This window comes from Megalops cyprinoides, chromosome 17, assembly GCF_013368585.1.
Source record: "Megalops cyprinoides isolate fMegCyp1 chromosome 17, fMegCyp1.pri, whole genome shotgun sequence".
In the NCBI taxonomy this organism is placed as follows: Eukaryota; Metazoa; Chordata; class Actinopteri; order Elopiformes; family Megalopidae; genus Megalops; species Megalops cyprinoides.
In genome coordinates, this window is record NC_050599.1 from 29,438,337 (window position 1) to 29,582,515 (window position 144,179).

Consider the following 144,179-nt stretch of genomic DNA (forward strand, 5'->3'; position numbering starts at 1 on the left):
GCTGCTCAGGGTTCCGCAGGTGCAGGAGAGTCGCTGCTCAGGGTTCCGCAGGTGCAGGAGAGTCACTGCTCAGGGTTCCACAGGTGCAGGAGAGTTGCTGCTCAGGGTTCTGCAGGTGCAGGAGAGTCGCTGCTCAGGGTTCTGCAAGGTGGCAGGTGCAGAGAGAGACAACATCATTGAGGAAGTTACTAACTCAAAGCGTGACTCCACCCTAAACACATCTGCTGGTGCCTGACAAGCTGTCATCAGCTTTGAAGCCAGTTTGCAGAATGCTATCAGCTTCCAAGCCAGCTTTCAGAGTGTCACACTTCTGAGCTCAGCTTTCAAAATGCCACTAGCTTTGAGGCCAAAATTCAGATTGGTATTGGCTTTGAAGCAGACCTCCTTATCGGCATATTTGAAGCTTTGAAGCGGACCTCCTAATCAGCTTGTGTGGTCATATGAGGATTCACCCAACTATCTCAATTTATGATGATAAGGCAGAATCCATCATATTCAGCATCTGTGTTTACTCCTGAGGACAGTTGAAATGGAATATGCATTTTTATTTTCTTCATATTCAAACATTCCCCTCTCCAGTTGCTTCTGGTACAGAGAGTGATTCTTCCTGAAAATGAATGGGGGTTACTGTATTCCAGCTCATTACACATTCCACCTGGTGCTACCCAGAGCATGGAGCTGTTTATCCTTTCTGACAATGCTGAGCCTATGTTTGCCTCCAGAGTCTCACCCAGCACTTTGGTATTCTGTAAAACTATGTTTTTGGAATTCAACAAGATCTCAGTTTAGAGTTACCCCAGGTGACAGCAAGAGAGGGCAACAGAGTGCCTCTGGTTTATGTGAGGCAGAAGTCTGGAGGGGCTATGCAAGAGAACCACAGTATGAAAAGTGTGAATGATGTACAATTCCTTTGAATTTCTTTTCCATCAACTTTTAAACAACAGTTAAAATTACTTACAACCTTCAGATAATGATACATTGATGATGTACTGCCATTAATTGCAACAGACTATTCAGATTGAATTGGGGCCTTAGCAGGTATGAGAAAAATGAATCCCAGAAGGAGGACTTCTTTGGGCACAGACCGTATAATTCCACTCTAAAACATAACAGGGGATTCCCATACATTCCAGAATGGCATGTCCAAATTGGAGTGGGGGGAGATGTCTGCTCACCTGCATGCGGCATGAGGACAGTGGACTCAGATGACTTATGGATTAATTTCACAAGGTGAACTCCCAGACACCTAACACAGAGACTCAGCACCGGTGCATAAGGGTTATAAAATGAACACATAAAAGAAAGAGGAAAAACTTCTCTTCTGCCAAGTCTTATCTGTCTGTCTAAGGTTTCAAAGGAGTGTCTTAAGAGAATCAGACACAACTCATAGTGTCAGCAAGGTTCAGCAAACACCTGTATTTAATCAAATTATCAAGAGCTTGCAAACAATTAGCAGTAAATCAGTTTGAGCAGCGCTACCTACCTGAGATGCAGATTAGGGCAAATAGACACAGCCTTATGCATACATGCTGATCTTACAGAACGATGAAGCATTGGGAAGAGCAGCGATCAACCTGCTGGAGAGAGGGCACAAGGATGCTGCTTATCTTAATGGAGGTGATATCATCAATCATTCTACACTCTTGACTGCAGTCTCTACATTGTTCTTTGCACCACTTCCTGTGAAATTAGTGCATTCCATCTTCAATTAGATTTGTACTGGAGGAGCTATTGGTCAGTGGATGTAGGAACTGAGACTGTGGGTCTACAGTAAACAGAAGGGATTCCTCACTTGATCCCAATGTAAGCACAAAGGGCCATATTCTCCCATGCGCCTAAGTCAAAAAAAGCATGCAGCTACGCACTTTTCAGCCTACGTGTACTCTTCCCTTGACTTAAGTCTATGATTTGCGAGCCATGAAGGCAGTTCGGGTGGAGCAACCCCATAATCTGGGCGTTTTTTTTTTTTTGTAAATACCATTTACGCTTATTCTGCCCTTGACTTACGCACTTTTCAGTTACACACTTCTGAGGACTGTAGTAAGTCAACTGCCACTACATGGCGAAACACCATATTGCCTTTTAAGTTGGCGGTAGGCCTACTTTTAACATTATTATACATGTACAAATAAAGTTCAAAATTTATGATATTTGCGTGTCACCAATCTTCTATTTTAGGACCAATCTTCTAGTATGCCTTAACAATCCTAAACCAAAATGTCTGTTCTGCATGTGCTTGTGCTCCTGAAGGAGTGGGGAAGACGGAAAAGAGCTCACCAAGCACAAAGAAGACGGCTACGAGTATTCCGACCTCGTTTGGATATACTGGGGTTTATTGACGTGCAGTGCATCCAGCGATTTCGTCTCAACCATGAAGCCATCATCGACCTGTGCAGACTCCTGGACGAACAGCTTTCCAGCCACAGTAATCATCCACATTCCCTACCAATCCTCATCAAAATCACCAGTGCTCTGTCTGTTCTTGCATCTGGGTCGTTTCAGAGGGTGGCTGAATTCTTAATAATGAATTTTTAATAATAGGCTACTCAGCATGAGTTTCAAGTGTGGACATTGGAACAAGCATTTTGTTGCACCTTTTCCTCAATAGTGCATTTTTATTAATGAATAGCCACACGTCAAACATGTCTTTATACAAAGGCCTAGCACATGTGTCGTTTCGTATATTTACTTTATTTTTGGGTTTATGTCATACATAGAAACAAGTGCTTTCCTTTGAGGCGATTTTGGAATATAGCTCTCCCTTTGCATTTATTTTGTTCTGCCTGCCTGCCTGCCTACCTGTCTGATTTCTTTGCCTGTTTACATGACTTCGTCTTTGGATCTGTTTTTGGTTTTGTTTGCTGTTCTTTTCTGGATTGTGACTTCGCCTACTTTTTGACCTTGATTCCTGGACTGCGTTTTGGCTTTATTATACTTGTTTGTGCATCCTGCATTCCTATCTACGCCTGAGTCCCTGCCTGAGCTGACACTATGTTTAATTTAAGTTAAATTGTATTATATCTTCTGACTTTGTATAAGTATTGAATTGAATTCAGTTTTATTTTTGTAGGACTTTTTACAAATAGAATTTATTGTAAGGTAGCTTAACAGAGATCCCAGGCCTGGACCCCAAGAACAAGATTTATGGTGTCAGTGGCAAGGAAAATCTGTCACGAAAAGGCAGAAAACCTGATCAGCACCTAATTCTAAGGGGAGTGTCTGCCTTTGGCTGCCATCAAGCAGTTCAATTAGGGAAGAAGGTATGCTTTCAAACACAGGCATGCTATAGAGATGCAACAGACACAAATACACAATCTCAGATGGACACAGAAAACTTTACAGACATAAATACACAATTTTAGACAGAGAAAACTTTACAGACACAAACATACAATACTATACATTACACAAAAGTTTACAGAGGCAGGCTGGGACAGTGAACATGGATGCAGGTGACATGTAATAGGGCAGTTTACATTAAATACCCGGGGTGAAGATATCTGGGTGCAGACTAATGTTCACATTCAAGTGGACTTATATACATCAGGAGCTCATTTGAATTTCTGTCCAAAATACATCCATTTTCATTTATTTCATTCAATTTCATTCCATGTGAAAGAGCTGTTGCCAACAGAGTATTTAAAACTCTGCCCAGAAGGCAATGCAATTTAAAACACTAAAACTAACCAATACAGTCTGCTTTCCCTGCTCAGTGGTAATTTCCCATAATGCATTATAATGTAACATGACTTAAGGCATGATTCTCTGAATATTGCTTTACAACTCGAACTCCACTTACTGCAGGTACTACTGCTATTGTGATGAGGGTTGGCACAAAGCACTGTTTGGCTTGTAAATGCTTCTGTAAGGAGGCCATGTAGTATTGATCAGAGTGGAGCACGGCAGCTAGGTAAACATGGCGGGCTGATGGTGTACAGGGCTGATGGTGATCAGGGCTAATGCATGCTGCTGTTGCATCAGTGGGGGTAAATGCTTTTTCCCACAATGCTGGGACAAGTAATGGATTTTTGCCTCAGAGGAGAGAAAAAAATGGAAGAGGGCTACTCTCAGGGAGGGTCAGGGCCCAGCACCACCGACTCAGTCACAGATTACATCTTTATGCCTGCACACAGCAGACTGAATACATTACCACACACTTACAAAGACACTTCACTCCCACTTGCCACTCTCACACACCACATGCTATACAGACACTCTCACGTACCACACACTCTACAGACACACCATGCTCCCTACAGACTTCATTCTCATTCAGAAGCTTCCTTTCACCCCCGCTTTTGCTACAGAGAGCACATAGGCCTGAAAGCTAGACACTCTCACGTACCACACACTCTACAGACACACCACACACCCTACAGACTCCATTCTCACACAGGATCTCCTTCCCCCACATTTGACTCAGTGAATGGCTAAAAACACTGATGCCAAGGTGGTTTTGGACAGCATATTGGTATCATAACATTACTGCTGAGACACCCAGAGTTTCTGTTGTTGATTTTGGTAGCTGAGTTCCTCTTAGAAAATGTGCAGCCACTTCACAGTTTTATGAATAATGAAGCCCAGGGGTGTACCTTTGAAATTATAACTGTGTTTGTTTTTTTTTTTTGAAATCTCACTCCATTTGTAATGTAATGATAGGGTATTTTACATTGAAACATTTCAATTATAAAAAAAATCATCCTGTTGTATATCATGATGATTATAAAAATCAGAGACTTTTATATGAATACTTTTATATGAATGAATGTTTTGGCCCCACCCCTAGCTGAAGTCCTGTTGTTTGGCAGCAGTAGCTCTTTTTCCCCCCTGACAGTTCATTTCTTTTGCTGTCCTTAAAGTCACTTCCTGCACAAGAGAGGATATTCAGCGCAGGATACAAAGAGTGAGTAAACACCCACAACAAACCATCGGAAATGCAACACAGAGCTATCCTCTGCCATTATAAGACAAATCCTCACATCAAACACATACATATTAGGATCTTAAGCATGTTGCTGGAAATCAGAACAAAACTCAGGGGCTAAAATGCTACAGGTAATTGTTAGCCCACAGATTTTGTTAGTTAAATTCCACCTTAGTCCAGTTATGATGTGCTTTTCAAGATGTTTACAAGGGAACATTGGAATTGATGGATGCCTGTGAATGATACACCTCTGTACCTCTCCATCCCAGAATGGACATCTCCTTAGCCCCCAGACCTGTATCCTCACATCAGCATAGTCACCAAACAGTGGTCAGTTAACTGGGAGCTGTGGATACTAGAAGCAGTGCTCACAGCAGATCTCAGACCTGTGTGCATCTATTGCAGAGCTCATGTTTTGGGGTGGCTGGTCTGATGCATTCACCACATCTCCAACAGCCAGATTACAATCACCAGGGGAGATGTGCAATCTATCAGCAAAGCTATTTGACTGTAATGTCGAACAATGAATTTGGACCATTGTAGCACAGTGGATGAAATAAAGTTAAAGTACTGTGTAAATAACCAAATAAGGTAATATTTTGTTGGTCATAGTTGAATACAGACCACTTCACAGTTTGATTGAGTTGTCCCTCACCCCCTCGCGGCAGGTGAGCGGTTCGGTGACCGTGTTTGACCATTACACATGCAGAGTGGGATTACACGACCTCACCTGCAGGTCGCCGTGGCAGTCCGACTGTCTGCATCTTGTGCGGGGGGGTCGCCTGCTGTCACCCCCCCCCCGCCGCCCTAATCTGTCAGCTCAGGGCTGTGCAGACCTGCTCCAGTCCTACAGCACTGCCAGCTCTGGTGGGCCTACTTGTTGTGGAGTCCTGGTCCAACAACCTCTCAGTCTGACATAAAGAGGCTGTTTCTCCGAGCAGTCTTTTAGTCTTTGCATTGCCACCTTACCTGTCTTCTGGCCAACTAGTACTTGTTAAACCAGCTCCACAGTCAGTTGCCAGGGTTGGAATGTTTCTCTAGTCCCCCTAAGGAGAGAAGGAATGCAGACATGCAATGCCGTCCCTCTACATCCACACAGTGAGGAGTCACAGAGGAGCAAATCATCCACATACCCTTTCATCCAGTCATCCAGCAATGGTCTAGATGTCCGTACTAGAAAATGTTTCAAAGCACTAAAGGACAGCATTCTTGTGCTGTTGATTAAGCACCCACAACAGTGAGTGTAGTAGATAGGAGTAGAGAGGAACAAGAACAATTAAGGCTTGAAGAAGTGGAAATGTTTGGGTCATAGACATCCAGATGTTAGATGAGGCAAGCTTGGTTTAGATTTAGCCAACTGATAAATTTTGAGTAGTCACAAGTGGACCTAAACAAAGCAACAGCTTTATGCACATCACGGTTTAAAAATAGATATTATTTATGTCAGAAATACGTTATTCATTATATGTGATAAACCTCAGTTTTAAAAAAAGACCACATAATTCGTGATATTATGTATTGCAGCACAATCAGGCAGTTTTGGACTCTTATGAACTCACAACGGCCTCTTGTGGACAAACTAGAAATGGCAACGTATTCAAGTTCTGAAGACCAAGCATTCTTCAGTAAAGCAGTCTGTAAATTGGAGGACTTTACTTTTCTTATTCCTGTTGTCGATGATTTTTATTATTAGTGTAGTATTTTATTGTAGGCTGGTGTCAGAAGCAATGCTTATGTAATGACAGTAATATTTATGTGCGCCGCAACAATACTTGGATGACTTTATTTCACCTGATATTAACTCATGATCATATTATATTTTGGTTTGTGTATTTTTAATAAGGTTTGAAGAACTGAAACTCATAGCCAATAACTTGAGGACTTTAAAAAATGCAGCCCATTTCACACAGATGATGTACTGTTAACTGGCAGCGACGGTCTGTAAAATGTGAATCTTCTAATGGAATTTCAGCTCTGGAATTGGTCGCTTTTTCAATTTCTCTCCTCCTGTGTGTGTGTGTGTCTCAGACATTGCACTCCACAATGTGAGGTAAGTGAGTAAGCTCGTCCCTTTTCCCATCAGGCCTCTGATTGGAGGAGAAGTGTTCTTAGGAATGCCATGAAACTATTTAAATGTTACTTGATTCTTTGTGCGTACAGATAGTCTCAAGCGTTTGAAGAAGGACATACACAGGGAGAAGGTTAACTTAAGTTAAGTGATTATTTCTTGGATTTCTCACAAAAATAAATCAGAAAAAGCTCGAATTCAAAGGATTTTGATCCGCATCCATTTACATTCGGAGTCACCATTTCTGAGTGCGTAGGTAGTTAAGCTGCTTTTCTGATGTAACCGATCGAAATTATTGAAATTATTTTCAAGTGTTTCAATGTGTATGGGTGTCCCAACGTGTCAATGTCATTTCTGATATCATTTTTATATTTTACAGAAGTAAAAAAAGAAAGAAATAATCTGACGTAATGAAGTTCACAGGAATATTTTTGCTGCTGATGCTCTGGCAGTGCGAGGGAGCCAGAGTCGCAGGTGAGAAAAGGATGAATGAAATAATTATGTGAAATTGACAATATTTCCGAGTCTTTCTATACTATGTTGTTATTCGTAACCTAAGTTTGTGTTTGGAATAGTCCCTTGCGTCCTATAGGAACTGTTGGGCTCTGTGCTGCTTAATTGTAAGGCATGGGTGTGAAACCGATTGCGTTATAAAAGCATTTATCGAATTCCATCTTTCAACAGAAAGCAGAGACGATAATAGTGTGTACGACCTGTTTGAGCTCGTGCAAGTCCACAAGAAGAACCATGGCGTGAATTTGGTCAAAGGAGAAGACCCGTACAGCCCCGCTTACAAGATCCTGAACCCGGACCTGATCCCCCCTGTTCCCGAGACGTCCTTCAGGGACATAATTGATGCCATCCATGCAGAGAGGGGATTTCTCCTGCTGGCCAATTTCAAGCAATTCAAGCGGACTCGGGGAAGCATCTTGACCGTGGAGAAACAAGACGGGTCCGGACCCATATTCGAAATCATCTCCAACGGCAAGGCTAACACTCTGGACATAGTTTACTCTACTGAGAACAAGCAACAGGTGGTGTCCATCGAGGATGTGGACTTAGCGACTGGCCAGTGGAAGAACATCACTTTGTTCGTTCAGGAGGAACGGGCACAGTTGCATGTGGGCTGTGAAGAAATCAATACATCCGAGATGGACGTGCAGATCAACAGAATCCTGACACAGGAGGTTCCGGGCGTTGCACGCCTGCGGATCGGCAAGGCAGCGGTGAAGGATAGATTCATGGTAGGACCAGGATTCATTGAATAATCTAACTAGATTAACACGCATGAAAGGTGCCTACAGCCTAATATGTTTGATTCATTTAGTAGGCTGTGACATAAACTATGCATAAATGTTACCAATTAAAATATTACACTACATTTATGGTTATTTGAGGTTATTATATACGGGTACTTTATGTGTTGTTCACATGAAGCAGTGTTGTTTTTAGTTTTTAAAATAGAACGTACACATTCACTAGATTTGACTTCTACAGGGGGTGCTCCAAAACGTGCGTTTTGTTTTTGGAACTACTTTGGACGCGATTTTAAGGAACAAAGGATGCCAAAGCTGTAAGTGCTCATGACAAATACTTTATTAATATGTGATTTAACGGCACTAATCTAAGCACACAAGTATTTTTGTATATTGTAAAGGCTGTTAAGCGGGCGGTTCTCTTGGCACGTGACGTTACCTCCCTTGGTGCTCTCTTAGGTTGCACAGCGAAGTCAACTTCAGTTTTCTAAAATAACGGCACTGATTAGTTCGCACTGAGCGCACGCATGTTATTCTACCGTATGCCCCAAGTGCTTTCAAAATTTTTTTCGTAATATTTTCTCACACTCTTGAATAATCAGATAACTGTATGTTATCTGTTATGTAACTGTCCAATGTACAGCAGTGACCATACTTTAATTCACTTGTTCTGTGAACCACACAGCCAACCACATAGTTACAGCACAACACAGCAGCTGAATTTATTGAAATGTCTATGTATTTTCTCCCTTTAGCCCCTATGACCGATACCATTATATTGGACATTCCAGTCAATGGGTCCAGCCCAGCAATTAGAACTGACTATACCGGCCACAAGACTAAAGGTAAACAGCCGTCCATTCAAGCACAGTGGACCAAGGAGGCCTTCTGGAAGCTGCCAGTGCAAACGCTTGGCTGCAATTCTGCATTTGTGTCCCTGCAGATCTAATGACTGTCTGTGGGTTTTCCTGTGAGGATCTGGCCAGTATGTTCAAGGAGCTCAAAGGCCTTGGTGTAGTGGTGAAACAGCTGTCCAATGAGCTCCGCAAAGTGGTGAGGACATGAACCGGCTAGTCTGCCTCTGTCTTTCCTTTGCCCTGCTTATAACAGACATACTTACAAGAGTCAGTCTCCAAGCATGTGAAGGATGCTGCAAGACAGCCAGCCCTCTAATCTGATAAATCACACTCTCATGTATACATCCAGTATGTACTGATCCTGTTCATATGCCTGATTCCCTTGTTTGAAGAAAATGCCATAGAACCAGGCATATTTATGAGATTTATGTTTGGTGTCCCTTCCTCTTAACTCCCAGACTGAAGACAATAACTTGATTATGAACCAAATTGGGATCCACAGCGGTGTCTGTCTCCACAACGGCATCGTGCATAAGAACAAGGATGAGTGGACAGTGGATGACTGTACTGAATGCACGTGCCAGGTAAGTGGTCGTCTGATTGCAGGTACAGGTACTCAATGACACACACAGGTACTCAGTCACATGTAAAAATACTCAATTACACACACAGGTACTCAATCACAGACATACACAGAACACACAGTCGCATGCACAGGTACTTATATGAATATATATATATATATAAGTATATTATATAAATATACTTGGTGGCATATACAGGTGCTCCATCACATGCTCAGAGTGTGGTCTGTGTCTTTCCCTCTGTAGTGGTTGGGGTCACAGACAGATGGCAGGAACCCTACAATAGGAACCAGTTCCTTTACATTGGTAAACTGAGCCACTTCTGTGACAAGAGACTGATGAAACTATGTCTTTGATTAAGTTAGATGAGGAGCAGTATTAGTCTAGCCTTTTTCTCTCCATCTTCCATTTTAATCACAACAGCCAAGAGCAAAACACCCTGGTTATTTTTTTACACTAAATTACTGATGGAAAGTGGTGAAAATCACTTGAAATAAATGAATGCCGGACCAAAATGATTCAATGTAAATGAGTCAGTGAGACCATGGCCGAGTCCTGGGGGAAATTCTGTGTAGGCATGTGCCTTTAACTCAGTGGCCAGGTATTTTCAGGGTGTCAATTCTCCCTTCAAAGTTCCAATTTTATTAATTATTAGTAAAACACATTTGACTCTAGCTTGATATACAATCATTCATGACTGCAAGTTTTCAGATGTACTTTAAAACAGGCCATAAGAGAATTGCTCCTGTTTGATCATAAGGAATTATGGAAGTGATTCCTGCTGCGCTTTCCCTGAGGATTAGTGCTGCACCAAGGCTACTGGGTGTGGCTCAGGGCCATGCTCAGGGCATGTCCATTATACTCCTTCTCCTCATGCAAGCTAATCCCCACCCTTTTCACCAGAAGACCCCTTCTATTCACATGTCTAGTTTTGAGCAGTATTTTAGCTGTGTCTGTCGACTGTCCATGCGTGTGGAATTCCAGCATACCTCTGTTACAGAATTCTGCTACCGTGTGCCGGAAGGTGTCCTGCCCTCTGATCCCTTGTGCCAATGCCACTGTGCCAGACGGGGAGTGCTGTCCACGCTGTGGAACACGTGAGTGCCTTTCCACACCCCATCAGCCCAGGAAACTCCCAGTGGTAGAACGCACTCACCCTTTAACCACAGCTGACAGAAATAACTCAAGATGCAACCAGTCAAAGAGGCAGTTCTGAATTGGTGGTAATAATAGCAATACGACAGCCAGGGCTTGTCATTGTAACCTGTTTATTTAATAGAAAATGGAATGCTGGAAACCCACTGGATATGTTAGCAAAATTATCATAAAAGCAGCTAGATGTGTTTAACATAACAGAACTGTGAATGAATAGATCTATAGTGTTTAAACATAGCAGCTTTGTATATCACACATCTGAATCTTAAGAGCAGCAGTACCTATAATGTCTAAATTGGTCAAAGTGGGGTGGAAAATTGGTTTGCTATTAAACACATTCTCAATGAGAGTCAAAAAGTTTTCCACATACCAGATGGCTGGAACTTTGAATTATCCTTAAATAAATACGGAAAACCACATGCAAGTCCATGTATTCCACTTGAAGTTCAGCACCTCATAGTCGCTGTTTTCAGATTCATTTCCACATGGAAATTCAAAGAGTGTCTTTGTGCTGAGTGGTTGCTCCTGTACTTTCCATCAGTACCTTGTCCTGTCACTTTTGGCTTGCCTTGGCTGGAGAGGTTAGTCTGGTGTAGTCTGGCTTTGAGAGAGAAGGGCATCACAAGCTTGTCCTCTGGATTCTGGAGAGGAGGAATAGCTGTGCCTTTGTCCCCAACAGCGAGTGACTATGCCGAGGATGGCTGGTCCCCCTGGTCAGAGTGGACGCATTGCTCTGTCACCTGCGGAAGAGGAGTGCAGCAACGTGGCCGGTCCTGCGATCGCATCAATAATAACTGCGAGGGAACATCTGTGCAGACGAGGGACTGCTACTTACAGGAATGCGACAAGCGCTGTGAGTCACACCCACACACACATACATACACATTAGTACACAAATACATATATACACACATACACAGACATTAATAAGCAAATACATACGCACATTAACATTCAGGAACACATATATACATACATTTACATGCAAATACACAAGCAGACACACAGTCAAGCATACACATCATACACATAATGATGTTTTAGGTCATGCTTTTTCTGCCTCTGTGGCTTCTTTTCTGTAAGCATGCAGTGTCACTGTGATCCCTAGTCAAGCAGGATGGCGCTTGGAGTCACTGGTCCCCCTGGTCCTCATGCTCTGTCACCTGTGGAGTGGGTCTCATTACCCGCATCCGCCTCTGCAACTCACCCACCCCGCAGATGGGAGGCAAGAGCTGCCAGGGCGAGGGGAGGCAGACAGAGAAGTGCCAGCAGTCCTCGTGCCCGAGTGAGTAGAGCTGTGCCGAGCATGCTCACCCATGCATCATTGTAACCTCTCACAGAACCTACCCGCTTCACTGTAACGCCTTACAGAACCCGCACGCTTCACTGTAACCCCATGAGCACATATGTATCAACATCACGCTTGTGTTTTTGCAGTCAATGGCAACTGGGGACCTTGGTCTCCATGGGACACTTGCACTGTTACCTGCGGGGGAGGTGTCCAGTCCCGCAAGCGTCTCTGTAATGACCCCCCACCTAAGCATGGGGGCAAGGAGTGCATGGGAGATGCCAAGGCAACGCAGCGGTGCAACAAGAAGGACTGCCCCGTTGGTTAGTGGCCTCACCCTCGCAGTCACCATTGGGCCCAGTGAACTCACACACTCACACACTGACATGCTCACACACACACACACACACACACTAATACATACTCACACACACGGTGCTGTTTGTCTCCAGATGGCTGTCTGTCCAATCCCTGCTTCCCCAGCACCAAGTGTACCAGCTTCCCTGATGGCTCATGGAAATGTGGCGCCTGCCCTTCTGGCTACAAGGGCGATGGTGTCAAGTGCAAGGACATCAACGAGGTAATGCTGTGCCCCCACCCACCCGATCAGCCCCACACGCCTGGCTGCGCACATCTGAACTCACATGTCTCTCCCCCCTGTCGCCACAGTGCAAAGAGGTGCCAGATGCCTGCTTTTCATTCAACGGAGTCCACAGGTGCGAGAACACAGAGCCGGGCTACAACTGCCTGCCGTGTCCACCACGCTACTCTGGCCCTCAGCCCTACGGAAGAGGAGTGGAGGACGCCACCTCCAAGAAACAGGCAAGAGAGCCCAGAGCCATGCCCTTTTACCTCTCTTTAGCCAGGAAGCCTGGAATGCACTGAGGAAACAAAGAGAGCTGTGAGGTGAAAACATAGCAGAGCCCATCTTGCTGTAAGCGAGAGGATAAGACTGAGAAAGCCAGAGTTCGCCCCCAATGCCAGGGTTAACACCGCGACCCCTGTGATAAGTGACATGGGGTCTGCTCTGGGGGTCTACATGTAGTATCACGATGTGCTATGGATACTGTGATCTAGTGACTATGTGACGGATGGTAGTGTATGTACTTGACTTCTCAGTTTTCTAGGCTGTGGAGATTCATATTAGTATAAAGTAACATGTGATAATGCTTGAATGGTGTTGTGCTCACACTCACTGGTCTGGGAGTGTTGTTAGCCTGGTCTGACACTGTTGCTCACTTTTGTTCTCTGGAAGTCACTCTGGAAAAGAGCATCTGCTAAATGAATGTAATGTAATGTAATGCGTCTCTCTTTCAGACCAGCCAAAGAACCGACCACTGAAACATTTTTTATTGGCGTGCTAACTTTTGGCTTCCACCCTTCCCCAGGTCTGCACTCCCCGCAATCCCTGCATCGATGGGAGCCACGACTGCAACAAGAACGCCCGCTGCAACTACCTGGGCCACTTTTCTGACCCCATGTTCCGTTGCGAGTGCAAGCCAGGCTATGCTGGGAACGGACATATCTGTGGGGAGGACTCAGACCTGGATGGCTGGCCCAACGAGGACCTGGAGTGTGTTGAGAATGCCACATACCACTGCAAGAAGGTTGGCCTGGCTTTGGGGACAGCAGCCTCTGCCATGGAACACACCAGTTCAGCGTGTCTCTCCCACATGATGCAGTATGACTAAACCACCAAAACTCTCCCTCCTGCAGGACAACTGCCCCAACCTTCCCAACTCTGGGCAGGAGGACTACGACAAGGACGGTATCGGTGATGCTTGCGATAACGATGACGACAATGACGGGATCCCTGATGACCGGGTGAGGGGGTGGGGGGTCTGGTTTCCTTCCGTTATATTCAGACAGCAAAATCAGTCCAGTGCACTGTAAGGCCCTTCATCTACTGTAAAACTTAGGGGCAGGAACAGCTGAATGCTAGTTTTCTTTTAGGCACCCAGCCATGAGCAGAGCTTCACTTTCATAACTCCTGCTCTGTATTCAGTTGGCAAGGGGAACATACGCTGCAGCAAGCAAACACTAACTTCCTCAGAGCCAAACCTCAAATTCCAGCACAGAGGTATAACTCTGAATGCCCACTGTATAACCTATTGAACCTAACATTAACTTTACATCTGGTCACAGCCCTATAAATAAAGCTTTGCTTTCATCTTCACACTCACAGAAATAGACCTGTGCGGCACAGTAAATTACAAGCTGAGGTATCTAAATTTAATGGCAGCTTTGAGGGAGAGGATGTTGGAGCAATTTCTGCAGAGGTTCTCATTCTGAGCTTTTTTCTTTTGCAACAGGACAACTGCCAGTTCATCTTCAACCCCAGGCAGTACGATTATGATCGTGATGATGTGGGAGACCGCTGCGACAACTGCCCCTATAATAGCAACCCCGACCAGACTGACACGGACAACAATGGCGAGGGGGATGCGTGTGCCGTTGACATCGATGGAGACGGTAAGACAGCACCATGCCAAGCTGCAACACAGATATTCAGCATGTATTCACCTGGGCAGAAGTAACAACAAATTGCAGCACAACAGGACCATTAACACATAAATCTGAGCTACAGCCTTTGATACCATGAAGTGAATGACTAGATACAAGTTCAACTAATTTAAAATATAGCCGCAAGCAGTGGTTACGTGGTCCAAGCAGATCAGCCGAAAATTGAATGGGTGATGACTGCTATTCTTTCTGAGTCACCAACTTGTCCTTGAAGACTTTTTCAGGACCAAGATGAAGTATACAAAATTCTAACTGTATTAGGGAATTGGTTTAGGAGATACGGCCATTTCTTTGCTACAGCGCCACCCATTCATGGATTTACACCAAACTTGATCACCTTAAGCCTGTAGTCCTATAGATATCAGTTTTCATGTAAATGTGACAGGTAATATAATGTTAAAATGTTAAATAAGTCAATTTTTCCCATTGTGTAATATATATTATTATGTTCAAGAACGTTTGCCATTAGAAGAACCCAAATGATTTTTGCAATCCCAGGTCAGGGAAAGTTGACCTGAGTCTAGGTGTCTGGGTCACAGTGGCAGTGGGTGAGCTAGAAACAGGGGAAGCCCGAACACTACCTTTAAATCTATCATTACTTTCAACCTGTTCCCCTTTATCCTCCTTGATTGACAATAAAACAAATAATTCAGAATAATCCACACCAATGGCGTAATTAGAATAAATGATTATGCTCACGAAGCACTGTAGATTGTCTGTTTGTGTGCTTGCGAAAGCTACAACGTGAGATTGTTTAATTAACAAGGATGGCATTTATCGATTTAATTTGTGTTAAATGCTCATGACACATCACAGCTTTTGTGAGGTCTGTGTTGTAAACGTTATTGTTCATTGCACTCTAACCTAAAAGTTTATTCTCAGTAATTTAAATTGATTTAACTAAATTTAGCTCCGTTTTGTAACTTGAATTTTGTAACACAAGAAAGCTACAATGTGAAACATTTAAGAGAAATCTTAATTATTCAAATTGCCATCCTTGTTAATTAAACAATCTCATGCTGTAGCTTTCGCAATAGCACACAAATTTCAGAGAATCTGCGGTGTTTCGCAAGCGTAATCATTTATTCTAATTACGCCATTGATGTCAATTATTCTGTGAATGATTTGTTTTATTTTTAATCAAGGAGGATAGAGGGCAACAGGATGAAAGTAATGATAGATTTAAAGGTTCGGGCTTCCCCTGTTTCCAGCTCACCCGCCACCACTGCTGGGTCAATGAATGTTGATCTGGGTATAGCCCTCTGGAATGAAGTGTAGTTTTTGACTGGGGGAGTGGTGGAAAGTGAGTTTGCCATGTAACTTTCAGACAGAATGTTATTTGACACATCCAAAACAATCCTGCAAAGTTGATGTAGGTCATAGTTAAGTCAGTGTAAAGGGCTGCTTAAACTTGATTGGCTGATGGCGGCCATCTTATTTGAGCTATCAACTTGTCCTTATGGACTTTATTAGGACCTTTGACACAGCATGCAAAATTTGAACTTGATTGGGCAAGTGCTTTAGGAGTTATGACCATTTGTTTGCTATAGTGCCACCTATGGACAGATTTACACCAAATTTGGTACTCTTGAGTCTAATGGCTTGTAGAATAAGACTCTTAAGTTTGGTGATGATTGGACATTGCATTCAGGAGTTATAGCTCATTATATCAATTGAGGCCACGCCCACAAAATTCATTGGTTTACTGTGGCCACATTTTTTAACGTAGCAACTTTCTTTATACTGGGTTTAAAGATATTGGTCTGAATATGCCAAATGTGTACCAAATTTGGTGCAAATCAGTCGTACCGTCTAGGAGGAGATAGATTTTAAAGGTTTTACATAATATACAAAATGACGGAAAATATGGCGCATCATTTTGGTCCAAGAGGCTTTTTTGTTCATGTGGAGCCAGGGAATCAGGGGGAAAAAGAATTTTGACTCTAGGCCAAACGGTTCAACAGTTATAGGCCAAAAAGTGTTGTAACTTCCAATATGACTTCCACCATGTGGCCAATCGGGTAATTTTTTACCTGAGTAGTGGGTGACCATAGGAACCTATGTACCAAGTCTGGTAGCTGTAGCATCTATAGGTTTTGCTGTGCAAACACTTTTAGGGCAGAAAAAAATAAAAATCAGAACAAACACAACAGAGTTCCAGCAGCTTTGCTGCTGGGACCCCTAATAAAAGTGATAGCGTAATACAGAAAATCATTATGTAACCCCTTTTTCGTGGCTGCTTGTCACCCAGCCCAATAAAATTAGGCACCACCTATGACTGTATGACTGAGGCAGTATACATAAAACAGTGCAACAGGATCCTGAATTCTCAGCGGTGGAATGGTGAGCTGGCTGATCTCCCTGTGTACCAGTAGGCTAATAATATTATTAGAAAATAATATTAAAGATAATTGAAATTGCCACAATATGAATAATAGTAAATTTAAATGAATTTAGTAGTGTGGTGCCTCCACTGTGAAAATACTACACTTACCTTTAAGCTAGTGTATAGTGTATCTTCCCAGAATTTAATGTACAGTATATCTCTCTCAGATACAAGAGAGTTACACCTGTAATACACCAGCACTCCTATATATTAGGTCATGCGTATGCAAAAAGAGCTGCCAATACACCCAGGGTATAGTTAAAATACAATAAAAAAGAATTTATTAGTAATAGTCACTGAAATAGTTAAATTGAAATTGAAATGAATAAAACAAATGCAAACAAATAGCCTAGAGAGACAATGGTGAAAACAATTTTTACCCAAAGGTGTTAAATTTACTCTCCGGTGCACAGCAAATAAACAAACGGAATGAAACTACTTTAAACAGTGTGATCAAGATTCGTTAAAAATAGGCTCAACCGTACAGGTTAAAGAACAGTAATCGCTATATTCGCAGCGTGCATAAACAGACTGAAAAATTACATAAGCAAAACCAGTATCAATCAAAGTATCAAATAAAACCCAAAATAAGCGCTTGTCGTTGGGGCCCATTGGTGCACTAATCAGCTCTCAGAGCTGAGGGCAACGGCAGCGACCGTTGCAATGCCTGTACACGTTGCTGCTAATGGAGGCGAGATGAAAGAAGGTGTGTGTGTGTCAGTGTAAGTGTAAGTTCACGTTACTCACGATCCACCTACACCCGCAGACAACAGCTGGCTATCCGGCCAGGCAAACAGAGCAGGTAGCCGGCGATGACAGTGGCTCTCTGGTGGGCCCAGCACCGGAGAGCAGACATATTCTCCAGGGAGAAGGCAGGATCCTCAGATGAAGCTAGGCTAGCAACAAACAAGCCAGTCTAGCGGGCAGTCCAGTGAAGCCGGTAGCTCTCCGGTGGGCCCAGCACCGGAGAGCAAACGTATCCTCCAGAGAAGGCTGGATCCTCAGATGAAGCTAGGCTAGCAACAAACAAGCCAGTCTAGCGAGCAGTACAGTGAAGCTGGTAGCTCTCCGGTGGGCCCAGGACTGGAGAGCAAGCATATCCTCTCGAGAAGGCTGGATCTTCAGGTGAAACTACGCTAGCTATCTAGTTAGCCAAGCTAACTGTTCAAATTGTGTGATGACAGTGGCTCTCCAGTGGGCCCAGCACCAAAGAGTAGATGTCAAATGCGGCAGCTAACTAATTAGCACTTACAGCTAACGTTAGTTCACTGGAGCCAAAAAAAAAAATAATAAAACACTCACAGTGAGGAGGAACACTATCCAAAACCGTGACCTCTGTCCTCACTCAGAGCAGGCTGGACTGACTAGAATTTTTCGCTAGAGAGGAGACAGAATGTTAACCGTCTCCGTGATTTCGCGGGCATAATAAATTTACAAATGATCATTGGCTGATTGCCAGATTCAAATAAAGACTTATCAAACAAATAAATCTAATTGGTTTACATGTATGAATATCACATGAACCATGGGAAACATTAGAACATTAAGAGTACAAAGCATTCTGGTACATGGAGTCAGTCACTACTCTACGACTACGACTTTTGTAAAAAGTGGCTGGGTCCAAGAGGTGAGGGGTCTCAGAGCCTTCAGCTTTTGCACCCCTGTGAGTGTAATGATTGTAAGCTCATGGAAAATCCACCTTCCTTTGGCAGGTATACTTAATGAGAAAGACAACTGTCCCTATGTCTACAACGTTGACCAGAGAGACACAGACTTGGATGGAGTTGGAGACCAGTGTGACAACTGCCCACTTGAACACAATCCAGACCAGGTCGGTGTCCCTCCTCCCCTCCTTAACCCCTCCACTCACACACCTGCTCATACCTCATTAACACAGTGACTCACACCCCATTAACAGACCCACTCACACCCCTTTCACACACCTGATAAACACATCAACTCATAACCCTTTCACACACTCAAATCATCCTCTTTCATGCTCTATTCATCTGCTCTATATGGGCAGTTCTATTATTCTAAAATTAACCAGAAAATCAAGGGTACCATCTTGTTCAGTGCTTTACATGGAGAAAGTTCCATTTTAGGCAACACAGAAAAGACTGTGGCAGAAAGAGTAAGTAATGTAAGAGTAAGTAATGCAATACAGCATGGAAATTAACATGGGTGTTGGAGCAATATCACACCATATCCAAGGTGGAGTCCATTCCCCGCATCTATGGGCAGACCCAGTCAGAAAAGTGTGAGATGTACTCAGAATTTACTAAATTCCAGGGAGAAAAATGTTAAAGAGACAGAAATATCTAATTACCAAGGCACAGAGGTGGAAAACCCCAGCTTCAGAAAGTAAAAGTCCTGCCATGTATTTGTTCCACCCAATGCACTACACCAGCTGAATTTAATTAGCACAACCCTTCAGCCAGGTAGAGGAGCTAATTAGTGAAATCACCTTGTTTAGTGAATGGCTAGAGCAAATACTTGGTAGGACTTTTACTGTACTTTCTGAAGCCGGGGTTTTCTACCTCTGCCAAGGCATTGGTTTGCTTGTAGGCTCATGCATGTCCTATCACCTGTGAAGGTTTAGTGAAGTGCTGGAATGAGTTTGTGTTGTGTGTCTGTGTGTGTGTTGCACCTGGACTAAAGATTGCTTGAGGGGTGGATTGTGTGTGAGGATCAACAGTGAGAGAATTAGATGAGATCTGACTCCTCTGTCTCTTAAGATAACTGTGTGTATGTGCATGCATGCGTAACTTCATGTGATTCCTCTAACCACCCCCACTATCCTGTCAGCTCGATTCAGACTCAGATAGAGTGGGAGACAAGTGTGACAGCAACCAGGACATCGACGAGGATGGTCACCAAAACAACCTGGACAACTGCCCCTACATCCCCAACGCCAACCAGGCCGACCATGACAAGGACGGCAAGGGAGATGCCTGCGATCATGATGACGACAATGACGGCATCCCTGATGACAAAGACAACTGCAGGCTGGCCTTCAACCCAGACCAGCTGGATTCTGATGGTGAGCCAAGCAGAGAAACAGCCTAGCCTTCAAGACACAAATGAGTAATGACACACTATTTATTGGCATTCATTCGGAATTGGACTCACGTTAGAATTCTAGAGCACATGCATTTCAACATTGGTCTTTTCTAATTCACATTCCAGGCGATGGGCGTGGTGATGCTTGCAAAGATGACTTTGACCAAGACAACGTGCCTGATATCTATGACGTCTGCCCTGAGAACTTCGACATCAGCGAGACGGACTTCCGCAAGTTCCAGATGGTACCGCTGGATCCTAAGGGCACATCGCAGATTGACCCCAACTGGGTGGTTCGGCACCAGGGCAAAGAGCTGGTGCAGACTGTCAACTGTGACCCTGGTATTGCTGTTGGTAGGTTCACCAGTATCACAGCCTCGTTGTGCTATTGATTAGTGGATTTGAAAAGGCCATGCTGTTTGAGGGTGATCCCTGACGCCTGAGCCTTCACTTGCCCCTCTCTCTTCACTACTCAGGTTTTGATGAGTTTAATGCTGTGGACTTCAGTGGGACCTTCTTTATAAACACGGATCGGGATGACGACTATGCTGGCTTTGTGTTTGGCTATCAGTCCAGTGCTCGTTTCTACGTGGTGATGTGGAAGCAGATCACACAGACCTACTGGTCCAACACGCCCACCAGGGCGCAGGGATACTCGGGCCTCTCCATCAAGGTGGTCAACTCTACCACCGGTCCCGGGGAGCACCTAAGGAATGCCCTTTGGCACACGGGCAATACTCCAGGACAAGTAAGCACTACTCTCCATGGAAACAGGCAGGATGAGGTGTAGGAAGGCCTCCAGTGTTCTCAACAACTGTGATGTTGACCCTCAAACATCACGGTAATGTTGATCTGCTCTCACCTCTTCCCAAGGTCCGCACACTGTGGCACGACCCTAAGAACATTGGCTGGAAGGATTTCACTGCCTACAGGTGGCACCTGACACACAGACCAAGGACAGGACACATCAGGTGAGAGACAGGCTAAGAACCCGATGGCAGTGGCCTTGCCCATTCATGTAGCAGGCAGTGGATGTTCTCTCCAAATAAAAGACTTTGACCACATAATGCACTGAACAGTCTCATGACACCACTTTCCTATTTCAGAGTTGTCATGTATGAAGGTAAGAAGATCATGGCTGACTCTGGAAGCATCTATGATAAAACGTACGCAGGTGGAAGACTAGGGCTGTTTGTCTTCTCCCAGGAGATGGTGTATTTCTCAGACCTGAAGTATGAATGCAGAGGTGAGCTGCAGTGAGAGCTGTATTACCTGTGTGCATGGAGTCAAGGCTTCTTTCACCTCAATTTGAAATGCGCCAACACTGATGGATACCATCTCTGTCATTTTTTTCAGATACGTAATTGCACGGATGGGAGGCTCTTTGAAGAATGCACATTTCTGTATTAATATGAGTATGTATATTAAGAAAAGCCTGCAGATGCTAGCTTTGTTCCTTTCTCTCCTGTGACATGAATGCTGGAGAAAGGGGAGCATGTGCTCAGCTTGGGGGTATACTCATGTTGGTTGGGACAGAAACCAGCTCCATCACTCACAGATATAAACAAAATTGCCTTTGCTTTGCTCTAGTGGGAAAGCGATCTCTCTCAGAAAAAACCTGCGTGGGACCGACTCCCAGCAAACACCTCTGCACTTCCACACCCTCTGCTCTCTCTTTCTCTCTTACTGGAGCTCCCCATGGAAGGACTGAGCAGCTCCTCCCTCTGTAAGGCCAATGCACCAGGTCAATCCACAGCCAATTAAACAGGCTGTGTTTGCCTCAAGAATGAAGGACGTGAATCTCTTTGATTTCAGAATAGTGCTTTAGAGCTTTGAGAAGTCATGGTTGACGGACAAAATATGGGAGATGCTGTTACCTTGGGGATGTGTGTATGCTGTGTGGTCAAGCATGTGTAGATTTTCTTAAGTAGCTAGACTCCACAGATTTAAAAATCCAAACCAACATGTAGCTGAATGTTATGTTAAGTAGTATTATTAATGTCCTCCATTTATTTATCCTCAGAGCAAGCCAATGAAGTCCTAGCAGAAACAGAGAAAACCTAAACAGGAGTTCTTTGAATTGAGCTAGATGCATTGTGTTAAAAATGGGCATTACAGAGGCTTGAGTGCGGTTTACAGTGGCCAGCGTAGCTTTGGCAGCGCAGCTGGCAGCAGATCCCGCTGATGGGGCTTGGTGACCATAGTTACAGTATTCTCAGGGTGAGATGGGATGTCCTATTCTGCCTGCTGGACCATCACACTAGGTGATGAAGGAAAGGCAGAGCCCACACTGCCATAGCACATCTGCTTCTACCCGACTGTTGTCTGTTACATGTAATGCTAATATGCACGATCCAACTGGCTGGGCCAGTGACTTAGCGAAGTGCTGGACTGGGAGCCATACTTTACATCAAAAATCTCCTACCTCTACAAAGGAGGCCCTGATAAAAGACAGCAGAGGGAGGGAAAGTATGGAATAGTTACAGAACCTCTTTAGAGAAGCTGGAAGCAGAGACAACAACATGGAAACCCGTGAGCTATTTATTGGTTGGTTTTTACTGGTCTTCATTAAGGAGGCTATAAGTGGATGCAGCACTGGCATCCTGCTCAGCCAGAGGTGAATACAGTTTGGGAGATTGTAAATAGAAGTCCTTATTTATTTCTTCATTGTCTTTTTATATAAATGGCTTAGAAGAGTCTTCTCTCATTTCTTGTTTTAAAAAAAGAAATGACTCTCCACTGCTGCACATGAAAACTGCAAACAGGTGTCCCAAGCCTTTCACCCTCTCTGCCCAAAAAAGCAAAAATCCCTCAAAACATCTCTGCACAGTGTGTATGTATGTATGTGCCTTTATATTTTATTAGAAAAAAAATAACAAGTGAATACGTTGATGTACAAATATTACCTCATTATTTTTGTGTAATTTGAAACAAACATAAGCATAAGTACTCTTCTGATATATAGCAGCAGAATAGGAATTGGTTAACTTCTTATTGTATCTCTTTTGTAGCAGTTCACTTTTTTAAGCTGTAAATAGTATTGAAATATGTTTTGTAGTACAGAGATCTCCTGATAGAATATACATTGGATTGGGAGACAGTTTTTATAAATATTTTTGTCCTTTGAGTGTCCACTGCTTTTGTGATGGATAAATTATTGTTCTATTTGCCTTTGTATTTTGTAAGAGGTTATTTCATGTCTATGTAGATAAATGCTATTTAAATAATTTATCAGGAAATGAGACCTGAAGTGGGCAGTGAGTCTGTCTGTATAAACTTTGCACACTGACATGAGGATGTTTTATTCTTTATTGGGGTGTTTTTCTCAGTTTTTTTTTCTTTTACAATTAGCACTTGTCTTTAAACATTTTTACTAGTTTTACAATACAAAAGTACTGTTTTTTTATGCATACCATTTCATTTTTTAACATACATCTGAACAATAAACCATGTTTTAAAGCCTCTTACAGAAGTTTTGTTTGTCTCAGCTGCTATGTATTAGGAGGATTTTTAGTCCAATCTGATTATACACATGGAACAGCACTTTACATGCAGCAGTGATGTTGCTTATAATTCTTTGTGTCTCAGGGAAAGCTCTTTAACTACCACTATACAAAGCAGTTTCTGCCTGGGTAATCTGAGGCTGGGTCGGTGTGTTTTGCACTCTGAAATGCATGTGGACTGCAGACAAAGCTTGGTCCATGGGGCTATGAAGCCACTGCTCCTCATCTCTGAGCACATACACACACATTGCTGGGGACAGACAGTAGGGATGTTGTACCGGGGTCCCCAATCCGCGTAACTGTGAAGCTGCTTTGGCATGCAGATTTGCACATGCTCTATCAGTCCACTTACAAGACCATGAGAAAACACTACAGAGGATCAAGACTAAGAGAGTCAAGACTGAGAGAGACAACAGGCCCGAGTCAAAGGCCACTTTATAGTGCAGAGTAGTTTAAAGTGCTGGGAGAGAGGAGAGAAGCCCTCACTATGGGAACCATGAGAAAATATGGATCAGAGAGAAACAGATCAATTGGTCAGCCCCACTCTGTGGGCTCCAGTATTGCAAATGAAGGCAATAAATTGTTGAGTCCTATATCATTATGTAGCAGTCCAATTAGCAAACCCTACTCTCCTGGGAGAGACCTACTTTCCCATTCTCCACATTCATTCATGGAGACACTGACATTACAAGAAAATTTGGCCCCTACTCTTGAAACACACATTAGGGTACTCATGAGGTCACACAGGAGCAAAGCACTGTGGGTATGAGACACAGGAGAAGGGCACTGCTGTTGATCTCTCAGATGTTGGCAGATGCCTCACCATGGTGGGGTCAGTGCTTCAGGATGAACTGAAAGCTGTGTCCATGCCAAACATGGTAGTGAGTGTTTGTGTGTGGTACCAATCACATACAGTAAGCTTTCAGCAACAGGAACTGGCTTTTAGAAAGTACAGTGAGGGCAAGGATTCTAACAATAAAGGCAACTGCAAGGACATACTGGAAGTAATTGTTGAAGTGCTGGCTGGGCATTTTGAGTCTACCTAAACTCAGCTCTCACATGAGCTGTACTCTGAGTATTGTTTTACCATAAGGATATGAGTCATGCACATGCACACCAGGACAGAGTATGCCAAAAGAATGCGAGACAAGTAAGTTAAAAACAATGCTTACAAACAGGGACGCCAAGACTGTCACCATTTCCCCCCCGGCCTGGTCCGCTCCCCTCCCCAACCTGCTCTCACCTCCTGGGACTCCTCCTCTCCAGCCCAGAGACGACTCACAGGTATGGGCAACCCCCACACAGCACACCACACACACACGCACCACTCGGACCTCAGCTCTTCTCCCACACACACGTGCTTTTAGCCACTCCTGGTGCCCCCACTCTGGCCCTTCCTGCACCCGACCCCGCTTTTGGGGGGGGGGGGGCGGGGGGGGTCCCGCTCGGCCAACTCAGCAGGGAAGGGCAGGGGGGCTGCACCACCCAAAATAAAAATAAAAAAAAGGCACACACACAGAGGTGGAGGGCGTGCTCTTGCTCTCGCCGTCAGGCCTCCCAGTGGCTGCTGTCATCCCCAGTCGTCGGCTCCTCCTCGTCGACGCTGCACCATCAGGTCCAGAGCTCCGCAGCACCATACTGTGGGAAGGGGGACAGCAGCTAATCAGTGTTACCTCGATCCCCCGCTGCTACAGGCCACACACACCCACAATGCTTCCCTGGGGTGCGGACATTCCTTATGACAACAGGGTGTTCACTCAATTCAATTCAATTCAATTCATTTTTATTTGTATAGTGCTTTTTACAACACAAGTTGTCACAAAGCAGCTTTACATTGTTCCCAGGCCTGAGACCCCCTCAGAGCAAGCCTAAGGCAACAGTGGCAAGGAAAAACTCCATATCAGGAAGAAACCTTGAGCAGAACCGGGCTCAGAGGGGGGGGGCCCGTCTGCTTCTGGCCAGCACTGGGCAGATAGAGTTAAAGACAAGTTATACAATGTATGTTAAGACATTTACGATTGATAGGCAATAGTAGTTAACAGCAGAGTGATTATAAGAATGTCTCCTAGGATGTCCGGTTCTTGGAACGCAGTTGGCTTTGATGGGCAGGGCAGCGAGGTAGCAGGACTGGAAAACGGGATGAGACGCTTGGGCTACAGCTCCGGAGCAGGGAATAGGAAGCAAACAGAAAACTGTGGTTAGTGGATGATAAGAATGGCAGGGATGTAGAACAGAGAGGCAGGAGAGGAGGGGCAGGGAAAAAGGTGTGCAACAAGGAAAAACCCTGGCAGGCTAACATTATGGCAGCATACCTAGGGAGGGAAGGGACCGGCATAGTCATGAGGGCGACCCTAAGGCAGTCAACACCAGATCACAGCACAGAGTCCATGAAAGCAATGACCACTTAGATCACCAGAGACTCTATGATCCACACCAGCACCAGGCAATGTCCCTCAGCTGAAGGATTTACTATATAGATATGTTTTGAGCCTACACTTAAAGGTGGACAGAGAGTCTGTTCCCCGAATCTCGGTGGGTAAGCTGTTCCACAGGAGAGGGGCTTGATAGGAAAAGGCTCTACCGCCTACAGTAGTTTTGCCCACTCTTGGAATGATGAGAAGCCCGGCATTTTGGGAGCGAAGGGCTCTCTGCGGAAGATATGGGTGAAGAAGGTCCTTAAGATAGGGGGGGGCAAGCCCATTTAAAGCCTTAAATGTGAGTAAGAGTATTTTAAAAACGATCCGGTATTTAATAGGTAGCCAATGGAGAGAAGCCAGAACTGGGGTAATGTGCTCAAAACGTTTAGTTTTAGTTAAGATTCGAGCAGTTGCATTTTGCACCATCTGAAGGGGTTTTAATGAGATGTTTGCACATTCTGACAAGAGGGCATTACAGTAGTCTAATCTGGATGTTACAAAGGCGTGGACTAATTTTTCAGTGTCGTTAATTGATACGATTTTCCTGATTTTAGCTTTATTCCTCAGATGGAAGAAAGCAGTCCTAGAGGTGTTAGTTATGTGAGTTTCAAAAGAGAGCTCAGGATCAATAGCAACACCAAGGTCTTTGATGGCTGCACTCGGGGGAAGGGAGACATCATCAAGGTCCAGTGTAAAATGAGTGAGTTTGCTCCTGATTGAATTTTGGCCTATGACCAATATTTCGGTTTTGTCCGGGTTAAGGAGGAGAACGTTTTGGGCCATCCAATTCTTTACATCTGTTAGGCAGGCCTCCATGTTTGAAATATTCAGAGGTCATGATATTCAGGATATTCTCAGGATATTCATGAGTGTCATCCGTGTAACAGTGGAAGCTAATGTCACGTTTACGGATGATATCGCCAAGAGGCAACATGTATAATGAGAAGAGCAGAGGCCCAAGCACAGATCTTTGAGGTATACCATATCTTACTCTGGAACGAGCGGAGGATTCGTTGTTAATGGAGACAAACTGATATCGTTCTGATAGATAAGACATAAACCAAGATAGGGCCTGTCCACTTATGCCAACCAGGTTTTCGAGGCAGTCGAGGAGGATACGATGATCGATGGCATTAAAGGCTGCACTTAGGTCTAGCAGCACAAGAAGAGAGATACAGCCATTGTCACAGGAGAGTAGAAGGCCGTTGAGCACTTTCAGGAGAGCGGTTTCCGTACTGTGGTGAGGCCTAAATCCAGACTGAAAAACTTCCAAAACGTTGTTAGAGTGTAACAATTCACAGAGTTGCTTTGATACTGCTTTTTCCAGAATTTTTGAGAGGAATGGAAGGTTCGAGATGGGCCTGTAGTTTGACAGGTCATTGGGATCAAGATTGGGCTTTTTCAAAATAGGCTTGATAACTGCTACTTTGAAGGGCTGAGGTACGTGTCCAGACGTAAGGGAGGCATTGATAAGATTTAATAGCGGTGTGCCAATTGCAGGCAGTAGCTGTTTTAGGAAGCCAGTTGGTATGGGGTCAAGTTAGCTGGTAGAGTTATTAGATGAATTGATAAAAGAAGAAAAGCCGCTAAATTCAATGGGTATGAAAGAGTCAAAGCGTGAGGCGGGCCTAATAGACATACCTACATAATCTGGAACGGGACTGGCCAGGCAGGAGGCAGAAGTCGATGAGAATTTTTGTATTGTGTCTCTTACCTTTAAGATTTTACTATCAAAGTTCATGAAATCATTGCTACTATAAATTGCTGGTATGGTAGGGTTAACTAATGCAGGACTCTTGGTTAATCTGGCGATAGTGCTAAACAGGTACCTAGGATTGCCCTTGTTTCTCTCAATAAGGGTAAATTATTATTAAAAAAAGAAAACTTGGATCTGGTAGCTGTGAGGGCATGCTTGTAGGTTAGGAGACTTTCCTTCCATGCAAGAAGAAAAACCTGTAATTTGGTGGAGCGCCATTTTCTTTTGAGTTTTTGCGTAGCTTCGAGTATGGTTGTTATACCAAGGTGCTAGCTTCTTGTCTGTGATTTTCTTCCTTTTGAGGGGAGCAACGGCATCCAGAGTTTTACGCAAAGTAGAGTCAATACTGTCCGCAAGTAGGTTAATTTCAGTTGAGCTAGGGTTTGAACATAAACTAGAGGAGATTTTGTTGTGCAGGTAGTATGATGTAGGGAGGTCATCGATAAAGGCATTTGCTGTAAGAGAGCAAAACGTGCGCCTAGAAGAAAATCTAGGCTCCGAGTATGTGAAGCACATTAGTGGTAAATTGAAAGAGATGAGATAGTGGTCGGATAACACAGGATTGTGTGGCATAATTTCCACCTGGTTAATATCTGCTCAATGTGTGAGGACCAAATCTAGAGTATGGTTGCGGTAATGTGTGGGTTTGTCCACAGCTTGATAGAGTCCAATGGGTTCGATGATGGACAAAAATGCTGTTCTGAACGGGTCATGTTCATTATCCATATGCACATTAAAGTCGCCTACTATCACAGCTTTTTCTGTATTGACAACCAGGTCAGATAAAAAGTTGGCAAATTCCGATAAGAAAACACTGTAAGGGCCAGGTGGCCTGTAAACTATTACAAGGGTAAATATATGAAATGCAGTCTTGTCAGGATTTGCAAAGGTAAGTACTAACAGTTCAAACGAATGGAAGTTATAGCCAGGTTTAAGGTTGGCACAGAGTTTGGAGCTGTGTACAGCAGCAACGCCGCCACCTCTACCAGTAGGTTGAGGGACCTGGTGATTACAGTAACTGGGAGGAGTTGATTCATTGAGAGCAACAAAGTCATTAGGTTTAAGCCATGTTTCAGTCAGGCATAAGATATCAAATTGGTGATCAGTAATCAATTCATTTATTAATATAGCTTTAGGTTGTAGCGATCTGATATTTATTAACCCAATCTTAAGGACCATTTGTCTACAGGTAGTACTTTCAGGTTTGTCAAACTTAATTTTTATCAAATTATCAACACAAATGCCCCTACTGGATGTTTTTAAGAAGTTTGGGACCGAGGGTCATGGAACAGACACTGTCTCTATGGGATGGACTTTAAGTGGTGGTTCCAGGGAAAAAGCAGACATCTGTGTAGGACAGAAAGTCTGCTGCCTGGCCTTGGCCCTGATAAGTCAAGGTTTAGAGGGATTCAGACTATGAACCATGTTTCTAAAGATGATAGCTGCACCCTCCCTCGTGGGGTGGACCCCATCTCGTTTTAAAAGACCAGGCCTCCAAACCCCTGTCTAAAACTCCCCACACATCAAGCCTTCCTCTCTGGCATCTCCCCCAATTAAGCCTTGCAACCCTCCTAAATACCTGCCCGGCGCCCTAATCAGGAACAAGGAGCAGCTGCGAGCCCGCACTCCAGCCGAAGCCGCCGCCCAAAAGCCAATCAAACAATTATTCACTCTGCCCTAGAATGCGTGCTCCCGGCGCCCCACCAATTTACCTCCAGGGAATCCAGCCCAGCCAATTAACTCTGTCAGGACTCCTAACATACACATACATGCTCTGGATAAATGCTGGATGAAAATGTAATGTTGAATAAGTGATGATACAGCATAAAGGGAGAGAAATGAATGGAATAAGGAGCACAAGTCAGAGATTTTTTAGTGTTGGCTCATGCTCATTTGCAGTAGCGGACACCATGAGGAGTGGTAGGTGGAGGAAAGTGGAACTCTGGGAGTAATGCCTTATGAGCACCTGTGGATGCACCAGACTAACCTGTGGACACTGGAGTGAGATATGCAGGATGTCTTATCTCTCAGAATCAGCGCCAGGTTGCCCAGGTAATCCCTACACTGAATTTCAGTACTCTCCAGCAGGTACCTGGGACAGAGCCCTCTTCAGCATAAAAACTCAGAATTGTGTTTTTTTGGCCATACCCTCTTTTCTACAAATTCAACGTACTGTGACATTAGGATTAAATAAACAAATCAAAGAGCTGTCTACCATTGTTTTCTCACATGAAGTAACTATGAAAAAATGCTGACTGCATTCTTAAATTTTAATCCCTATAGGATTAAAAATATGTGACATATTTTAAGTGAATGAAGAATTTAGACCGCATTTACCTTACCCTTTTTCCTTGCATTTTCCTGTTTTTATGATGGATTGTTTTCTGCATTCCACAAACAACAGGCTTCCGCAAAGCAAAGTAGATGTTTGTGTTTGTGAGCATGGACAGAATGAAATGCTCCCCTGGCAGCACATAAGATTACGGCCTCAGGATATTTACTCCTGAAGATGTGACCATCTCCTTGCTTTCAAGGCCGGATTCCAAGTGTCTTCTTTTTTAAATTATCCATCTACAGTTGATGGAAACTGCTGAGGTCTGCAAAATAATGCACAAGAGCATTTTATGAGGATGGCTGGAATATGTCCTGCCTTTGAATGAATATAGAATATCATCAACTCCGCAGCTGTGTGTCTGCGTGTGTGTGAGAGATTTTTGGAATTTCGTGACACATAGCCATTATTGTTCAGAATGCCTCTGACCAATGTTCCAAAATAACACTTAAATAAACTGCTGGCTCATCATGTAACCCTTTATTTTTCTTTTTTGGAATTTCATACCTTTTTCTTCATGTTTTAAGTGCAAGTGAATCCTTCATGAACCAAATGTTTATTCTCTCTTTGCCTCAGAAAATAAGTCTATTGCATAAAGTGAAGGAACACTGTGCTGGTGAAGACTGTGCTGTTACTGTGGCTGGTATGCAAACAGACAGTCCAGGAGAACATCCTCTGTCCCAGGCATTTTCTGCTGCTGTTCCATTATCCATTGGAGAACACTTTGGTAGGAGCACACACGTTCAGGCACAATGACTGGATGGTAGTAGCTTCCATTTGGTGCCTGCTTCTTTCTGCAACTTTCTTAAGAAAAATCCCAGAATTCCAGGGTAGCGTAATTGCAAAAACGTACCTGTCTAAAGCAGTGCTTACCCCTCTTACAGTAAATATTCTCATGGTGGTATGGGTGGATCTTCAGGCTCACCTCACCAATAGAATTAGGAGGCAGGGATCCTGGTGCATTAGCCTCCACACTAAAGATACTGTGTTTGGTGTCTGTTTGTGCTTGCACATGCATCTGTCCAGCTGCTGCTTACAGTAGCATGACAGCAGTAAACACCATCACTCTGTATTTAATCTAAAAGTATATTTAGCCTCATACTATCTAAACTGAAGCCACACCAAAGAATGACCTCAAATGTATTGAAGCCCAGTCCCCAGTAACCACGGGGACAAGGGTAAGCATCATATGGATTGCATGGGAAAAAAGAAGAGATTGATAGCTTCCTCCACGTCAACTCGCTGGCCGGAGATGACAGACCAGATGAAGGCTCTGAAGGAAGCTGCCCTGGATTTTCATTTCCTGGACTAAGCATGCCCAGTGACTCCTGATTTCTGGCTAGAGAATGGTGTATAATTCACTACACCCTGTCATTGTGCTGTCCACAGTGATTTATACAAGTCAGTGTGGAAATGATTGAGTGGAAATCATCCATGCTGTGCAGTACATTCCTGCTATTCTTACCAGCAAAGGAAATGGGAGATTGTGCTCTGCAATATTAATATCAGGGCTGCCAATAATGCCACTAACCACCACAGAAACTGTCCAATATATGGAGCCATTTGACTTCACCTGTCTCACTACTGTCCGTTTTCAGAAAAGACAAGACATTTATGACTCATGAATGAACTTCTCCCCTATTGACAGCACAAACAGTTCATACTGTACAGCAAAGAAAACAACTGTATAATAATATTTATAATAGTGACAATAATAGTATTGGTATTATTTTCAAAATGAATTTCCTTGTAATAAGTGACTTTTTGACAATTGTTCAGGTAAATGGTACAGTTAGACATCAGTGCTATTCCAGGGTCCATGGTCCTGTCCATGCTGAAAGCTGATCATGTGGAGAATGAAAGCCATTGTGAGATCACCATTTGAACAAGTTGAAAGTTTGCCTGAAGCACAGCTTTTCATGGCCTACCCACGGCCAAAGGTCATGGTAAACTAATTGTGATACACTCCCTGACAATTACACAAGCCCTCAGAGGCATGCGAAATTTTAGGGAGACTTGTGAAATCCATAAAAGCAAACATTGACTGTCATGTCAGTAGCAGAGAGGACAGCAAAATTCCATCTCACAGTTCTTTACCTGTTTCATCATGGTTGAATAAAAATGAATAAAAATGAACCCACCCTACAGTATTTTTTAAATTTGTGTCCGAATGAAATTCTCTTATAGTATAATCAATGGAAATTTACTTGCAGCATGTTTTGTCCACCATGACAGATTACATCACATGTCTGCACCAGTCTGGTGTGTTGAACATTTTGCCAGACCATGGTGACCTGTCTTAAAACTCTCAAGCTTCAGAACTAAGCCAGATAATCTGTAGGTTGCAGTCCATGGGCCATATGTTTAGCATGGCATGGCTTGTTTCTGTGGAAGTTCTGGAAGTTTTCAAATCCATAATGTAAATTTCATGAAACTGAATGTTAAATTTATAGGAGAGCAGTACATGCTCATGTGACATGCCCATAACTATCTGTCCTGCAGAAATGCTGCTATAAACAGAGGAGCAGCAGAATCAATTACATCCTGTATTCCCCGAGCGACAATTTTTAAGTGCAAAGCTGAGAGTTTCTCTCATGAATCACAATACTTCTGCTAAATGATCTGAGGAAGACAGAATTTGTGGTTACAGTAAACAAAGTGGCCAGTTAAAGGCTGCAGTTTGGGGTTCCTTTGGTTGGCAAACACGTGACCTGCTCATCAGAATGTGCTTGGTTAGTGCTCTTCCTCCCTCCACCCTTCATCATTTTTCTTTAGCATAGAACCCACCTCATTTTCCACAAATCGCTTCCACATCGATTACACAGTAATCAGTAGTTACCTAGCATCATTAACGGTGCCATTGTAGGTCGATGTAGCTACAGCAGAACATACTTTCTGTTGCATGGATATGTGCATGAATTTTAGATTCTTACCAAAAGTGGGGAATTGTATTTTTATCTTTTTACATGCAGTTTCCGGCCTACCGGTGTAGTTAGCCGGCTAAGTTGCTACCGTTGAGTTCGTGATTAGTGATTGGTACTGTAGAGATGAATGAGGACAGAAACGACAACATCAGTATTCCCAAAGAAGTCCCATTCACCTTGTCTCACTTTACCATCAGTGGAAATGTTCAGTTTAACGTGAATTATAACGCTAGGTAGGCTAATCTTAAGAAGGCTACAGAGTTTACGTTGCTATGGACGCAATTCCAACCGTAGAATCTAACAGACTATTTTTTAGCGGAAGCAATAAAATCATTTTTAAATCAATAAAATCATTTTTAAATCAATATTTTGAGTCAAATTATTGATTTCTTTAGTAAGTAGCTGTGTAATAAGCGGATAATGTACAGCTTCGCATCGGGGTCCTGCATCACCCTGTCGGGGTTTATTTCGCAATAATGACCGGCTCGCTGTACATTATCCCTTACTTAGAACAGTCTATTATCTTGTCAAGACAACGGACCAGGAATACAGACAGAATACTTTAAACTTTAATATATATATATTGTGTTGAGTAACATGAAAGACATTTTGCTCGGTTAGTTAGCTTGCTAATGCAATGTAACAGATAGCAGTTGATAAGAGGTTTTTAATTCCTTCTCTCTCATGCTTTCGCATTTAAATAAGGTAAGGTGAAGTTATGGTGTGTATTAGGCTTTCGGTTGTTTGTTTTTAAACTTTTTCTTATTTTTTTTTTTATTTTTTTTTTTTTTTTTATATAAATTTTTTTTTTTTTTTTTTTTTTTTTCATTTTTTGGCAAAACTGTTATTGTATCATCCACATATAGCAAAATTCCCCCTCCCTTTTTTTCCCTTTCTTACCATATCCATGTAACGCTTACCTAAAATTAATAACCAATGTGTACAATATGTAATCACTGGTAGTGAATTAGATTTTATTGTCTTTTTTGGACTTTTGTGGGTTTATGCATACCTATCATTTTCACAGAAGTGGGTGGAGGTGGGTGCCCTGACGAGGCACTCAACTGATGTTGATGTCACGGATTTGCGATGGGGAGGGATACGGACAGAGGCATGTTCCTGCTGTCCTTGGGTGGGTGATTTCTGAGGGGGTACTGTTATTTTCCCTGTTTGGGAATTCTTTTGGGTTGGGAAGGTGGGACAATGGTGATACCCCGAGATGTATGCTCCCTTCTGTTCTCTTATTTCACACTTACTATAGCATTTCACCTTGTGGTATGTTATTTTGTATATGCTCTTTTAATGGCTTCACTTTTGGAGACTTATCCTTGACAGTGTATTTGAATTTCGACTCCCATGACTAGCATATCTATCTTGAGCTGGAATTTGAATGGTTTAAATGGGCAGTATAAGCACACTCGCTTTTTTGGACTTACTACATAGAAAGAGGATAGACGTGGCCCTCATTCAAGAAACACACTTAAAAAGGATGACACCACTAGATTAAATAACAGATTTTACTCTGTAGTAGCATCATCTTCTGGAGGACATAAAACTAAAGGTGTAGCTCTCTTACAAAGGAGAAACCTACAAGTTATGATACTGGGTACATGGGGAGGCTAGCGTATTTGAAAGTGTCCATCTGTGGGAGTAAGATTGCCTTTATTTCAGTATATGCCCCTACTTCACCTAATGAACAGTTTTTCTCTAATCTATCTAAGAATTTAATGGATCTGGCTGAATTTGAGTTAATTCTGGGAGCGGATATGAATGCAGTTCTGAACCTTATAATCAATAGATCTCCGGCCCAAGAAATGCATTCCCAAAATACAGCAACGGCAGCTCTTAAGCAGTGTGTTTCTGATTTATGCTTAACAGACAGTTGGCATTTGCTTAACTCTTCCACTAGTGCTTATACCTTTTTTCAGCAAGACACACATCATACTCAAGAATTGATTTCATATTCGCATCACAAACCCTTACCCCCTCAATTAAAACATTGGAAGTGGTACCCATGTCCTTGTCTGATCACCATGCTAGTTCATGTCAAATTACTTTAACCAGCCAGTCTAAACATGCCCCTCGCTGGCATTTCAACCTGACACTGCAAGAGAATTCTGAGTTTTGCGCACAGTTTGAAGAAAACTGGAAGAATTTTTAGAATTTAACATTGGCTCAGTTACAGATCCCCATATTCTCTGGGATGCCGTTAAGGGATTTATTAGAAATAATTGCATTGCCTTTGCCTCTAAGCTTAATAAATCACACCTTAGTAGAATTACAGAGCTGGAATCCAAACTGGCATCACTAGAAAACTCGCAACAGCTATCATTTTCTGTTTCCATTGCACTGGAACTGGAGCTGATAAAGAAAGAATTAAACTCCTTACTTAGACGTCATGCAGAATTTCTCATACACAAGACAAGACGATATTATTATTTCAATGGCAGTAGACCCAGTCACCTTCTGGCACTCAAACTTCGTCAAGAGGAGCGCTTCGTGAATATTCCAGCTATTAAATCTTCACATGGGCACCTGTTGACTGACCCAAAACAGATAAACTCTGCTTTCTGTTCTATTTATTCTAATCTGTATAGCTCCGATGTCAACTGCGACTCAAGGATTTATGCATCTTTTCTTCAGACGCTTAACTTGCCTTATCTCTCCTCGGTTGATTCTGGAAAGTTAGCTGAACCCATTACATTGGAGGAATTATGGGAAGCTTGTAAAGAAATGAACAAAAAGAAATCCCCTGGCATGGACGGTCTTTATCTTATCTGTCTTTTTGGGCAAAACTTGGTCCTCTTATGCAGGCAATGATTAATTTTGCTATTGACAAAGGTTCCCTCAAGAGAGATGTCAATACAGCTGGTATATCCCTACTATTAAAAAAGACAAGACCCTACAGATTGCAAATTATTGACCTTTGTCCCTGATTGGCTTTGATGTTAAATTATTTGCTAAAGTACTTTCGCGACGTCTTGAATTGTTTATGACTGAACTGGTGCACTGTGATCAAACTGACTTTATTAAATCCCGTTCTGCTTCTGATAGTATCAGGTGTTTGTTACATATCGTCCACGCAGCCACAGATATTCCTTCTGCATGCTCACTTTTGTCCTTAGATGCCGAGAAGGCTTTTGGTTGCTTGGAGTGGGAATATCTGTGGTCTGTGTTACAGCATTTAGGTTTGGGCCCAAGGTACATTAATATGGTGAAGGTTCTTTACTCTAACCCCTCTGTGACGGTTCTCACTGGCAGTACCTATTCTACCCAGTTCCCTATTTCCAGAGGTACACGTCAAGGCTGCCCCATATCACCATTATTATTTGCCTTATCTCTTGATCCGCTCGCACAGGCCATTCGCCAGTCAATTTTTTCCACACCTATTTCCGTTAAGGGGGCTTTACACCACATTTCATTGTATGCCGATGACATTCTGTTGTACATTCAAAACACAAATTCTCTCCAACCTATTCTGAATTTATTTGATAGTTTCAGCTCATTCTCCAGTTACAAAATTAATTGGAGTAAATCAGCTCTTCCCCCTTTGAACTTTCCCCCTCATACAGTAAAATTACCATCTAGAATACCTGTGGTCAGCCATTTTAAATACTGTACCTTGGCATTGACATTTATCCCTCTCTGCACAGCATTGTGACTAATTAGTTCAATGATTCATTTAACATATATATATATATATATATATATATATATACATATATATATATATAATTATATTATATAATAATATATATGGAATAATAAACGCCCTCGTATTAAACTCTCCACACTACAGCGCGAAAAGGCTAAAGGGGGGTTGGCTTTTCCTAACCATAAATACTATCACTACTCCTTTGTACTGCGGGCACTATCTGTCTGGTTTAACGCTAGTACCCAGGTAGCTTGGCATCCTATTGAAGAATCTTTAGTTACTCCTTACAGGTTACAAGATCTGATTTATGTAAATGTACCCATTAAACAATGTAGAATGCACTTTGGCCCAATCATATCTCATCTAATCTCAACCTGGTGTATAATGGAAAAACTTACCAAATCTCAGACAAAATGGCACTCTCATTCTCCCCTCTTCTATAATCACAATCTGCTTTCTGGAAATATCCCCTTTTTTCCACATTGATTCACGCATTCCAGGTGAAATATGATCTTCCAGGGACTTCCTTTTTCATTTATCCATGTCTTCGCTCCGCGTTACGTGCTTATGGTGTCCCTTGGGGGGTGATATTACCGAAACACCCTTTCCATGATTTGCTGAATGCCAGGGCCAAGTCTAAATCTTCTGCTTCAACTCTCTACACCACCCTTTTGAGAGCTCTAGGTGTCCTATTAGTCTGGAGTAGAGACCTGAATATGAGGGACGAGCTACTTTACTTTATGGAATAATATTGCTTTAGCTTCTAAAAACCCAAACCATCAAGAAATTCACTTAAAGTTTTTTTACAGTGTTTATATGACTCCTCTAAAGCGTTTCCAACTGCAGTTGGTTCCCACTCCTCTATGCCCATTGTGCTCCCAGGATGCTACTGGTACTTTCCTTCATACATTCTAGGATTGCCCAGAAGTAAAGGTTTTCTGGATTCGAATGTGCTCAACTTTATCTGTAATACTTCGCCAAACCATCCCTTTGCTAACTAGGCTAAAGGCTAACTAGGCTAAAGGCTAACAGCAGACTTGCTCTTCCGACACTCTTTCTGGCAAATGTCCAATCGTTGGACAATAAGATGGACCTAATGTGACTCTGATTGAGCACCTACAGAGAGATGCGGAACTGCTGTGTATTTTTCCTGACGGAGACATGGCTTAACAACAACATGCCGGACTCAGCTTACCAGATCGAGGGGCTACTACTCTTCCGAGTGGACCAAAACCACCTGTCGGGGAAAACTCGTGGAGGAGGACTCTGTATTTACATCAACAAGCGCTGGTGCACAAACTGCAGTCCAGTGAGCAGCCATTGTTCTGAGTCAGTAGAGTATTTATCGCTGAAATGCCGTCCGTTTTACCTGCCCTGGGAGTTCACAGTTGTGTATATGGTAGCTGTTTACATCCCCCCGAGCGCTAACATTAGCATGGCACTCAGGGAGCTACATGATTACATCATCTGTGAGCTCCAGACAAAACACCCGGAAGCTTTCATCCTGGTAGCAGGGGACTTTAACCAGGCTAAACTCACGGACATTTTGCCATGCTTTCTCCAGCATGTTTCCATAGCGACCAGGGGCAATAGCATGGTGGACCACGTTTACACGGTGGTGTCCCACCCCCACCTCGGCTTCTCTAACCACACCTCCCTCCTGCTGGTTCCCACACATCGTCCTGTGCTCAAAGACAACAAGCCCACACGGAAGACCATCACTGTGTGGTCTATTGGAGCCATTTTTATGCTCCAGGACTGTTTCGAGTGCACCAACTGGCAGGTATTCAGAGAAGCAGCAACCCACGAGGGCAGGGTGGATCTGGAAGACTATGCTTCATCTGTGTGTGGATACATCAGCAAGTGTATTGATGATGTCACCATAAAAAGGGAGATAACCATCCGTCCTAGCCAGAAACCCTGGCTAAATGGAGAGGTGCAGTCTCTTTTAAGGGTATGGGACTCAGCCTTCCAGTCTGGAGATCCAGTGACACTGAGAGCAGCAAGGAGGAAACTGGATGTAGCCATCAAAAGGGCAAAGGTGACCTATGCCCAAAGGATACAGGGTCATTTTGCCACCAATGACCCCCGAAGCATGTGGAAGGGTATAAAGAGCATCACGGATTACAAAAGGAGGGATGCTGATTGTCCTTGAGATCCATCACTGCCTGATGCTCTGAATACCTTCTATGCCCGCTTCGAGTCATCCAACTCCTCCCACAGCACCAGGTTTACAGTCCCTCCTCCCCTTTTCATTGGAGGAGAAGCTGTGGAGCTGGTGAGCACAGCCAAATACTTGGGTCTGCATATATCCAATGACCTTACATGGGCCACAAACACAGCCAGCATCATTAAGAAGGCTCACCAACGCCTGTATTTTATGAGAAAGCTGAAGCAGGCCGGCCTCAGTGCTGCTGTGCTGACTTCCTTTTACCGGTGTGTGGTGAAGAGCATCCTGACAACCTCTGTAACTGTCTGGTACGGCAACTGCTCTGTGGCTGACAAGAAGGCGCTGCAAATCTGCTCAAAAATGACCAACAGCAGCCTCCCTTCTTTGGAGGACATTTACAACAGCAGATGCAGAACCAGAGCAACGAACATGATGATGGACCCCACCCACCCAGCCCATGAACTGTTCACCCTCCTCCCCTCAGGCAGAAGGCTGGGTAGCCTCAGAGCTCAGACAACAAGGCTGATGTGCAGCTTCTTCCCTGAGGCTGTGAGGCTCATGAACTCGGTGCCATAAGTTGTCCTCTGCACTACTGCACTTTATCCCAAAACGCTGCTTGTTTTTTAATAATGTGTTTTAGTTATTATATGATTTTAGGTTTCGATTTTTTTTTTTTGCTTAGGTTATTTATCTATTTATTATTATCTATTTTAAACGCTGGTCCTGGGAAACAGTTTTCGTTCTTTGTGTTTTTAACATGTCGAATGACAAATATAGAACCTTGAACCTTGATCCCTTGTTCCCCTTCAATTTTGTTACTCAGTGATGACTCCACTCTAAAGTAGACACTTGATCAAAAAAGAAACTGGCTAGCTGCCCTTACTGCTGCAAAAAAGTTACTGATATTCCACTGGGAGCCACCTCACGCACTCCCTGGGACTCAATGGATGTTGACATTACTAGACATCATTTATATGCGGCGGCAGTGTAGCATAGTGGTTAAGGAGCAGGACTCGTAACCGAAAGGTTTGATCCCCGCTGGGACACTGCTGCTGTACCCTTGGGCAAGGTACTTAACCCACAATTGCCTCAGTAAATATCCAGCTGTATAAATGGATAACATTGTAAAGAACTGTAACCTATGTAAGTTACTTTGGATAAAGGCGTCTGCCAAATGAATAAATGTAAATGTATATGGAGCGGTCAACAGCTCACATTCATGGTGCAAAAAGAAAAACTAGTTGCTTGGGAAAAAGCTGTTACATTAGTGAAGTCTCTCTTACTGATGCAGCTATAATTTTGAGATTTCTTATTCCATATACAACATCCATATGAATACTACAATGATATTGATATTTCAAATATGTAAAATCTACAACTTTCTGATGCATACTGAACTGTGAATTTTTTTTTAGTTATATATATATATATATATATATATATATATATATATATATATATATATATATATATATGTTTATATTATTTTGTAAATGAGGAATCACCATTGTTGGTTCATTCGGTGGCAGGGAATGGGATGTTTTGTTTGTACTAAACATTGTATTGATGTCTATTGATATTTGTTAAAAAACAGAAAAACATTTGATCACAAAAATAATACATTTTTCTCCTCTTTATCAACATGTGCATTTTTAGAAGTGGGGAAAGGAGTAACTCTGACTCATGACTTAAGGTGCGCCACTTTCCCACAAATAGTATATACAGCTCATATGACTCTCGATATACAGCACAATACAAGCTGCCCTCTTTAGATAATCTATTAGAATTGTTTTGACCCTATTTTCTTAAAATATACCTTTTAATACTGTGGGTGGTTGCCATAAAACACTGCTTTGGGTCAGAGTAGTGCTCACAGGTGTTCTGCTGAGGGGGTGTGTCAGTAACACTCCCCCCTACACACACAGACACAGCAAAAATAAAGCATTCTCTACTCTCCCGGAAGGTATGCTGCCTGTGTTACAAGGTCAATGACCACGTGTTTTTTCCAGCCAGAGCATCATGTGGCACAGCGCTGCTAGCCATGGTAAGAATGCCTCTGATATTAGCATGCTGCTACTTCAATCGACATTTCGGATTTCGTATATTTTCATTTATTTTTTCAGCCACATTTTACAAACACAAGATTTTTTTTCTTACAGTTATCTTCATAACATGTAAAAGATATCAAAACAAGACAAAAAAAGATTACACAAGTGAATTTTGATATTTTTGTGCAATAGTGGTCACCCTGCTGCATAGACGCAGTGCATTTTAATCACTGGAATAACTATAGCATTGAACCATGAAGCTGAGAGAGAAGTGAGCTGGACCTTTTTGCTGAGTCACAGAGGGAGGATGAAAGCTGAGAGCCTTCAGTGTAGGGCCCTACATGCAGTCTTGCATTTGTAGTTCACTGTAAAACAGAAGAGGCAGAGAAATGGGATCCGTGCAGCAGGATGCAAGGCCTATTGCACAGAGATAAACTCACCACACCTGCCACAGGCATGGAGCAGAGCATTTAGCATGGGGGCTATGAGTTCTTCTGACTCACACACATTTCTGTGTGAATGATCATTTCTACTAAATGAAATACCAGAGATTATGTTCCCTACACCCTTTCTTTGACTCACTCCCTCACAGACTCAATCACTCATTCACTATCTTACTTTCCCACTAACACTCTGCCTCACTGACTCACTCAGGGGCTTAGAGACAGACTAAGTGGGTAACAACAGTACCTTCCTTTACAACTAGATGGCAGAAGGCATTGATGAGGGTGTTCACTGAAGTAGTGACAGTCTGGTCAACAGTCTCAACAATAGGGTACACACTAGCAACATTCCCATCCTGGAAGTGACAGTAGACTGACAAACGAGACTGACAGACGACATCTTAACATGCTGTCTCACATATCTGAACTGGAGAGCAGGGAGCGCCAAAGTGATTCTTCTCACTTTTTATTTGAAAAATGGATGGAAATACTGAGTAAGCTAAGAAACCCTGCAAATGTTTCAGTTACATAATGTTTTCTGTTGCAACTGAGCGTATGCCAGCCATGCATGACCATCTCAGAGAGCACTGTACACCCACCAACACTTGCTGTGTTACCAGCACAAAGGGTCTCTCTCTTTCCCTCTCTCCTTCTACCCCTCCCCCCATCTCTCTCTCATCAGGCTATACATATGAGAGGAGTAACAAACATGCTTAGATGTTTCTCAGAGTACATGACTTTGGGAAAGCTAATGTGATTAATGTGAATTCATGATATAGCATGCTATTTTGCACTGTGTGGTTGTGCGCAGCACAGTCAGACTAGAGCAGTCTGTGTCAACTGAGTCGATTCCAAATGAAACTTGTCGGGTGGTGTCAATTACCTGCAGAGGTCCTGTATGCAACAGTAGTTTGGAAGAAATGGCTTGTACAATGCATTTAGTTTGCAGCCTTTTCACAACACAGCCTCATTAGCCTTCAAGCATTTGAGTTTAGTTATCAGTTACACAATCAGAGGCAATCTGCTTTATGTCACAGCTAGGATTAGAGACCCCGCAGCCCCAATGGCGGGATCAGGGTGGAGGACAGCCCTGCATAAGGTGCACAGCAGTCGCATTTTTCAGAGGAGATCCCTATGTAATGCTGTAGTGCCCAAAGTGGTGTGTCATGGGAGTAGGCTGGGGCAGCCCGCTGAAAGAGTGCAGCACGGTGGTGTAAAGAGCACCAATCTGCTTTCAAAGATTTTCCCAAAGCTTGTGATTACAAAGCTAATCATTTCCATTCCTCTGAGAAAGGACTGTTGTTGGGGGAAGGGCGGCATGAACAGTTACACAACTGTAACAATCCTCTTGCACCCTCTCCCATGCATGGGGCTGTATGAGGAGGAAGGTCACTCACCCATGCAGATCAGAAAGACAGCACTGATGTAGACAGAGGGAGCATTGCAGGTCCCCTTCAACCAAGTGACAAGATTTGTTATTTCAAAAGCTCTGAGAGCAATTTGAACCTCTTTAAATCTGTTAGAGTACACTAAGTCTAAAATCCATCGCTGTTATTGCTGGAAAGGTGTGCTGAGTCCTGCGGTCTTGTGGTTATTCTGAAATTTCCCTCACAGCCACAGAGAAGTAAGGACCAAATACTGAGTTTAGTACACAATGATGGGTGGCATTGTATTACCCATAAGAAGGTAATTAGGATTGTGGAAATCAATTGTAATTGACATCAGTCATGAATGGTTTGCAAAGTGAAATAACTCAAGCATGTCAGAGAGCAATTTATTTTGATATTTCGATGTAATTTATTTTGCAGGTGTGGCAGGAGAAGCAGAGAACAGCCTGAGACTGTTTTGATGAGCTGTCATGCCAATTTTATTTAAGGATCCACTATTAGCAGATGATTACTTTTTTCCTTTTATTACACCTAATGTTGAATTAGCATTAGCTTCAAGCATCATGTACTCATTTTATAATGCGAAATCAGCTGTTGGTGGATGATTATTCTCATTATACTAGGTGAAGATAATTTCTCCTTTTCATTAACTGCACTAGCATACCTTAATGCCATGCTGTAGACTGTACCTGCAGAAGTCCACCTCATGGTACAGGGAGTAGCAGAGGGGGCAGACATGTGCTGTGTGAGCCTACTTCTGTCCAGACAAAGGAAAACACAAGACAGAGCATAATGCTGCTTCAATTCTTTTTGAGACCTGGATACAACATAATTCTTCAACGCAAAGGAAAATATTACCATCATGGAAAGCTATGGGTCTATCCCTAGATTGGATAATTACCCACACATCATGATGAGTTTATCTACGTAAATACACCTTTAAGTGTATGAAAATAGAATACCTGTCTCACAGATGGCACACTGGGTATATTTGCCCTCAGACTGAGCTGTCATATGACCCAGAGCACTGTAGCCCTTAAGCAAGCTCAGAGACTACCTCTTCCTGTGCTAAGTTAAAGTAAGCAGAGATTACAATGGAAACAAACACCATTGCTCTGCCATTGTCTTCCAATGCAAAATGTGGTCCCAGTGCATAAATGCTTTAAATGTGCATAAGCAGCACATTCAGCACCACCACACTCATTTTTTTGTATATTTGTCATGTGTAGGAGCAGGCCTGGCACCAGGAGAAAATCCAGAGAGGTACATTTGCAATCCACGGGGAGCACAAAAAGTCTTAAAAAACTTTTTGTGCAAAAAAACCCACTAAACTAAGGACTGCTTCTCAATAGTGATATGCCATAGCCACCAACTAAGACGTCACAATGCCATAATGTGTGCAGACACATTGCTAAACTAGCGTTATACCAAATACTAATACATACATACAATTAGAAATGTGCTTAATAATGCTCTCAATACACATGTTCAGGTAACAGCACCAGTCAAGGCAGCTTAACATTATCTTACCTTCATTCAGTAGAGCTGCAAGTGCCTTGTTGTTGAACTGAACCTCCTAAACTACCTCTCCTTCCATTCATGGCAAAATTTCCATGTTAGGTTCTTCTCGAATGCCAGCTGAATTATGGCTTTCCGTGGATGCAACACACTCCTTCAATGTTGGCTGAATACATTGGTCAATGTGGAGAATGAGTTTTCACACCTTGCAGTAGAGTGTGAATGTGAGTCCATGTTTCAATGCGGTCAGCACCGGCAGCATGGCTGCGAGAGGATGGGAGAATCTTTGCACTAATTTCAGTAGGGTCAATTTTTTCGCCTTTCGTCTTTGCCAATGGTTTTGGCTTGTAGCAACAAACTATTCTGATTCCACTGACTAAACTGATTCCACTAACTCTGTCTTTGAGAAATCCAGCAATGGTTTTACCTTTTCCACATCCAGAAAGTTTGTGGCTTCCTGGATCTAGTGCATACAATGCATCTTTTGACATTGCGTTCTCTGAGATGCTTCCTAATCTTTCCAAGCACAGCATATACGGTGCTGAAAAACAACCTTTTGTATTCGCTAATTCATCATGTTGGCCTACTGGACCTTCAACTGTGTACTGTTGTAATGTTTTGCTTACAATCCATCTTCACTTATGGCCCATCAACATGTCCATATCTCTGCTTTGTCTCCACAGTTCTGCAAATTCTGTGTAATTTTTCGCAACGTTTCAACACACTCGTAGGCACTCCAAATGACTTTCCAACCAGTGTGCAGGTCTGCGTCTTTGGCCTGAAGCAGCTTGTTTGGAGGATCTTGGAGCCCCAAAATTCTGTGAACCATGCTGGCCAAGAATTTGAAGATTGGCTCTGTCATTGCTTTGATTAAGCCAGCAGCTTCAATTCTGATATTTGTGCCATCTGATCGAGTACTTTCAATTACAATGAGCAACTCAAAAATGCTGTCAAATGATTTTAAAATGACAGATACAGTGACAAGGTGGCCAGTCCATCTCTGATCGAGTATTCAGTGTGTCACCTGTATAATGGGCAGCTACAGTGGGCTTCCTCATGAACTTGTACATGCAGTTGCACACACTGAAAAAGTCCTCGACTGCAGCCTCTGAAAACACAGAGTGCACAACGAGCAGTTGCGACTGTTGGTTAAAATAGTGAATGTTGGGCACCTCTTGGTTCAACTCTTTCTGCATAAGCTTTTGTACACCACCATGTTCACCTGACATTATGCTTGCTCCATTGTAACCCTGACAGAGAATTTTTGCTGTGCTAAGTCTTGCGTTTGTAAGCTCTGTGATGACTACATTTGTAAGTGCTATTGCATCACATTCTTTACTGGTTACCATTGCTAACAACCTCTCCTGGACTGCATTGCTCTCATCTAGGTAGCGAATGACAATCGCAATGTTTTTGCATTCCTTAGGATCCTTTGTGTCGCCAGCTTTCAACGTGAACCATGAATCTCCAACTTCTTTCTTTCTAACTTTCTTTGGTCACTACCTCGCTCATTAGCCCAATAATTTCTTTTTGTATATCATGTGATGTAGAGGTGGCATTTTGGGGAATTGTTTGAAACGCATTTGCCAGCTTAGTGTCTTTCTTCAGGGTGTATTCACATAAAGACAGAAAAGTCCACTCTGTGTCTGGCCCTTGGTTTCAGTTGAGTCAAAGATGGATGAAAAGATAAAGTGAGTTTGCCATGTAATTTTCATACAGATTGCTATTTGACACATTCAAAACAATCATGCAGAGTTTCATGATGATAGTTTGTCAAATGTCAAATAAAATTTCAGGAGCCCTTAAACTGATTTAACTATGACTTTGTCACCCACTCTTACACTCACACCTATGGGCCTAATAGCATGTCCAATTGACATTACCTGAATGTGTTTGGAAAGTTGCAGAGAACCAGAATACTCAGAGGAAACCCACATGAACAGAGGTACAAGGTACAAACTGAACGCAGACGCACCCCGAACTTGAAACCATATTGTTAGGGAGTAATGCTACCCATTTGCACCACCATACTGCCCCCACTACATATATGTCAAGTTTAAACATAAGCAGTGCCATAAAATGCAGTGTGCCTTCTTGGGACATTGCAGTAAGAAGTGCCAATGCTGTTGAAGGAGTGCAATTTCTGGGTAGTTAAAAAAATCCAAAATCGTAGGAAAAATGACAGAGAACATACCATATTAGCTGATTATACTAACATGTCCCTGATTAGAAAAGACCCCCCATAAAACACACTGACTAAAACAAGATATGCTATCTTTTAAATTAAATTATCACATTAAAATAAAAATAAAATGTAATCACATTTTCAAATGAATAAGTTATTTAAATAAAAATAAAAATAAACTAGTCTACTGGGATTTCCAATACCACTGAACAATCTCAGATAAACGCCGCTATCTGCTGTTGTTAATGTATAATGACATTAAAAAGTCTAGGCATCCCATGCATCCCATGCATGAATGCATCTTCAGACCAAGATCTTTGAATATTATATAAAGAAAGTTGCTACGTTAAAAGATGTGGCCGCAGTAGGAAAATGAATTTGGTGGGTGTGGCCTCTATTTATATAATGAGCTATAACTCCTGAATACAAGGTCCAATCATCACCAAACTTGAGATCCCTTATGTACAGGTGAGTCGAGCCTACCAAATTTGGGGTAAATCCGTCCATAGGTGGCACTATAGCAAATAAATGGTCATAACTCCTAAAGGTCTTGCCCAATCAAGTTCAAATTTTGCACGCTGTGTCTTGGTCAAAGGTCCTAATAATGTCTCAAAGGACAAGTTTTGCATACTGCATGTTGGCCAGGGCTCCTATGAAAATCTACAAGTATAAGTTGATAGCTTCAACAAGACAGCCGCTATCAGCCAATCAAATTTCAGCAGCCCTTAAACTGACTTAACTATGACCTATCATCATGAAACTTGGCAGGTAGGTTCCTATCATCACTCACTACTAACGTTAGAAAAATGATCCCGATCGGCCAGATGGTGGCGCTATAGGAAGCAACAATGTATTTTGGCCTATAACTGTTGAACCGTTTGGCCTAGAGTCAAAATTCTTTTTCCCCCTGATTCCCTGGCTCCACATGAACAAAAAAGCCTCTTGGACCAAAATGATGCGCCATATTTTCCGTCATTTTGTATTTTATGTAAAACCTTTAAAATCTATCTCCTCTTAGATGGTTTGTCCGATTTGCACCAAATTTGGTACACAGCATCTTCAGACCAAGATCTTTAATGTCAGTATAAAGAAAGTTGCTACGTTAAATGATGTGGACGCAGTGAACCAATGAGGTATGTGGGCATGACCTATATTTATATAATGCGTAATAACTCCTGAATGCAATGGCCAATCGTCACCAAACTTGAGATCTCTCATCTACAGTCCATTAGACTCAATCCTACCAAATTTGGTATAAATCCGTCCATAGGTGGCGCTACAGCAAACAAATGGTCATAACTCCAAAAATCAACTTGATCAACATGAAATGTTGAATGCTGTGTCTTGGTCAAAGGTCCTCATAAAGTCTTTAAGTACAAGTTGATAGCACAAACAAGATGGCCGCCATCAGCCAATCAAATTTCAGCAGCACTTATACTGACTCAACTATGACTATCATCATGAAACTTTGCATGACTGTTTTGGATGTGTCAAATAGCAATCTGTACGAAAATTACAATTTACTTTCCACCACTCCCCCAGTCAAAAACTACACTTTGCTACAGTCCAAACGGCTACACCAAGATCAACATTCATTGACCCAGACACCTAGACTCTAGACATCTTTCACTGACCTGAGGTGGCAAAAATCATTTGGGTTCTTGTAATGGCAAACATTCTTGCATATAATACATGTATTTCACAATGGTAAAAAAGACCTATTTAACATTTACATTACATGTCACATTTACATGAGAACTGATATCTATAGGACAATAGTTTAGTTTAGTTCAGTATATTTACAAAGTTTGGTGTAAATCCATGAATGGGTGGCACTATAGCAAAGAATTGGCCATATCTCCTAACCCAATTCCCTTACAAAGTTAGAATTTTGTATACTGCATCTTGGTCAAAGGTCCTGATAAAGTCTTCAAGGACAAGTTGATGACTCAGAAACAATGGCAGCCATCACCCTTTCAATTTTCGGCTGATCTGCTTGGACCCCGTAATCGCCGCTTGAGGATACATTTATTATTATTATTATTATTATTATTATTATAGCTCTAACTCCGCCTAAACCATTCATGCTACAGACACCAAACCAATGCTAAATCAACCGGCTCGTTCACCATTGGTGTGCTTGTACTTTTATGCAGATTCTCACGATGCATTTGGTTCAGCTCTGTGATGAATGGTTTTTGAGTTATGATCTGAAATATTTACGTGTTCAGCTGTCGCTCTAAGTCAAGTGCACACATTCCTCTGTCTCCTTGCAGCACCAGACACAGAGGAAGGGGGGAGGGAGATGGCAACTCCAATGCAAATTTGCACGTATGGTCAATAATGCAAACAGGCAACCACATTTCCTCACAGGAAATACACAGAAATCTAGTTAGTGTGGTTGCCCGAAGGGCTGTTTAAAAAACGACATACGTCTGCGTAAAAAATATACTGTTCAAAGCCGGGAATAGAATATCTTTCTCATTCTTTCTGTCAACAGCTATGCACACCTGTGCCTGATTGGTTGCTTGAGAACATTTCAAATTAACTGTCACTTGACACCAGCTGTCTCTGATTGACTCCATTGCAACAATTTAAATATCAAATGTTAAACTGGTCAGAGTGAGGGGATATCTCAAAGGCTGCATCTGAATATTCAGTATGCACTAACTTCGGTTAAGTACGTACTACCTGGCCGTTACTGTAGTACGTACTATTGAGTATGCGAGCGAGTAGTAAGGACACAGTTCGGACGTAGTCCGCCGTCGTCTTACCTGTTCTTTGACCCAGATGTTTAAATGTTTACATGTTTTAAAAATCAGTAAGCACACCTTCAGGCAACCACACTACTAATAAGCCACACAAAAACAGTAGTGTTCTTGACCTTTGGTCAGCTACACTAATTAAATAACAATTAAATTAAAGAACAAAATAAAATTAATAAAATAACAATTTTATTCACAAATTCACATGTAATAAATGTATATATGTAGACACCAGGATATAAAGACACAACTGGGGTTGCACTGATTTAGATCTAGGACTCTCAGCTCTGTTTCACTGTCACTGAAAAGGAATACGGACTGTTGTGTCTCTGAATAAGTGCTGTATCGCAGTCCAAACCATTCAAAACAGCAAGGTAGCTGTCCAAAATTATAGATCTGGGTAGAGTAGTTGCTGCAGTCCGTGGAGTGTCAGGTGAAACGTCCCACACCCTCAGTGGGAAAAGAATTCAGGCATAAGCCTCTACAGCAGCCACTGTGACATCACATCATTTCATTTGCATTTCAGCTGCTATGCTTCAATTTCAAAGACCAAACATCCAACATAGTGGCCATTTTCTCAGCAGACCTAATTAATAATTACTCAGAAAAGTCCAATAATGACTTCCTTACTCTAAGGTGTACATTAGAGTCCTGCTGAGTCATTCTGAAAGATTACTGACCTTCCATTTAGCTCTGTCTCAGGAAAGCACAAATGTTTGTCTTAATGAGGCCTCTTCAAAACATATTAGAGCAACTGTTGTGTAAGATGAAAAATTAACATTGTTAAAGTCATAAGCAATTGTATTAATTACAGTAACACTACCACTGTAGGTCTGTATGTACACACAAAAAAGCACTGCCAATTTGCATGCACTTATTTAAATTATACAGACAAACGCTGCCAAATATACACTTGCGTCTTTGTTATTTTTAACTTGCGTGTTATGAATGACTTTAAAAGCCTGTAATTTTACCACTTGGCAGTCCATTCACTTAGAAGTGGAGCATTTGGAAATGAAAGGCTTTTTGCTGGTGACCACAAAAAATCTCTCACATTTTCTTCATTACAATGTTTCTTCTTGGCAGTTCAGGAGGCGTTGTATTACGAGGCCAGGACCTAGTAAGGCTTTTAGGGGCTTGCTGGAAAACCAGCGTTAATGGCGTAAAACAAACTGTTGTATGACTTTTTTGTGCTGCCTTATAAGAGGCCATTGATTGTACAGTTCTGTCAAATCATTTAAGAGATGCATTCATTCTGTTTCATGTTCAGCAAAACAGTATCTAATGAACGTGATCATTTGTTGACGTTACAGCAGCACAGCTCATGTTAAAAAGGACTGGATTTTACTATTGCAAGAGTTTGTGTTTCATCAGCTTGAATGGTATAGTTGATTGTAATTGGTAACAGTTGAAATGTCTGTAAATAAAGAGGCGCCTGTATGCAGTTTGACGGCTCCACCTCAGCCAAGGGGCAGAGTTATGTGATCCTATGAGGACGACGGTGGTTGCTGGTCTGGGATCACCCCCAGCCATGGACAAGGTATGTTGTCCTGTGAGGATGCTAGTTGTGTCTGTTCTGGGACCCTTACTGCTATGAGAGAGAAGCTAAAATCCTGTTGTGAGGGCAGCTGTGCCATGCCATCACAAGTGGGAGTACACTGGCCTTTGCTGGGGATGCCTGTGGAGGTTTTGACAGTTTTACTGCACTATGGTCAGGCAGTGATTTGTGAATTAGTTCAGCACTCCAGCTGAGCCCCAGCTCCCAAGCTCCAGCATGTAAAGCAACTACTTCACACCACTGTAAAAATGTGAACTGCAAAGACACCAGCAGACATCAAACATCACTCACTGCTTCCTGTTTTTCCAAGACACAGATGTTGATTTTCAACCTGAGAAATCCACAACTGCATCTCACTATGGAACTTAGTCATGTGTTTGAAGTCCCTGTAGACTGTGGACACTCCAGTGCAGAAAATATAGAGCTGGCAAACAGTGAGATCCAGGTTATGCAGTTTTTTACATTGTCGTTGGTAGTCTTCACTACCAATACGACGAAAATACAAACACAAAAATTTATTTATTTATGTTTAGCCAGGTGGAAGCATGCACACCCAGTAGCTACCTGAAGGCATGCTGCAAAGCTGTGACTGGAAAGAGAAAATCTGAAATATAAAATACATTTTTGGTCATTCTCACACATTGCTCCTTATCCTTCTGTGTTGTGTTCAGGTATGAGCAATGTTGGCAGCAAGGTGGAGCTGTGGCTGAGAAGCTGGGGTTTTAGTTTTAAGATTGCAGGGTTGATTCCCATGTGGCGGATTGTCTATGTTAGCTGGATTGTTTCAGTAATTCCATCTGTTTAAATGGAGGTGTTTAAAAGTTGTTTGCTAAGCAAATAAATCTTTTTAATGTAAATTTAACCATAGTTAAGGCTTTATACCTGTAATGTTATCAACACATATAAAAACATTGACAAAATTGAACTGTGAATCTTATGTAGACATTACATATATGAGAATAGACTAGCAGCTAGGTTCTGTGAATACCCATGCAAGAAATATTAAAATATATGTTTATGAATATATTCTCAGTTTAATCAATATATTTAAAATATGTAAATTATTTTTGTGTATTTCAGTATAATTCTGATTTGCATTTATATATTTTAATTGTATTTGAAATATATTTTTTGGCTGAACAAGATATTACTCAATATATATGTCAGTGCTCCCGCCCCCTAGCCGTTGTGTTTTTGTTTTTTCCCATGTGCTTTTGTTTTTCCCCTTGTGTTTCAGCCCTGCCCTGCTCTCCGCCCTGTCTCCGCCTGATTACCTGCACACCTGCATCTCATCCTCTCATCAGACTCTCCCTATATATACCCTGTTTGTTGTGTGATTGTTGCTAGTTCGTAGCAGTATTTTCCAACTGTTTCGTCCCCGCCGGTTTTCGTCTGTTACTGTTTCCCGATTTCGACCTGCCTGTTTTTGATCTGTTTTTGCCTGCCGCTCTGTTTTGTTCGCCCGATCTCTCTGCCTGCCCGTTGTCCGACCCTGCCTGTTCCGACTTTCCCGTACCTGGATTTTCCCTAGGACTGCCTCTCTGGTTTAGACCCTGCCTGTGAACTGGTTTACGATCTGCCTTGTGATTTCATTAAATCTGCCCGGAAACCGACGCACTTTTGGTCTGCGATTGAGTCCTTGCCTTAGCTCCCTGACAATATATCCTTTTAGTATGGCATGTGTCATACTATTTATTCATACTATTTGAGTTATTTAGCTCATTATTAACTTCTTTAATAAAGTAATCCCTTTATAAATTGGTATAGCTATATAATGTTCCTTTGTTATACTTTGCTGTGAGGAAAGGAGGTTTTTTTACTGAGTTTATTCACTATTAACCTATAAATGTCACATTACTCTAAAAATGAACATTGAAAATTCTCTGTCCCTCAACATTTTAAACATGAATAAGGAACTTCTATTGATCAGCATCCATAACAGCGTTGCATTTAAGGCTGCTGTGCTGATCCTTATTCCCCAGCCTTTCCTTTTCACCTTTGCCACCCTGGCCCTTTTTTCCGTCTTTTAAAAACCTACTGACTGGATCACACACAGCCATGAGTGAGAGTTACAACTGGGTGCTGAGCAAAATTCCCCTGGACTCATCACAGAGTTGCTTTTGGAATTTCCACTTTTGTATTGGACTTTGTAATTTTTCGGACACTGTAATTTAAAGAAAACACTGCCAATGGACTCCACAATAATTTGCTGCAGAACACAAGTAAAGCAGCCAGCTCCAAGCACAAACTGGAGGGTGGCCATATGTATACAATTTAGCTTGTTCCTGTTAAGTTTGATGTGATTGCAATAATAATTCAATAGCCTACGCATGCAATATCATTCCTTTACAAAGATTGTTGGGGTTAAAATCAACTAAAAGCATTTTATTGTATTTTATAGTGTCAACTTGGGTGTGTGAAGCAATGTTTTAATGTGCAGCAGCCTTAATGTGCAGCTACTTTAACACACTTAATACACAATGTTTTAATGCATGGCCACATCAGTACACATTGCTTTAATGCATGGCATGCCAGCTATTTTCTGTTTAAGAAAGTGACTAAATATTCTTTATTACCACTGAGTCTATGCAGAGTGATTTCCCAGGTGTTCACGTTGTGAAAGCAAGTGTTTCTATGGGCCCATTGGGTCAAAGTATGGGAAAGCCTTTTGAGCTATGACACGGCAAAAACCTTGGAAATGAAAGCAGCTGCTTTCACAACAGCCACTAAATTAAAGTCACAACTGTGACTGTGTAGGAATCCAGGCCAATAGGCCATTGTTCCTGGGACATTCCTCTCTCTGACACTGGGCAAACAGAGCTGAGAGAGGCAGAGCAGCCTGCAAGACCTGGGGGTTCAGTCACCACGCCTCCTGCCCTGAGAGGTTTCCAGGCAACCTCTGTGGTGGAATTTGAGCACAGTTCCTGTACAGTAAACCCAGATTGGGGTCACTAAAAACAGTTTTTAAAAAGCCCAGGTACTCCTAGGCACAGCACCCTAGCCTCAGGGGAAATGTGAGGAGTACCCCACCATATAATATAACATACACAAAGTGATTAGTGTACAGTAAATAAAAATAGCTGTAAACATTTGTGGCGTTTTAAATTAAATGAGATGAAACAGTTACAGCCCTTAAAATTAAGATATTTTCCGGATTCCCTTCATTTGGAGAAATTTTCACAACATGCTTTAAAAGCTGAATGCTGGTGACATCAGAGGAACTTTTGTGTTGATTACATGTGTAGGACAAATTGTCAGCACTTTGGCCCCCTAACTGTTGTTTTTGTGCTCTCCCTGTCTGTCAGTGTCTTCCATGTGCTTTTGTTTACAGTTCCCATGTGTTCTGGCCCTGCCCCACTCTCCACCCTGTCCCCGCCCACCTGATTTCCTGATCGCTTCTACCGGCCTGCCTGCCCACCTGCATCCCATCTCCTCGTCAGCCGAGCCCTTTATATACCCTGCTTGACTCTGTTTCATGGCCAGTTTGTCTCAGTGCTTGCTCTGTTATGGGCCCACCTTGGTTCTCGTGTTGTTGTTTCCTGTACCGATTCCTGCCTGACTTCTGACCTCGTCCCTGCCTGCTGCCCTGCCTTTGTTGCCTGATCTGCCTGACTTCCTGGTTTTTGACCCTGCCTGTTCTACCACTACGAACTTGCCCTGCGATTTCAATAAACCACTTGGAACCTGTGTACGCCTGGTCTGCGTTTGAGTCCGTGCCTGTGCCCTGACACAAACATGCTAACTGCACACTCATCAAAATGGGGATACTGAAAGAAGCAGGGTTATTTGAAAAGGGAGCATAAGTGACCGTGCAATTGCAAAACTATATTAAATCCTCTTTGATTGATTTTTGGTTCACTTCTGCCATAATAAGGTCTTATTTGCTTTCTGTTCTAGTCAAACAGGATAAAATTGACATTACTGTTACACTTTAACAACATAGTGATGATGACCCACTACACGCTAATTTCCCCTGTGTTACTTTATAAACATAATTTTATCACAGAATGATCATTGTCGACTGCTCTTGCCTGATGAGTTTGTGCTGTGTTTGTACAGTGGTCTGTCTGCTCCTACATCCAAACGGAATAAAAATTGGGGCTAGCTATTAAATAAATAAACCTAGCTATTAAATAAGGGTAGGTCTGATCTGCTCCTAAATTTGAATCTTTTGTTGCCATTAGGGGACAGAGAGGGAATTTTCCACTTTTTTCCTCTGTCAAAGCGTTGGCCAACGAGTTAGCTCGTTAGTAAATGCAGATAATTTGGTACATATTCTAGTCGACAAGGTTTTTTTGTGTGTTTTTTTGCCATCTCAGGAGCAAATCTTTAAATCTCTAGGCAGCATACTTTAGCTAGCTAGTTGAGTAGTATAGCTAGCCGGCCAGTTTGCTTGTATACCTTGTTTTTACCGTTCTGCGTTTGCTTTTAGAATATCCTGATTCTGGTTGTGTTAGCACGTCTGCTTTTGCTGAACTGTAGGCGTAGTTTACTGTATCTAGACTAAGTGGCATTTCTTGTGTTTAATTTCTGCCTTTGACTGTTCTGAGCCACCTCGGTGCTTTTAGCACTTTTTTAGCTGGTAATTCTGTCTCGGCAGTAAATCTTTATTTAGAGAAAGCCTGTTCAGTTAGGGGAGAAAAATGTGGCCAAAACTGCATGAGTTGCTGGATGATCGGATTTCTGGAGGGAGACCTCCAGGATGAGTTCATCTGCAATCGTTGCCGACTCGCTGAGCACCAGGAGAGCACCAAGATTCTTGACCTTGAGGCCCAACTAGCTGGACTCCACAATAATCCTGAATTGTTATAGTTCCAGGAACTGATTAGTACGCCCTATAGGGAGATAGTGTGCTCACCAAAGCCGGGTAGGGGGGAAGATACAGACCAAATAGGGCGAGAGAGCTGGGTTACAGTACGGCGTAGGCATAGAAAGGGGTGCACAATTCCAAGAGGGGCGGCATCTCCAGAGGTCGCGGTGACCAACCTTTTTGTGCCACTGCAGGACGGGTTGGCCCACAATCCTGATAGTGGGAGGACTGAAGAGCCCCAGGGCACCTAGGCGGCCTCATCCTCCAAGAAAAGGGAGTTAGTGATTTACATTATAAGTGATAGTGGGGGATTCAATCATTAGAGGGGTAGATAGCATAATGTGTTCGCACGACAAGGAGTCTCGCATTGTCTGTTGCCTACCTGGTGCCCAGGTCGGAGACCTCCTGGAGCGTGCGGAAAAGCTCCTGGCCAGAGCAGGGGAGGATCCAGTGGTCATGGTCCATGTTGGAGCCAATGACATAGGAAGGGGTAGGTTTGGGGTTCTGCAGGACAAATTTTTTGTGCTGGCGGGGAAGATTAGGAGCTGAATCTCCACGGTAGTCTTCTCTGGAATTCTACTGGTACCACAAGCAAGCAAGGGATGCAAGCCTTTATATGGAGATTTAACACGTGGCTACACACCTGGTGTAGGAAAGAGGGGTACAGGTTTATGGGGCACTGGGACTCATTTTGGAACAAGGGTGACCTGTACAAGCGGGACGCGTTACACCTGACCCAGAGGGATACAGTTGCACTGGGCCAGCCTATGCTTAGGGTAGCAGAGGGTTATTTAAACTAGGGTCTGGGGGGGGCTGGGAGGTTTTACAGTGAGATGGGTAGGGATAGACAGACTGTCGGAATAGAACACACCATGGTTAAGTATTTTATTTGTAATGAGAAAACCATGATTGCAAATAAGTCAGAGCAGCACTGTAATAGAGGTCGTTTTGAGCAGCTGGGGGTGGAAAGGAAAGACAAGAAATATACACGCAGTACCCTGAAATTCCTTTAAATGCTAGAAGCATAAAAAATAAAATTTTGGAACTAGAAACTGTTATGAGTAATAGTAATTATGATGTTGTTGGGATCACAGAGATGTGGCTTGGTGCAGGGGATGGGGATGAGTATAAAATAGAGGGATACAAGCTGCTAAGAAAAGATAAATCCAATAGAAGAGAAGGGGGTATAGCTCTCTATGTGAAGGATAATCTTAATATTCAGGAAATTCCAGGAATGGAGCCCCTTGGTGTTAGTGAAGGCATATGGATTAAAATATTGGGGGGAAATGTAAAGAGTCTGAATGTCGGAGTATGTTATAGGCCACCAGCCTTAGACAGCAGTGTTAACGGTATGCTTTTTGATAATATTAAGCTAGCATGTCAGGAGGGTGAAACAATAGTAATGGGGGACTTCAATTACCCTTCAATTAATTGGGAAGCTGTGTCAGATCAAGGTAAATGTGAGGAAGAGTGTTTAGATGTTGTAAATGACTGTTTTTTGATACAGTCTGTTACTCAACCTACAAGAGAGAACACAATTCTAGATCTGGTTCTGTGTAATAATCCTGATAGAATTTGCAGTACTGAGGTAGGGGAACCACTCGGAATAAGTGACCATAGTTCAATTACATTTGACGTTTTTTGGCAAGTTAACTCTGCATTCTCCAATGCTAGAGTATTCAACTTTAGACGAGCTGACTTTATTAAGATGCGTGACTATACAAGGAATATAAACTGGGTACTTCTTCTAGATGGCAAAACTGTGAAAGAAATGTGGTGCATATTGTGCATATTGTCTGGATGAGAAAAGTGAAGCTGAAAAAGAAGCATCCACAGTGGATGAATAAGTTGTTACGGGACAGTTTGAAACAAAAAAGGAAATTATTTCAAATATAGAAGTTGGACAGCTCAGAGAGTAATAAGATTGAATACAGTGATATGCGAGCTCAAGTTAAGAAAAAATAAGGGAAGCTAAAAGCCATTTTGAAAGACAGATTGCACTAGATGCAAAGAGCAAGTCTAAAAGCTTTTTTCAGTACTACAGTTGTAAAAGGATAGTTAAAGATGAGATAAGAGCTACAAAAGGATGGAGTTATGGTTTATGATAACAAAGCTATTGCTGATACCATAAATAGTTACTTTGTGGAGAGTTTCACTAGTGAAGTATTTTTACATATGCCTTCAGGTGCATTCAGTTCTCAGAGTCTTATGGAGGAAATTGATTTAAATGATGCAGAAGTACTAGATAAACTCCAAAAACTTAAAACAAATAAGGCAGCAGACCCCGATGGAATATATCCAGGAGTTCTCAGGGAACTAGCGGAAGCAGTTTACAAGCCTCTGACAGTTATTTTTAAACAATTTCTCAAAACTGGAGAAATACCAGATGACTGGAAACATGGCAGTGTAGTACCTATCTACAACAAAGGTGACCGGACTGATCCAGGAAGTTATAGGCCCGTCAGCTTAACTTGTATCACATGTAAATTACTGGAATCCATCATTAGGGACAATTTGGAATTATTACTTGAACAAAATGGTTTCTTAAATAACAGCCAGCATGGTTTTCGCAGAGGGAGGTCATGCTTAATAAACCTCCTGGACTTTTTTGAGGAAGCTACAGTGTGTTTAGACTCAAACCAAGCTTTTGATATTATCTATTTGGACTTTCAAAAGGCATTTGACAAAGTACCGCATGAGAGGCTCATAGTGAAAATGAAATCTGCAGGAATCACAGGAGCTATCACTGAGTGGGTTCGAAGTTGGCTGTCTAATAGAAAGCAGACTGAAACTGTGGGAGGTATTGTATCAGAGCAGGGTCCTGTGCGAAGTGGAGTCCCACAGGGTTCAGTGATGGGGTCTTTGCTATTCCTTATATACATAAATGATGTGGATGCAGAGGTTAGTAGTAAGGTAGTAAAATCTGCAGATGATACAAAACTAGGGGGTCTAGCCAACAGTATAGAATCAACTAAGGTAATACAGGAAGACCAAAACAGCATCCAAAAGGGGGCATATACCTGGCAGATGACATTCAATTTAGATAAATGTATGTCTTGCATGTGGGAAATAAGAACCTTAGACAAGACTACTTCATGGGGGGAAAAAAACTACAATGTGCTCAATTTTAAAAAAAACTTGGGAGTAATAGTTGACCCAAGCTTAACAGGATCTAACCAGTGTGCTTGTAGCAGTAGAAAAGACCAACAGGATGTTGGGATATATAACCAAAAGTATTGATTATAAATCTAAAGAGGTTTAGCCAGACCTCACTTGGAATATTGTGTGCAGTTCTGGGCACCGCACTATAAGAAAGATATTGAGGCTCTTGAAAAAGTTCAAAGAAGGGCAACTAAATTATTTCCTGGCATGAAATATAAAAGCTAAGAGGAAAGACTCAAGTTACTTAACCTATCTAGACTTAGCAAGAGGAGACTTAGGGGTGATCTAATAGAGGTTTTTAAATTTATAAAATGATTCAATAAGGTTAACTATAATAGATTTATTTAGGGTGAGTTCAGTCTGTAGAACAAGGGGACATAAATGGAAACTAGTGAAGAGTAAGTTCTGCACTGATGTAAGGAAGTACTATTTTACACAAAGAGTTATCAATACATGGAATAGGTTGTCAGGTCATGTAGTTGAGGCAGAGACCCCTGCTGTGTTCAAATCCAGACTTGATGCAGTTTTGCATTCTCTTTAATTATAATGGCGAGCTTAGTTGGGCCGAATGGCCTGTTCTCGTCATAATGTTCTTATGTTCTTATAAGTAATGGTATTTTTCAAACTCTATGCAATTTGTTCTGTTGTCCACCTGGTTTCAACTTTTCTTTCAGTTTTTCATCAACTGTTTTGTTATGTTTGTCTGATCCATTTTGTATATACCCACTTATTCACAAACGCTGTTTGTGTATATGGGCAGGTAGATGTACATCAGCACATATTCGCATCTATCCACACACATCACAACACATCTGTGATGTATCTGGTCTGAACCTTAGCATCAGTTTGTAATTGTTCCTTTCTGTTTTGTTTCTGCCATGTATCGCAATACTGGACATTGTTTGTTTCTCACAGAAATTTGTGTTTTTACTTACACTTTTATTTCCTGGCTTCATGACTGCGTGACTGCCTGCAGGAGTGGCGTGCAGCCCATATGAGCGTGCAGATCAAACACCAGGAGTGGGACATATGGGTGAACACAGGTCATGGGTCTGGAAATTATTACCAATTATGTTTTTTCAGTGTTTTTTTTTTTCTCAGTGACAAGAATGTTTGTTTAGTTAAATTATTATATAGGGTGGGGTGTGGATGGTGAAGCCACAACCCTCAGCAGGTATTACCCATAATGCTCCAGCTCCTCCACATGCTCTCATCACATTTCCTCAAGTGACCTTCTCCTCCCTGGAAGACACTATCTGCCTGCAACCTCTTCTTCCTGTAGGGCACTATCTCCCTGTGACCTCTCCCTTCTGGAGGACACCTGGACATGTTCCATTACTTCAGGAATGAGGTTTCACATCCCTTCTTCAATTCTTTGTTGAAACATTTAAGAGCTGTGAAGAGGAAAGAAGAAGGCAGCCAATGCAGTGAGGGAGCTGGAACGTCCTAGTTCAATTACACATCATCAGTTCTGTATGATATTTAACAGGAATCCTATCCCTCTTCGTCTAGCCAACTTGTGAGGGCTTACATCACAGATTCTTAAAAAAAACTCTTCTGTGTGAGAGGCAGAGCATGTAGGCATGTATAGATGTCATAGGAAGAGCATGTATAAATGTCATATGTCTCGAAGGATGCAAGGATATGAGAATCAAGGAGAGGATGCGGCTTAGCACTTTTGGAAACCAGCCAATGTGTCCTGGCAGCCTCTCCTCTTCTCTGGCCGAGCCAGCCTGTGGGGCCATGACACAAGACAAGACACACAAATACAAGTGTGTACAGATGCTTGCTGCTACGGGCATGATGCCGAAACTAACAGACTCCATTGCATCCATCCAGAGCCATTTCATGTCATCTAGGTCCTTCACCAATCATCTCAAAATAAACCATAAACAAGTAGTTTACCATATTTTGTGAGTGTATTCTAGACAAAAGCACACACCAAACCTAGCTTACATTCTTTTTAAATGTTTGCTATGATTTTTTGTGACTATGTACAGTATACTGTGAGAGTCCTCCCTTCACATTTGAATTCTGATGCGCCACATCAGGCGTGGCAAAGGGTGGGTGGTGTCCTAATTACGAAAGAAAAGGACGCAAGAAACATCAATCAGTTCCAACCAATCTGCCTTTTGAACATCAAAGGAAAAACCTCCTTCAGTGTAATTGCACAGAGGCTATCCAGCTACCTAGAGAGAAACAAATACATTAACAAAACTGAAGCTCTGGTGCTTACAGTTTGGACTCCTACCCTAGGTGATGTGGCCACTCGATATCTATGAGGTCCAACTGACAACTGTGGAGATGATCGAATGAACCATCTCGTTGTGCGTGAAGAAATGGCTCGATGTCCCAAGATATCTCAGCGACATCGGCCTTTATGGCAAAGAAGTCCTTGAACTACCTCTCACCGGTCTCACACAGGAATATAAATGCTCCAAAGTGAGACTACAGATGAAACGCAAGGACTCCCATGCTGCAATGACCTTAGCAACTGGGTGGAAGTGGACCCCATCTGACACGGTGCAGCAAGCAACATCAGTCCTAAGGCATAGAGACATCATAGGGCAGGTCCAGCACGGTAGGGGCAGCTTTGGTCTGGCAACAAGTGGACCCACCTGGCACAAGGCCACAACCCCAGAGAGAAGGATGATGGTGGCTGAGGAAGTGCGGTGCCAAGAAGAGACAAATAGAAGTGCAAAGACTGTCCTGGTTAAGCAAGGGCAATACACACGATAGGACTGCATTAAGAGAAGAAAGATCAGCTAGAAGGACATTTGGGAGATGGAAGCAAACATGGACGGATTATGAAATCAAGGGCCCCTGGGCACGAAAGTCTCCTTGGCCCCCCCAACCCCCGGGCACACACGCACAGCAAGAAGTGACTCACAGTCCAACCACCCTGTGCTTACAAGACATATTTAATACCTGTAGATAGCCTACAGGATTTACACCACATCAATACATGATGCAATAAGCTATATTAATGTATTTGAATTGCCGACAAATAGCACATTAATGGACAAAATAAAAAGACACCTGTATAGCCCATCATACAGGATTTACGAGACTAATTCCACAGGCAGTAACATTAGCCTAATCACGAACGACCCACGCTATTAACTAGGCTATGCCAACAGAAAACACGATCTAAAGAAGTTTGAGATGCCTGGCACACTTTTTAATAATGCTTGTTCTTTCTTTTTCTTTTCTTTCTTAATCTGCTTGCTTGGCATCCCCACCCCAAATGCTGATCCATGTTTGTAGACTAGCTCCCTCTGTTTGTCCATCTGTCTGTTCATCTTGTTCCCGCCTGGCATGCATTGCCACTGACCCTGCCTGACCTTTCACTCAAACAAGGCAGGCTTGCTTAACATATCATAGCATTATTTAAATCACATTCATTTTATTTACTATTTGTAAAATGAAAATAAATATGCATGAGACCAAAAATTATGATTTTTGTTTTTTAGTTCAATTGGCAGGCATGATAAAAAATAATAGAGATTGCATTATCTGCATAATTATAGCATCAACAACATATCCAATCTGATTTTTTTTTTAAATGCAATTTCCTTAGATGGATATTCAGGTATAACCACAATACAACTAAGTAGGCTATACAATGTTCATTAACCAAACTTTTACAGGGAAAAGGGGTATTTCAAAACTGAAGATCCCCTGATCACTGCTAGAGGCCCTCAGAAACCCTTATAATCTGAATCAGAAACTGAATTCCTTCATTCACCAAGCACAAGACATGTAGGCCTACAAGGAATTTGATTTGGTACGATTGCTTAGATACACATTAATACGTAACATTGTGACACACAGTACTCACTGACCATGGGTGCTGTAAAGGCATGAAAGGCGAGTATGATTCCTAGGGCCCTGGCTAGAGGGGGGCCCAAAAATCTTGCTTGGGGGGGGGATTGGGGCCTAACTGAAAATTTTGTCAGGGGGCCCAGAATTCCTAGCAGTGCCCCTGTCACTGACATGCACACTCTAGACATTCAAGGACACATTGGACCTCACATATGGTGCAAAACATACATTTAAAGCAGTACATGTCTATAATGATGAGACTAGCTCTAGACCATCTGCATTCAGGTTGGGGGCCCATGTAGCCCTTTGTGTATTGCTACGGGCCTTTTAGCATCTCTCAAGGGTCAACCGGGAGCAGCAGGGCTTACTTGGTCCGGGTTTTTAGGGCCCCTGTGACCTCTGGACCCCTGGGCCTGTGCCCGATAGGCCTGTGCAGTAATCCAGGCCTAGAAGCAAGCAGGCTCAGCTTTATCAGCAGCGCTACATATGATGTGCTTCCATTGTCAAAAACCTCCATTAATGGTTTGGCGAAGATCCAACCTGTGCCCTCTGCCCGACTCCAGCAACCCTCATGCACACTAACAAGCTGCAAAACCAGCTTCACACAAGGCAGGTACACATGGTGCCACAACCAGGTCTTGAAGAGTCTGGCAGCAGCAATTGAGACCAAGCAGATGACAACCAACTCCTTGCCCCTAAGAACAACCAGCACACTGAGACCAATGGCAATCATCCAGGAGGGAGAGAAAAGACCAACAACTCTTCCTCCTAAACTAAAAAGAGGACAGCTGAATATGGCCCACGACTTGAAGATGTTGGTGGACGTCCATAAGCAATTCATCTTCCCACAGAAGATTGCTAGCATCAATCTTAGGCCAGACTTGGTGCTTTGGTCCACATCGCTGCAGATCGTCTACATTGTCGAACTCACAGTCCCATGGAAGGACTCAGTAGACAAAGTACACAAATGCAATAAGCTACTCTATGCTGATCTGGCAGTGGAAGCACAACAGGGCTGTAAAACCATAGTCTGCCCTATGGGCTGCAGAGGCTTTATAGCCACATCCACCATCAAACTGCTGAAGGAGTTAGGGATCCATGGTCAGAACCAACAAAAAAACATTAGAGCTGCATCAGAAGCAGCAGAAAGAAGGAGCCAATGGCTTTGGCTCAAGCAGAAAGACCTCTCATGGGTTCCAAGATAACATCAAGACAACGGGGAGATACAAAGGGGGATGACTCTGGGACACCAGGGGTCATCATCTACCCCTCTGGAGATTTGCTTTTTCCATCACATTAGTGTACATGACCAGCAAGTGACCAAGTGACCCATGGATTTCACATTAAATTTCTTCTCTTCTTAAAGCCACTTCTTGAAAGGAAACACCACCACCAGTACTGCCAGACTGTTTCAGATTTTTTTGGACTCCATCACTGCATTACTGCCATTCAGGGAAGGTTGTTTTCATGCAAAACTAAACATCTCATGGAATGGTGTAAAGCCCTGCCTCCTCTCTTCAACTTCATTACATAGAAACAATACTTTTAGATATTTTGTGCTTATTTTTCTAAAAATACATAGTCTTAATGGCACCGCTGAGAACAATGCTATTTTGTTAACAAATAATTGTTTTTATTCCAGAAAATGAGGGTCACATTTATGTATTATCTTATCCATCCCCCTGTTTGAATGCATCACCCTGAAGAGATACTTTCTGTAGTGTCTTATGGGGGCTAAGATATCACCATTCCACCAGGCTCTACGTCCTTCAGATCTTTTGGATTTTGTTTATGAACTGTGTTTAAATGACTGGTGTGCAATTAGAATATGGTCTAGCCAGTTAAGCGATGACAAGTTAACGGCCCAGTTAACCAATTCTTTGAAGTTTGATGAATGCTTGCTCAACCAAGCTTGAATCTTGGCATTGAAATCCAGGTTTCTGGCTAAAATGTTTTGGTACATGTTGGAGAGACACTCTCTGTCTTAACAAGGGCTCCAGAACATGTACATACAAAACACACTTGGCCCCCATCACAGTGGACATGAGTTTTTAAATCAGTTTTAAATTATTTTTATGAACATGATGCTACTGGGCATGTGCAAATGCTTATTTTTGATGAACCAGGCTTCCATTGTGAATAAACTTCTGTGTAATACAAGCCCAAGTAATTCATCTGCTGTGGGAAAAGAAGTGCAAACACAAACCTCCTTTAGGGAACCATGGAGAAATGAAAGGAAAGTCATTAGACCACAGAGTAATGACCAATCTCCCAGACATTCTGCCAAATCCTGCTGCATCACCAGTGACAGTGTCTCTTCAGACAGAACTCACCAGAGCCAATGGCTAGACTCCTGCTGCTAGATGCCATCACAAATACCAAAAACTGGGCAACCAATCCATGGGCGCCTGCAGCTGTACGGCTGTACGCACTGTGCGTACCATGAGATTGACGCAGGCGACCCAGACTCCACACGCCCAGTGCGCCGCACGTAACAGTATATTTGTCATGCCAATAAAGCTCTTTGGAATTGAAATTTGAAATTGAAAATTAAGAGATAGAGAGAGAGAGAGAGAGAGAGAGGTGTGTCAGAGACATTACAAAGGAGGAGACAGACCACTCGTTGAAATATGAATGGCATTGGCTGTAACGCTCAGTGTGGCGGTTGCATTAAGGGAAGTCCCACTTTTACAGCAAACGGCCAATCGCTTTGTTGGTAAAGGCGTAACCCAGAAAAAGGCAGGCCTATCATATTCTTAAAGTGAAAAATGAACACCCACAGCCCACTCTACTGTCATAATTATAGCTACGCAGCACACAAACGGGGCAAATCTACACAATGAGTGACATTAGGTTAGGTAACGTCCTATATAATGTCTCTGATGGAGATCGGCGCATTATTGCACCAGCTTTCCGCCAAATATTACATGTAAAAGACAACACAATTGTGTCTGACAGAATTAAAGTATAGACCATTTTTGGATTGTATGATCGTAATAGCGTGAGCATTTATTAACATTTGGAATTTATTGTGCTTTATTCAATTTCTAACGAAGTAGAAATTAGCTTGCTAACTAGGTGTATCAATTAGCTAGCTAGCTTGCAAGCTAAAGTTAGCTTGCTGCATGCTGAACAAGTAGCTATAAAACAAACAACAAACTGTGATGCACCGACTTGATTAAGTACCAGGCATAAGGAAAAGGCTTAACGTAAGATAACGACCATATTCCTTGGATTTCGGTTTTGATTTTTTGATATGTGAAAGTGTTTATGACAAAAGATGTGTGAGAGAAATTTGGTCTTCTTTGATCAATGTTTAGGTACATTAAGCCACGTTAAGCTTGTTTCGTATAATGGCAGAAAAGCCTTAATGCTCTTTATTGCAACAGTAGGCCTGCACATTGCTGATCATACACATTGCTGATTACCACCCCAGTGTAGGCTGTAGTTCAAGTGATGTCGTAAGAGGTTAAACATGAATATTTGCATTAAGATATTCCCAATAGGCCAACTGTAGGCCAGCTGCAAGCAATGTCTTTATAATGGGTTCCTATGGGGAAAACGTCAATGAAAACGTCAGTGTTTATATTAAACCCATGGGGTCTTCGTATTGGTTCTTGAACGTGGTCATGATCAGAAACGTGTTACAGAAGTGTAGTCCTGATCACTGTTTTGGTCCATAATGCTATGTTAAGCTTTTTCCTTATAATGGGGGTCAATGGAGAAGAAACAGCTTAACGCAAGATAGTTACCCCCAGGGGTTAAATTGGGCCAGGGCTGTCCGGGGCTCAGCCCCAGCACATAGACATACGCTCTTCTACATCATCAGGGGACGCTCAGCCACGCACATCTTCAACAATGTATATATTTTTCGACTTTTGTCGTTCTTAATAATTCAAACAATGACTAAAACACATTTCCTGTAGCTGTAGAGAACATAAATGAGGTGATGTAAGAACTGCGAACATCAGAACTTTCACGGGGTTTCCCTTTTTTCTGTCAATGGGTTTCCTAAGGAAACTTTCCTTACCTTCGCACTTTTTTGTAGCGCGCGTGTTATGTTACATGGTTCGCTATTTTTTCATTAGCGTTATTAAGCTTCTCATAGTTTTCAGTTAGCATTTGCTATATTTTTTAAATGTTAAATTGCTGTTTCCTCAAAGCTAAAATTAGCTAGAATTTTTCCAATCGCACCGGTTTTAGCAAATGGCTAATCACACCGGTGTGACCATACGCGCGAAAGGGTAAAACGCTACCTAGCAGATCAGCGACCTCAGTCACTTGTCAGTCAGTCAGACAGCACAGATGGCAGAGTGATAGGTGGATGGCAAGGTAGGGAGAAAAATAGGTAAATAGGTCAGAAACTGACACGTTTAATGACAGAATGTAAACTGTTCTGATATTCTGCTTAAACAATGTTTCGATTTTACTAAATGATAGTTTAACGTTAACGGCAGGTTGCCTCCAATCTTTGGTAGCTAGCTAACTGTGACATTAAGCTAGCTGGCAAGCTCTAGTTCGAGTTAAACTGTCAAACAAGCTAGCACGTATTGAAATCTCTCAGCATTGTCAGGACAATCGTGGTTTGAGCAGAATAGATCAACTCAAATTACTTCATGGCTAGGAAATGCAGGCTAGTCTGACCATTTCCTAGCTGTAACATGCCTAATTAATGAAAAGGAACTAAGCTTGCGGTCTTTGTCTTGCCTCTCATAGGAACAAGGCTTTGTTTAATTTTAGTTTCTTAACCTTTTTACACTCCTATTTTCACTTAGTAAGACCAGTTAGTTCATCAGATCATTATTATCTGATACTTTTACAGTAAGATGTTGTGCACAAAAAGTTTTAGAAAGTCATGGAATTTGATTGTGTGTGTGGAATTAACTGTAATATTAGCCTACCGTTTCCACTGTGTATTGATGTGGAAGTTAAAATGTGTCTTCAGTGAGTACACATGTAGTTGCTTCTCCATTTTTTCACTTTTCTATCTATAGATTATGGTTAGCAAGAGGAAATGGTGATTGAATTTTTATGCGACTTTGAAAAGGAAAGGTTTGGAAATTTGAAAAGGTGTTGGCAGCCTGTGTATATTGTAATATCGTAAGATGTAAATTAATTCCAGTTTAATGTAACTATTAAAGAGACTGTTCTATTCCTATTACTTTGTATTATTATTCTCTCCTTTAGTGGTAACAACACCATTCCTAAATTTGATACAGATACACAGGAGAGCAAGGGCGTAATTTTGCACATGGACGGTAGGGACATGTCCCTATCAATATTTGAGCGAACTCATTCACATTATCTTTGGAGTGAAGTCATATTACATAATTCCAATGTCCCCTCGGTTGTTGTGTCCCTACCAAAGCTTTTGAGACCAAAACTACGCCCTTGCAGGAGAGTGCACTTACAGAAAGCTTTTATTGTCATCAGCTGTAGTTTTGCTCACTGTCAGCAGTATCTAGAATGACTTTGATTAGCATTTTAGTGTTCAGAGCAGAGGGTTGTCTCACCTTGTTATATTTTATTTACAGTTTGTCAAATGATATCAATCAGATTTTGTAGTCTATGCACACACACATGTGCACCCATGGTAACCCTGAAACTACAGAGCCCCCCCCCCCCCCCCCCCCCCCCCCCTAACAAATCCCAATTTGTTCCCCTTCTATCCCCTGGTTACCCCTTTCATTGGATTTCAGTTTTGCTTTTTTGATAAGAGATAGTGTTCATGACATGTGAGATGCCAGACAAATTTGGTGATCATTGATCGCTGTTTTGGGACATTAAGCCACGTTAAGCTTTTTCCTTATAATGGGCGTCAATGGAGAGAAAAACACTTAAGGTGAGATAATTGACCACACTCCTAGGATTTTGGCTTTGATTTTTTTGACCGGAGGAGGTGTTTCTAACTAGAGATGTCCGAGAGAAATTTGGTGATCTTTGATCACAGTTTTGGAACATTAAGGCACGTTAAGCGTTTTAGAATGTCCTGAAATATTTCTCCTCCGGCTAAACGCTCTTCAATTAGGCTATGTGATCAAAGGTCTGTGAGGAAGTGCTCAAACAATTCGATGCGACCGGGAGAAGGAGGGTAAACTTCAAATAGGTAGGCCTGATTTCATTATTCATTAATCAGTCAGTGGCGTTTCTCTCTCTCAGCTCTCTCTCAATGTGTGTGCGCGTGCGTGCATACGTGGTCAAGTTTCTCTACATACCTAAGATGAAATCCTGCAGGCGCCCCTGAACCAATCATGACAAATTCGCACTGATTATCTATCATGGTGAACTTTGGTGGATTTTGTAAATTTATCAGAGAAAAATTGGCCATGTTAGCTTTTCACCTCACACACAAAGCATGCATTGTACTGTATATTTTATGACTTCTCAGGAAAGTGAGGTGAAACAGCGAAGATTGACTTCAGCATTGCTCCTTTCCCACCTCTGGCAAACGACCCAATCATATTACAGCGACACCACTCATACGCCCACCTCCCACCCCCTGGCAAGACTGTCGCATGGAAAAAAGAGGAGGAAATGGCCTTTACTGCATAACCAGTAAACGCTTATGTTGGCCTTCAGTAATAATGGACAGGTTTGTGTTCACTGAATGGTCGGCTGGGAGAGCCTTTCCTGTGGAGTTATTGGCCATGCTTTCCCATAATCACTCTAATCTGCCTCAGAAAGTCATAAACAGAACACCAGTTACACAGCTACTGTCAGCATGCACAACTCCCACAGTAAACGATCTAAAGATACTCCAACACTGCTATCCCCTAAACACCTCCTGTTTCAGACTCCTGTTTCAGAATGGACTGCAACTCAACAACTACAGCATTACAACTGTTGATGCAAATACAGTATAAACAGTGTATTATTTATACATCACCACAAATCAAGATTCCCCGATTATTAAAAAAAACAACAATCTTGAATCTGAAATTATTCTGAGAATGCAGATAAAAGCCATCACTAAGGACTAATACACTTCTGTGAATGGGGGCAATGTCTTCAAACAGAAACTACATCACAAAGAACATGGCCATGATCCTCAAAACAGGCTGTTCACATTGTTATTAACTGCATGTTCTTAGCTGAAACTTTACCAGGTGTGTGAGGTAAAATACCTTTCTAAAGGACACAACACCTTTGCCACATCCAGGATCTAAACCTGTGCCTCCCTGATCAGGGCTCCAGGTCTCAACCTCTCATTTCACATGCATACTTCAGAGCAAAAGGCTTACAGAGGACTGCCTTCAAAGACATAGCATCTACAATAGAATAACACTTGAGATTCAGGAGACAGCCTTTCACTGAGCAGCAAGGTAAAGGACATTTGCCGACATAGCTTTTTGACAGTAACATGTTTGCTTATCACTGGCCTCACAGCTCAATATAACAGCGTCTCCAGTGTGATCTGGACTGAGTAAATCCTCACGTCTGGCTTCATGTGTCCTGCATCTGTTTGGCATGTGGCTGTACTGCCTCTTGTGTTTTATAAAGGCTCTTTTATTACATACTTTCCTATAAGCTCTTGGAACAGATTTTTATAAGTTTCCCAGTCTTTATGGCACCAATAGAGGACTTTTGGCAAGGTCTCATTTCTCTACCCCCCCCCCCCCCCCCAAAAAAAAAAAACACTAATTACAATTAAAAGGAATTAAAAGCAAAATCTATTTGAAATAATATAAGCATATACGTTTATTTATTTATATATCATTTAAAAAAAATTGTATATGGTTTCATGGGAACTGCCAGAGAATGGCTGGTAGCTTTATGAAAAATAAATAAGGGGACCTGGGTGCATGAGCTCAGGGAGCTCTGAGCTCCAGAGATAGGCTGGAGTTGAGCAGCTACTGGATTGGAGGAATGTTAAACATTTCAAGTATATTTTCAAACCAAACAACCCAGAATTGGGCGAGCCAAAAGCAGTCCCCCATCACGCACTCTGGGCTGCTGGGGTGTTTTCTTTCTTCTTTGGAAAACGCAGTGGCACACCAGTGGACCAACTGAATCACTGCTGCTAAAATCCCAAACAACCCCCCCCCCCCCCCCCCCCCAAACCCTCTGGTCCCAGTCGGGGAGAGAGGAAGCCAGCCTGCTCATGAAAGAGAGCAGCACATGACATAATGCTTCCCTCTTGTTTAGTTGTGACTCTGTTAGCCCTATGTGCGAGCTGAGAGGAAATGGGCCAGAATGAGAATGCAGATGCATGACTCTGCCGCTCCAATGAGGCCAGCTGAGCAAAACCAACCCACTTCCTGAGACTGCCCATATGTGCAGACCTGTAGTGGCTATGGCTAAGATACCCGCCAAACCCAGGCTCCTAGAGCTCTTTAACAGAGAGAGGTGCACAGGCTATGTGCTCAAGTCTGTGGAACGAAATCACAAAATTCTGACTGTGAGGTTCAGGTTCAACAGGACACAGTTGGAGTAAAGATGAGATGACCATAAAGCTGTTCAATGAAAACAGTAGATACCTAGGGAGGAATGTGCTGATGGAGGTCTTAGGCTCACCAGGCTTTAAGACTGCCTGGAAAAAAAGACCACCATGTTTCACATGAAGCTTACAGCACAGAGGACCCATTGTGGAATGGGAACTGTTTTAGCAACAACACTGTTTTTATTTTAAATAATGGAAAATTTATGGTTTGGGGTAATATTGAAAACATACTACTACTGATAACACTACTACTGATAACTGAATAAATTTACAGAGAAAGGGTTCACAGTTTTCCTTTGGAAGATATCAAGAGAAGCTGGGACCCAGCGGTTTAAAGAACCCCTGTTTGTCACCTTGACCTGCGTTCTGTTCTCCATAGCAGTGCTGAAAGCGTCCCTTAGGCAAAATGTCACTCTCAACCCTATGGTCACATGGTCTTTACCTTAGCTTCACTTTCTGTCACTATAATCTTTGGCCCTGTGGTCACATAGTCCTTGGTTCCATGTGCTATCTCCGTGGTGCTAGTGCTTTGTCAGGGTCAGGCCACAGGATTGAGGCCTGTGAGAGTTGTGCAGCTCTCCTTTAACAATAATGCCCAAGTGACTCCTACATCACACAGAGCACATATCTAACAGACATGTCTTCAGATCATTCCTTTATATACAAGATTAGCCACATGATGGTACAGAGACTTATTATTAACATATTACATTGTATTCTCAGTCCTTGAAAACCAAAAGTGATTGTGGTAGTTTAAGTATGGTGAAGTGCAACAAAAATGGGTTTAGCCACAAAATATGTCCATATATGGCAAGCAGCATCTTAATACATAATACTATAAACCAGCATACAATTTCTCATCCATGTCTGTCAATTCCTTGACAAGCACACACAACCACAAAAATCACTTGCAGGCAGAGCACTCGTCTTTGCTTGTAACTAACTAGTATGAGCAATTCAATACTGACACACCAGTACCTTGCAGGAGTATAAAAACATAAAACTGTTTCATAACCTTGATATAGTCTTTGATGTAATGTTGACTCAGTTTAGGTATTGGGGAGTGAGAGGCTCACTAAATTTTAATGTGTATATTCCTCCTTACTTTGTCTGCATGCTCTAAAACTTTGAAACCTAACCTCACAAAGTTGGACATCACACAAGGAGCTGAGAGAGTTGACTCAAACAACATCAGGCATATAAAAGACAGCTTCAAATTGTGGAAAAGGGACAAGCTGAAAGATACTGGCTCTTTTTTGGATTGAGCCACATGAACCAGGCCAGCTGCCAAGGAGCAAAGCCCAGCCACTGAGCTCTGCCCCAGTAGGTGCTACAACTGCATTAGGCCATTTAATTTGGGCCTTTGAGAAGCAAAGGCCATTAATTCTTCTCAGTCCCCTTGCCCCCTGTGCCCCACTCTCCATAAAGTTTCTGTCACCCGCACCTCACAGAGGTACTCAGTTATCTGAATGAATATCTCCGGTGCTCAAATCCAATTGATCAGGGCAGTCATGTGACCTTAAAAAGCATAAATAGTAAATTAAACTCTTTAACTCTTTAGGAAGTTTATTTTCCTCCATCTGACTGCTGCTCTGGAGCCTTTGCTGTGACATGCTGATTCAATCACAGGTGACATCATCAACATTGAACATTCCTGAAGAATTAGGAGATAAACTGATGGTTCATGCAGACTTTATTTTTCACTTTTGGTGCAGAGGGTGACCAGGACCATGGAACTTAAAACCTGAAAGCCAAGAGACTTCCCAGAAATTAGTAAAAAAAAAAAAAAAAAAAAAAACATTTATGCCTATTGATTCTATTGCAGTTTTTTTCAATTGCTAACATGCACTGGTCAAAACTGAAGTCACATTTGTTAGATTTTGGTCCAGATCCCTAAGCCAGCTCACTCAGTGCAGCATAAGATAGCACGGATCCTCTCACTTAAGGTATGCTAATACCTGTATTCATTTGTCTAGATGGCCTTATTGTAACAGTTCTGCTCACAGACTTGTCACTTTGGCCGTAGCTGGCCATTGCAGCAATTGGTACTTCTAAAGACACCGGTGATGGGTGATTGAGAACTGTTCTTGCTAGGGAAGATAATATAATTACCAGACCTCCTGTATTTCACCACTTGTATGCTAATTATTGTCGATCCTGATCAAAGCTCTGTATCAGTATAAAGAATGCTTTCGCTGAGTGCTCGGGGTTCAGATTGACTCTGCTGAACCCAGAGTGCATTTCACGTATCTCTGACAACTGCCAACTGGTAAGTGGAAGGGTAGACAGGATGTTCTGGGGGGCCTCGCCATATGCGAGGGTCCTCTGCAGGTACTGGGCGTGTCCTTCCTCTCTGAGGGGGCCGCTCATTTGAAAAGGTTAGGCGCAGCTTCCAGGATGCTGGTGCTGTGGAAGACTCTGTCCCTGTCTTTCAAGGGTAAGGTTTTAGCCCTTAAGGTAGGCGTGTAACCCTCTCTGCTCTACCTGGCTCAGGTGTACCCGATGCATGAGGCATGAGGCATGCATGCCTCCTTATGCAAGCATGAGGAGGGGTTTAGTGCGCTCTGTGTTTGACCTCATATGGGGTGGCAAGTATGAGTACATAGCCAGACGTGTGATGTACATGGACGTGGGGGAGGGAGGACACGATGTGCCCAACCTCCCTCTCAAGTTGAACTGCCTGTTTTTCGCTAACCTCTGTCAGGGGCTAGTGTCCCCAGTGTTGCATCCTTTTCATCATTTCAGGAGGCTGTGGTTTAGTTTCCCCATGTGCCGCCTGGTGACAGACTGGAGCAACGCTGGACCCAAGGCGGAACAACTCCCGTGGCGCTACAGGATGGCTATGAGGTTCATCGCCAGGATCCTGCCGCAGACCACCAACGCCGTGCTCCTGAAGCACCGGACCCTCTACGCCGAGATGAGGACTGAGCCGGGAACCAGGGCCGTCACGGGATCACCAACGAAGTGTGGGAGCGAGTCCAGCCCAAGGCGCTGTACCACCGCCTGCAGGACCTGAACTGGCTGTGCGTCCACAGCAGACTGCCTGTGAGAGACGTACTGTACCGACACAAGCTCACAAGGCACCCCTTCTGCCCGCACCCGACGTGCATGGGAGAGGAGACCCTCTGACATGCCTTCTGGGATTGCGGCTTCGCCAAGGAAGTGTGGACCCGGACGGAGCACCTGCTGCGAATTTTGGACCCATTCACTTTTGTGGATGAAGCTGGATTCAACCTGGCAAAAACACGCTGCAGGGGAAGAAATGTGATTGGACAGACAGCAACCGTGGATGTCCCAGGCCAAAGAGGAGCTAAGATTACAATGTGTGCAGCACTCTCCAATGATGGTTTGCTGTTACACAACCCACTCATTGGCCCCTACAATACAGAGAGGCTCATTTCTTTCCTGGATGACCTGCATAATCAACGTGTGCCAGCGGAGGAAAGAAGTCGAGGGGCAATAAACTCCCCTACCTTCATTGTTGTGTGGGACAATGTAACATTCCACCACTCTGCTGCAGTCACAGACTGATTTGCTGCACATCCCAGGATGTCAGTACTGTTCCTTCCTCCATACGCCCCCTTCCTAAACCCCACAGAGGAATTTTTCTCTGCATGGAGGTGGAAGGTTTATGACCACCATCCACATGACCAGATGTCCTTACTGGATGCCATGAATGCGGGGTGTGGAGACACTTCTCCTGAAGACTGCCAGGGTTGGATTAGACATTCCAGGAGATACTTTCCAAGATGCATCGCCAGAGAAGACATAAGATGTGATGTTGATGAGAACTTGTGGCCAAATGCAAGACAGAGGGAGGACTACAACCCTCACAGTACTGTACAGTATAAGTAATTGTACTATACATGTTGTTTTTTTTCAGCCCTGGAATTTCAGGAATTTGTTTTTTGTTTTTACTTTTTATTTTTCACAAGTAAATTACTATATGCAAAGATATAGAAAAAATAAAGGATATTGAAGCAAAATGCTGCATTTCTGATTCATTCTTGTTACATACAGTTTAGTACAGTCAATAAAGTGAAAAGGTGTTATTCTTATTCTACACTGAAATACCGATTTATGTGAAAAATCATTCAAACTTCAAAGATAAAAATTCATCATTTATGTAATGTTCCCTGTTAGTGTTTTTTAGGTCAGTGTGTTATGAGTAACAATGAATTTTTTATGAGTGAGAATTGTTGCCAGTGTTATGGTCGAACGAGCTTATTTTGAGACAGGTATGAAGGGTTTTGGTGGTTTGAGTGAGTTTTGGAGGTGAGATTAACTGTTTGGGCAAGATGCATGTTGGTAATGCAGACTGTATGAAGAGTTTTGAAAAAGTGGCTTCAATATTGACCGATGCTTGTTAGCAATTGAAAAAAAAACTGTAAAAGGTTATTCTCATGTCTAAAGCTTTTCATGCTGCATGATTGTCATAATAAAATCATACATGTGAACCCCACTAAATCATTGTTTTCATTCAGATATGGGATTCATGATCCAGACAGCTTCTGAAAAGCCTGTCTACTCCCATTCGGTAGAGACACCATATTTTGGATTTGCTCTCTGACTACTGCAAGCTCCATATGGTGAAATAGTAGATACACCACTATTCACAACAATTTCTTTGAGATGAGGGCATCCAAAAGTTTAATGCCAGGAATGGTGCATTCAGTCCAAGAAGGCTTATCATTTGCCTAGAGTCCTGAGCATATCTACAACTATGTTAAGTCTGATTTAAAAACTCTCTGCTTGTACTGTTTACTGGTGAATTATTCCATGCATCAAAAATAAAAGGAAATACTTGCTGGTGCAAGTGTGAATTTTGCCTTTAATTTCAAATATGACCTCTTGCTATGCCAGTGGAACTCAGCTCAGACTCAGCTTTGAACTGAAAACTCAGCAAATATACTTTTTAAATCCCTTTTTAAAAACGAATCAAATCCCATCATAAATCCCATAAATTCTCTTTTCTGAGATTAAAGTGAGTAAGTGTTTTGAGATGCTCCTTTTAACGAATATGTTTGATACTTCAAGTTAGTTGCCCTTCTCTTTATTTTTTGAGAACTTCCATGTCATTAAGGTGCAATGCTCACTGAATGATGATGGTTGATGACAGTTCAAGTGACGTCCATCATTTCTGATTATCTAATTCTTCTACATTGTATTGGGAAGAGCAACACAGAACAAAGCCCAAACCGGGCCAGACATTAAAGAATTAAATGTGACAGACTCATTGTATTCTAAAACACTCTTGGCATGATAGATCAACCTTGTTACTACAGCAGAGACACTTTCCAAAGACTTCCACTATCATTTCAGTGGACCTTCCTACACAGCAGTAGGTCCGTATTTTCCCCAAGAGTACACATACGAGCCAAATGAAAATATTACCCTTTTGTTCTTTACAATTTATTCAAGGAGAACAGCAGGTCTTCCTCATTGAGGTTTGGGAAAAGACCTTTAGCTTGCAAGAGTGTGAGAATCTGATGGGAATATAGGAAAAGAAGCCTAAAATACAGATGGAAACAATTAATCAGCCATGAATGACAGTGACAGTACAAAATAAACTCAGTGGTCAACTAAATAGCTGTAATTTATAAATTTGTTAAAATCCACGGTTCTTCCAGTTACAAAGGGGCCCACCTTGGGCCTGATCTGCCTGACTGAACATGACCGACCCCTAGCTAAGTTTCTCACCGCAATATTTATTTTGAATGAGCAGACACAATAGAGTTATAGAAAACTTTATTCACTGTTCAGTATCCTTGTGTAAGTGTACAAACAGAAAAATTACGCCCTCTGTTCGAGTCCCAAAGTAGGAACTAGGCAATCGCCGGCTGTCTTGTTTCATTTCCCATCACCGTCACTGCTGACGGAGCCACGGTATTTATTTATTCTGAAATAGCACACCACATTGTAATCCACATTTCTCTCCGTTCTGCCCTTCTGTCTCCATAAGTTTCTCCTTGGATCTGTCTTGCATCTCCATACAGCCTATAATAGGCTGTATAAGGGCCCATTACAGGTTCCCGGCCCCTCTTCAATGAGCCATCAGCTCCGTGTCTGGCATTCACGCAAATATTTTTCAAGGTCACAACAACAAATACCGCGGAACAGTAGTGGTACAACAAACACATTGGCTGAAAGTCCACTGCTTTGCTCTTGTTATTACACATTTAAGCCAGAAAGAGCACAAAAAGTGTTTTGATCTGTCTGTACATGTCAGCAAACTGCAGGTCATGGCTGCAGGACTAGCTACACCCAGCCACACCTATCATGGTCAGCTACACTAAACATGGTAAACACTATTGCTGTCTTTTACCACACAACATTCATGTACAGATTTTATCAACATTGACTAACTCAAATAATTTTATAATTGCTTAAGTAGAAGCCATAGAAGCTGCTAGCAACCTCCAGTTTAATATGATAAACATCAATGCAGTTTTCCCACAGCAGGTAATGAGCAATGGAGTTTGGTGAAAGATTAGTGACAGGCTTGGAAAATGTGAATGAACATTGATGAGGAAAACACTGATGAGGCTTTGTTGCAGATTCTTGTCACATCAGATGCAAGCTGTAGATGCTGTCATTTGATCCATCCCTGTAAATACTACACCAGCCATTGCTTCAGTGATGTAGGGGCAATGCAGGGCAATGGGATGCTGCTAAGTCTATGACCCTCAGACATGGGCGTCACTTTGTTTTGAAAAGTGCTGGGGACAACAACGGGTTTGACGTGTTCACAACTAACTAAAGGCTTTCAAAAAGTGCTGGGGATGGAATGAGCCATGACAAAAAGTGGTGGGGACCCAGCATCCCCAGCATCCCCAGCGTCCCCAGCGTCCCCAGTGTCCCCAGTGTAAATGACGCCTATGCCCTCAGGTGTCTTTAGCTGTTTTACTAAATCAACAACTTCAACCATTTTCCTGAGGCATGAATACGCTACAGCACAACAGTGCAAGGTCAGGTGAATCATAGGTGAGGTCAAAGTTTGCACATCTTTTAACTGTGGGTGACTTGAAAGACTGCTCTTTAAGAAATCAATACTAAAACAGAGAAGCATAAAATCAGTTCCATAATCCTATAGTGTTGAGTATACCTACACTGGAATCTGAATAAATAATAATAAATGAGAATAAATAAAACAGCGGAAAGAAAAAAGAAAGCATTAAGCAATTGGAGCTACAGCTGTCGGCTCTTAAAAAATTCTCAACAAAATCGTGGAATAGCATGCCATCTGTGGCATAACCTGCCATCAGACACAATTCTAGAGCTCCAGGTGAGCTGGTGAAGATGCACCAAACCAGCAGAATAGCTCCAGGGATGAGTAAAGTTACTATGGACCTGTATCGCACACTACATGCCAGGCACCACAGTGGGGGAAATTCCCCATGTGCCTTCCACAAACACTCTTCCACCTAAGCACCAGACAGCTCCCAATGGTTTTCAGGATACACAGTGCAGCAACAAATCTGGCCTGCCTCACAAATTATGATTAATAGGTGCAGATACTTGATGGTGTTCCAATAAAATGGCAGATTAAGGTTATCTATCTCCAAGATCAAAAATAACATCATTCCTTCTGCAGCTGAATGGCCAGATTCACCTCCATGGTGCTGGTCTTCATATTTAAGCAAGCAGCACATTGCTATACAATACAGAACATACAAAGAGCAGAAATTTCACTGCCCTTATTTGGCTGTGACAAAATGGCTCAGCATTGGAGCAGTGATAAGCACAGCAAAAGAGTTGTAGTGCACACCTCTGATGAGTGATTTATTTTAACAAGAATGCAAGAAAAACATAAGGCCTGCAGAACTATTTACAAAAAAACACTTTGGAACAAACACACAAACAACGACTTGGCAGCTTTCCAATTACAGCACAGCACGACTCCATTTCTTCAGCTCCCCCAACTGAATATTGGACCTGGTTTATCAAGGTTCCCTCTTCTAAGCTCCTCTTCCATAACATACCAACTAAGAGAAATCAATTACCGTCATCAAATATATTATTTACAATATTATATCAGTAACAACAATATTACCCACATTGCTCTGACAATATAACTAATAATCCTATTGTAACACTTTACAGGTTGAAATAATTTCATCATTATCCTCTCCCACATTAGTTTGACTTTTGTCAGGCTTGTCAGATCAATAAAGATTCAAAGAAGACAACATCCCAAGACAACATGCCAACACCACACCAAACCCGCCAAACAATGGGGTAAGTTATATCACCTTTAAATTATATTTACAAAATTCAATAAGCTGTGCACACTTTCCAAAATATTGTCATGTACAGTTTAACCACTGTTCATATTATATATCGTCATATTATTTGCAGATCATAGACCATGGTGCTGTGACTATGAACCTGCATGTTAACTTTGGTGCTGCTTTTGCCAGTCTGGCTCCCATTATGGCAGAACTACAGCAGCAATCGGAATATGTATGTAGATCCAATGATTTTATTTAGACAATTATGCTCATTTCTGTCTTATAGGTTTCCTCCTGTTCCCAATAAGCAATGCAATGTACACAATAATGGCTGATAATACAGTACAAAACAGGTTGTTCAAGAAATATCTGCATTTCAATACAAGTACTCCAAATGCATACTATTTTATTAACAATCAAACAGCAAGCAATGACAAAGTAGAAATCATGCAGAGTCAAGGGTGGTTTGATTCAGTGCACACAAAGCCTACAGCAGCATTCAGATGGGGGCCTGACCTCCTGAGAAAGTGGCTATAGATGGGGCATCAGACTTCTTGAGGAAGGGCATGGCTATGGTCTCACATACTGTATGTTCTCAGAGGAAAGTGCATGAACATAAAAGGCTAGTTAGCTAAAGAGACAGGACACAATAGTCCATCAACAATATCTGCTGGAGAGCAGGGTGTCAGCTTCCAGTAGGGAGGGGAGGAAGGGGATAGGAAGGGGAGGTCTTTAAAATGTTAACTGTACCATGCTGTCCATCAGAAGCGGTCCTTCGTCCAGTATAGAAAGCATCCCCTTCTAAATGCAGTTTATTATGAAGAGTTCAGGATTCAGGATGCTGACTACCAGTTATTCCACCAGCAACCCCTTTCACTCTTCCTTGCCGGTGCTACAGCTCCCATTGCCAAGTATTTCTTACTACAGCTATCTCACAGGTGTTATCAATGTACATATATGTCTTTAATAGGTTTTTAAACTATCATGCATCACAATAATATAATCTGAGCAAATCATAGAAGCTTCCATAAATTATATGCTTCAATTATGAATGTGACAGCACTCAGAAGGCAACAGATGTTGTTGCCCAAGAGACATTTGTTGTTTTGTAAGTGGTAAGGGCCTATCAAAGCAATCACAAAAACCATATAAAACTATGAGTATTCTTTTTATTTGATTATGATCAAGGTCAGCTCCCACACAAATAAAGAAGGTTATTGGCCAAGACATCTGATAAATTAATAATGGCATATCCAACAGACCCATTTCTCTGGACTACATCAAAGGGGCTGATATTGCATGTCATTCTCCATACGGGGCAGGAATGCAGAGAGGGAAGCACAAGCATTACTCTTCAAAATTAAAACCATCCTGCTGAATCCTGGAGAGACTGCCTACACCGGTGTGTTTATTTGTCAGAGACAGGTCCAGGGAAATATTCATACAAAAATCCCAAAGTCTGGAACTGTCAAAAAAAATATTGATTGATCAACTGTTCCTAACTGAAAGTGGACCACAGGGACTGTGTGAGCCCAACTTGAATGAAAAATGTAGTCAGGTTCTTCAATGCTTGTGACATCCTGTGACCAGCGGCAGGAAGCAAACAGCCATTTGAGCAGGGACAATAAGGGCATGATGGAGGAGAGTACTGAGAGAAAAGGAAACGTCAGGAATGACACCCTGTGGGGAAATGGCAGTCTCATTTATCAGCCTTGCTCATGCACATGCTTCATTCTCACACACATGTTTTCGTGCCAACCATGCGATGTATCAAAGCAGAGGGCTGGGAGGAAATGTTGGTAAAATTGTCTACTTCCGTCAGGTTGAATAACAGTGCTGCAGGGCAGCAGAAAAATTTCCTTCCAGTGACTCATACTATTCAGCTCCTGTTTAGCCATGTAGAGCGCCCTGTGTCCACTTTACCTGTCCACACAAAACATTTCTACAATCTGTACAAGAATATCCAGCACAGTCCTTGCCATAGATTTTGAGAAGGATCAATACACAGAAAAACTCAGGTTACTCTTCTGTAAGACATGTATCTTACAGTGAAAACATCATTTGGAATTTCCACAACTGTAAATATCTGGCATTTAGCAGCTTGAAGTATAATATCCTCCCGACTCTTCATTCCTCTGGTTGAGAGGCTCATGAGCAGCCATGTTAGTCTGATGAGGAAATAAGATGGACCACCCTCAGGTGCCTTCAGACTCATGAGCCTGGAAAGAACTTGAAAGCAAACAGATTCTTATAATGTCTGGAAGAGGATAATGCTAAATTTTAGAATTACAACCAAAGCTATACAACCATGCCCTCAGATCAAAGGGACCCATGCTTTGAGAAAAAAGTACAGTCTGCTGATGTATATTTCTGTCTGTCAGACTGAGGAGGGATCAATTAAAAATGCACACTCACAATTTCCTCTGGAGTAACAAGACTTGCTGACAGGACTGTGTTATGTGTAGAGCTGGATAGGACTGCGTGATGAGCAGAGCTATGTGCAGTATTCACTGAAGCCCCAAAAGTTGGGAGACCCCAAATGACCCAGCAGTGAAAAGGGGCACTCTGTATATGCTGTAGAACTTGTTCTTATCTGCTCCAAGTCACAGACATTTCTGCCAGTCTGATCTCAGCCAAGATAAAGTCACCCAGGCCTGTTTAATTAACAAAGATTTCCCTCTAAATCACCATGGTATTGATGGAGTGACATGCTGTAGCATCCTGTCTCCAGTCTAGGTGCAATCTGTCCCTTCTGTACTTCACCTGAGCAGGCAAAATCTGTGTTGTGTGTGAGAATGAAGCGGTGGACACTTCAGGCATGGTCATGCCTCTGCCCTGGGTCCCACAGTGGAAGAGTCTTCTTTACAGACAATACCATGATCACAGGACAAGACCACAAGGGGAGCCATAAGCCTCCCAGAGTGCAAATGTAATAGCATTCCAAGAGCAGCACAAAGGGAGCTGTACACCAGTGCAAATGTAATATCCCCACAATTGCCCTGCCAGGAGCGTGTCCTGCCAGGAGGAATGCACAGAAATAGCTGTCATTGCAGCCAGTCCCAGCTTTCCTCTAAGAATTCAGTCCTCCAGCTGAAAAACACCACAGTCACACTACACCTCACATGTCCTTCACAATGATCAGTAATCTGTGCATTGAAATGGTTTCATCATTGAATATAACAGGTTGTAGAATACTGTCCTATGCGCATTTCTGACTAGAATAAAAGTTGTGAGATACTACAGTTTCACATATCTGGCATCAGAGGTATGTTAAGTGTGTGGTTAGGACTAATGCTGTGATAACCAGAAAATTAGTTCACATTTGCCTTGCCCCATAACATCAGTAGCAGAGATATAATGTGCTCTTGCAGTCTTATGACATGAGGTCCTGACTCCCTAACTGAGTTTTAAAGGGCTTATGCGGTCTGCACCCAGGATGTCTATAGTACTGAGCCAAGGTAAGCATGATGATTTCATGACTGTGCCTTGAAAGGGTAAGGTTTTATCCCAAACATTAAGCTGCCATGGGGTGAGGGTGAAAGGGTAAAAGTTGAACCGTTACTTCTTCCACAGTCTCTTCAGTGGATGCAGCCAAAAGAGACAATCACTCACACTTTGGACCACTCTGTCTTCCAAATGGTTTCAGTTAAGCACTTAATTGGAATGAGCTACTGGCAAGAAATGAGACAACTACCAGGAAAGCATATTCACTTCTGCCACCACCCCTGGCTCTGCCACAGTTTGAAAGACATGGAGTGCAGATGAAACTGATTTACAAATGGCATAGCCCATCTTTATCATGCCTGCTGACCTGAAACATATTTACATTTAAGCTGGAAAGACATTTTCACTGTGTGTTCATTCAGGCATTATAATGGCTATTGACCTCAGGTTAATCCAGATGCACTTTCCCAGATATGGTTTAAATTTTGGATCAAACATTACATGGTTAGATAAAACCTGTATGAAAACAGTACGCAATAACTCCAAGGCTTTCTTTTAACACGTTTTTCCATGTTAGACACATTTTACTTACGTCAATTTCAATTAAACGGTCTCTACTGTATATTATTAGTACTAGTGGTAGTAGTAGCAGCTGTAGAAGTAGTAGTCATTTAGCAGATGCTCTTGTCCATAGTTAGAGCATGTATTTGCATAACCAGGTAACATTCATCACAAGGATTCAGAGCCTCCCACCCTGGGGAAATGCATCAACACCCAACAATTTGCCCTCTGCTGGCTGATGGGAAATTTTCATAAATTCTCTTTCAATTCTTTTCATAAATGTACACATTCTAAACACTTCCAAGCATATGCTTTCAGTAATATATTGCAGAATATAACATTAAGTTATTGTGCAATTTTAAAATTGTTTAAAATCAGTTCCATAACATCACAATACCAGTGTGGAGATGTTGTGTTTTACATTGATGTACCTGCCTGGTCATTACCTTTGAACAGGTCTGGATTCTGAAACTCACTGGAGCAACTGTTCCGTTTCATAATTACATGGCAGATATAATAATAAATTGCGAACTCTATGAAACACAGAATAGTGTATAATGGCTTCTGTCTCTCAATATAAACATACATTTTCCAGAGAGATGGAAAAGGGGACTTGTTTCACCATTATGCCAGCATTGACCTATGTCCTCAAAGAGTAAGGTCTTGGAATTTAAAATGCAAGATTTGCCTGGTTTTTTGCTCACAAATGGTATAACTGTCTTTTAGCATTGAAGCAATGTGTGTGTCAGTACTCCAGACTGAGATGACTTGCTTGTGTTGTGTTTCTCTGTCTTCCTGTCTGTCAGTGTCAGTGTGTCTTTGTTTTTGTTTTGCGTGCATATGCTTTTGTTTTTTACAGCCCCTTGTGCTCCGTCGTCCCACTTCCTGTCCTGCCGATATGCCCTTAAACCACACCCGCCACCTGAAGCCGGTCCTTCTCACCTGTTCCCTGTTTAGTCATTATTAGTCTGTATATAAATACCCCTCTGTTTTCTTTGTTTTCTGCCAGTTTCTCAAAGTGAGTTAGCCTGTTTTGTTTCTGCCTGTTCAGATCGATATGCTCTGGTGTTTGACTTCTGTTTTGCCTCTTAGATATTCTTCTTGCCTGCTGTTTTGGAATAATTCTCTGCCTGGTTAATTTGACTTCTCTGCCTGTATTTTTGGATTTGTCCTTGTCTTGTGATTTTGGATTTCTGCCTGTTTTGTGGATCTTCTGGTGTTGACTCGAACTGTTTTTGACAACTGTTTTGTGGCTTGCCATCTAATAAATACCTAAGTTTGGCATTCTGGTCTGCACCTAGGTCCTTCCACCTGGAAGCCTGACAGTGTATAATACCATGTAATCCACACACTGCAGCAACTGAGCCATTGCAATTTAAACGAGCTGCAGTTTGCTGTTGGTCTGCAGGGCTGCATTAGATCTAGGTTACAAAAGCAGTGGACATGACAATTGGTATTATGTGGTAAAAGTTAATAGCTTATCAAGTATATACAGTTCAGTTTAATAAACTTCATAATTAATAAACTTTAATAAATTATCCCCTGAGGACAATTACATTATTTTGGTAGATAGTGGGATGTCAAGTTGTCAAGTTTTGGGAAGATGATCATATTGCTATACTACATACCTCTAGACAGATGTACCTCTACTCAGCTGTATTAGAATCTAACCCAGCTAATGAATTATTCTCCAAAATGAATTTATTTAGGTATAGCAAGCTTTACAGACTGCAAAGAAATCAAACCAGTCAGGAAAGCAGGTAACATGGATAGTTTGCTTGCCTTGAAATTATGTATTGTCATAATGATCATGTTGATCTTTCTATACCTACTCCATAACCGCACTGACCTTAGCTAAGCCTGCACTATGTACATTTTAACCCTAGAAAACAGTGCCCGAGGAGCAGAAATTATAAGTTGGAATCTAGGATTTTCAGCCAGCATGACTTAGCTAGTTGAGCTGATAAGGGCACTAAAATGTTGTTGATGTTTCCTCTCTTTCACCTTACCCCTGGCATATCAGAGCTTAACAAAGACATGTCTATTTTATCATTTTTATTGATGACTTGTAGCTAAAAAGATATGGGGCATTTTCAGGCAGCTGTTCATTATGACAGGATGGCTTGTGAGCTGGTGGGAGTGGGTGGACAAGTGAGTAACTTACGCAACTGAAGTGTTGACTGTTCTACCAATGAGAAAAATGCAGGACTGAACAGTGGACAATGGACAATGGTTTATGTTTTGCAATGTATGCATGCATATTGTTGGACTAAACTGATATCATGCAAAAGCGTTGTGGCAAATTGAATGTCCATTAGTCCATTACTGATTTTGTCTCATCACATTGTCGTCAGAGGAATGAAAAGACATTTAGTTATACTTCTTAAGAGTATTATCATAACGCCATTGTCATGGGACAAAAAGATCATTGTCAAATAGTTTTTGCCAAAATTTTTGTTGTCCAAATTAACACTGAAACACAGCAACAGACCTGTTATTATTCAGACTCTGCTGTGTGTTTCCACTTATGAAAAAAACTGTGGTGTGTGCATGTGTGTGTGTTGGGGGGGAAGGGGGCTATATTTGGCACAGATACTTGCAGCATTGCCATGTCCCTCTAGCACCAAGCAAAACAAATGTGGCCTTTTCAAAGCAACAATTACAGAGGAAGTCCTGTTGTGCAACAGCTGACTTAGTCCATTTGTGCCGCCTTCCTATCCTCATCCACTCTTCCTCTCATTCCAGGAGATACAACTTCCGCAAACGCAACCTGACTAACCTGGTTTATCCCCCTCTGTCCTCCTCCGAGGTACTCTCAGTGGCGGGTGGACTATGGAACTGCCGGTCATCGGTTCAGAAGGCTGAATTCATCACAGCCTACGCTGAGACCATGTCGCTCCAATTCCTGGCACTCACCGAGACCTGGATTTCCCCGGACAACACCGCCACCCCCGATGCCCTGTCGTCCTCATACTCCTTCACTCACACTCCATGGGCCTCAGGCAGAGTAGGTGGCGCAGGGTTGCTTATCTCCCCATCCTGGAGATACTCCCCTCTGCCCCTCCATACTCTCTCTATTAACTCATTTGAATTCCATGCCATATCTGTGTCTCATCCTCTAAACCTCACCATTGTTGTTGTTTATCGCCCCCCAGGTCCCCTCGGCTTCTTCATTGACGAGCTCGACACTCTTCTGAACTCCCTCCTTGATGACACCCCACTGACTCTACTGGGAGACTTCAATATTTCATACCAGGAGCTGCGCCACAACCCACCTCACGGTGACTCCCCTCCACGTATCGGACCACTGCTTCATATCATTCTCCCTCACTATCCCCTCCACCCTCAACCCCCCTACTGATCCCCCCACCTTCACTTTCAGAAGAAACTTCCACACTTTCTCCCACTCTGCATTCTCCTCTACTGTTCTCTCTTCCCTCCCTCCCCTTCCCTCCTTCTCCATCATGCCTGCTGAATCTGCTACATCAGTCCTCAACACATGTCTCTCTCAATCTTTAGATGCTCTCTGCCCTACTGTCTCCAGGCCATCGCGACCATCACCCTCATGCCCATGACTGACTGACTCCCTCCGCTCCGACAGGACTGCGCTGTGAGCTGCTGAGAGGAAGTGGAGGAAATCCAGATCCTCCGTGGACCTGGCTGTCTATCACTCTCTGCTAACAGCATTTACAACCGCAACAACATCAGCTAAATCCTCTTTCTTCCAATCCAAAATTAATGCCAATATAACTAACCCACGAAAACTTTTCTCCACCTTCTCCACCCTCCTCCCCCCCCCCTCCTCCTCCCTCCCCCTCTCTCCTCTCTGCCAACGATTTCAGGGTTTACTTTGAGGAAAAGGTGACCAGCATCCGGGACTCCTTCAACAACACCCTTGACCACCACGAGCAACTGCATCAACCAGCTGTCTTCCTTCATGCCGCTCAAAGACTTGGAAGTGCTCCAACTCATCACAGACCACCATGCCACAACCTGCCCTCTGGACCCCATCCCCTCTACCCTGCTCCAATCCATATCTGGTGAGAACGCCCCATTTCTTTCCTCATTTATCAATTCCTCACTAACCTCTGGTACTGTCCCCACAGACTTCAAGAAAGCTCTGGTCACACCACTCCTCAAGAAACCATCCACCGACCCATCCAATGTTACAAACTACCGACTGGTATCTCTTCTCTCATTTCTATCTAAAACCCTGGAACGTGCAGTACTTAACCAACTCTCCCCTTTTCTTTTCAGGAACAACCTCTTGGACCCCCATCAGTCAGGTTTCAGAGCTGGACACTCAACAGAAACCGCACTCCTGGCTGTGACAGAGGCTCTCCACACTGCTAGAGCCTCCAGCTTGTCATCTGCCCTCATCCTCCTCAACCTCTCCGCTGCTTTCGACACAGTCAACCACCAGATACTATTATCAAAGCTGTCTGAGATGGGAATCTCTGGAACTGCCCTCTCCTGGTTCACGTCCTACCTGACTGATAGATCCTCCCAGATCTACTGGAAAGGCTCCACCTCTGCACCCACCCCCCTCACTACAGGAGTTCCACAGGGTTCAGTACTGGGACCCCTACTCTTCTCAATTTATATCAACTCTCTTGGCTCAGTTATCAAATCACATGGCCTCTCCTATCACTGCTATGCTGACGACATCCAACTCTCTTTCTCTTTCCCTCCCTCTACCTCCCAGGTCAACGAAAGAATCTCTGCATGCCTGGCTGACATCTTCAAATGGATGACATCCCACCATCTGAAGCTGAACCTCAATAAAACAGAACTGCTCTTCATCCCAGCTGGCCCTTCCCCCCTGCATGACCTCTCCATCACCGTCGATGGCACCACAATACCATCCTCTCAGTCAGCAAAGAGCTTGGGCGTCATCCTCGACAGTAACCTGGACTTCAAGGAGTACATTGCTCGGACGTCACCAGTATGCCAATTCCTCCTCCACAACATCAGGAGGATTTGTCCGTTCCTGATAACATACGTGATGCCAGTGGTGGAACGAACATCGCGTATGTTGTCAGGAACGGACTGCCAGACATCGGCGTTTCACCAACATCGCTCCCCAGTGGTGGAATGAACTCCCTGTCTCGCTACGGACAGCTTCTTCACCCCATTCCTTCAGACGGGGCCTGAAGACGCACCTCTTCAGACTCTACAGGAGTCCCCCCCCCCCATCAGTGCTGTCGTAAATTGCTGTGCTTTTTAAATTGTGTGTAACAGGAATATACACCCCAAATTACGGGTGATAGGGGGTGGTTCTGCTCTTCCGGACGCCATACAATGTGCAAAGCTGATGTAACAATTCGCTTTCAAAACATCGGCCTTGGTCTGAATGGATGCGTTGAGGCACCCCGTAAGCATAGAACCATTTCTCAGTTAGCACCTTTACAACGGACTTAGCCTTTTGGTCCCTTGTTGGATATGCCTGTGTAAACTTTGAGAATACATCTGTGACTACCAGAACATTCTCATGGCCACTGCTTGCACACTCAAGGATGGTAAAATCGATGGCTACTATTTCCAAGGGCCGGGTGGCCCCGGAAGGTTCGGATCCTGGGCTGGTTAGCCTTTGCCACCACACACCGCTCACATTCCTCACACCATTTCTTGATGTCATGACTCATTCCGGGCCAGTAGCATCGCTGGCGGACCAAGCTTGTGGTTCTGTCTACTCCCTGATGGCCATGGGCATTATGCAAATTTGTGAGCACTTCTGTCCGTAAGGTCGCTGGCAACAGGAGTTGCATGACTGTGGCTCTGGATAGGGGAAGTTGTACTTCGCGGTATAACAACCCTTCCTTTTCTTTAATTCTGCGCCACTGTTTGACCAGCCCTCGCACTCCACCTGGTGACCCCCTCAACTCAGCCATCCTTGGGGGATGGCCCCTCTTCCAAAACTGCAGAAAAACAGCAAGGCAGGGATCTGCTGCTTGCAGCACTTGAAGGTCATGCTTACTTCGGGACACTGAAGCCCCCACTTCATTTACCTCCGCCACCCAGGGGCCCAGCCTGGGGGCCATTTTACTTCGTGCACAAGCTGGCACCTGAATGCCAAAGCTAAAAATCTTGCCAGGAAGGTGTTCCATACTCTGGAGGCCCAGCCCAGGGATCTCCTTCACCCCCAGGAGTGGTGGTTTAAAGCAACGGCCTGAGGTCATCTCCCTAGAAGGAGATCCTGACTCCCCGGGGCCCAGTCGGGAGACTTAACCATCTAGGAGGCCTTGTTGGAGGACGGACGCGGTGGGTGCGCCAATGCGAGCTTCTTGGGTGGTGATTCTCGGGGGGCCAAACTCCGGAGTCTCCCCTATCGAGGAGCTAGGGGGCATTGTGGGGATGGGTATCAGGTCTGGGTTGGTGGCTGCTGGCAGTCGGGAAAGGGCATCCGCATTGCGATTGGCTGTGCCCGGCCGGTACTTGATGTCATAGTCGAACAGCGCAAGTTGGGACACCCACGTTGTTCGACTGCTGCTAGCTTTGCAGATTGTACATAGCTGAGGGGATTGTTATCAGTATACACTGTGAACTTGTGGCCAAGGAGGTAGTCTCGAAATTTTTCAGTTACCACCCACTTCAAACCCAAGAGCTCCAGCTTCATGGCACTGTAGTTGGACATATTCCGTTCACTAGGGCGCAACCCTCGGCTAGCATACGCAATGGGCCGTCTCTGTCCATCTTGATCTTGGGACAATACTGCCCCCAACCCAGCGTGACTTGCATCAATTTCTAAAATGAATGGGCGGGTGAAATCGGCATACCCTAGCACAGGGACCCGGACCAATCGATCTTTCAGTGCTTGGAAAGCTTCTTCACAGTCTGGACTCCAGTACTGATCAATAGACCCACGCAACCGAGGCCTTGACCCCTTCCGGGTTCCTTCCAACGCCCCTACCAACTTGTGCAGTGGCGCGGCATACGTCGCGAAGCCCGCCACAAACCGCCGATAGTATGAGGCGAATCCAAGGAAAGAACGAAGTTCCTTGACTGTCGAGGGTTTCTTCCACTCTGCCACGGCTCGGATTTTGTCAGGGTCAGTGGCCACTCCTGATGCTGAAATTACGTGGCCCAGATAGCTGACCTCAGACTGGAAAAACTTGCACTTCTTCAACTTCAGTTTTAGGTTGTGCTGTTGTAATCGGCATAGTACCATTTCTAGACGCTCCAGATGTTGTTGGAAAGTAGTGGAAAAAATCACCACATCGTCCAGGTAGAGAAGCAGGGCGTGAAAGCTTTGGTCCCCGAAAATCCGTTCCATCAAGCGCTGGAAGGTTCCGGGGGCGTTACACAACCCAAATGGCATCCTGTTGAATTCGAACAGACCAAAGGTTGTGCAAAATGCTGTCTTTTCACGATCCTGCTCATGAACTAAAACCTGGTTATAGCCACTCGCTAAGTCCAAAGTACTAAACCACTTAGCCCCAGTCAGTGCATCCAGGGTCTCTTTGATCGGGGGTAGGGGGAAGGCATCTTTCCGTGTTTTTGAATTAAGTTGGCGGTAGTCCACACACAAGCGGATCGATTTATCCTTTTTCTGTACTACCACAATGGGTGATGCATATGGACTACAACTGGGCCTAATGATGTTATGGTCTAATAACTCTTGCACATGCTTTTTAACAGTATCATATTGAGAGGGCGGGAGTCGGCGGTAACGCTGTCGCACCGGGGCTGTATCAAGCAAAGGGATGGTGTGTTGAACCAGGGTCGCGCATCCTAGGTCTCCGTCATTTTGACTAAAGGTCCCTCTGTATTTTTCCAATAGTGCATGAGCATCCTGTTGTTCTTGGGCCGACAAAGAGGGCCATGCAAGGTGAGCAAAGTCGAGGGGGGCACTACTCTCTGCCTGAGTGGACTGTATATAAACGACTTGCTCATTGCCTCCTCCCACAATCTCGAAGTGGACAGATGGACTGGAGGCAGGCGGTGCCGCCACGTACAACTCACCCAGGTGCAGCTTAGGTCAAAGCCACTGATCTTGATCCCCAATATTAACCACAGGCACCTTGACACTGCCACCAGTGAGTGGAAGATATGCTGTAGGTATAAGCAGATTCCCCGGTAGGTGTCCATCGGTGAATGGGATGGGCTCCAATAAAGCTGATGCCAGAGTAGGTCCTAGTCCCTGATGGCAAGAGGCAGGAACTAACTTCATGGACCCTGCAGGTATGCATACGGCTCGGCCAGACTGCACTCGCACTGGTCCTACATGGCCAGCCTCTAACACTTTTTCCAAGTGCTGACACTCTGACAGAGCTTGACGCCATGCTTTGCCTGCCTGACGAACGGCCGACGATTGGAAAAGGGAATGGCCATGATCAACAAACAACTCCTGATAGCAGTGGCGAATGATGTTCATTCCCAGCAGGCCAGGAACGGACTGTTTGTGCATTTGAATGTTGGAATCACTGGGGTTTCTGACCACCAGGACGCCCATCTGCTGGAAAGTTCGGCCAAAAAGATGCACATCCAGTTCCAGGTACCCAAGATAGGGTATCTCCAGGCCATTTGCTGCCTTTAACTTGAGCCAAGTGCAAGGGTGCAGTTGAAGTTGAAAATGTGGTTGCAACTGCTGTTCAAAGAACGTCTGGGTGATGGTGGTCACCATGGAGCCCGTATCCAGCAAGCAAGCCACACCCACTCCCCCCATCTGAACCTCCACTACAGGGCATTTACCAATAAGCTGAGATGCACCAACAGGACAAAAGCCCGGAAATTCCCCACCTGACGCCTGGGCCATGACGCCAGGGGGCGCTAGTTTCCCTGCTGCTGGGGGCGGGAGTTGGAATTTAGCTCCGCTCTAGAATTGGTACTGGGCGTGAGTGAACAAAGACGTGCGACATGACCAGGCTGGTTGCATCGTAGGCAGATGGGCGTGCCATCAGGTTGGAAACGGAACCGTAGGCCTCGTGACTGTGGCCTAGAACTAGAAGGTGCCACAAGCGGGGGAGAGTCAAGGCGTTTCATAATGGCCTCCAGCTGAGCCTGCTGTTTGCGAAGCGACTCTTTCAACTCAACTAACTCGTTAACGGGAGTAACTGATACAGCGTTAGAGTCTACATCACAGGCTGCAACGGCCTGAGCACTAAAAGAATGAGCACGGGGTCTATGGCTAGCATGTTCACCCTCCTCCACCTATCTAAGAGCTTCACTGCGAATGTCAAAGAAAGTAATGGTAGGGTTGAGCCAGACTTGATGTCGCAGCTCTCTCTTCAACATAACATCTCGAACATGTTCAATGAATTGATCACGTAACACCACATTGGGATTAGCAAAACAGGAAGGGTCTTTTAACTTAACTGCCTGTAGCGTGTGCATGAGAGCATGGGAATACTCTGTCAGAGACTCCCCTTCAAGCTGTCGTCGCTGAAAAAACTGCTTTTGGAGGCTGAAGCAGGACTGAGTGCACCCATATATGTTAATCAGTATATCAAATATCTTGGTTGGACTGTCACGCTCACCAGCAGGACGAAACTTGACCTCTGATTTTGCCTCACCATCGAGTAAGTCAAAAATTGTTAATGTCTGTTCAACAAGGGGCATGGGACGTAAAGATATGTGTTGACGAGCCTCCTCTACTCACTCCTCAACAGTCAAAGAATCATGAGAGGCTTTCCCCGAGAACCTTGGGCATTTACGCTCCCGTGGAATGTATACATAGCGGTCTACTACCCCTGATGAGGTGGAATTAGCATTACCATTATCTGACAGACTAGGCGTATCGGACTGTGCGGGAACTGCCCCATTATCTGTGCTACGAGACTGACCTGAAGATTCACCATTTTCAGATGGAGGGGGTGGTCTCTGTGCCATCTCCTCTCTTAACCGCTGGTTATCGGCCTGCAATTGCTGCACTAATTCTGTCAGGGCCTTCAGCTGAGCAGCCATGTCACCCTCCATGGCCTCTGAGGGGGGGGGGGGGGGGTTGGGAAAGGGAAATACACAAACAAAACAAAGAGGGGAAAACAAAGCACAACAACAATATAAGGCAGCAATAGCAGTGGGTGAGAGGATGCGGGAATCTTCACACTGCCATCCAGCACGAGCTCAGTCAGTCATCCGCCACACTGGGTCTTCGACCACTGTTTTCCCCGTAAAGTAAAATGGAAAAGAAAAAAAAATACTAACAAATACCAGCCAAAGTAACAATTCTATTATTAATGAATAAAGTAAAGAAAAAACGAAAACATACACCACTGAACAGCCTCCACTGAAATCCTGTTCGTGACGCCAAATGTAACAGGAATATACACCCCAAATTACAAGAATACCCTAGGTATTCCTTAGGCTATTGTGATGGATAATGACCTAAACCCAGGCTGTCCAAATAAATGGAGACGGGAGGCTGTTACAGTCAATAAATAATCAATAATTTATTATTGTTCCATTTCATGTATATTTGTGTTCTCTCAGTCTTCAGTTAAAAACAAGCACGACAGTATACATTCATAAATGACAAAGGGAACACGCTAAACCAACAAGTGGCACACGGTCAAAGATGCCAACACCAAGAATTCCCTCACTGAGAGCCTGTGCCCACTTAACTGAAGCACAGTTGTGCCCTGAGCTAAGCAGTATTAAAAAAACTCAGTGACAGATTACATTATGTGTACACACAATAGTTAAGAGCTATCAAGCATCACGCTACACTGCACAGCAAGCACACAAAAGGTGCAACCCACACTCTTGCCACTAGGGCGTGTCCATACAATACTGCTATGTAAACTTCGGCCAACAGGATCAGTTACAGTCAGGCCACAGATCATAGAGATGGGGGCAGCAAAGGGGCAAGAAAACAAAATAAATCAATAAAAAAATCATTCAGGAAAAAAACAAAAAAACCACAGAACAGAGAATCAGATACGCAGCAGCCGCACACAGGCGAGCCGCTGAATCGACACGGGCGAACCCGTGACGGCAGGGAAAGCTAAGAAGGGGGAGGAAGGGGGGCAAACTAATGAGGGGGCTATACTCTGCAGCTGGTAGACTCGGTCAAACAAACACTGACGCTACTCGACCGGCATTGATTAGACTACACTAACCACTGCATCCACAGCCTCAGTCAGTACAACACGTACACGCACCAAACACCTCACGCTCACAATACGAGAGAAAAAAAACACAAGACTGTAGAGCATAAGGCTGGCTGTGACGCTAAACCAAAACCACAATAAAAGAAAGACGGGGAAAACAGTGATCAAATCCAGGTCCACAGCCACAACAAAATCTGTCACGGGAAAGAGCAGATCTTAATATCCCAACAGCCTGGATGCCTATACCCGTATAGATCACAATGATAGACGACAGGAGAAGTACGTATATATGAGACTGCCATGCCTACCTTTACTCTCAGGGGTAAATGCTACTGGACCCAGGGAAGAAAAAGAAGCCCGGAGCTCTCGGTGCACTACGGTACAACAGGTGATTGTTACTACCAAGTGGCGAGTGATGACATTAAAACTCACAAGCGTAGTGAATTAGGAACAAGATGAAAGCAGTTACCTCACAAACTCGGCTGGAATACACCCCACAAGCTTCCATGGACAACGGCACAGCTACCCGCAACAAACAGCTTTTTTCAAGGACGCCCGCAAGAGTTTCAAACAATCCCAAGGCACTTCTAAATACCGGAGGAGGTTACGTGCACATTACGTGCCGTCACACCAGGTGAACCTAATCAATTTGATCACTACCAGGGTTCAACCGGCTACATGTGCTTTTTAAATTGTTTCTTGTTGCCGCCTTTACCCTGACACTCATTGCGCCGTTTGAAGTTGTTGAAGTCCGCCGTTTGAAAGTGTATCGTATTAGTTGCCCTATAGGCTGTAATTGTACAAATCTAATAGTACTGTGTCCTCAAACAGACCTTGCTCTCAGCTGAGAACTGTCTCATTGTGGAACTGTACACATCCTGTCCCTGTACACTATGTAGAAAATCCAGCAACTATGCATATATATATATAAAACTCCTCCCTGTCCTCCCTCCTCCTCGTCTGGCTAGGAATAACCAAGAGCAAGGCTCCTGATCAAGAACAGGGGGCATGGCCTGACTTACAGCTCTATGCCATCAGATTCACCTCCACAGTGGTGCCTGCTGCTGTGGTTTGAGATACACTGCAGCTTGCCGTGCTTGGATCAGCACAGGTACCCTGGCATAGGAACTGAAAAGCTGGCATTTACCTTCAATGCTCAGGCTGCGTCACCCTAGACAGAAAATCCAATCAGCCCACAGTGCTGCCCCAGGGGTGGTCCTAACTGGCACAGAAGCCCCACCCACAGCAGTCCAGACATAGAATAGCTACATTGTTTTTGCTGCCAAGAAAGTGTTTGAAAACAGAAAGGAAATGTCACTTACTTACGAAACTTACTGTCTATGTTTTTCAAAGCCCTTCTTATCTGCAAACATTAGATGATCTAATAATCTGTGTACCCACCCAAGTGTAAGATTTATTTTTATCTTTATTTTAAGAAGCTTGGATTTTCTATTGGATACATTACACAACATGTGATAGGTCTGCTCATGTGCACCCACATGTTAGGAGTAATTAGAGACATGCTAGTTTGCAAATCGGATGTGGGCATGTAAGTCCACCAGTTCCCCTGTTTGTAAATGAGGTGAATGTATTTTGAAGCCTGCTGCCTTCTTCATATGCTCATGTTCTCCAATGTGAGGGACTGTCAGGACACCATCCTATGAACAGTTATCTCCCTTCACAGGTATCAAACATATGCTATGTATTCTGATTATTAAACAGAAACTAAACAGTCAGGGTTCACTTTGCATGAGCCACACCCCCAAAGCCAGCTTCTGATTGCTGGGAGGAAGTGGTGCCCATGTATGGAAGTGTGGAAGCCAAGCATGGTAACTGACCACCACAAACAAAGCCTTCACATTCTAACCATACGTTCACACCGGGAGTGGCGAGAGCGTCAAAGCAACTGGAAGTCAGTCATTTTCTATGTGAGCCAGCGTCTCTCAGCAGCGAGTAGCAGCATGACCGTTGGTGGCGCATTTATGGTAATGAGCTATGATGCGGTTCAGCGGCAACCAATCGGAATTGGTTGTGCTCCGCTCTAGAGAATTCTACAGAACACAACCATGTTAACTTTTGTTCCCACCAAACATTAGTTCCCAAGCACAATGGAGGAGAGGTTGATAATTGCCGTGGCAGGTTTTCCCATTATTTACTTTAATGTAGGCTACACGCAAATTCACATTAATGTCAATTAAAGACCAAGGCTAGTAAACATGTCCTATAAACTGAATGTTGAAATTTGAATTTGCCCATCAACACAAAAGTCACACCACACAAATGGCTTTTAATTAGTTTATTTCATTACCAAACATGTAATTATAATTGTTCATTTCTTTGCTTCATCGATCGATTTCTTACCTTCACATTTAAAAGATTTAATGAGGTTAACTTATACCCTACTTGTGGTCAGTCGACACAAAGATAGCAGTCGACATGTTTGTTTGCTTTGCGGTCCCTTTAAATAACATTTGCAAGACCAAACATTCCGAATGAACTTCTGCGTCAGAGCGTCCACTTCTTCAACAGCGTTGTTGGCAGGGCAGCCAGAGCGAATTTTGATGCTCTCACTGCTCCTGGTGTGAACATACGGTAAGAACTGTTGTTGGGAATTGAGTTTGTTTACAAGAACATCAGAGGGCCTACCTGCTTGTCTGTTGCTAAAAAGAGTAGCCTGACCTGCTGAAGCAAATCTGGCTCCAGGTTGTTATAGCACTACCGACACACTTTTCATTGACTATTAAGTATTGATATTATTTAGAAAGAGCTTTCCCTCTGCCTAATTTCATGTTATTTCCCACAGAATTCTCAATTCTGTATGTTGGAAAGTGAGGAAAACAGAAGTTTCTCGAGGAATGTGTTATTTCAGATCAGACACTTGCTATCACCACAGTCACCACACTCACAGTGGTTCTCAGTGAGACTAAGGTAGTTACCTTTTCGTTTATACAGTCAGAACTCACCAGCAAATTGCACTGATTTTCCCAGAATTCATTGTGGGACATCTCTTTAGGATCATACTTGTATTTGTATATTATCCACGCTCATGTGAATTGCATGACCACATCCAGGCTATTCTGGCTAATCATAATTACATTTTTATGATACACTGTACAGCATGCTCTTTTACAAGGCCCCTGACATATCCCCAAATCTCATCCAAACAATCTTATCTTATCTAAGAAAGAATGGAGGCTGAATGACACGTTATTGTTTCAACCACAGTCTCCTGTTATAGATCAAACTTATTTAATATGTATTTTGTATCTAATTTGTGAATTCACTCCTGGGTTGATTTGTATCACTCATTTTTTACAAATCAGATTTCTGCCTTCCACATAAGGGGCTTAATGGCTTTAAAGATTAATGAATATTTGGACAGGGCTTGGCTGTTTGCCAAAATGTTCTCAATGCTTTCATTTTCTGGGAACTTGTTTCAAGTTAATTTGTTCAATTGTTTTTTTAATCACTTATAAACCTTGCCCTAATTTGTATGAGGCTCTAGCTGATTATTGTGATTTTATCCAGCCAGAATAGTGTTTGGTGTTGCTGGCAAACATAATGTGCTCCCTTAGAACAGACCACTAAAGACTACTTCTGCTTGCCCCTGGTGTCTAATTTTAGCCAGAAGACAGGGATACTGTGCAGCTAGATCTTGTTCTGGGTTTACCACAATGCCAGCTTCAAACCTGCGTCATTCAGCCACAGTGCATGATTAGAGGATCAATGGTCATTTTTGGAGAAAACAAGAGTATACACATATCCAGAGGTGCACGGTCATAAAGAAATTGCTATGGGAATGATAGCCCTCCACTGTGTGAGTCTCTGTGCTATTAGTGTCTTTGCGCTGTGTGTATTTCTGTACTGTTAGTTTCTCTGTGCTGTTAATGTCTCTGTACTGTGTGTGTCTCTGTGCTGTTAGTGCCTCTGAGCTGTTAGTGTCTCTGTGCTGTATGACCATGTGTCTTTGCAGTGTGAATGAGGGCTTCCTGTAATACAGATTTATGATTCCTTGTCTGCCTTGTGTCTGCTATGTTGTTTAGTTTGCTTTATCACCTGAAAAAACACATTAGCATCATGATACACACATGATGGTTTACCGGTCGTGACTGTTTTCTTTTTTTGTCTTTATTGCACCAGCAAACCTGCCCCTCCACACTCAGAGAGTCCATTCAGTTTACCCACCCCCCCATTCATTGAGAGAGGGCTGTTAGCTGAGATCAAAGTCAAAGCCACCATCTGATCTCTGAGCTCCCTCACTCAGGATGAGCATCACTTTCCAACCGACTGACTGGCACAGCCGCAGCTCTGGTTTTATAAGCAGCCATCCCATAAGCCCCTGCTGAGAAACATACAGCCAAACGCTGACTGGGAGCTGCAGCTAAAGTCACACTCTCTTGTAATTGAGAAAATCGAACAGGCCTTTTATCTTGAGGATTCAGCTAATGTATTATTGGAGTCCTACTGGATGTAAGAACATTGAGAATATAAACAAGCAAAACTGTGATAATAGGCCATTCGGCCCTTCTTGTTTGATCTTTCTGCCCATGATCTAGAGAAAATTTCTGATTGTGTAAGGTTTGGTCTGGAAGGCTCCAAGGGTGTAGCTGGGCACAGTAAACAGCAATAATTAACGGACACTCTGTAATGTGTTCCTGGAAGACTGGATTGAGCTGGATCATGAAAGCAGAAAACACCCTTTTCCATGCCTGTGATGAGAAGGACCGGCATTGGTTTGAGCCACCCCACCAGAGTGAAGCCTCAGTGACCCCTAAGTCACCGCATGAATGGGATGGACCGCATGTATGGTGGGAGCTATCCAGGGTGCTGAAGTCTATACTGTATGTCACACATTAAGACCACAGTACACGCTACAGGGTACATGGTCGTGACCAAGCTATGTCTCCCATTTGTGAAATGTATCTGACAGTGGCTCGCATAGTACATTATGAAAAAGGAAAGGAAAATGTTTGACCAATCACACACACTCACAATCACATGCACTCTGCATCACCTTTCACAGTATCATGCTCATCTGCCCTGTATTTTATGCTGAACAATTTCTCGCAATGGCAGGTGTGACCCCAACAGCAACACAGAGTGTGGCTTAACCTGTGACAGTGCTCAAGTGGTCTTCATTCTGACAGAAGTAAATGAAACATCTTCTGAACAGTTACGTATCAAGAAAAAATGCTAATCAACCATCTCTATTCAAAGAGGTTTCACACCTTCCTGAAGCAGCAACATACTGTAATATCTAATAGCGTGCTTTCAGCAGCCCAATCCTACTGTTAGGAACAAAGGGAATTATCTACCACCCAAATGAGTTCTATACAATATTCATATTTGTGAACATGCAGGCTGTGAAGACATTTAGATTTAGATTAATAGATCATTCAGCAATACTATCAATTCTTAAAACACCATGTTGTTAAAAACACCAAATTACATCACTATTACAGGATAAAACAAACACCTCATTAACAATATAAATATATTGAGAAGTTAAATTCCATGTTCATTCAACAGTCTAACAAAGTAGGGCAAGGGTGAGTTTTTGTACCTGTCTGTATGGTATCGCACAGGAGCAATTTTGGCCCAGATTCACTTCTCTGGTATAAATTTCCTCCATTTTTCTCAGTCTACAATCTGTGAAAGTAAATGTTCTTACTGAAGAAATACAAATTAAGTATGTGAATAAAGTATTGGAATGAATATAGACTGATTATTTGAGTAAAGTATTTGAATGAGTATGGACCAAGTATGAAAAAAAGGATACTGAAATTTCTTCAGCAGGTTCTGAAGGGATAACTCCTCTCCTCCTCATTTATCTTTATAATTAATCTGAAAAGATCAGCATTTGTAGTGTTCCCCGCAGATTATATAGAGAATAAACAGAGGATGGACCTTTGGAATAATCACCTGACCCTTGAATGTGGTCCCCTCTCAGACCCCCTCCTCACGATAACCAAACAGTTTGTGATGAGTGGGAAATTTGATGAATGAATGTGGCATCAGCCTTGGACAATGTATCTAAAACCAAGAAACACAAGCTCAAATTCCCTTTGATCAGATGGAAACCAAACCACAGGGACTTCCTGCCATAAGAACATAATGCAGTGTTAGAGATGGATGATCTCTCAGCCAACTTCCAGCTGCATTCACAGGTCACCAAGAGGAGTCCCCATGATTTATGCATGCATGTGGCACATTTTGAAATGGATGCATCATGAAATGCCCTGAAACACATACTGAAATTGTCTGTTGAACATTTTCCCAGCACCTGCGTAAGGCTTCTTTCAGTCTGAGGCTCTCCAAACAATTTCATACATATGACTGGGTTTAAACAAATCCAGTTTTTGGGAAACAGGTGGGAATCCTATGCAAGCTGGAAGATACCAAAACACACCTGTTTTAAAATGTAAGAAACACAGTGTGTTTGCATGTTACAAATATGAGCACACTACCAGTTACTATCGCATTATAGCATATAAAGGTGACAGCCTTTGACAGTTCCTTTTCAGTTCACTGACTGCCTTTTGTATGTGAGTTGGTTCAGGATCATCAGATTAAAAATGACGTGTGCTACTTTTTATGGAGTGAACAACTCAGTGTGCTTCTGATCTCATTTAAAAGGGAACCACAGTAACAGGTCCCTGTGGATAAGAATTTCACCTGTTATTAGAAGAAACAGACACAGTTAAGGTCCATTAATATTTGTTTGTCAGCAGCCATATTCACAGAAAATACAGTGAATGTATAATTACTGTAGTTGAAAAAAATATGGATTGGTGCAGTGACCGGATAATCTATATGGCAAATCTTTGGCTTCCATTGATTAGTTAGTCATTATTGTTGTGAAAGTTTTAAAAGATGTTCATTATTCATTTTTGGGTGTATATTGTAACTGTTGGAGTGTGTTTTATTTCCTCCAAAATGCAGTAAAAATGATCAGATGTATCATTTATTGGTAAGAGGAGGGGTAAGAGGGATAAGTGGAATGTCTTATTGGTTCAGGCAACAAGGTTTATTGTATATCTATCTTTATGGCATGTGTGACTGTAGGGCACTGTATCTTAATAAAACAATCCCACTGTATATGGATATGGCTAATCAATTAATATTGAATAGGTAACAATTCTGCATATCATCTCTTTTTTGATTCAATCTGACAGCTCTCCTATCCCACAGCAGCTCATAATCATTGACACACAGTGCCTAAGTGGTCCAGTCAAGAACTAGTAGGATGAATGAGGCTCTTTGGGCCTGAACTGGTCCCTGGAAAGATACCAAGCCTGAAACAAGAAACACTTGGCTGCATACGGCTGTTCCATTTCCCCTTTAAAACAGTCACAGCTTATCCATTTATATAACATCAATTTAACTCCATACTCTCAGCTATGTCTTTGGACCCACTGCTTGGGGCAGGGCAGGGTGCTGTATGCCTGAGAACACTGGCTATTTGTTGAAGTCTTGATGTGTCTTAATTCACAAAGCACATGGTATGTGTGCCCACTGCATTCCTATCTCAATTTATGACAAAATGCACTCAAACTGAGACCTGTTTGCCCCTTTCCAAACATGCCAGAACTCCCATGAACCAGGGGTTCCACCTCAGACGTTTGGCAACTAAACAGTTCCTTCGTATGTGCCAGCCTTATCTGAGGAGATGGCAAGAGGATACATGATGCTCTGACCTACATAATCACATTCCCCATTGTAAATCAAGTTCTTTTACATGTGTACCTGGGAAACGCCCCATTGTTCTGCATGTCATCCTAAAAAATTCCACCGTTCACCACTTTTATGTGCTCCTAGGATAAGTAAGTCTCAGGTTGGAACAGAGACAATTGGAACTGAGTATGATCACCTGTGAGAATTAATACTAGAAGCTGGATTGAAAAACCAAAGAAGGTAAGAAGCATCGTAGAAACAAGGTAAGCTAAATCAAGCATCATAACACCATACTTCAGGAAGCCAACATTCATTCTCAAATTCAGGAAAGGCTCAGAAGAGGCTAAATGAGGTGAAGGCAGACATAGGATTGAATCTGGCTAAGCAGTTTTGTGGTAGAAGAAGAATTATTTATTCAATGCTGTTAATTGTTTCTTGCCTCTGTTTTAGTAGAAGTCAGTTCTTTCACAAGTTGTACAAGCAAAGAGATGTACCAATGGCTTGAGGGAGATGGTTTAGGCAATCTCACAGTCCTTTTCTGATGAGAGCATTTAAGGTATTATCAATGTTCTTGTTGTCCAAAAAAAACAATCAAGGAACATGTTGAGCATCCTTAGATTAGTCATCAAAGAGAAGGCAGCTTTGTTGTAAAAAGTGGCCATAATGGTTGACTCAGGCAATATAGCAAAACCTCTTTTCTAAAACACCTAAACCAGAAGCACAATACAATGTGTCAAGCCTATTTTGATGGCTGGAGTGGAATGATCTCAAACACATCAACCACATGATTTCTGTGTGTGTTGGTGCCATTAAGTCTAGGACCCTCCATTGCTTTATGCTGTTTATGCATGATGGAGTGGGCGGGGGGTCAGACTACTTTACCAGGTGTTCTAAGTAGACTGCCCCTATTTATCCTTTTCTTTCCCTGAAAACAAAGTCTCTTGCTGAGAACAGTCTCACGCGTCTGGATTGTGCCTTTGTTACCTGTTTCGGTGCTCCTACACTTATGACCTATTCCCTGTGGGGTGTTTCCGCCGGATCTACACAGCTTCGTCTGTCTTGATTGCTCCTCTTCATAGGGTCTCCCCACCATTGCTCCTAGATTTATAAACAGTTTTTTCAATAAAACCGTGTCATTTCAATAATATTAATGTGTAACGGTGCAAGTAGTTGGGTTTAAAATCCTGCTTAAATTGGGACAACCAACTCCTATTATGTGCAAAACTTCTTTTAATTGGTGAATCTAAATTAGAGCCTATTATTTCACATGGAATTGTGGGAATCCCAAGAGCAATGTCAGATATGTGCTGTAGGCAAGCTGTCCGGTGCTTGCTCTGTTAAATGTGATATAAGTTGTTTCATTTCCTTTTTACTTGTAAAAGATGGCATATTACAATGAGGAGACATTATTTTGGTAAATGTGTTGTGACCTTTAGTTAGCTAGCGGATTGCGGCTAGGTTGCTAATTCGAAACGGTTTGTTTCCTTTAAGTCAGTCATTTATGTTGACTCCATGTATGGTTGTGTTAACCATGTATGGTTGTGTGTCCCATTGTGCAGGTATGTAGGGATAGGGTTTTTTTTTTTTTAGTTTGGCGAATTAGTGTGCTAGGTGGTTGTTGCTAAAAGCTGCGTGGCTCGGCTACACGCTAGCAGTTTAACACATGTCTGCTAATTGCCTCAACCGATATATTTTTCATTGTACAAAAAAAGTATGGACATTCATGCATGTGGAAGGGTAACGGCAACTGACATACTGTACGGTCACGGTGTGTGTGGGGGAATCCTACAGCAGAGATCTGATGTGTGGTAGTTAACCTGACAACACTTTTATGTTGACCTCCATATGTGGTTGTGTGTCCCATTGTGCAGAATAAAGGCTGAATGTTTAATCCATCTCGACTCTCGTGCAATATTTGGGGGAACGGACAAAGAAGTCATCACAAATGGTAATGACTGGAAACATACAATGGTTGTCCATAGGGGCAAGCTAAAGAACCCTATATGGTTGTAGCTAATATATTTTTTCTAAGAGTGTACTGTCATAAAAATTCAATTAAATGTATAGGCCTACATTTCCATAACTAACTACATTAAATGTTTAAATAGCTGTTACTTAATGCTAATCGTACATGACATTTACAAAGAATTTTGTGCTAAAATTATAGGCCCACCATAATCCGCAAGCTGTTTCTGTCTTTACGTGGTTTTACGATTAACATGCAACGACTCAACTTGCCTTTTGGTTCGGCTCATGGACAGTTACCACGGACTGAAACATCACATTTCCTGGTGTGTTTGCCTTTCATAATATGGATCAGCTAACAGGGCCCCACAGTGTGCATTTCTATGTCATGGCTACCTCCTCTGTTGCCACCATAAAATCAAGTTTCTGAGCCCTTCTGTTGACCCTGTCATCTCCTAACGCCCAGTGCAGAGTAAAAGGCATTTTAATAGTGGACCGTTTCTCCTGAACACCACAACCATGCAAGCATTGATGTTTGTACTTGAATGAACCAGCCTTCACAGAGATTAACTCAATCCAAGGAGGTGACAAACAATAGGATTGTGTTTGTTTTTATACTTTCTTTGAATTCTGCTACTTGGAGCCATTTTACATGAAATTACAATAAACTCATGTTGTGCTTTTGTCAACCTTTGTACTAACGTACACATATAGTGAAATATCATGGGTGCATATAGACTTCCTTAATGTTTCACAATTCCTAGTCTGTCAATATTGTGTTTACTCTTCATCTTTTCCTTAACTGCTGTTCTGTAGATAGAATTTATTAGCGTTGTCATTGTTGTCTGCCACTGTAATTCTCTGCCATTTCCCAATATAAACCTTGAGTTTTGGGACTCTGTATGACAATCAGCAGCCATGTGATTTTATATGGAGTACAGCATACTGGAAATACTATCAATAAACCAATTAGCCTACTGTATGTCAGTCATGTTAGCCTCCTTTACAGCTAATATTAACCTCTCTCCTAAATTAACAAAGAGGAAATTTCTGTCTTTGACACAAGCTCCCGGTTGTTTTTTTAAGTGGCACTTGCTTTTTGATACAATTCTGCCATCTAGTGTAAGCAAATGAAAATAGGAAGTTATAAATGAATAGGTGTGGGGAAAAGACCAATGACCAACTTGTGTAACATAATAAAGTTACATATCTGGAGCTGTCAGTGCTCCTAGGTTTACACAGTCCTGAGAGGAAAGATGAACTTCCATAATAAAACATTCACTCAAAGCTCTTCCTCTTGTGCTCCTCACATTACTGATTTACTCCACAGTGAGCAGGAAAACACATTTGTCCACCTGGGTTTTAGATACCGAGGGCAAATGCCTTATTCAGGGATACAGTCATAAAGTTTCCTCTCTGATTGATCCAAAACAGTGCTGAGGTCATATGCCATGACAGTTCCACACCAAAACCTCTGCACCCACCCCTCTCACTACAGGAGTCCCACAGGGTTCAGTACTGGGACCACTACTTTTCTCAATTTACATCTGAAGCTGAACCTCAAGAAAACAGAACTGCTCTTCATCCCAGCTGGCCCCTCTTCCCTGCAAGACCTCTCCATCACCGTCGATGGCACCACAATACCATCCTCTCGATCAGCAAATAGCTTGGGTGTCATCCTCGACAACGAACTAGACTTCAAGGAGTACATTGCTTACACATCACGGGGCTGTCAATTCCTTCTCCACAACATCAGGAGGATTTGTCCATTCTTGACAACATACGCCATGCAGCTCCTTGTCCAGGCCACAGTGCTCTCTCGCCTGGATTACTGCAACGCCCTCCTTGCAGGCCTCCCAGCCTGCACCATCCAGCCTCTGTAGCTCATTCAGAATGCAGCTGCCCGACTAATCTTCAACCTCCCCAAATTCTCCCATGTTACTCCCCTGCTTAAATCCCTCCACTGGCTTCCTGTCGCAGGCAGAATCAGATTCAAAACGCTGACCCTCACCTTCTCTGCCATCAACAAGACAACCCCTACCTATCCCCAAGAGCTCATCCAGTCCTACACACCTGCCCGGCCCCTACGCTCAGCAGCAACTGGATGACTTGCTCCTCGCACAGACAGAGCAGGAGATTCTCGCTCTGCAAGGCAACAATGTTTCTCTTCCATCACTCCCCAATGGTGGAACGAACTCCCTGTCCTGCTACGGACAGCTCCATCACTCCAATCCTTCAGACATGGTCTGAAGACATCTCTTCATACTCTATCTGGACTGACCTATCACACAATCGCCGCCCCCCTGACCAGTGTCAGGTCACAGGCAAGGACTCAGGCGCGGACCACGAGAACTCCAGAACCCAGGCGTTTATAAACAGACTCGAAGAACAAACAGGCAGTCCAAAACAGGCAGGGTCAAAATACCAGGAAGGCAGTCCAAACACAGTCAGGAATCAAAGCCGGGGACAGGCAGGGTCAAACCAGGAAGTCAGGAAGATCAGGTGAACAGGGCAGGACAGCAGGCAGGAGCAAGGTCGAAGAGCAGGCAGGGTCGATTCGGGGAACAGCAATCAGGCAGAAAAACACGGCGGGAACGAGACAGGTAAAGGCACACTGCAACGAACTGGCAACAAGACAGAGACAAGCAGGGTAGATATAGGGCTGGGCTGATGAGGAGATGGGAAGCAGGTGTGTAAGCAGGCAGGAGGGGATGATCGGGTGGGCGGAGACAGGGCGGAGAGTGGGGCAGGGCTAGAACACAAGGAAAACAAAAGCAGGACAGGGAAAAACAAAACACAATAGCTAGGGGGCGGGAGCACTGACAACCAGTCATTTCCCAACTCCTGTCTGCTGTCATCTCTCTGCTCCCCATCTGGATCAGTGCTGTTAAAAATTGCTGTGTGTTTTTTGCTTTTTGTTTTTTTGTTATCGCCTTTACTTTCGCACTCATTGCGCTGTTTTGAATAAGGATCTTGTTAGTTGCCCTTTACCCTGTAGTTGTATAAATTAGCTAGTACTGCGTCTTCAAACAGACTTTGCGCTCAGCTGAGAACTACTCTCTCATTGTGGAACTGTACACATCTTGTCCCTGTACTGTCTCTATACTGTATGCACTTTTGTTCGTCGCTTTGGATAAAAGTGTCTGCTAAGTAAATAAATGTAAATGTAATGGCATAACTGGGTTAAACATGGCATGATTTACAGTCATGTTTTCCCTCAGCTTTGGGGATCTCTGAGAGTATGATCATTTCTCTAGCTAAGATCCAGTCACCCAGGGTTCAGTCAACAGCTGCGTGTCCAGCTTGGAACTTGGTGCTGGAGAGCAGCATTTTCCATGGTGTTTCCCTCACCAGGAACCATAGCTCCACATTCAGGACTTTGTTCCCCCTCTCCACACAAATATTGTACCCTGTAGCAGGCCAGCGCACTCTGGGTTTTACCCAGTTTAACATCTGAATTTTCTAATCTACATTAAAGGACCAAAGTGGTTTTTAATTTAATTTTAATTTCTTCTCGGTCTGAGATCTCCTTAGGTCCCCAGCACTCTAAGAGACAGTGATTATTGGAATCCTGTGGCTGCTTAAACACTGCGGATCACTACTCAGTTCTCAGTACCTCTGCACTAGGAGCAGACCAATCCAGAGAGGATGCTGACAGCTACAAAAAGATTGTTTTTAAAAATTAATAAACTTAGTGAAAGACCCATTTTACAAGTGCTGCTTAGTATGTATACTTTGTACCTGTGTAATATGGCCATTATTGTACATTTTTGTTTAGATGTTTATTACTGTATATCCAAAGGAATGGTGTCTATGGTGTCAAGTGCTCAGTAAAAGATCACAGTCACTGGCTGGGATTCAGTACCTCCTGCACTGTCATTGTCGTTTAGCTAAGAAAATTTAGATTTAACTTAGATTTAAATTTAGACTTAATTTAGATCTGATTAAATTTGATAAGGTTGCCTGATGGGTCAAATACTCCGTGCATATGCAGGAATGCAGCAGAGTTCTGGGATGGACAGAAATTGAATGCAAAATCCAAAGAGGAGAAAGGCAATGGCATGAGCAGACTTGCTCGGATGGCTTTTTTGTTCACTAACTGCTTGACTCTTAATCAAGCAGAACAAATAAACACAGAGATGATTAAGGTATTATACTGAAAGCTACTTAAATGTCATTATGCAAATCACTGACACTGTTCACACTACAGTGCCACAGCCCAGTCACGACGCTATTGTCATTTAGCAGACACTCTGATTCAGAGCAACTTACATAGATTACAATTTTACCTATTTAAAACATTGGAAATCATGGGTTAAGCAACTTGACCAAGGGAACAACAGCAGAGCCCCTGTGGGGAATTTAACCAGCAACCTTTTGGTTATGAGCCCTACTCTTTACCACTATCAGGGATGTGATTTTTCCAGATGAATCCAGAATTCCGGATTTTCCGACCTGAAAATGTGACCCATGTGAATCATGCAGATCCGTAAAAAAAAACTGGGGGAGGGGCTGGGGGTATGAGCTGCTAGGCTACATATAGAGGTTATGCATATGATGTCACAGTAGGCGGAGCCACTGCGGGTTACACCCACTGAGTGGCAGAAAGGCAGCGTTAGCGTTCAGCTTGAATGCTGCAAAAACACAAAAAAAACTATAAAATCCCCGGCTATAAAACTCCCATCTAAAATGGGAAAGAGCTGTTGTGCGATTGACTATACAAATAGATTCAACAAGAAATTGGAGCTCTCTTTTCCAAAAGCTAAAGAAAAGGGAAGCAAATGCATCGCTGCAATTCGCAGAAACAACTGGAACCCAGGCACCGAAACGTGGATTTGCGGTTGCCATTAAGACATAAGACATAAGACATAAGATAGTTTTATTGTCATTGTACAGAACAACGAAATTACAGTTACTCCCTGGTATCAGTGCTGTGACAACATATAGTAAGAGTAAGGCAACAAGAATAAATATACAAAAAAAATCAAGATGTATGGTGTAGAATATGAGAGTAGCATTGAAATAAACAGATAGTAATAACAGTAAAGTGTCTGGGCAGTGACAGGAGGTACTCCTAGCAGTTACATGTGAAGAAAGAGCTTACAGTGGCTGTTACTGAACATACCCGTGTTATTGTGTACATTGTACTGTATTAAAGTGCGGTGAACATAGTACAAATTATTGCACAAGAGGAAGATTTGCATTGCAGTGCAAATAATGTGCAGTGCTAATTACACACTGAAGTGTTTTCTGGTCATTACTGTTGGAACTGGCGTACCATACACACGCCATTACATTAATACACCAGTAAAAGTTCACCAGTAGTTTCTGGGGCAGATTTGCTCTCTTCAGTTTCCTGAGATAGTACAGACGCTGCTGTGCTTTCCCTACTATCGCAGAGGTGTTAGTGGTCCAAGAGAGGTCCTCTGTTATGCTTACTCCCAGGAACTTAAAACTAGAGACTCTTTCCACAGCCTCTCCATTTATGGTTAGTGGTGCCTGTGCATTCCTCTGGGTTATCCTGAAGTCAATGATCAGTTCTTTGGTCTTCTTGATATTGAGTGAGAGGTTGTTGTCGTTGCACCACCCCACCAGGTTCTGTACCTCCTCTCTATAAGCCAATTCATCATTGTTTGAGATTAAACCAATCACTGTGGTGTCATCTGCGAACTTGATGATGGTGTTGGATGCATGAGCAGGTGTGCAGTCATGGGTGAAGAGGGCATAGAGGAGTGGGCTCAGTCCACATCCATCCAGTTGCAAACTGGTGTACTGAGACCCAGATTGTGTAGTTTAGAATGTAGTTTATTGGGAATTATGGTGTTAAATGCAGAGCTGTAGTTGATAAAAAGCAGTCTGGCATAGGTGTCCTTGTGTTCCAGGTGGTCCAGCACAGTGTGGATGGTAATGGAGATGGCATCCTCAGTTGATTTGTTTGCCTTGTATGCAAACTGGTGCTGGTCCAGGGTAGCGGGGATGACACTCTTGAAATGGGTTGCCACAAGTCGATCCAGGCACTTGTGGCAACCCATTTCGACTACGACTACAGGGGTGAGAGCGACAGGCCTGTAGTCATTCAGGTTTGTCACTGCTGACTGCTTGGGTATCAGGATTATGGTGGATGTTTTGAAGCATTTGGGGACCATATCAAGGGACAGAGAGAGGTTACAGATGTCAGCAAGGACCTCCCAGCCTCCCAGCGATGCCGTCTGGTCCAGCTGCTCTGCGCACGTTGACTCTGCGGAGGGTCCTCCTCACTTCTTGTGTGCTCAGCGTCAGTGCTGTCTCTCCATCGGATGGCAGGGCCTTCACCACTGGTGTTTTGTTGTCTCTGTCAAACCGAGCAAAGAAGCTGTTGAGCTCCTCTGCCAGTGCAACGTTGCTGGATGGAGGGCAGGTGTTCTTTTTATTGTCAGTCCAGAACATGTTGTACATGAAAGGGAACAATATTTTTAATGTTAAATCGCTGTTTCTTCAAAGCTAAAATTAGCTAAAATTTTTCCAATCTAGTTTTCTAATCAAACCGGTTTTAGCATATGTGCTAAGTGGCTAATCACACCAGTGTGACCGTACGCGCAAAAGCGTAAAGGTTTCTACAAAATATGTTGAAATTTTGTTTATTATTAGCAGACGTGGACACCCCGGCTTCATAAAGTAAAAGTCCTGCCACGCATTTGTTTTCTGAGGCCTTCTTTTGAATTGAAAAGTTGCATGGTGCATGTTGCTTCTGCTGAGTTAATATAAAATATAAAAATTAATTAAAATGATTTTTTTTCCAAATTAATTCTTGTCATGGGTCATACCTTACCATCCATATGCTATAGTAGAGCTGCCATCAGTTTGATCCTACTTGTTTGTAAGGACAGAATCTGGACCAGCACTATGGAGCAAACTTGTGGCCCTTGTGGATTTCTGGAAAAGGTATGAAATGTCACTGTGTGTGTGTGTGTGTGTGTCTGTGTGTGTGTGTGATTGCAGGGCAATACAGCTGGCCACTACTGCTACATGTAAACAAGTTGCTTTCCCAAGAAATAATGTACAATGATAACACATAACCACACTTATTTTTCTGATTAGATTTTCATGAATGCTTTGGATCTTTGGCATGCTAGAATGTTCGTTTTTGGTTTTCTTAGTTTCTTAGATTCTTAGAAGAGGAATCAAGTTTTTGGCCAAAATGCTGGAGGTCCAAACTTATTGTATCTCATCAAGAGATGCAAGATGCAAACATGGGAAACAAACCCAAAGCAACTATTAGTTTTTGCTTACAGTAAAACATGCAAATGAATAACCTATTATGCTAAAAGATACTTCGGCTATCAAACCATTTGGAATGTTTTTTTTTTTTTTTTTTTTTTAAAAAAAAAAGGATAAACCACCTATTTAACTGAGATACTGCTCTGTTACATATAAAACATCAATGACCAGTGAACATTTATGTGTACTGCAAACTTAGCCCTAACCTCGCTGTGCTCTGCAACTCCTACAACCGTGAAGAGGGAACTGAGAAGCCAGCGGAGCCACCCCTGGTCACACTCACACACACTCACACACACACACACACACACACCTGTTCAGAGGCCAATAACCCATGCAGAGGTCCAGTTCAATAAGAGCCACAAGAAGAGTCGCTGCTACATTGAAGGAACTGTGAGTATTGTTTGGCGCATGCTCTGCTGCGACAACACAGTCTTCCGCGTCCATATCGTGTCTGGTCTCCGTCTGGCAAGTCTGTCAAGTTCTTGTTCCAGGTTTGTTTGTCTAATCTGCTATCATGGCTACTATGTCCAGAATCGTAAAAACGGGGGGATCACCCTGATCGTCCTACAATTAATCTACGATCTCAGAAGTGCTGCGTTTCTCCCAGAGGCGCACGGTGAAAAAAAACTCACCTTCTCCAGAGAGGATCTCCTCTTTCTCCGAGGCTCTGTCCCTCACAGCCTAAAACCTGTGGATGTAATTCCAACTGACATCCAAAACAGACCGTGGAAAAGAGGACGACGAGGAGGGATCGAGGGACGAGGAGGACGACGAGGAGGGATAACCCATGATTTCCATCCCACCCAGTGCTAACACCAAATTCACACCTGAATTAGCCCGGTGTGCTAATGCTATGCTCGAGAAGTACCCAGACACTCTGGTCTTCATTTTGGGGGACTTCAACAGTTGCAGGCTTGACAGCATTCTCCCGTCATTCCAACAAAATGTCAATATTCCGACGAGAAGGGACAATGTCTTGGACTTGTGTTATGGGAACATAAACAACGCTTACAGCACTCGAGTGCAGCCACCACTGGGCTCAGTGGACCACAACATCGTCTTCCTGCTTCCGCAGTACACTCAAGCACTGAAACGTCTCAACAACCTACAGCGTTAACCAGTGGTCGGAGGATGTAGCTGCAGAACTGCAGGGGTCACTTGTCTGCACAGACTGGAGTGTTTTTGAGGATGAGCTAAACACTAAAGTCGAGGTAATCACAGATTACATCAAGTTCTGCATGGCAAATTCCATCCCAGCCAAATCCGTGAAAAAATACCTCAATTCCAGACCACGGATGACAGCTCAAATAAAACTCATGCTCAGGGAAAAACATCAAGCTTTCCACCGCAAGGACTGGCTCTCACTCAGAAACATAAACCGCTCTGTGAAAAATGTAATCAAGAAGGCAAAATTTGCATATAAGGACAAATTAGAGCAGGATTTTAGCAGCATGAATACCAGGCAGGCCTTGCAGAAGGTGAAAACACTCACTGGCTCCACTCCAAAACCCTCCACATCACCCACTGATCCCGTCTCATTCGCTACAGACCTGAACAACTTCATTTTTTCCCTCTTCTGTGAATCATTCCTAACTGATGTTCCCACCCTCTGGAAAACATCTATTATCATCGCTGTTCCCAAGAAACCCTGTCCCTCTGAACTGAACCACTACAGACCAGTAGCACTTACTTCCATCCTTGCAAAATGTATTGAGAAACTAATACTGAATGCCATCCTCCCATTTGTCAGCCCACAGCTAGACCCAGATGACACAGCCATACTCGCTCTTCTTACAGACAAGAACTCACTCACAGCCTACCAACAATCTGTTGCTCACTTCTCCCAGTGGTGCACAGACAATTACCTCCTCCTTGACGTCACAAAAACAAAGGAACTCATATTTGATACCTGCAAGAACACCACCCAACATGACCCGATATACATCAACAGCCAACCAGTGGAGATAGTGGACAGCTTCAGATACCCTGGTGTCACTCTGGACAATAAACTGAACTTCAACCAGCACACCACAGACATCCATAAACGTTGTCAGCAGAGACTCCATGTTATCTGTACACTCAGGTCCCTCTCAGTCAAATTTCACCTTTTACTCCTTCTGTATCGCAGCATCATCAAGTCCATCCTTCTGTACTGTGCCACCTGCTACTTCACCATGCTCCCCAACAATAATAGGAATAAGCTCATAAAAATCACTCACACATGTTCCAAAATAATCTGCCTTCCCACTCCCAATTTATCAGCCCTCATTCGCATTGCCATTATTCGCAAAGCACAAACCATAGTACAGGACCCCTGCCATCCTTTAAATACATGCTTCTCACTCCTCCCCTCTGGTATCAGATACAAACAAATAACTTATAGAAAGGTTTCATCCCATCTGCCATAACTGCTTTGAATAACTTGTGTAGAAGATAGCAGTGTTGCTGTAGTTGCTATACTGTCTCTGTGTTAACTGTAAGGGTTGTTATGCTGAATGTTTTGGTCTGTTATGTTGAATGTTTCTTATGTTGAATGTTTCTTGTTGTGGTACAGACTGTGAAAACAAATTTCCCCAAGGGACAATAAAGATTGAATCTGAATCTGAACATTTGGCTTATTGAAGAGCCGCTTTGCATGCCTCTGCTTTGGCCTTCGGACCACCCCGCAGAGGGGCAAGCATCATCACAGTCGCCTGTGAAGTCCTCCATAACTTGGCAATCGACTGGGATGAGCCCCGTTACCCTCAGCCACAAGGTGCTGACCTTCAGGACTTTAATACTGCCGCTGGACCTGATGCTGCTGATCTAGCAGGGAATGCATTTCGCCAAGCCATCATTGCAAACCATTTCAGTTAACCTCACAGCATGCGTACATAATTTTGTAAATTTCTTTTTGTTGAAAATTGACGGTGCCGCACAGCACTAAAATCCTGGTGATGAATACAGAATGCACTATTTAGATGACCGTGTTTTGTCCTCTGTCTTTGCGATTAGAAAAAAACAGCCCACAATTTTTCGAAGAAGATGTAGAGTTATCTCCGCAAACCTTATTTATGGGACTGAATAAAGAGATATGCCTATGTAGCTTTTATTTCACACAGTCAAAGTAAGTGACGACAGCCTGATGTTAGGCCGACATGGGGGCAGACAAAATATTACTACAGTTTGTGTGTAGGATATGATGTAGGTCTCAATCTACAGATGAAATGGTTGTCTCTCCTAAACACTAGAAGCACCGAGCGGCGGTCATTTGACCGCTGTGACTACCTACTAAGAGCGCCGGGCTGGGTTTACCTACTTAAAGCGCGGCTAGGCGGTCAAAAGACCGCAGAGTCATTAGACAAGGACGCTGTTACTGACACATAATGAACGCTTGATGGCACTTCTTGCACAAAGCAAATAGTTTGCTTACAAGATCAACTTGAGCTCGGCCAATGTATCATTTCCTTGTAGATAGTCGGTGATTTTTTCATTAGAACGTTTGTTGTCCAGCCCTTCCATCATTCAGCATAATGTTTTTACTGAGAAAACCATCTGAACAACACTAAGCAAGACTAGTTCAGGCAACTTTTTCATAGTATTTTTATTTAATATTTAGTCTTCTGCCTTGGAGAATTAATTTATTATTAGAGATGCCACACACACGGTAGCAGTTGGTCTGTAAATGCGTAGCCCAGTTTTATAAACATTCAGTTGTCGACTGACATCACGTCATTGTCCCTAGTCTTTCATTTATTGTAAGGGCACGGTCCAACTAGTGCAAAAATTATTGTTGCGACAAATTACAGATTTGGACATTCTAATTGTTGGGCGACGTGTCGGGTGACGGGGTTATAAACCGCGTCACGGGGTTATAAGACCTCACGCTTATTCAGTAGAACAGCCTATCGGAATGACAAGACAGGCAGCATTTGGTTGAGAATTACAATTTGTGTAAATTGAAACTTGTACAGGTTTACAGTGTGAGAGTCCTTTGGGTGGCACTGGAGAAGTAGGCTAAAGTGTTTCAGTTCCAAACTCGTCTGTCTCTGAAATGATCGCTTACACCACACAATAACCCCTCCCGAGGATATAAAGCTTTACATTTACATTTGAATAAATTAGTCATGTACCACAACTAACAGATAAAGCAAACAATATGACTTTTCAAGGCATTCAGTAGGCTATCATCTAGCCTGCCGAGTAGCCTACGAGTAACACCTCCCAACCCCCTCCCAATAGAGTGCCATAGTCTATCGTTAGTGTCTCGAACTAGTTCATACTACGAACAGCCTACCACCGCCTATCATGAGTCTTAGCTAAAACTAATTTCACACATGTAATAGAAAATGTAGGCACAGCTTGAAAGTGAATAAATATGCATGAATGTTGTTTTTACAAAATATGTATGTCGCAATTGAGTTTTGTCAACAAAGCTGTGTCTGATGTCTAGGCTTTTAGAATAAATTGAATTTATTTAAACTGAATTACAGCACGAAAAAACACCTTCTTTTAGGAAAATCGACAGCTGTGTAGTTTATTTACAGTAAATACTTAAGAAAAATTAATTATACATTACACAAGACAAATACGCAAGGTACTCTATACAATGAAAAATGCACTAAGTAAATAATTACATAACAAAGTACTTTTCTAGCTATTTAGTATCCTATGTGTCGAGATGCTGTAACCCCTTGTGCACAGCCTGTTCAAGCAGGGAATGATGTGCATTTATTCCGCCTCGCCGCTTTGCGTTTCCATTTCAAGTGGAGAGATAATCGACCGACAGCCTAGAACAATAGCCTAGGTGTGATCCCAACCCCCTCCTAACGACCGCGTCATGAATCACTTGGTCAAGTTCCCTTCAACGTAAGCTAATGTTTTGCAAGTGCCTTTATCACTACTGAAAGGCATTACATTTGGCTTGCATGTCTGGCAGATATCATAAGTTTTGTTCCCTGAACATCAGCCGATTTGAAACAGTGAGGAAATAGTCTCGGGTAGTTTCTCAGCCCCACTGTCAACCGCAACTGCCTGATACATTGTGCTCGTAATGACCGCGTCAAGAATCGTTTGATTTGTTCACCAACTCAAGTCAAGTTCCCTTCAAACTATGCTCAGGATACGTGCATGGCTTTATCAACATTCCAAGCACAGCTTTGGTCCGTTCTTGGAGCATTTGCCACAGACAAGTCGCTTACATGCCTGGCAGACGTCACAAGTTTTGTTCCCTGAACATCTTCCGATTTGGCATTGTCTCCTTTTCGCAGGCGGAGAAGGGGTTTCAGGCATAAGTCGCTTACGTGCTATTGCCCCTTGCCATTTTCTGGTGCACACATAGCTCTTTAGCCAGCTCACAAATAAATTTCCTTCTGCTTATGGTGACGTTCATGCACTGTTTGTACAGAACATGTGCATTAATCGCAGCCAGGTCAAGCAGATTATAAAACACAGCCACAGGCCAACGGCGGCTGCCTCCCTTTACTGAATACAGCCGTGCCATTTGATCCATGACATCAACACCAACTTTAGTGCTGTTGTAATAGGAAATTGTTTCAGGCAGTTTCTTTGCGCCATCATCAGTTGAAACTGTCTGATGCATTGTGCTCAGGATGCATACATTTTTCTTAGGTTTTGCTTGGTGTATCGTGAGTGTGGCTTTTCCCGCCCTCAGCACCTTGGTGGAAAATCTTTCAGACTGTGCCTGTGTACAAGGGGGCATCTCTCGTCTGTTTTTATTCATCGTGCCAACAATAGTGGTTTTGTTCGCCAAAAGATTGTTTGCCAGTGCCAACGGGGTGAAGAAATTGTCCGTCGTGACATTTCTTCCTTTCCCCAGGAAAGGCTCCATCAGACGCATCACAACACTGTCCGATAGCCGCTGACCAGCCGGTCTAGTGTCATCTTTCCCTAGATAGGGAATTGCGTTCAGCATATACTTCGTTTCGACATCAGCGGCCACCCAGAATTTGATACCAAATTTGTCTGGTTTATTGGCTATGTACTGTGTGAAACGACAGTGCGACTTGGTAGGGAACAGTTGTTCATCGACAGTAATGTTCTCACCGGGTGTGTACGAAGCAATACTGTTTTTCACAAATTTATCGAAAATCTCAGACGTCATGGCAAATTTATCTGTCACAAGGCGGGCAGCCCTTGTGTTCTTGTCATCAAAGCGCAGATAGTGCATGATATCTCGGAATTTCTGTCAAGACATTGTCTCTTTGAAAATGGGATTTCCCAAGTCAGCAGACCAGTACTCATCCAGGTTCATGCTTTTACCGCCCGTAATTCCTCTCACATAAAGGAGACCCACGAATGCTTTCAGCTCGTCAGCTGTCAGTTTGAATTTATCAGCATTATTTCGATCAGCTTCAGCTTGAGTGTATATTTGAAGCTTTTCCCACATTTCTGTGTCAATCAAACACAGTAAACTGCTCAATTGACTTGTAATATTGTCCTTGGCATAATGCGTGGGCCCTGGGGTTTCTCTCATTATATTGCACTCTCGCACTCTACCCCGAGGGTTGCCAGCAGTTTGTCCAGCCCATACCATGCCATCTCTAGCCTCTTGAAATGAGTCCCCAGCACACTCAATTTCAGAGTCTGATTCTGAACCTGAATCAGATTCAAGGTTCAGATTAAATTCACTTCCGCAATCGCTCTCATCTCCATCTGACACCTCACATTGTTTGCCCACCGATTCCATCTCATTAATATTACACAGCAGCTCCAGCGCTTGCTGTGGGGTATATCGCACTCTCTGAGTCATTGTAAGTAATGCACCGCGCAACCGTGCCCAAATCGCCCAAACAGTGTAGCCACTACAGTGTGCTGTAGACATACCAATTTATTGCTCTCGATGTCTCAGAAGTGCTACTGTGAACACAATGATCATAACAGCCCCGCCCATGCCGTCATCTCCTATCACCTGCCGATTGCCGTTATTATATTGAATGAATTACCATTTGCAAAATTCCTGAAAACTATTTATGTCATATAATGATTAGTTGCGACCATGTATGTGAAACAAAATCCGTTTATTATACGTTTATCCGCTTTGTAAAATGTCTGCATTTCAACATTGCAAATTATTGTTGCAGCACTAAAATAATGTCATGACATGAGAATTGAGCTTACTATAGTCTACACACAAACTATCAGGGTCAGATGATGATTAGTTACGCACATGGACGTGAAACAAAAGCGCGTATATTAATTATCCACTTTTCAAAACATTTGTTTGTATTTCATTTTTGTAAATTATTCTTGCTGCTGTAAAATAGTGGCATGTCATGACAACAGGGCTTGACATAGTCACTATCGAAGTCGTATGATGATTAGTTCCGCACAGTCCAAGTAGTGCCAAAATTCGGTCGTTTTAATTCCTTCGGCCACTCGGCGCTTCTAGGTATAAGTGGGTCAGACCGGCACAGCGCTACTAGTGCTAAACCACCTCAGTATCAGTTTTAAACAAATACGCACAAAAAGCGACCTCTAGTGGCTGGTATGAGATTTCTTGACGACACAGCAACTGAGATCAAGCTAAACCTCAGCAGTAGGTTAAACCACAGGTACCGATGACACAGCAATGGGGTTTAAGAAGCCACGTGACTTTTTCCACAAAATATGCGTTTAAAACCGTGCTAAACTCTAAACCGCAGCTAAGCTAACAACAGAGCAATCGCCCCATTCTGTCTCTGCACATTCAAAATAAATATCGGAGCTCCATCAGCAGTGACGGTGATGGGAACAGGAAGTAGCCAGCGATCACTTAGTTGCCAGGTATTCGCTGTCAGGTAACCTTGTGTAACACAGTTTTGTGTAACTTTAATTTGTTTCCGCACATTCAAAATAAATATTGCAGCTCCGTCATCAGTGATGGCGATGGTAACAAGAAGTAGCCAGCGATTGCCTAGTTGCCACTTTGGGACTGGACAGAAGGCATAATTTTTCTGTTTGTATGTCAGGAGTTTTTCCTTATAGCGGTGAATGGTCACGCTGCACTCCCTAGAAGAGCGAGGGAGCCCAGGTGTGCAGTCGGGTGAAATTCAATAATTGAATCAACGGGTTTCTGATGGGATTCACTGCCTGGTGCGTGCTCCGCACCTGCTGCCTATCTAGTTAAGGGGACACCAGGTCTATTTAGGTAGGTGAGTGGGAGCAGCACTGGAGAGACGCTGGGGTTTTTTTTTTTCTTTTGGAGTGAGTGGATGCGAGTTTCTCTTTGTGTGTTTGTTTTTAGGCGGCCCCAGGAAGAAGAGGCGACCGGGAGAGTACCACGTGGAGTCCCTGAGGGAGAAGGGAAACGACAAAAGTTCCAGGACGCAGCCAGGACCGAGAAGAGCCCCCACCCCGCGAAAGTGCGTGTCCAGGAGGTGGATCCCCCGGTTGAGAGGGAAGCGACACCGTGAACCGGCAATTGTGTGCGTGAGTCCCCGGCACAAGGTGAAGAGGGAGGAGGACTGCTGAACCGTTTCCCTCAGTGAGACCCTGCGGAGCTGGTGCAAGTGGTCAGCGAGAAGATGACGTGGTCGCCGCCGGAGCTGCCAGCCCATCCACAGGAGTGACGGAGAGGACTTGTCTTTTTGCGTTTTTTTTTTTTTTATTTTAGGATGTAGGCAAGGCCCGGCACGGTGGCGTGGACCGAGCTACGTCCCCCCTTATATTTCCTTTTGTGCTCTGTGTGTGTCTGCGTGGTGTGCGTACAGGTGCGTGTGAGTGCGTGTAGAGAGCCTCCCCCACGGCGGTAGGACTTCCCCCTCCTGTGGAAGAGAGTGGTCCTCTCTCCCCCTGTGCCCAGGTGGCGGGGGCGCCAGATCACAGAGTGTACTGCAGTGGGGCACGTGTGCACGTGTGTGTGTACGTGTGTGCGTGTGTGGGTGTCTGGTGGTGGTGTGAGGGTTTTCAGTTTGTGGGTTTACGCACCTGCTATCTGGGTCCAGGAAGGGGAGCACAGGAGAGGATAGCAGGGTGGGGGAAGGAGAACAGCTGCGGGCGGGAACGAAACTGTGTCTCTGTTTTATGAATTTTGGATGTACCCCTTTTTTGTTTTTTTTTGGTAAAAATCAAGTGTGTGTTACCCTACTCACCGTGTCCTGGTGTCCTTGTGGCAGGCGGATCCCTAGAAGGGAAAGAACCTACTGGGGCAGGGCTGGGAATTTTGTCCACTCCCAACACCCTATAAATTTGATGAGGAGTGGCAGGATGAGGACGGTTCCAGACCGCAGGCATCAATGACTGAGGAGGTCTCAAGTGGCACCTCCGGAGATGGAGGAATTGACGCAGACCACTCCTCCGACTTTGAGACGGTAAAAAAAGAAGCTGCCATTTCAGACTGTGTCCCTGTCCTACAGTGGAGATTCGGCTTTGGATAAGGACCTGGAAGCTGACACAAACACATCTGAGTGGGAAGATGACTGTCCCATGCTCAGCGCAATGAATAAGCCACCCGCATTGTATGAACCAGACAAATCAATCATGGAGGAGCACAGGGTCAGGAGACCCAAGAGGACCAGGAGGATCGAATGCAAATCAATCTGATGCAGATGAAGACAGTTAACCCAACAAGAATGCTGTCAGCCTTGGAGGCATGGCAGATTAAGACAGATCTCTGACATGAACTCTTTTTCAGATCAAGTCCGTGTCTTCATAAGACTTAAGCATGTACATCATGTACTTCACAAATGCTAAAATCCGCCCCATGTGACGACTGCCAGGGCTCAAACCAAATTCAAACAAAAATGAAACAAACCAAAAATAACCAACATAAATTTCGCTGTGCCTGCACGTTTAACAAAAAAACCGAAATCCCCACAATAAAACCCGTGCCCTCGGCCTCCCAGTGTCTCTCCCATGCTGCTCCCACTCACCTACCTAAACAGACCTGGTGTCCCCTTAACCAGATAGGCAGCAGGTGCGGAGCACGCACCAGACAGCCAATCCCATCAGAAACCCATTAATTCAATTTTTGAATTTCACCCGGCTGCACGCCCGAGCCCCCTCACTCTTCCAGGGAGTGCAGCGCAACCATTCACCACTGTAAGGAAAAACTCCTGACATGTATACCTACACAATGATACCTGACAGCGAATACAGTTTTGTGTAACTTTATTGTTTCGGCGCATTCAAAATAAATATCGCAGCTCCGTCAGCAGTGACTGCAATGGAATGAGAAGTAGCCAGCGATTGCCTACACAGCAAATTCACTGGTGATGAATTTCCAGTGTTACTTCCGGTAGAGTCAAAGTGTCACGGTTTCAGTGATAAATTTTACACTTTCAACACTCTCAGTGTAGATAGAACAAAAAACGCCCTCGTTAAATTGCAGAGTTTACATAAACACCCATTCGGTGTTAAGACTAAGAGTTCCATTCCATCCGGGATATTTTGCAAGGAACATCAGACTCCTGCCAATAAAGGTCGGATCCTTGCTTCCCTCAAACCCCTTTGCTGGATGCCTCGCCAGGTGGTGGACTATCGTGTTGTAACGGCCCGGTCTAGGGTCAGACCGTAACAGGGATAAAAGGGAAACCAAAGTCGCGAACATCGGGAAAGTGTAACAAAATTACATAAACATTAAAAAAACATATAGCATAAATAAAGTGGGTGACAGGGAACACAAACTCAGGAGTCGACAAAGCCAAAACAACAAACAAGACACACTCTAAACTAGAGAAGGAAACTAACTGACCTAACACAAAATAAATCTCAAACAAAAAGATACAGCAAAACTTACCTTTCTCCCTTCCTAACGAAACCAATGTGAAAAGAGGTTGGCATCGACTCCCTACTTCCCACACCCAATCATAGTGTCACGAAAACCAAAAGCAATACTCACAAATTCACATGGACGAGGACCTAAGCATACGCACGACGATGTACAACTAGCAATCACAAATACATAAACGAATCGGACAGCGAACGTCAGGGAGCGACAAGTGGTCTGTTCTCTTGCGCGGACTGAGCCTCTGTGAAGGGAGCGGGCCGGACAGGAAATGATGAAACACTCCAATCAAGGGCGAGGGGAGGAGACACCCAAGGAAGGACACACCTCGGGGAAGGGATGAGCCGGACCTGGGGAAAATGTAAAACGACGCAAAGCACGCAGCCGGAGCAAAAACACATACATTGGGAAAACGAATGAATACGCAAACACAAACACAAACAACCATGATCGTAACACATGTGTTGAGTTAATAATTTACTTTTGGCAAACGCTGGTTAATATCTAATACTAGTGGTTGTGTGGCACAAGATTTGTAAATCTTTATGAAGCTGTAGCCTACATAATAAAAGTTTAAGGCTTTCCCGCTTCTTGTCAACTAACGTTAGATTGCTCTAACTGATATTGTTACGTTATATTGCATGTGAACTGGACGTTTTTGTGAATGTTTATGTTATGTAATGTGAATGTACCTTACATTCATTTGCTTTTGAAGTCCATTTTGTCACTCTAGTACAGCGTTTCTCAAACCATTCAAATGATCAGTTTGTTATTAGGCAGCTTCAGGAGTTCATAACAAGTTGATAATTTGAATCAGCTGTGTTGGAGCAGGGAGAGATCTAAAACATACAGGACAAGTGGTACTCCAGGAGAGGTTTGAGAATCGCTGCTCTAGTAAATAGCAACATTAGTGCAAATACTCAGTGTTAGCATTGTTAGCTAAAGTTACCCACGTTGCTAGGTTGCTAGGTATAGATAGACAAGTAGGTAGGTAGCTAGCTAATGTATCAAAACGAATGACAATGTAAAATTTTTTGCCTTTCCATCAACAGATAATCACATCCACTTCAAAAGGATGTTAAGATGATTGCCAAGGTGAGATACCTGAATACGAAAAAAATGTCAAGATAGGGGAGCCATGCTTGGATATGTTCATCGCTGTAGGTAAGTTAATGTTAGGCTACCTTTGATATGAAGCAGCATTAGCTAGCTAGCTACTTCAGTGCTTTGAGATATGGTGACATGAGACTAAGGCCCTGTTTACACTTGGTTTTCAAATGCGTCTTGGGCAATCGGATCACAAGTGGACAGCACTAAATACAAGTGTAAACGACCACCAAGACGCATTGTGATCCAATCACTCAAACCACTTGAGGTGGTCTGGGACACATTTGACCACATATCTTTTGTATTGTAAACGCTAATGCATCCTGATGCGTCCCCAATTTGGACATAAAAATTTGGATAGGAAAATATGTCATCAGTGCAGGACGTGGTGGTTGTTTTGGTGACAGTGCGCCAATGCTCGAAAAATGCTTTTCTAACGTTCTTCCTTTTTCGTCTTGTCCTGCACTCTTTTGCAAGTCACAAATGACTTTGTCTTGCCACTCTCAACAGTTGAAATAGCCCGTACAAGTATATTAGTTCTTGAAACATTTTTGTTTTCTTAGCTAGCCCATGCTAAACAAATCTGGCAACAGAGACTGATGTAGGCGGGGTGACGTGGGCAGTAACGAAATCTGAACACAAGTGGTCAGCTGGACCCCTTGGAGACGCATGTTAGACACAGGTGTAAACGGCGATGTGCCTCGGCTGTCCATTTGTGACCCGATCGCCCAAGATGCATTTTAAAACCAAGTGTAAACCTGTTTAGTTGTAAACAGCTGAGTAGTTCATCAATTGTACATTTGTTTAAGTTGGAGAAAAAAAAAAAAAACGGGAAAGGTGTCTCCTGTAAACTGGTCCGGTTCTTAGTTATTTAATAGCCAGTGTTTTATAAACATACAATTGAGTTTTCATGAAAGAATAGTTACAAACTAGAGTATGCTGTTAATTATAGGCTGCAAGCTAAAGAATTTTGGAATCAGACAAGAAAATTCCAATCAATTAATTGCTATGTATTTGCACTAATTACAGTATATTTTGAGTAATACTTTTTTCTTAACTTTTTTTAGTCAGAGAGAACGTCTCCATACATGAAGACAAAACCCTGACAGTGACAGATGATGGAGGAACAGAGATAGATGATGTCTATTTCCAGAGTTGGTGACCAAGGATGTGTGCTTAGTCATCCATGATAATTCTGATAAAGGTATATTTTGTGCTTGGATTGGGTCGTTGTATAGTGAAATATTGACTTTGTCCAATTTACACATACAGTTGCCATGCAGAAGTGTAGCTAATCGGCACAGAAGGAATTGTGGCATTTTTGTTTATTTTTGTCAGTGCACCTGATGATATGTTATATTTTTCCCCTTTGCTAGAGTCGCCTGCCAATGAGTCTTCCTCTTGCCTCATGGACACATGTTCCTTGTCAAGTAGAGAGGATACTGAGACTGAGCTTCGCCTGTGTAAAAGAGCATACATGGAGGCAGGGTGCTGCAGTGTGCTCCAGCCAGAGATGTGAGGAAGCAGAGCTTTATTTTTGTTGAAATTACATTAACTGTTATATCTATTCCTGATCATTCCCAGTTTTTAATTGCTTTTGATTTTTACGCTTGCCTAAAGTAATGGCTTAACTCTGGTGTAGACATTCTAGTGTACAGCTATGAATAGTTTAAAAACAAGGCAGGACATTACTCAACTGGCCATTTTTAGTTTGTATTGATGAATATTATGAATATTAGGTGGTGATACATTTTTATGTCAATCATTTCAGCTTGTTAAGAAGGTTCTGCTTGAGAAACCTGGTGGAGCAGCAATCCTAAAGGAGTACGAGGACACGGAGCAAATGTGACAGTTCAAGGTGACAGATGGTGACATTTTAGCAGCACACATGACAGAAATTGAAGGGTATGCTATCCTTGAAGATGTTACTTTCTTTTTTTTGTTTTTCTACCATTCTTTTTATGTGTATTACTAGTGTATTGATATTGTGTCATTTTTATGTTAGGAGAATTCCACAACGACTGACTAAGGAAAAATATGCCCTCGGTATCATCACCTTGTTCCATGCCCTGAAAGACCCATTCTCTAAGAAAGGCTATGTAAGTTGTGTGAAACTTTTTCGGGTAGCTAAATGCTGGTTATTATGTATTGTGGTAAGCGTGTCCATGGCAAGGGAGTACTCTAGTCTTTTATTGAAGGGATATTTAGAGACTGCGTTTCACTGTTTTTCTTAGCATTTTTATGATGACCAGAGTGGATCAGGCTTCTTGGCTTGGCGGCTCAAGACAATTCGACGGAAGACTAAGCTTCGCCCTGAGTCATCTAGTTCCCCTAAGGCCGCAGTTGTGACAGGAGGTGGTCCAACACTCATCAGGAATATCAGTCAAGAAGATCAGCCTCAGGATGAGCCATGCGAAGAGGCCATTTCTTTGATGACCCATACCAATGATCGGGAGACATTCCAGTACAGGCAGAGGCTTGTCCACAACCCTCAAAGTTCATCAACAGTCCTGTCTGTGTTCCCAAGACTGTTGGACACAAAAGGATTAGTAAGGTTGAATTACTGACGAGATTGTTGACATTGACAATGTTCTGCTCCTTGCCTTATTCTTAGTTGTCCTGTGTATTCTTCCATGTTTTAGGTTCTTCAAGACTTCAGCCTTCTCTTTGGATCTGAGACGTCTGCTAGGCTTCTGGAAAGGTGGCCCTCATACAAACCCAAGCTGATAAAGGAGGCAGCTGCGCTTGTACCAACACCATTGCTGCAACACCTTTTACAGTCTGCCAGAGAGGAGCAAGTGGAGTCATCTGTAGACAGCTGGCAAGGTAACTGTTTTTTACATGTTGCTTGTTTTTTTAATGGAAATGACCATTTTAGTTACCATTGTATGAAATAACCTGTCAATTCTGGATATTCATAGTTAAACTGTCCAAACACATTTTTTATGCAAGACAGTTGAGTCTGTAGAATTATTTGCTTCAGTGGTTCAGTAGTTTTTTTTCCCAGGTTGGGACAGTGATACAGTATATCTACTTTACTCCTGCTATTGCACATCCTGTCACCTCAGCCAGCTGGGAGAAAGAGGACTCATAAGATCAGTGCAGGTCAAGCTATGGACCACCTGGTAGCTTTTCACAAGGTGTGTTGTGACTCTACTGCATATGTATTTCACAAAATATTGTCACTGAACTGAATATATTCTTTTGAACGAGTACTTGATTACAGTCCTTTCTCTTATGTTCCTTCCAGTCATGACAGAGTCTTGATGAGCATTTGGATGCAGATGAACGTCGGCAGCCATATCTGCTAGTTTCGGGAACCAGCAGGCGAGCCAACTACAGCTTCTACATAGTCATGGATAAAAAGCTCATTCCATGCCAAGGATAGGTGTATAGGTGTTATATTTGTAGGACACTACATGGCTCCGGTGGGGTATTGATTCAACATTTCAAACTTTTACATGGTTTATATCCTGGCAAAAAGTTAAATTTGATATGTGCACAGGATGGGTGTGCTTTACAGGTCAGAAGTTACTCTGGTTTCTGCAGACATCTTAAACGTTTTCACAGTGACACTAGAGGTACTGAACTGAGTTGGTCTGATGAGCCAATGACTTCATCTGACATCACATCATCTGTAGGTACACCAACTCTGCCTTTGGATGGATCTGACAATTCACCTTCTATTGGAACTTTGGACTCAAATCAAGATTTGGCCATTCAAAGTGATCATCCTTTAGTGTCAAAAGATATGTGTGGTTCTGTTAAGTTGCAGGGCAGTGATGTTGCAAACAATGTAATTTTGTCAGTTGTAGAAACTATGGAGGAATGTTTGAATGATATCCACACATCTATTAGAAGTCAAATCTTGAAGGTTGTGCCAGAGTGCAACCCAAGTAGAAGGGCAGTATAGGATGTGCTTGCCAATTTGCAGAACCCTTTTGCTGACCTGAACACTGATAGCAAATGGAAAAAATATTTTTATGCTAAATTTTTATGGAGTTGTACAACCTGCAGAGGTGCATTTAGGAGTAAGATATGACTCTAAGAGAAACATAATTTCTGGAAATTATGAACAGGTTTCGGTCAACAACACTTTCATCTACATACCATTGTTTAAAACACTGGAGTTTATTTTCAAGAACAACGTGACTTGCAGCCACATCCAATCTTCTAAATTGTATGATGTGTATGCTGACTTCTGTGATGGTACTTACTAGGGGTGGGAAAAAAAAAATCGATTCATGATATATCGCGATTTTTTTATAGCAGGATACTAAATATCAATACTTCTTCCCAGAATCAATACTTTCTGTGACGTCATATGCGTAATAGTGGCACTAGACTGCTGCATTGCTTTCACTGAAAAATGTGAGCCAAGAGTGGCCGAGAATTCCACCAGGCCTGTAGAAGGCGCTTCTAAACGCTTGGGCTGCTGAATACTGTGACATGAGTAAAAATAGTTCCAGAAAAATTGCAATAATCAATACAGTGGCTGACAAAAGTCTTGTCGCTTATCCAAGTTGTAGGAACAACAAATAATAACTTGACTTGTAGTTGATCAATTGGAATCAGAAATGGCTTATATGAAAGGCAAAGGCCATTCATTGAGTTTTCTCATTTAATTAGGACAGAAAGGTCAGATTTTGCTTGGACAAAAGTCTTGTCGCGTCTTTAAATGATTCAACCAATCACAGATTAGAGCTTCACCTGTGACAAATACTGTAATGAACACATTCCCAGGTGTGTTTAAAAAGAACCCCAGCACACCAGACCTTCATGTGAAGTGCAACCTGACCTCTCACAACATGCCAAAGATTCAACCACAGACTAAAGTGCTGATCATCAAAGCCTGAAGACCAAGTCTGCTTCTGAGGTGGCAGCCACTGTACTATCAAATCGCAATACTTGTAGAATCGCAATATATTGGAATCGCAATACGAATCGAATCGGCACCAAAGTATCGTGATAATATCGTATCATGACAAAAGCATATCGTCCCAGCCCTAGTACTTACTTCAAAAATAATCGGTTGTTCTCATCATTCAAGTATGCCCTGCAGATTCAGGTTTACTATGACTATTTTGAAACACCTAACCCTCTGGGTTCTAAGCAGGGTGTGCAAAAGCTTGGATGTTTATATTTCACACTCAGAAATCTTCCACCTCATCTCAATTCTTCTCTCATGAACATACACCTCATTTCCCTGTTTCACTCACAAGACACCAGAAAGTATGGCTTGGATAAATTAACTCTTTTTGTAGATGACGTTAAAAAGCTTGAAGTGTGTGGGATTAAACTGTCGTTTTCCGAGGAACCTCTTTATGGAACAATATCACAGATTACAGGTGACAATTTAGGTTTAAATGGTATCCTTGGCTATGTAGAATCGTTTAGTGCCACATATTTTTGCAGGTTATGTTTAACAGACAAGGCCACAGCTCAAACCGTATTCAGTGAACATGATCCAAGGGTTGTTTTGCGGTCTAAAGAGCTGAATGAGCAGCATTACAAACATCTTGAGAATTCTGGTGAAAGTTCATGTTATGGTATCAAACACAACAGCATTCTCTATGAGTTAAAATACTTTAACATTGCAGATAATGTGGTTGTTGATGTAATGCATGACATCCTTGAAGGTGTAGCACAATATGAAGTCAAGCTACTGTTTGACTATTTAGCAAAGAATTTCATTCCAGTGAAAACATCCTACTGAGAATTTATGGGTACAGCTATGGATACTTAGACCACAAGAACAGGCCAACACAGAATAACATGCAGGGGAATGGACTTGGGCTCAATGCTAGTCAAACAATGTGTCTTTTGAGAAACACTCTGCTTATATTTGGCAATATTGTTCCAGAGGAAGATAATCATTGGAATCTACTCTTACTTCTGCTTGATATTGTAAACATAGTCTTCTCTCCTAGCATCACTGAGGGTATGACTGTCTATTTGGGGTCTCTGATTGCAGAACATCACAAACTATTTAAAGAACTTTACCCTACTCATAATTTGATCCCTAAACATCACTTAATGATCCACTATCCAGGTCTGATTACAAAAATTGGTCCTTTGGTTCATGTTTGGATGATGAGATACAAAGCAAAGCATAGATTTTTCAAATCTAGCATTAAGAACTTCAAGAACTTGACCAAGTCTTTAGCACTGAAGCATCAGTTAGCCGTAGCCTGTCATTGGGAGTCACTTACTGTCAAAGGTATTGAGTCAGGGCCAGTGAAAACTCAAATGTTAAGTGAATTGGATTATGATGAATTGGTCTGTGAACACTTCAACTTGACAAGTCCACTACTGTATCTTCTACTGTATGGGTAAGATGTGATGGGGTTGAGTATCACTGTGGATCTGTTGTTTGTGTTGATGTGGAGGACGAAATGCCATTGTTCAGTAAAATTATGGCAATAACCCTACAAAAAGATGAGACATTTTATTGTGATGGAGATGGAGACTGTTTATGTTGAGCACCTGCATGTTTTCAGGTTAAAGAACTTGATAATTTGTATATTGTTAAAAGAGATGATTTGCAGCATCACAAACCTTTTGACCTTCTGATGTCATACGGCTGTGATTCGTTCTTTTATGTTGTGACTGATTGTTGCATTTTGTAATGAGCTGAACTTGGGGGGTTCTATGTTGTTTAATAATTAAATAAAGTACATCTTAGTGTTTTTTTCCAGTTTAATGTGAAATGGTTCAAAGGTTTGTACAAAATACATACACTTTACTAGGGCTTACAATGACATATAATAGTGTAATGATGACACTACACTATTAGACACCATATATGACACCATATGAAATATCTGCTTACTCTTATAGAGTTAAATACAAGGAACCCTCTTATTCCCATGGCATAGAGTAATATAAAAGAGCCTTCATCACTACATTAGTGTCACTTCAACACTGGCTTAAGGTTAAAAAGCAACACTCTTGGAGTTGATTTTTAAAGCAAGAATTAACAGTATCTGGTGTTAAGATACTCTAATTCAGTGTTACTGTTTAACTCTTACAGTGTTAAATTTTAACACCCTGTTAGTGTTGTAACTTGTAACACTTATGGAAGTGTTAAATTAACACTTTCGTGGTGGTCCCCATATATACACTCTGAAAGTGTTAGATTTAACTCTGTCGGTGATAAACTTTGGATTTCACATTTGCAGTGTAGTTGCCACTCTGGGACTGAACACAGGCGTAATTGTTCTGTTTGTACACCTACACAAACTCGCGGGTCGCGACTCCCGGGGCTCAAACCAAATACAAATGAAAACGAAACAAACCAAAAATAACCAACATAAATTTCGCCGTGCCTGCACGTTTCACAAAAAAACGAAAATCCCCACAATAAAACCCATGCCCTCAGCCTCCCAGCGTCTCTCCCGTGATGCTCCCACTCACCTACCTAAATAGTCCTGGTGCCCCCTTAACTAGATAGGCCGCACCTGCTGCCTATCCAGTGAACACACAAAAATGACCGTCCATACATTAACAAGCACAGAAAAAACACATAGGCCTAAGGCTAGGCCATTAGCACACCCTGAGTTAATTTGGTTCTGTATTTAGATTAATACATAAACCCGATAAGAATCAAGTGTATTCTTTCTTACCTTTAACAATGAGCAAAACAACTTCTCCTTACATACATCTGTGCAAATTCCTTAACAATGTTTGTTAAATCCATTTGGCGAGCGTGATGGCTTTCAATGCTGAGAACGGCTAGTCCTAGTGCTTCTTAGATAGTTCTTGATCAGTTTCAGTTTAGAAAAAGATCTTTCCGCACTCGCCACAGTGACAGGAATGGTTAAAAAAAAGTTTGAGAGCAGTAGCCACGTCTGTGACACTGGGCAGAATAGATGCATGTCTCAGGTACAGGAGCTCGGTCAGATCTTTAATTGAACCCATTTCAATAGTTTTTATTTCTGACCTCAGAGCATTTCGAAAAGAAAGTAGCTGTAATGGAAAATCTGATGTAAGATCATCCTTGTAGAGTAGGGCTAGTGTCTCGGCGGATGCATGCAACGCATCATCGTTTGCTTATATGAATTCACTGGGTCGTAAACAACTGAATATCTTGGCAATTGCATCCATCCCCCTAAATCGATGTTTGATCTGTGAAACAACGATTGCTCAATGTTGCTGCTTTCCCGCTATTCCATACCGGTTATGGTTCAAAATCATGGGGGCGATTGTGATTGGATAATACGTAGGCTACTGTGTTTTAAAATGTATTTATTATTTACTATTTATTAATAAATAGTGCGTGCTTTGCGGGCCCCTCCCCTACGCCAGTGTGCCTATCTAGTTAAGGGGGCACCAGGTCTTTTTACACCCAAAAAAGGGAAATTGGCAGCCTGTTACATTTACTAAAGTGTAATATGTATTTTGTACGATAGCCTATAATTCCATGTTTCCAAGATGAACGTGATTAAATCATGTAGTATTTGCATGAAATTCAACAACCTAACATTTATTAGATTCACTCATGTTGAGATAAGCTGAGACAATCTAGTTTTTACGGGTAACCGGAAAAATCACGGCAGGCAGTCATCGCGAGAAGAGAAGATCAATCATTGAAAAGATCGACTGTTGGTGTGCATATTGAAAAGGTAAGCAGACATTCATTACCATCCATCTAAATACAAAAATACTGTGCATAAATGTCATCAGCTGTTAGTCCATCATTTCACCCATATTTGGTCTCAATAGTTATTTTGTGTTATTTTTAATCAGACTTTAGAAGCCGCCCTTCACCATGTGCATGGCTAATTATCAGGGGTGGAAGTAACAAACATTACATAAATGTAATATTCGTTATTTCTACCCCTGATATTAGTTAACGAGAGTAAATTTACTCTCGTTACTGTAACAAGTTGTTTTGTGTGTGTGCGTGTGTGTGTATTTTACTCTCTTTTTTTAAAGGTAATTTTACTTTTAGCCTACTTCTTTTTATCACACGTATTGTACTTCGCTACATTTCAAGAGGTATCCCTTTCAGAGTAAAAACAGAAGTCACATGAAAAAGATGCTGCATTCACGTGCTCCTTGGATGGTCCCATTTCCCCAGTTGTGAAGTCGTTCTTCCGACTTCGGTGTGTTCATGTGCTTTTAGGTCGGAATGTGGAAACAACATGGACGCTAAAAAGATGATGTGTTGTATTTATTTATTTATTTATTTATTTTTTGCTCAGAGCATTTAAACAACACGTTGGTTGCTGAAACCACTAAAATATTGCTTTACCTGACTTATCAGGGCTACTGCTAATAAATAACCTAACTTTTCTAACTAATCTAGGTCACTATGTGGATAGCAACTAACCGTTACAACCTAATACCATATTAGGCTATAAATTAAATGTTAGCAAAAAAATTTATATGCAATACGTGAATTTGCACCATTAATTAAAATCAACCAAACATTTACTTTCGTCTGCCATGTTTCTGCGCGTATGACGTCAGCAACTCGGCCAAAATTTTCGCCCAGTTTCAGAGTTGTTCCGACTTGAGGGGGGCGCTCACATGAATTTTCCCAGTCGGGAACTCATTTTTCCGATTATTCCGACACCACATGAATGCACCAAAACCGTTTGAGAAGGGAACAAAAGAAAGATGATAAATCAGTGGCTGCAGCAGAGAAGAAGCCGCTGGTGTGCCTGCCGCAGCAGGACATCAGAGCTCCAGAGAAGAGACACTCTACACTCTGCTTACATTGTGGAAAACACACATGTTCAGTGTTTACGTTCACTGGCCGAGTGTCCGGGGTGCGGGAGGTGTGGTCGCACTCGGCTGCAGTATGGGTTAAGGTTAGCATTATTGTGCCTCGGCATAGTAAAAAATTCAATCAAACACACCCACAATGTTGCGTGACTAACAGGTACATGCTGGGTGTGGCTAACATGCTAAATGATAAAATCCTCCCGGTGGATCCTCTAGCGGTGACATCTGAGTTCATTTAGGAACTTTTACCTTCAGTGAGGTGTGTGGGGACTTTCTACTGTTTGTGACAATAACCCCTGATGTGACCTCATTCAGCTCTAAGTATTAAAAACAACTTTGAAGAGCGCAGCGGGACAGAGGCTGAGTGGACTGGTAATAGCGGGCTGGTTATATGACGCATTGAGAATTAACGAGTTGAACCTAGAGCAGATTGTGGAGGACTTCGCGGTGCGTGACACTCACAGAATGACGTTCAGACAGGTGAGAACAATCAGTGGTGAAAGGTGTATTCAGATCCTTTAAGTTAAAGTGCTAATACCACACTGTGAAAATACTACACTACAAGTAAAAGTCCTGCATTCAAAACCTTACTTAAGTAAAAGTATGTAAGTATAGTCAGCAAAATGTACTTAAAGTATCAAAAGTAAAAGTACTCACTATGCAGTAAAATGGTCCCTGTCAGTGTTTTACTATTATACATGATGTTTTTGGATTCATATTACTGCTGTATTAATGTGTATGTTGCATTTTATTACTGTAGATGTTTAAGGTTGAGCTAATTATAGCTACGTTGTATATTGTTGGGTAGTTTAATCTACAGCAATACATCATATTCCATCATATGTTTGTAGCATGGCTGTCCTGTGAGAACCACATATCTCTTAAAAGTTAACTTTTCATAAACTCAGAAAAACAGCCCTGTTTTCAGCTTTGTGACAATGTTTGTGACAATCCAGCTAATCCAAGAGGGTTTTTAAATAGTTTATTTATCTTAAGAAGTAGGAACCCATAAAGGAACGTTTACACAACACCCCCCCCCCCCCCCCCCACCACCACCACCACCACCACCAAGGATGGAAAGAAACTAAGTACATTTACTCAAGTACCATACTTGAGTACAAATTTGAGGTACTTGTTCCTTACTTGAGTATTTCTATTTTCTGCTACTTTATACTTATACTCCACTACATATTGGCAAATATTGTACTTTTTACTCCACTACATTTATCTGACAGCTTTAGTTACTTGTTTCTTTGCAGCAGTATGTAAAGTAATATATAAAATAGATATAAATTAAAAATAGGTTCACATTAATGTGCGATAAACACATTAATACATCAGTAATTATAATAAAATAATATATATTATTCTCAATATATATTATTCTGGGCCATTCTGCATAATGAGTACTTTTACTTTTGGTACTTTAAGTATATTTTGATGCTAATACTTTTGTACTTTTACTTAAGTAACATTTTCAATGCAGGACTTTAACTTGTGACAGAGTATTTCTACAGTGTAGTATTATTACTTGCAAACATGCAAGCAAAGCACTTGTACAGGCGAAGAGACTTAAAACATAAAAAGAAAGAAAAGCATGATGTGTGTTCTTCCTCTGTGCCTCTCTCTCTTCCTCCCTCTGTCTCTACTTTTTCTGTTTCTCTCTCACCCATCCTCACTCATCCTCTTCTCCCTCTGCTTCTGGGCCTCTGTGCTCTTTTCCTCCATGTGTGTGTGTGTGTTTGGCTATCAGTGTGCCAGCTTATCCTGAGGCCCATCTTGCCTGTTGTTAGACATTGTGATTAAAAGAGTCAAAATGCAATAAAACGTAGTTGTTTATCAAAATGAGATGTTGTTTTCTCATTGTGTTCTAATCTCAAAATGCTCCAAAAGGCTTCATTTGCGTATTAAAATCACAAAAATTTTCTTCTGGAGAAGAATGCCTTGGACCCCCCTACCTGATTTTAGTTTCATATCTTGTCACCTTTTTCACTACGTGAGAGTTTGCAGGTCTGTCGATGATTATTTGCTAACTTAACCTTCATAGACGTTACTTGATTGATCTCTCATTTTATCACAGCAATTTGTGACTGCAAAAGTGTCCTGTGTCTGCCGTCCGACTGAAAGAGTGTCCTGTCGGACTGCACTGGCCACACCTGTGTCTGCTGTCCAACCGCATCAGTGACTGAAGGCAGAAGGGGTCATCAGCCATTATCAAGTTTGTGATTTGAATGTTTCTTTTTATTATTTTCTGCCGGATCTGGAGGTGGTCAGCCTAAAACAGTAAATTTTTATTTTGTTTGGGTGGGGGGATGTGGAAGTGTAAGGAGTGTAGTGTATCTCTATCTGGTAGATATGAACTACTAAAACATTTTAGACTACAGCACCCTCATAGGCAATGCCACCCATGCCCACACACAAACTGTCAGTGTACTTTTAAGACATGGAAAGCTTTGCACATTAATTTAAGTAGAGTCCATCCTAAACAAAACTCCAGGAGCTGCTGGAATTGTCAACATTCAGTTGTCATTTGTGATCTTGTAGCGATCTTCCTACAGAGAAGGATTAATTTGTAGACATTGGCACTCATTTGAAGAGTAATGAAACTGTTACTTGTATGTTTGGGGGTTGCAGTTTTCAAACAAATACATCCGGAACATTTCACTCTCCCAAGAACAGGAAACACAACCCACATACGTTGAAAGATTTCAAGCCAGGTATAGTTACAACCACTCGAGTTTCACAAGAATCCTCTGATAATCCTGAGAAAGATGCACATAATCAAGATGACTCTGCAGTTGAAGAAGACAGTGCATGTTCAAGTAGTGATGTGGATGTAACTAAGAAGTTCCCCGAAGTAATTGAGCAGAATTTTGCTGCAGCGTTGCTCAAGTTAGAGCATTTTGCACATGTGTCAGGCACAAAAATTGATGAGTTCTTAGAAGAACTGCACTACAGCAACATTGCCCTTCTCCATTAACATTCTTGAAGATGTATTTCAGAAACATAGTCCCACAACTGAAAAGTCTGTGATAACAGAAGTAGCCACTGCTCTCTGCGCATCTAACCCCTTTCTCAAAACCATAGGGAAGGGTGGTCCCCTAAGCACATCTTATCTCCGCAACCAGTACTACAAAGAAAGCTTTAAAGTTGTAGAACCCATTGAGTACATACTTGATGCCAAGGAGAAAAGGAGTTTTCAGTATGTGCCTATATTGAAGTCTTTGCAGCAGCTCTTTGATAGGAAAGATGTTGTGGACAAGGTAGTTGAAAACCACAGAGCACAGCAGACTAATAGGGTGACTGGTGAGCAACATACTTACAAATCTTCTCAGGATGGGTCACACTTCCAGGAAAACAGTTTTCTGTCAGGGGATGAGTTGAGAATTTTGGTAAGTTTATACATAGATGATTTTGAGATTTGCAGTCCTCTGGGTACTTCTCGCAGGAAAGATAAGCTTTGTAGAATCTACTGGACTTTGAGTAATTTGCCTCCAGGCTCACATTCATCACTATCCTCAATTTACTTGGTAGTCTTGTGTAAAACTGATGATGTGAACAAGTACGGTTATGACCGTGTCTTACATCCTCTTCTTCAAGATATGAAAACTCTGGAGCAAGAGGGAGTTTTCATTCCATTGCGTGGCAGATGTCTTATAGGCATGATTCAGGTTGTTGTGGCAGATAAAACCAACTATACTGTGAGCTCCCAGGTTAACGAGAGCTTTTCTGGTGGGTATATCTGCGATCTGTGATTTTGCACAGGAACAAGAACAGACATCCAAACAAAAACAGTAAAGTCAGGTGTATCCCAGGAAATATTTCAATCTTGAGACCGTCAACAAATCTATCCTGCATTTCCCTTATAAGTGGGCAGATAAGACAAATGGGCCACATGTGATCCCACAGACATTTTCAACAAGGAAAACAATAGGTGGGAATGCCCATGAAAATTGTGCCCTACTCCCATTCATAATTCGGCATCTGGTACCTGAGGGTGAAATGGCATGGCAAATACTGTTTGACTTAACCCTCTATGGTACCATGTTGCCTCCAGGCAACATAGACTACTTTACCTTGTTGAAAGAAAATGAGGCATCCCTTACACTGCTCAGTCCACCTTAAGAGCTGGACACCCCAGTATTAACCAATGAAAATGCAAAAAAATTGGTCACATGCCCCACAGGTGGCCATTCTGCTTCCTCTTTCAGCACATGTGCACATGACGCACGGCGCCATATTTCCTCTCACAAAAAGTGTTTTTCTGTCCAGTTTCTCATCTATATATCTCAGGAAATTACAAAAAAACTGCGTGTTGCCCTGAGGCAACATTGTACCGTAATGAAATCACGTAATGCCAGACCAGGCATAATGGGTTAGGATGCAAGTACATTACATCTGTAAGGGATGGAGTTTGAATTATCTACATGTATTTTCCAGGAATAAGATTTTCTATTGCATGTATAAGAATATGTAATTCACATACTATATATTTGCACATTTTAATGCAGGAGATGAATCCACAAGTTGGCAAGTCAAAATGATCTACAGCACAGGTGGCACTGCCAGTTGATGACAGTGAGGATGAAGTGTCATATAATGATGAGGAAGGTGAGGTGATAGTGGCAACCCTGCAGAGAGAGGGTGAGAATGAGGATGATGATGAGGATGAAAATGGAGATACTGTGGTACTAGAAAATCAACAGGAAGAAGTTCAGAATGAGGAACCTGATGATGGTGAAGATGGAGGTATAGTAGCAGGCTTGATTACTGTAGGATGAAAGTGAAGTTAGTTAGGTAGTAAATAAATAAATAAATAGGTCAACCTTTTCTATATTCTCACAATATATATTTTTTTCCAGAGCAATACATACGAGCAAAAAATCTACAATGGAGAACATGTAGGGCCATCCTTCCAGTACCACAACAGAGATGCAAATACCCAGCTTGTTCAGGAATTGTAAAAGTGTTGTGCTCAAAATGTGCTACCTACCTCTGTTTCTGTGTTGAGAGGAATTGCTTCCTCAAGTTTCACAAGCAGTGAGGTGCCAAACAGAGGAAGGAGATTGTGTTGTTTATGCGGGTACTTGTGTGTTCATGCGGATGCTTTTGTGTGTGTATGGGCATGCTTGTGAATGTAAGGAGAAGGTAATGGTGCTATTTACTGTTTTTGGTTGTAAACAGCAGTCATTAAAATGATTTGATAATATTGATTGATTGATATTTGATGAATTGATAATATGATCACTTTCAAATATTTTTGTTCCACAATGGTACAATGTTGCCTAAGAGCAACGGCTGAATACAATATCTGACTTATTGTGAAATATGTAATCTATTATGCTTAAAACAACAAATAAATCTGTTTAAGTGTTTAGTTGAAGAAATATATGTTTTGAAGACATATGCTTAATATTTTTGTATGAAAACATCAAATGTTTAATTTTGTCCATTATGGTACAATGTTGCTTTGAGGCAACAAACTTTTAAAAAATAAATAAATTTTAAAATAATGAAAATGTATACTGATTTTGTTAAAGTGTCCAATTTTAAGCAAGAAAAACATTACAAATATTTTTTTAGCCACTGATATCATAATGCGTACCATAGAGGGTTAAAAGACATTGTGGAGCTTGTGGTTGCTCCGACACACACAGATGAGTCCATTGCATATCTTGAAGGCAAAATTTCAGAGCACAGACAAAGGTACCAAGAACTCTTTCCTGATGTGCAACTACTACCAAAGCATCATTATTTAGAGCACTATCCCCAGCTGATTAGGATGTTTGGTCCTCTTGTGGGACTTTGGAGGCGAAGCACAGTTTTTTTAAGCGGGTTGTGCGACACACCAATTGCTTTAAAAATGTGCCCCTCTCGCTAGCTATTAAGCATCAGCTAATGATTTCATATCACTTGAGATCATTCAGTTTTGAAAAAAAACTGCCCTAGAGATCACAAATGTCTCAACAGTTCTTGTGGATGTTTTGAAACAACAAATAGCTATTGGGCTATTGAACAGAAATTCCCTGGTACAACTGAAGTTCACTTTACAAAGTGTGTGTCGAGCAAAGGTGTAAATTTCAGTAATAGGATGATAGTCGCTTATGGGTCTACAAGTAGACTGCCTGACTTTGGAGAGATTCTTCAGATTTGTGTTGTACAGAAGGCACTGTGTTTCATGGTGAGAAGGCTTTCTGGGTGGTACAGGGAACATTTCAGAGCCTTTGAGCTGCCTGCATGTCCAGCCAGAGAAACTGTTTTGATTGAGCTTGGTGAACTGGCTGATGACTACCCTTTGGCAGACTACTTTGTTGGACCTCTCAGAATGGTGACATTAAAAAGACACATAAACATATAACATGTGGTAACCTTCAGATTAAATGTTGAATGGTTCTTTTGTCCCCTCATTGCTCTGTTGAAATTCAGATCTTCTCTTGTTAAAACATTTAATCTTCTCTTTCCACATAAACAGACTGTTGTGAAATGGCTGCTCCAGTGAAGCTCAGAATCATTCTAGGAGAAAACAATTCCCAGAGATTGATCCTTCCAGATGGGATTCCAGAGTCTGTCAGTGAACTCGCACAGCAAATAGAGGCAGTGTGGAGTAGAAGGGGACTTCAGGCTTCAATTCATGGATTCTGAGTTTGGAAATGAATTCACCAACTTACTCTCAATATCAGATATCGAGGACTAAAAGTACCATCAAGGTCATCTTTAATTCAGTTGGACCTGCCCAGCCTGGTGGCTCCCTGCCCCCTCCCTACTCAGTTGCTGCAACCTCCCTCTCTCTAGATGGACTCATCATCCCTTTCATCTGGTAGTTCATTTGATACAGACATTTTATCTTCTCCTGAGTCCACCTCCTCTATTAGATCCTGTGGATGGTCCAGTGTCTTCCAAGTGCCCCAGTTCTCTTATGGGCTGGGCAGGGCCAATGCTGCTTTCAAAGAAACTGGAACTTTGTTGAATCCTGATACTAAACTTAAATCTGCCATTCTTGATGGCTTAAACTGAAAAGATCATCCAGTACAAAGTGTATCTCTCTGACCATGAGTTTGAGGATGTAGCAGAAGCTCTTGTATCAACACATCCATGTTTGAAAGAGCCATGTTCAGTCACTGGATGTGGCGGATGGAAGACAAGCTTAAAATATAAACTTGCTAACTACCGACTGACTGACTGAGTAATGAAGTTACACCATTGGTCAGCCAAATGCTGCGTGACTGAGATGGTGTTCCTAATGTTTTTTTTTTTTTTTTTTTGCATATTCCCTTTGATATAAATACTTAGACTGACAGCATTGACATCAGACGAGAATACATCCTGAAAGGTCTTTGTGTCTACTTGAATGAAGATCCAGAGAAGCTGGTGAGGGAATACATGGTATGTTAATTTACCTTTATCTTCACTAAGGGGATGATCACAGTTGGAATGGATGGGGTTTCCTCTGGGTCCCCATTAGCTTTAAAATTTGGAAAAGATAAGGTCTTAAAACTTTCTTGAAATTTACCTACTTGCCTACTGCATTGCATTTATATACAGGTCTGTTTGAGTACTGCGTCCTCAAACAGACCTTGCTCTCAGCTGAGAACTGTCTCATTGTGGAACTGTACACATCCTGTCCCCGTACTGTCGCTGTACTTACTGTATGCACTTTTGTAAGTCGCTTTGGATGAAAGCGTCTGCTAAATAAATAAATGTAAATGTAAATATACAAACCAGGCATGTCTGCACAGAATAACAATATAAGAGTCTAACTGGTAAATGCATGAAGTCTAACTGGTAAATACGTGAAGTTGTACCAATCGATTAAGTCTCTTTTCAGTTTGTCTGGAAACTTTTATGTGTTCTAATTGTCTCAAATCTGTGAAATATAATATCCGATGCATCCGGGGACAGGGATCGAATCCAGGTTTCCAGGTGTGTTTTGATTGCGTGAATTAAGTTAGTGATAGCTGTTCTACAGTAATACTGTAAAAATGACACATGCTATGAAAATGGGACGTAATGTACATCAGTGAAAAATCATTGCCCCTGTTAATTGTTTTTTCACAAACTAATGACAAAAACAGTGGAACGGCCGTGGCAGAGACAGTCTTTGGGATCTTTGTCGTTCGACACGAAGGTGCAGAACCCAGTGATGAGGGGGTGGAAGTGCTGGATGAGTTGAAAAATGTACCTTTTGCTGTGGCGATGTTGCTTGCTCTTGTGTATGCGCTAAACTTTAGCTACCCTCCAGAGCTAAAATACACCTTTGAAACTCTGCAGAAGATCATTATGGAACTAGATGGAAACAAACTATCTGCAAAAGTACAGGCTCTCAAAACATTGATTTCCTGTTCGTCACTTAATTCAGAATCATTGACACTGCAAAAGTTTAAGCTGCAGTCACCGTTCACTGTAAATTTTAAATATGTTGTGCAAATTCACATCTTGGACTGCTTTTTTAAAAAAAAAAACAGATGAAGTATAAGATTCATTCTGTTAGCACTTTCCAAAATAAGGGAGGCAGTGTGCTGTATTTTGTTTATCCATTTCTCAAAAAATGTGACAAACTATTGGCAAGCAACTGCCAGTGCATTGTTACACTATCATTGCCTATTTTGGAAAATAGTTTTATTGCAACATCTCCTGTTTGTCTTTTTCCACCTTTAACACCAAGCAGGCTGTAGACTTGTAGCATTAAGCAATTCATTTACTAATGCAATTTTGCTACTGTAAAATTAGTTGGACCAACCCTAGTAATTAAGTTGACTCAATCCAATTACATCACGTTGGATCAACAGAATTCCTTAATGCTGACAGAGAGCCATTTAATCATGTGGAAATGCTTTCCATGATTTAATTACGTTCACTCAAAGAGTTATTTTTTGAGTGTAGGTAGGTGACTGGGAGCAGCACGGGAGAGACGCTGGAAGGCTGAGGGCACGGGTTTTATTGTGGGGATTTTCGTTTTTTGTTAAATGTGCAGGCACGGTGAAATTTATGTTGGTTATTTTTGGTTTCCTGCAGAAAAATCAGTCATGGAGGAGCACAGGGTCAGGAGACCCAGGACGGCCAGGAGGGTCGAACAGAGAGCAAATCAATCTGATGCAGATGGAGACAGTTAACCCAACAAGAAAGATGTCAGCCTTGGAGGCATGGCAGATCAAGCCAGATCTCTGACATGGACTCTTTCAGATCAAGTCTGTGTCTTCATAAGACTTAAGCATGTATGAAAATACAAATTATAAATAATGTGACAATAATGTTAAAATGCTAAAATAAAGTGAAAATAAAAATTATGGGAAATTATAGAAAAAAAAACGCAAAAAGAAAAGCCCTCTCCGTCGCTCCTGCGGATGGGCTGGCGGCTCCGGCGGCGACCACGCCGTCTTCTCGCTGACCGCTTGCACCAGCTCCGCAGGGTCTCACTGCAGTTCAGCAGCCAGTCCGCCCTCCTCCCTCTTCATCTCGCGCCGGGGACTCACACACACAGTTGCCGGTTCGAGGTGTCGCTTTCCTATCAACTGGGGGAGCCACCTCGCGGACACGCACTTTCGCGGGGTGGGGGTTCTCCTCGGTCCCAGCTGCATCCTCGAACTGTTGTCGTTTCCCTTCTCCCTCAGGGACTCCACGTGGTACTCTCCCGGTCGCCTCTTCTTCCTGGAGCCGCCTAAAAACAAACACACAAAGACAATCGCATCTACTCACTCCAAAAGAAGAAAGTAAACGAAAACCAAACTTCAAAATCCGCCCCGGGTCACGACTCCCGGGGCTCAAACCAAATACAAACAAAAACGAAACAAACCAAAAATAACCAAGATAATTTTCGCCGTGCCTGCACGTTTCACAAAAAAACGAAAATCTCCACAATAAAACCCGTGCCCTCGGCCTCCCAGCGTCTCTCCCGTGCTGCTCCCACTCACCTACATAAACAGACCTGGTGCCCCCTTAACTAGTAGGCAGCAGGTGCGGAGCACTCACCAGACAGCAAATCCAATTCAATTTTTGAATTTCACCCGGCTGCACGCCCGAGCCCCCTTGCTCTTCCAGGGAGTGCAGCGCGACCATTCACTGCTGTAAGGAAAAACTCCTGACATGTACTCCCACACAAGGATAGCTGACAGCGAATACAGTTTTGCGTAACTTTATTGTGTTTCTGCGCATTCAAAATAAATATCGCTGCTCCGTCAGCAGTGACTGCAATGGGAACAAGACGTAGCCAGCGATCGCCTATCTGCCACTTTGGGACTGAAAAGACGGTGTAGTTCTTTTGTTTATACACATACATTTGGTACACAGCATGTGACGGAATGCCGTCACTACAGTTGTGTATGCGCTCTGACTGCCATACTAACGAGCCTGGCTCTTTGGCGTCACGGTCAATGTCGCATGTTTGGCCGCGAGGCCATCAGAGGTGTGCCCAGTGTTTGAGGCGTATGAGGGGACCCCAGAGATGGGTGAAGCATGGTGTGAGGGACCCCAGATATGGGTGAAGCGCTGGTGAGTGGGGCATCCTGGGATGGGAGAAGTACGGTGGGGGTTGTGTGAGGGACACCTTGGTGCTTGAAGCGCATGGGTGCACTTCCAGAAGGGGAGGGCAGTGTGATGGAGTGCCGCCACTACTGTTGAGTATGTGCTCTGACTGCCATACCAACAAGTCTGGTGATCATAGTTGCATGTTTGGTACCCCGTAGACCGGGGTCGAGGCAGGGTTGGGTGACTGTTCTTGCCCTTTGCTACACAGCATCTTCAGACCAAGATCTTTAATCCCAGTATGAAGAAAGTTTCTACATTAAAACATAAAAGATGTGGCAGCAGTAAGCCAATGAAATTGGTGGGTGTGGCTTCTATTGATATAATGAGTTATAACTCCTGAACGCAATGACCAATCATCACCAAACGTACAATCCCTCATCTCCAGGCTGTTAGTCAAGCCTCCCAAATTTGGTGTAAATCCGTCCATAGGTGGCGCTATAGCAAACAAATTCTCATAACTCCTAAAGCACTTGCCCGATCAAGTTCAAATTTTGCATGCTATGTCTTGGTTAAAGGTCCTAATAAAGACTTTAAGGACAACAATGGCAGCCATCACCCAGTCAATTTTCTGCTGATGTGCTTGGACCCTGTAATCGCCGCTTGCAGCTATATTTATTAGGGGTCCAAGCACGTAGTGCTGGAACCCTATTGTGTTTGATCTGATTTTTTGGGGTCCAAGTACGTAGTGCTGGAACCCTATTATGTTTGTTCCAATTTTTATTATTATTATTTACTATTGTGTTTGTTCTGATTTTTTTCTGCCCTAAAAGTGTTTGCACAGCAAAAACTATAGATGCTAGAGGTACCAAACTTGGTGGACAGGTTCCAATGGTCACCCACTACTCAGATTAGAAACATTACCCTGATTGGCCAGATGGTGACGCTATAGCGAGCCACAATGCGTTCTGGCCTATAAATCTTGAACCGT

General features: G+C 42.7%; 1 protein-coding gene and 1 pseudogene across 1 annotated transcript; both read left to right on the top strand.

Annotated features, from left to right (window-relative positions):
• Nucleotides 1-7,385: 7,385 nt before the first annotated feature.
• LOC118792107 (thrombospondin-1-like) lies at nt 7,386-21,831 on the top strand. Its single transcript, XM_036549820.1, has 23 exons — nt 7,386-7,466; nt 7,677-8,236; nt 8,490-8,565; nt 9,004-9,093; nt 9,192-9,301; nt 9,564-9,689; nt 10,690-10,786; nt 11,524-11,697; nt 11,953-12,129; nt 12,282-12,455; nt 12,585-12,712; nt 12,802-12,954; nt 13,521-13,739; nt 13,849-13,956; nt 14,445-14,604; nt 18,754-18,872; nt 19,850-20,084; nt 20,231-20,458; nt 20,581-20,852; nt 20,978-21,075; nt 21,211-21,350; nt 21,461-21,519; nt 21,695-21,831. The coding sequence occupies exons 1-22, from the start codon at nt 7,403-7,405 to the stop codon at nt 21,466-21,468; spliced, it is 3,516 nt and encodes a 1,171-aa protein (XP_036405713.1). The 5' UTR covers nt 7,386-7,402; the 3' UTR covers nt 21,469-21,519; nt 21,695-21,831.
• Nucleotides 21,832-37,868: 16,037 nt separating this feature from the next.
• LOC118791864 lies at nt 37,869-106,301 on the top strand (annotated as a pseudogene).
• The last annotated feature ends 37,878 nt before the right edge of the window (nt 106,302-144,179 follow it).

What these genes read in the sequence shown, in the direction of transcription:
- LOC118792107 (XM_036549820.1), top strand. Translation starts at nt 7,403, where the DNA reads ATGAAGTTCACAGGAATATTTTTGCTGCTGATGCTCTGGCAGTGCGAG. An exon ending in CCAGCAGTCCTCGTGCCCGA is followed by an intron (nt 12,130 to 12,281) that starts GTGAGTAGAGCT and finishes GTGTTTTTGCAG; the next exon opens with TCAATGGCAACTGGGGACCT. An exon ending in CCAAGGACAGGACACATCAG is followed by an intron (nt 21,076 to 21,210) that starts GTGAGAGACAGG and finishes TTCCTATTTCAG; the next exon opens with AGTTGTCATGTATGAAGGTA.